The sequence below is a fragment of the Thrips palmi genome, unplaced genomic scaffold (genome assembly GCF_012932325.1).
Source record: "Thrips palmi isolate BJ-2018 unplaced genomic scaffold, TpBJ-2018v1 HiC_scaffold_2, whole genome shotgun sequence".
Taxonomy (NCBI): Eukaryota; Metazoa; Arthropoda; class Insecta; order Thysanoptera; family Thripidae; genus Thrips; species Thrips palmi.
Genome location: NW_023144629.1, coordinates 8,957,134 through 9,088,809, shown reverse-complemented (window position 1 = coordinate 9,088,809; position 131,676 = coordinate 8,957,134). Strand labels below are relative to the sequence as shown.

The 131,676-nt window shown below is 55.1% G+C and overlaps 15 protein-coding genes across 23 annotated transcripts in view; 7 read left to right on the top strand and 8 right to left on the bottom strand.

Annotated features, from left to right (window-relative positions):
- Positions 1-573: 573 nt before the first annotated feature.
- On the bottom strand, positions 574-7,274 carry LOC117647254 (FERM domain-containing protein 5). The gene is made up of 13 exons (XM_034388943.1): positions 6,914-7,274; positions 6,519-6,623; positions 6,400-6,442; positions 6,139-6,315; positions 5,851-6,062; positions 5,562-5,714; positions 5,420-5,434; positions 5,215-5,303; positions 4,909-5,129; positions 4,657-4,824; positions 3,179-3,385; positions 2,773-3,043; positions 574-2,683 (listed from the first exon to the last, which is right to left on the bottom strand). The coding sequence occupies exons 1-12, from the start codon at positions 7,007-7,009 to the stop codon at positions 2,790-2,792; spliced, it is 1,740 nt and encodes a 579-aa protein (XP_034244834.1). The 5' UTR covers positions 7,010-7,274; the 3' UTR covers positions 574-2,683; positions 2,773-2,789.
- A 371-nt stretch (positions 7,275-7,645) lies between these two features.
- On the bottom strand, positions 7,646-10,285 carry LOC117647288 (putative SERF-like protein). Its single transcript, XM_034388993.1, has 3 exons — positions 10,003-10,285; positions 9,320-9,428; positions 7,646-9,243 (listed from the first exon to the last, which is right to left on the bottom strand). The coding sequence occupies exons 1-3, from the start codon at positions 10,007-10,009 to the stop codon at positions 9,165-9,167; spliced, it is 195 nt and encodes a 64-aa protein (XP_034244884.1). The 5' UTR covers positions 10,010-10,285; the 3' UTR covers positions 7,646-9,164.
- A 159-nt stretch (positions 10,286-10,444) lies between these two features.
- Positions 10,445-15,879, bottom strand: LOC117647256 (solute carrier family 22 member 5-like). The gene is made up of 11 exons (XM_034388946.1): positions 15,546-15,879; positions 14,983-15,250; positions 14,553-14,659; positions 14,216-14,370; positions 13,597-13,765; positions 13,138-13,279; positions 13,006-13,048; positions 12,833-12,920; positions 12,531-12,745; positions 12,190-12,371; positions 10,445-12,025 (listed from the first exon to the last, which is right to left on the bottom strand). Exons 1-11 carry the CDS (start codon positions 15,686-15,688, stop codon positions 11,828-11,830), a joined length of 1,710 nt encoding a protein of 569 aa, XP_034244837.1. The 5' UTR covers positions 15,689-15,879; the 3' UTR covers positions 10,445-11,827.
- Positions 15,880-16,619: 740 nt separating this feature from the next.
- On the top strand, positions 16,620-17,333 carry LOC117647489 (protein atonal-like). Its single transcript, XM_034389245.1, has 2 exons — positions 16,620-16,643; positions 16,761-17,333. Exons 1-2 carry the CDS (start codon positions 16,620-16,622, stop codon positions 17,064-17,066), a joined length of 330 nt encoding a protein of 109 aa, XP_034245136.1. The 3' UTR covers positions 17,067-17,333.
- A 17,208-nt stretch (positions 17,334-34,541) lies between these two features.
- LOC117647273 (protein phosphatase 1 regulatory subunit 3C) lies at positions 34,542-48,012 on the top strand. Of its 2 annotated transcripts, XR_004587828.1 has the most exons (6): positions 34,546-34,977; positions 44,650-44,927; positions 45,029-45,280; positions 45,843-46,127; positions 46,557-46,759; positions 46,839-48,012. XR_004587828.1 is itself a non-coding variant. In XM_034388970.1 (5 exons), the coding sequence occupies exons 2-5, from the start codon at positions 44,652-44,654 to the stop codon at positions 46,518-46,520; spliced, it is 861 nt and encodes a 286-aa protein (XP_034244861.1). In that variant the 5' UTR covers positions 34,542-34,977; positions 44,650-44,651; the 3' UTR covers positions 46,521-46,699. The 2 variants fall into 2 exon arrangements, 1 of the variants encoding a protein (XP_034244861.1); XM_034388970.1 differs by lacking the exon at positions 46,839-48,012 and having other exon boundaries at positions 34,542-34,977; positions 46,473-46,699.
- A 58-nt stretch (positions 48,013-48,070) lies between these two features.
- LOC117647269 lies at positions 48,071-54,310 on the bottom strand. 2 transcript variants are annotated; one of them, XM_034388966.1, is made up of 4 exons: positions 54,125-54,310; positions 53,485-53,800; positions 53,086-53,406; positions 48,071-52,988 (listed from the first exon to the last, which is right to left on the bottom strand). In XM_034388966.1, the coding sequence occupies exons 1-4, from the start codon at positions 54,160-54,162 to the stop codon at positions 52,662-52,664; spliced, it is 1,002 nt and encodes a 333-aa protein (XP_034244857.1). In that variant the 5' UTR covers positions 54,163-54,310; the 3' UTR covers positions 48,071-52,661. The 2 variants fall into 2 exon arrangements, with proteins under 2 accessions (XP_034244857.1, XP_034244858.1); XM_034388967.1 differs by lacking the exon at positions 54,125-54,310 and adding an exon at positions 53,866-54,063.
- A 4,514-nt stretch (positions 54,311-58,824) lies between these two features.
- LOC117647488 lies at positions 58,825-79,167 on the top strand. Its single transcript, XM_034389244.1, has 6 exons — positions 58,825-58,931; positions 69,705-69,871; positions 71,113-71,249; positions 73,392-73,538; positions 73,681-73,778; positions 79,030-79,167. Exons 1-6 carry the CDS (start codon positions 58,863-58,865, stop codon positions 79,165-79,167), a joined length of 756 nt encoding a protein of 251 aa, XP_034245135.1. The 5' UTR covers positions 58,825-58,862.
- Positions 79,168-80,133: 966 nt separating this feature from the next.
- LOC117647282 (invertebrate-type lysozyme 3-like) lies at positions 80,134-87,220 on the top strand. Its single transcript, XM_034388984.1, has 4 exons — positions 80,134-80,247; positions 85,054-85,239; positions 85,578-85,651; positions 86,634-87,220. The coding sequence occupies exons 1-4, from the start codon at positions 80,175-80,177 to the stop codon at positions 86,790-86,792; spliced, it is 492 nt and encodes a 163-aa protein (XP_034244875.1). The 5' UTR covers positions 80,134-80,174; the 3' UTR covers positions 86,793-87,220.
- Positions 87,221-90,271: 3,051 nt separating this feature from the next.
- Positions 90,272-94,211, top strand: LOC117647284 (lysozyme 2-like). Its single transcript, XM_034388989.1, has 5 exons — positions 90,272-90,466; positions 92,318-92,497; positions 93,012-93,085; positions 93,217-93,355; positions 94,054-94,211. Exons 1-5 carry the CDS (start codon positions 90,391-90,393, stop codon positions 94,059-94,061), a joined length of 477 nt encoding a protein of 158 aa, XP_034244880.1. The 5' UTR covers positions 90,272-90,390; the 3' UTR covers positions 94,062-94,211.
- Positions 94,212-95,648: 1,437 nt separating this feature from the next.
- LOC117647487 (alpha/beta-gliadin MM1-like) lies at positions 95,649-96,742 on the bottom strand. The gene is made up of 2 exons (XM_034389243.1): positions 96,470-96,742; positions 95,649-95,930 (listed from the first exon to the last, which is right to left on the bottom strand). The coding sequence occupies exons 1-2, from the start codon at positions 96,740-96,742 to the stop codon at positions 95,649-95,651; spliced, it is 555 nt and encodes a 184-aa protein (XP_034245134.1).
- Positions 96,743-102,735: 5,993 nt separating this feature from the next.
- LOC117647486 lies at positions 102,736-104,919 on the bottom strand. Its single transcript, XM_034389242.1, has 5 exons — positions 104,897-104,919; positions 104,365-104,500; positions 104,013-104,294; positions 103,836-103,901; positions 102,736-103,179 (listed from the first exon to the last, which is right to left on the bottom strand). Exons 1-5 carry the CDS (start codon positions 104,917-104,919, stop codon positions 102,736-102,738), a joined length of 951 nt encoding a protein of 316 aa, XP_034245133.1.
- Positions 104,920-116,187: 11,268 nt separating this feature from the next.
- On the top strand, positions 116,188-121,225 carry LOC117647240. Of its 2 annotated transcripts, XM_034388919.1 has the most exons (12): positions 116,188-116,335; positions 116,421-116,638; positions 116,767-118,090; positions 118,193-118,313; positions 118,424-118,657; positions 118,798-119,010; positions 119,203-119,406; positions 119,501-119,727; positions 119,853-120,069; positions 120,161-120,409; positions 120,516-120,587; positions 120,667-121,224. In XM_034388919.1, exons 3-12 carry the CDS (start codon positions 116,775-116,777, stop codon positions 120,715-120,717), a joined length of 2,904 nt encoding a protein of 967 aa, XP_034244810.1. In that variant the 5' UTR covers positions 116,188-116,335; positions 116,421-116,638; positions 116,767-116,774; the 3' UTR covers positions 120,718-121,224. The 2 variants fall into 2 exon arrangements, with proteins under 2 accessions (XP_034244810.1, XP_034244811.1); XM_034388920.1 differs by lacking the exon at positions 118,798-119,010 and having other exon boundaries at positions 120,667-121,225.
- Positions 121,226-122,245: 1,020 nt separating this feature from the next.
- LOC117647274 (protein-L-isoaspartate(D-aspartate) O-methyltransferase) lies at positions 122,246-124,461 on the bottom strand. Of its 3 annotated transcripts, none has more exons than XM_034388974.1 (6): positions 123,952-124,139; positions 123,546-123,684; positions 123,331-123,467; positions 123,008-123,233; positions 122,795-122,880; positions 122,246-122,709 (listed from the first exon to the last, which is right to left on the bottom strand). In XM_034388974.1, the coding sequence occupies exons 2-6, from the start codon at positions 123,655-123,657 to the stop codon at positions 122,524-122,526; spliced, it is 747 nt and encodes a 248-aa protein (XP_034244865.1). In that variant the 5' UTR covers positions 123,658-123,684; positions 123,952-124,139; the 3' UTR covers positions 122,246-122,523. The 3 variants fall into 3 exon arrangements, with proteins under 3 accessions (XP_034244865.1, XP_034244863.1, XP_034244862.1); XM_034388972.1 differs by lacking the exon at positions 123,952-124,139 and adding an exon at positions 124,343-124,461 and having other exon boundaries at positions 122,524-122,709; XM_034388971.1 differs by lacking the exon at positions 123,952-124,139 and adding an exon at positions 123,815-123,951 and having other exon boundaries at positions 122,524-122,709.
- Positions 124,412-127,463, bottom strand: LOC117647264 (G2/mitotic-specific cyclin-A). The gene is made up of 7 exons (XM_034388957.1): positions 127,324-127,463; positions 127,065-127,237; positions 126,606-126,719; positions 126,275-126,520; positions 125,978-126,201; positions 125,698-125,902; positions 124,412-125,627 (listed from the first exon to the last, which is right to left on the bottom strand). Exons 2-7 carry the CDS (start codon positions 127,224-127,226, stop codon positions 125,310-125,312), a joined length of 1,269 nt encoding a protein of 422 aa, XP_034244848.1. The 5' UTR covers positions 127,227-127,237; positions 127,324-127,463; the 3' UTR covers positions 124,412-125,309.
- A 43-nt stretch (positions 127,464-127,506) lies between these two features.
- The window catches only part of LOC117647248 (double-strand-break repair protein rad21 homolog), a 7,351-nt gene continuing 3,181 nt past the window's right edge, over positions 127,507-131,676 (top strand). The window contains exons 1-13 of one of the 4 annotated variants that reach the window (XM_034388929.1): positions 127,507-127,615; positions 128,262-128,426; positions 128,569-128,798; positions 128,882-129,068; positions 129,172-129,506; positions 129,593-129,858; positions 129,942-130,162; positions 130,253-130,426; positions 130,502-130,879; positions 130,966-131,097; positions 131,192-131,323; positions 131,410-131,574; positions 131,670-131,676. The exon at positions 131,670-131,676 is cut by the window's right edge and continues 3,181 nt beyond it. In XM_034388929.1, the coding sequence (XP_034244820.1) occupies positions 128,283-128,426; positions 128,569-128,798; positions 128,882-129,068; positions 129,172-129,506; positions 129,593-129,858; positions 129,942-130,162; positions 130,253-130,426; positions 130,502-130,879; positions 130,966-131,097; positions 131,192-131,323; positions 131,410-131,574; positions 131,670-131,676 (2,371 nt within the window). In that variant the 5' untranslated portion in view covers positions 127,507-127,615; positions 128,262-128,282. Of the gene's footprint in view, positions 127,632-127,717; positions 127,878-127,962; positions 128,081-128,261; positions 128,427-128,568; positions 128,799-128,881; positions 129,069-129,171; positions 129,507-129,592; positions 129,859-129,941; positions 130,163-130,252; positions 130,427-130,501; positions 130,880-130,965; positions 131,098-131,191; positions 131,324-131,409; positions 131,575-131,669 lie in introns of those variants that run through there. The other 3 variants (XM_034388928.1, XM_034388927.1, XM_034388930.1) reach the window with 3 other exon arrangements.

Genomic DNA, 131,676 nt, shown 5'->3' with positions numbered 1-131,676 from the left:
AATCTTCTAGCAGGTTTAAATAATGGCTTTTGAAAAACAAGGCTTACCCTAATCAAACAGTGGATACCCAAAATATTTTGTACTTCAACCCCAAACTCTAAAAACAACCACAAACCACACCTAAACTACAAACAACCATGCACCACACCTCAAAAATACACTTCTCATTCTTAAGATTAATAGCGACTTAAAAATATTGATTTCAAAATGCATTCTGAAGAAACAGACATATCTTCTCAATTGGCATGAGTAAGAAGACGGAACTTTCAGTCTAGGCTATAAAAATAACACAAGTATTTTTCACTCCTTAAAAAAAATCATGACATGGAAACAGCACATGAAAGATCAAGAAACTGGTACTGCTTCGTTTAGAATGACAGAAGAAGCACGAGCAGCGGAAGAAAATGTAAAGCAATTTCATACAAGTGACATAAATGGATTGAGTACAGAAATACAAGTGAAGAGGGAGTTGAAGAAAGAAACCCTGTGACTACTGAAATAATTTGTGTACAAGAGAACCAAAGAATTAGAACGAAGGGATAAAGAAATATTTATACAAGATATCCAGAGAAATATCAAAATATCAAATGCCAATTTTAATAGTACGATTGATTTAAGTATCCATGCATCATGACCACTTTCTGAGAAAATTGAGCCATTCAGTAATACTACACGAGCTAAATATCACCAAATCAAACCATTGCAATCCATTCACACGATGTCTAAAGAGGTAATGAGGAATGAAAATGCCAATAAATTAGAGAGAATAACACCATCAAAAATTCACCTCATAGGATTCAACGAAAGTTTAGTACTTCAAATCATCTTTCATTTGTATCATGAAAGCATCAAGAAAAACAACTGGAAACAGAAGCGTAAATCATTTCTCAGCCTTTTGATTTTGTCTCCTTTCAGAGGAAAATAAAAGGCAAGTGCAAGTGTACATCAATCTAAAACTGAGTTCAGAATGATCTTTTTACAAACATTGTACTGTAGTGACGGTTTATAGGGAAAGCAACATTGGCCCCACAACAATCATTACATAAAATTCAAAAGAGAAAAATTAGGAATCAAAACACAAACTGTATGAAAAAGCTATGCCATATTAAGGAGGCCCTAATTTTGCTTTGGGTATGAATGTGAAAGAAAATCACAGCTGGAATTGAACCGCAAACGTGCTTCAATGGGAATGTTTTCAGATCCATCTGGTATTTCTTGAAATGCACCTTAAAAATAAATCTTAACACTAATCGGCAAGTCAAATGCATAAAATTCAAACATTAAAAGAACTTCAAATTCATGAATAGATAAAAATGAACAAAAAAAAAAAACTCTCCTCCTCTCAGAGACACACACACAAATGCTTAGGACAAAAAAAAAAAAAAGACAACTAAACCATAGAGAACACTGAGTGAATAAGAGAGCAAAATTGCAACAAACATTACCAAAGTGGGACAGAGTTCTGAGAGTTGAGCATTTGCAAAGAAGCTCATTACATGAATGAATTACAACCCACAATGCAAAAGATTGTCATTCACATCCTTGCAATACATGGCAAGACATATGGCTAGTTACAAAGGAAAGAAAACCACAAAAAGTGAGGTGTACACACAATCAAATTCTCCCCTACATACAAACAAGATTCAGGCAAAATAAAATAGGCTGAGTTCAAATAATTGTGAGGAACATCTATTCTGCGCTGAGTGTTAGGGTCTTCCGTGGCAAAATAAAATTTCAAGTTCATGAAAATTGAGAATGGGTGCACATAAGCAGAATGGCAAGTCTATGGTGAGGCCCGTTTACAATGAAGTGCAAACACATTGCACAATCTCTGTATGTAATGAATCAAACAGCATTGAGTGTAAGTAACACTGTTCAACAATAATGATTAGATTAAAGTATACCATGTTTAAAGATTACATGAAATTAAACATAGAATATTTTCTCTTAAAAATTCATTTTAATTTAACATAACATTAGTTAACTTAAATAAAAGTGAAAAGTCAAAGCTTCTTCTTTGGCAAAAGAAATTACATTTTCTTTGATAATGAGTTATTGCACCAGTTGCACTATATTTAAAAACAAAAAATAAAGAGAAAGAAAAAACAAAACAATACAAGGAAGTAGTTTATACATCACAATCTATTAACGAGCATTAGCATGTAGTTATCAACTATAACAACTACATTTGAGATAAAAGGGAAACTAGTGAATCTGCAGATTTCCCATCCGTTCTAGCTTTGAATGCTGAACAGAATCGTAAAATATTTGATCACTGTCTGTGACAATAAGTTAAGTTGTTGAATCACTCAATATACTGAATTCATGGTAACAAATGCAACTGAATAAAACATACTTAAATAAAATTAATTGGGACAACTCCTCCAACAACAAATATGGAATGCAATGAGGGTAACTGATTTCATTGATGACATGAACACAGCTTTCATACATATAGACATGCAACAGATTATGCACCATTATTGACACAATGAATTTGGAAGAGTTGATATTCCACTGAACAGAAGCAATCGAGTTCAGGGACTAACAACAGAATATGGAGCTGCTCTATGGCACACAGCAAGAGGATTCCCATCTTGTATATACAAGTTGGAAACATCCTGGGACAAGGACATCTCATTTCAACAGATGACATTTGGCACTGTCGGTCCCGGACTTCCTCCTGAAAAAAGAAGATAGAGAGGTGATTTTTTTTTCCATTTTTAGTACCATGTTAAATTAAAAAGCGTAGACAATGATACTAGCACATACTTGCTGTGAACGTATTTTCACTGAATCCAAGAGCTGATACGACTGCGAAGAAATTCTTTCGCAGGCTCATAATACAATGTGCGAACTGCAGCAACTTCAGGCAAGCGGCGCAATGGTGCAAGAAGCCCATCTTCTGGTGATTCCAGGACAAGAGCAAAAAATAGCACCAGCAAAACTGCAGTAAATGCCACTGCTGGTAGGAGGTAACTTGCTCGGAGCCGCATTCGGTGAGATGGTGTCTCTTGCTTTGAGATCCCACCTTCAGTTGCAGCTGTAATAAATTTCATTATTAAAATTATTATTGAGCTGTTCGGTTCCTAGTATTGGACTCAAGCCTGCAGCATTATAGGCAGTTATAGAATGTTAAGAACACATCATCATGCACATATATAAAGGGTATGCTCACATTGAGAAGGTATAACAGCACCACTGTTTAATGACAAGCGGCTTCCTGTTTTGCCACGAGTAACTGGTGTTTGAGATCTTGATGAACGATGAGAGCGACCCTGACCATCAAGCAGCTGAGATTCAGAAGATGACTGGTCATAAGACTCGCGCAAGTAATATTCGGAGAGCCCTGTGGCCGCGCCATCCATAATATCCATGTCCCGTTCTGCAAGGAAAATGAAAGAATTGAAGCCCTAAATACGCAAATTCAAAAATTTTTAACCAATAAAATGTTAAACTAAGGAAAGTGGAATTCATACAGCACATAGCAGAAAAAAGCAATAGAATCTACCCTCAATAAGAAACACAAGCAAACAGTCAGATTCACACTAAACTTGCACTCATGCTAAGATAATCCATGCATTGAAGCCACTCAGGAAAAAAAAAACATTGCTTGCTCCTCACAATATTATCACAATATTATCTCCTATTCAACAGCCATCAGCAGAACACATTTTTAAAGATTACCGAGCCTTGAAGATTCTTGTAACCAGAGCTTCTTCTAGACTGACAAATGCAGCTTTTTGAGGTGTCTTGTCCAACAACCAAGTTAACTTCACCTTCATCGCCCATGGCCTGAGAATAAACATCTCGAGATAAAACATACCCAACAGATGTTTCCAAGCTGTATATAAACAATGCTGCTAGAGTGATTCGGTAAATTTCCTTAAAACTGAACAGCAAATGGAAGTATAGACGTTTCCTTTAACATACTGACAAAGAGTTTTGCCTTTCGCCTAACTTTTACCCAAAGCAGTGCCTTTCTACATAGAATGTTGATTTCATTTCTTCTTTCATTTGTGTCTAAGCTGATATACGTCTCCATTCAGAGCTTTACTTCCCCAGAGTCTCCTTAAAAATCATAAATCCATCCCCATTCCTTTCATCTTTAACATATTATTGACATAGATATCAACATTTTGGCTAAGCATTGATTTATAAAAATGCCTTCCAGCTTCACCTTAATCTTGTCAGTTAAAATACAAATTCTAAAAAGTTTGAGAAGCACCAACACCAGATATCAAGCACCACTACCACTGCGACCACACAGCACACTAACAAAAATATGAGAAGCCAGTAAAACCTACAGTAAAAGTAATCTTACGCACACCAAAATACCACCATTAACTGAATACAAAACATAGCAAGCTACTTCAATTCAAAGCTACATCCAGAGTTGACCTACTTTAAACTGATCAAAAGCTCTCTTAATGCATTGCTTTATCTACATAAAATGGAACCAGCACCAATAAATTGTGTCTTAAAAACACAATTAAGACAGAAAAATTTTAATCAAATAAAAACGGCAACTTTTAGCAATTAAGGAAGGACTGTGAAATTTATGATACACAGCCTCATTCAGCCTCATACTTCCAGTCTACATACCCCATGAAAGCATAAGACGATTACTAAAGCCTTCAGGGTTTCGACTCTTACCTGCATTTCTCTGCCTGGAATGAACTTCATGATCTTCACTCACAGTCTCCAAAAGAGGTATACTATCAAGACAAAAAGATCCTTCATCATTTGAGGCAAGGAGACTTGGTCCACCATCCAATCTGGAGTCTGGTACAGAGTGATTTGAGCGAGGAAGTAGGCCATAACCTGCAAGAACCAGCAATATGAGAAAATCAACCAAATTACTAACAACTATTATAAATAAAAATCTACGAGGCTTTTGACGCTTACAGATGTCACCCATTTCTGTTGGCGAGGATGGAGTTGCAGGAACACTGGATGCTTTACGCCTCAAGCTGCCCAGGCGATTAATCATGGGTTCGTCGCGGCGCAAAGGCCCAGCTTCTTCGAGTAATTCTCGTTCAGTGCGCCCAGTGTACTTGAACTTAGTTGAACTCCATGAGAAGAAACTTCCACCACTGACCACAGGAACAACAGAACCTGAGGGCAAGCTGGAAAAGGGAAGCAATCACGGTAAGAAAATAAGTACACAAGTTAACTTAACTGCATTTTGCTCATTCTTCATTCTGCACTCACGTGAAAAATAGCATTTGTTCCACTGCACACCGCCACACATGGCGGCATGCTGCACCAGTGGGGCACTTAAAGCCAACAGTTTGTTTCTTCTGAAAAATACAGAATGATGGATGGTCACAATAAAAGGACAGAATATTCTTAATGTCACAAAAATTAAGATAAGGACTACAACTAAGTACTTCTGTGCAATGAAAGCAAAATTTACCTTTGTTCGGGGATCCTGGTGGGTCCGGATTGGAAATATAAAAAAGATTAAAAGGGTGCTTGAAGTATTGAACATCAATGAGAGCTCAAAAAAAAAAAAAGTACAGTCATAAAGCGATACGTAATTTAGAAGAAAAACAAACCTCATTATATGTCAGATGAACAATGAACATTTTCCCCTCATAGTTAATTTTGTGTACTTCTGGCCAACGGAAGTGGTTTGTTTTACGAGATCCTTGAAAGGTGAGGATGCCTAGATGGTTGATTCCAAGGTACAATTGATTGCCTCGATGGTCCTATGAAAGAAGAAATATATTATTATCCACTTTATTTAATAAGTTGGCATGAGAGCAATCTTCTCCAAGAACATTTAAATGCAGAAATTTATTAAAAAATTACACAGTAAATAGAACAGATTAGCGTAGATCTTACCTTCACTGGGTGAGGGTCGACACCAAAAGTGTCGAGAGAACTTGCATGTCTTAAAAATTCTTTTTCAACTTCTTGTGGAGTCTGCCCCAGCAAAAGAGTTTGATGCAATTCTATTATTTTTTCTTCAATCTGAGGAGTTTGTTTCAGTAATAATCGGAGGTCTTGTACATAGTTCCCTTCATGTTCCTCTGGATTGAAGTCACCAAGATCAGCTGAAATTCATACAGCCAACTTAGTGTTTTGTTTGAAATACTGTACTCGATAAAAACTATGTGAAAAACTTTCTACCTTGAACCACATAGGCAGCCAAAAGTGCAGCTTCATTAGGAGTACAGTAGAGACGTCCATGAAGGAGGTCTCGTCGCAACTGCAAGTATATTTGATAGCGAGTGATTTCTTCTTTCAGGCGAAAGGGGTCTGGTGGATAAAATTTGACTCGGAAACTAAACAGTAACGGGTCAAGGTCTGTAAATAACAGAGAAGGTTATTCAAACAAAATTCTACAATATTGCAGACTTCACATATTGTTGGAAAATCATTTTTGCTTACATTTAACTTGCTTTACGATAGTCTTGTTGAGATCAAGCCAGTGCTGAAATCAGAATTGTAAATTATTAAAATATACTTAAAGTAGTGAAGGAAACACAACAATAGACACAGAAACTTACCCTCTGTTTGTTTATATCTACATATCGGAGGCCAAAGTAATCTTTTTCAATCAAATTTAGTTGTTGACAAACTTGGTCCAGCAGATCTTTCCCTTCATAATTGACCTGGAGAGATTGAACAATAAAAGTTAAATGAGACAAGCATTGTACTTGCAAAAGAAGAGAGAGAGAGAATTTACACAGAACAGGAGTTTGTGCAAAATCAAGAACAAAACAGATAACATCAAACTTGTCATGTCATTTGCAGGTAGGCGGTAGTGCAACCTCGCAAGGAGTGGTTGCAAAGCGAGTCAGAACGAAGAATTTACGCTCAGGTGGTCGACGATCTTCTTATTCAAAGTGAACCGAAACAAACACTTCTACACGTTGAAAACATTGAGAAAGCGGGTACTTACCTGGAATTCTAATTCGAGCACCTCTGTGTCTTCCAGTAATCGCACCGTGCATTTGAAGGTTGTGTTCACGTCGTTCCTGCTGCCGAACCGCAACATTTTGGTGTCCGCAACCACTCGGTACAAAAGGGCTGCAGTGAAAGAGAGCGGTCTCACAGAAAAATTGGAGGAGGGGCTCGAAAAACCGTGAGAGCGGTTAACTCTTCCTGTTCCCCATGTCTGCGGCAAGTTACGGTCGGCTGCTGTGCTGCGGGCTGCGGTATCCGTCACGACCGAAGCGCGAAGCCTGCACTGCAAGTCCGGGCGCGACTCGCACGCCTCCTTTCGCTGCCGCCTTCTTTGTTCCACGCGCACGATGCCCGCACGGGCGTGTGAGTGTGACAGAGAGAGAGAGAGAGAGACAACGCGGAGCTGAGAGCAGAGACCGTTGCCTCTTTCGGACGCAGCCTCGCACCGCCCAAGCCTCCGGCCCCTCCCCCTTCGCTTGCAGCGACACGCCGCGGCCAGTGTGGGAACTAGCGCCCAATCGTTTGTTTTGCTGTGCCTTGCGCGCCGCGTCTCTGAATGAAATGGAATGAGTGGAGTGGATGAGGACTGGTGTTTTTTTAAAATCTCTGTATTCTGCTGGTGTTTGGTGACTTCGCAAGATTCGCACAAATTTGCTTTGCCAATGACATGTGTCAGGCCACAGTACATAAAACACTTCACTGGAGTGAAATAAGGAGTGCAACTAGAAAGTCGTAATGTTCCCTTTTATTAAATTATTATTAAATTCATCACTTAGCAAAAGGCAACAGGATTACACACAAAAAAAAAGTCACTAAGCAAAGAAATGGGTGGGGACTCGTACACACACACACATTCACACACAAGGAACATTCACCATGGACCTAGTACCATACATTCAGGATCATGCTAATCAGGAAATGGTTAACATTATATTTGAACTGACAGGAATTTTTTTTAGAAACAATCTTGCTCTGAAAATTAGGAAATTGAATGAAAAAGGAGCATTCCAGGTGTTAAAAATATCACAAATGCAAGTTAAATTACTCCAAAAAAAAGAAGGCAGATGAGTAACTTAGCAGGCATACAAAAACTGAATCAAATTCCCTAGACCAGAAAAATGCTTTCTAAACAAACAGAACAGATGAGCAGCACAGGGAAGAGAAAGGTCACAAATTACAATGGTTCAATCAAAGCAACAGGCTTGACAATAACCAAAACATAATGAGAGCCGAATCCTACACAGTTTGATAAGTGGAGGTTTTATCAAAACACTCGGGTATAAAGAAAGATTCCCTTCAGTCAGTCCTCCCCAGGCACACAATAATTTAGGGGCTTGTCTTTATTACCCAGAATAGAAGGCAGTAGCAGTAGAAGTGTTCCACAATTGTTAGCCAGTAAAAAAAAAGAAAACAAAACACAAAAAGGCCACTCATTTATTGTGCTTTCCCTAAATTTTGGAGACTCAATAAGACTTTCAATAATAAATTAAAGTTACAAAGGCATAACTAAAAGAAAATTTAAAAATAAAATCTAGTGATACTGAAACAGCACAGCTTGAATGAGCAGTAGGTGAAGTAATCAAAAAGTTTAGGCTGTCAAAGACTACTAAGAACAACAAGCAAGTAAAAAGGTTTGATTTGTAGGTTCATTTATCACCGATCAACTACCAGCCTTTTCTATAAAAACATCACTCAAATGGAAAAAGATGAGTAACAGGTAATTGTAAATGATTAATACATTCCCTGGTTTACAAGAATGCTATCATCCACATGTTAAACCATGGCATTAAAAAATACACATCAGCGTACATGTTAAATATGAATATGCCCTAGACTAGTCGTACTTGATGATATCATTATGTAGACAAATTTTGCTGTACACAGACCAAGCCCAAGAAGAAAATCTTCGCAGAAAATATTATATGTGAGCAATTAAGGATATTTGAACGTCATAAATTCATAGGAGTAGGCAATGGTAAACCAGTGCAACTTTTCACACTGACAAAACTGCTCTAATACTTTCATATAAAGGGGGAAGGGAGGAACCAGTCCACTTGGTTAGACCCATCCCACTTCATATTAACAGCTTGCAAAGAAGTTATCAAAATGGAAATGTACATGAGGAATTTTGAGAAGAGACGTCTGCACAATTTGCATGTTAAATTACATTTTAGAACAGTTTGGTCACGTTTGAGTTTTAGAGATGATTGTTTTGTTTAGAATCATTTTAAAAAAAAACATATGCTTCATTTGGCTGCTTGAGCGGTTTTCGCTGCTGCGAGTTCCTCCTTCTTTTTCTGCTTTTCCCTCATGAGTTCAGCGTCCCTTAAACACAAGCAAAACACTTAATTAATCACGGCTGATTCAAACAAAATTGCGATTCCTTGAAGTTTTAACTTACCTGTGTCTTCTCTGCTCAAGTGTCATTCCATCGTCAGGTCCTTTAGACTTAGCTGCTGCCAGCTGCTTCTTCTGGTTCTTGGCACGAGCAAGTTCACGCTGGTTACCGCCTGGGAAAGGGGATGGAAACACAATATAAATATACTATATTCAAGAAGAATCCAAGTGAGGCGAGGAAGAGGCAACTCGCAGATATGAAAAGAGGGTGAATTTAACACTGTCTGATGGCTCCAACTGTGAATCAAAATTTAAGATCAATAACAAGTTATATTAGTGAAGTAGGAAAACACTCAAAATGCAACCAGAAAGAAAAGATTCATTTTCAGAACATCAAAAACTCTATTGTGATGCAGCGAACAAAGAGAATACGGAACGACTGCACTCCACCATAAATGAGAATAACCTTTATGCTCGAAATCAGGATGCAATTTTAAAGACAAAACTGGAGGGCTTTAGAGAAGGCAGTTGGCAAGCACCCTCTAGAACGGGGAGAGAGCTGCAGGCAACACCTGGGAAAGAGACGAGCTTGGTGGTGGAAGTTTCTAGAACCCGACCGCTACATCGACGCAGCGGCCTGCTGGTTTCGTTCTGGATGCGAGTGGTTGCACCGCGACACTCGAATTGGACGTGTCCAGGTCGAGGGGCCGCCGCTCCAGGGAGCCCCAAACACCAAAGTTTACTTACGGGTCATTTTCTGGGCTTGGCACGTATGCGAGTGGCTGGCAGTCAAGTTGAGTCGAGGTTAACTGGGACCTGGGCTGGGACCCTGCCCGAGGGCGGTCGACGACCAAGCGGGAAACTCGGCACACTGGGCGACTGGGGTGATTGCAGCGATCCCAATTTGTTGAATGGATGCGTAGACGCCGACGGGATCAGCTGTTTCAATTACGGCGATGTGTTGTGGATCTGTGTCGAAGCGGGGGAAGAATGTCGGGTCGGGTCCCGGGTCGGGATGCCAAGGGATCGCGAGCTTGGAGCTGACTGTACTCGACTCGACCGACAGCGTCCGAAGCTGGCCGAAGCCGAGCCGAAGGCACCTGAGCGGTGCCGAGCGGGGAAGGGGGAGGGCGGGGGCGGGGGCGGGGGGTCACCGTCCGTTGGGTCGGGGAGGGAAGACACTCGCAGGGAATTCCTCTTCTTCATTTTACGCGTTTCGTCGCATTCTGATCAAAGTCCTTCGATTTGAGGCTCACTGCTGGTGGAGGGGGGGTTTTGTTCTTTCGGTCTTCTGGAACGTTCCGTGGTGTTGCCCCCAAAACGGGACTCGGTTCCAGATGCTCCGGGGTGGCGTCTAGAAGAGCTCACTATGCTCACTCACTCTCACTCACTCACCGATTCACATCGTGCACAGGTAGACTAGTTGTTGCCAACTTTTGACAATAATTCCCTAACCTGCAGGAGATGAAAGAGCGCACCTCATTCACCCGCAGGAGTGAGTGAGTCACTTTGATTAAATTAAGTAAAACGTGTTTAAAGGCCACTGGGTCACTTTTTGGCTTGTTTGTTGAAGTAGGGGGTAAGACTGGCAACAACTAGTTTGCCTGTGCACGATGGGAATCAGTGAGTGAGTGAGAGTGAGTGAGCATGGTGAGCTCTTCTAGACGCCACCCGGGTGGACGCCGACAGGTTCACCTCGAATCTGCTCGGGCCCCAGCACCCCGGGTCCGGGTGCCACTGGACTTAAGCGGGTCGCGCAGCCGCAGGCCATGCCGTCGGCTCAACGCGACAAAGGGAGTCTAAAAATAACAAACCGAACAGCAAACACCGAACCGGACGTACCTACGTACCTAACCTAACCTAACCTACCCGTGTCCGAAAGCCGGAAGCTCAAGGCGCTTCCGCTTCGAGGCGCGTCGCGGCAACGAGGGTCTCCACGAGGATCGTGGTGCACGAGGCGCCGAGTCGAAAGCAAAGGGCGTCGGGTTGCAGTTCTTTATTTTCCAGAAGGCAAGACAGTGGATGGCGCACCGCGGCGCCGCGGGTGGACTGCAGTGGAGTGGACTGCCCAGGACTGCCAGTGTGGCGGTCACTGACTCGCCGCGGCGGTGCACGGCGGCCACTTCCGGGCCGCCCATATCGCGCCCATCTCACAGTGGGCTAGCAGTGGACCCAAAGACCGGCGCGGCGGCCAGAACTCTGGACGCGTTTTGAGATCCACAGTCGCTAAATGGGACTCGAACCGAGCGCGTGACCCCACCAATGGATTGCTCTCCGAACGAGGAATCCATTGGTGGGATCACACACTCGGTTTGACTCCTGCCTAGAGACTCTGGAGCTCAAAACGCGTCTAGAGTTTCGGTCGCCGGCGCCCGTCTTCTGGCCCACTGTGCGTCTGCGGCTCGTCGCTCTGTGTCTATCGCACTCCAAGGCAGTGCCCCACAAGTGCGACAGAGACAGGACGCGTTCCGCGGCGAGTCCATCATCTCCCCTGGTGGGAAAGGCCGGTTGTCGCCGTCGCCGTCCTTGACGTGCACCGGGACGACGGCGCCAGGACGCCAGGGCGGCTGGTTCAGAGGCTGACGTGGCAGAGCCTCGGCGACGGCGCGGAGGGCGCCGGCTTGCGGTGTACCCTGCCCACCGCCTTGGCCTGCGTCACGTTGTCGGGCAGGGCCTTGTTGAGCGTCTCGGGCAGCAGCAGCGCCAGGAAGGCGCCGCCCACGCTCATCAGCCCGAACAGCAAGATGGGCATGCCCCAGAAGAACACCTCCTGCGGAAGGGGAGGACACTGTCAGCAGTCCGATTCCGAGAGTCGTTTCCGTCGCTCTGTCTCTCTCGCTTCCACACGGGGCGCCCACGAGTGCGAGAGAGACAGAGCGACGAAAACGACTCTCGGAATCGGTCTGCAAAGGTGGCAGCCACAGCACTACGCACCAGCAGAGGGGTCTGCGGCGCCAGCGTGGACCCCATGCGGCCGATGGTGGAGCACACGCCGATCATGGAGTGGCGCGCGTTGGTGGGGAACAGCTCGGCCGTGAAGACGAAGAGCACCGTGAAGGAGGCCGTGATGGCCAGCTTGCCGGTCAGGTACAGGATGAGCTGCAGGGGCAGCAGGCCTGCCGAGGGGGGCGAGACACACGGTCGGAGTGAAGCGACTTTCGTCGGGGCTGTACCAGTGTACCACGCAGCGTGTCGCTCCGTCTCTGTCGCACCTATACAGGACTCCCCATGAGTGCGAGAGAGACCTAGCGACGAAAAGGACGAAGAGGACGCACCGGAGGGCAGCACGAGGAAGGCCAGCAGCGAGCCGCCCGTGAGCGCCAGGGACGCGCTGACGCTGACGCGGCGGCCCCAGCGCTCCGACAGGTACCACGCGAACACGTACGAGGGGATCTCGACGAGGGCGGCCAGGATGAAGTTGAGGTGCAGGTCGCCGGCCAGGGCGACGGAGCGCAGCGCCAGCCCGAAGTACACGAACGAGTTGACCACCCTGTGGGCGGACGGAGCGGCACGGCGGTGAGAGCGTGGGCGACGGAGACGACACACTGGGCGAACGCGGTACCGCACGCACACTCACCACAGCATGGCCGTGAGGAACAGCCGGCGCAGCAGCAGCCTGGACCGGATCACCTGCAGCACCGGCCACTCAGACGTGCCCCCGGTCGCTGCGCACACACTCACACACTGGTCAACGGGTTCGAATACCACCGCCGGCGGCGGTATAATTTTTTTTCGGCGTGGGGCACTTACATTGTCGCGGCGCTGTGTCGGTGGAGGCGATGGAGCTCGCGTCCTAGTGGCGGAAACCGTGAAGCGTGGTCAGCATGGGTCGCTTATGTACTCATTTTTCGGAGTGGGAAGTGAGTGGGAAGGGGCGCTTACCCCTGCGTGGGCGTCGGAGCTACGCAGCAGCAGCGGCGCGGACAGGGGCACGCCGTTGACGGCGGCCACCCTCTTGAGGACGGCCTGCGCGTCCGCGACGCGGTTGCGCGACAGCAGCCAGCGCACGGACTCGGGCAGCAGCCTGCACAAGGCAGTGTGCAAGCATGGCGCGAGTGTACATTCCCGTCCAAACGCGCCAGACTTGTGGTGCACAATGGCCTAGAGGACCGGTAGAGGCAGCTAAAATTCGAGATGTGTTTTGAGCTCCAGCGTCGCTAAGTGGGACTCGAACCGAACGTGTGACCCCACCAATGGATAGCTCTCCGAACGAGGAATCCATTGGTGGAGTCACACATTCGGTTCGAGTCTCATTTAGCGACACTGGAGCTCAAAACGCGTCTCGAGTTTTGGCCGCCTCCACCGGTCTTCTGGCCCACTGTCTCGGCCTGCGGGACGTACCACACTGCCACCACGGACAACCCCGCCGGCACGTAGGCCACCCGGGTGAGCCACCGCCAGTCCGGCTGCCACCAGGCCACGGCGCCGAGGAAGGCGCAGCCCAGCGAGTAGAAGCTGGCCACCAGCGAGCTGCCCACCACGCGCTGCTGCCCAGCCATCAGCTCGACACCTGCAGCACGACACACTTGGACACACAGGGAGGGAGCGACCGCGTCCTTGACGGCACCCTTCGCCTTCGTCCTTGCGGCCGCATTACGCCCGCGCTGTCTCTCTCGCACTCATGGAGCGTAGCGAAGGGCTGTGAGAGAGAGAGAGAGAGAGAGAGAGAGAGAGAGAGAGAGAGAGAGAGAGAGAGAGAGAGAGTCAGACAGACAGAGCGCTGCTCGGGATCAGTCCACTGGACCACGCTCCAGCCAAAGCGGCCCAAGCGGCGGCCCACAACGCACCGCCGACCAGATGACCTTTACCGGTTGCTGCCAGATTGTGTCATCGCCGGCAGTCTGATTCCGAACAGCGGCCCGTCGCTCCGTCTCTCTCGCACCCGTCGGGACGCCCCAAGAGCGCGAGAGAGACGGAGTGACGAAATCACGATAACAGCCGAGCCGAAATGGAGGCTCACCCAGGATGAAGCAGGCGCTGTAGATGCCCGCCGCGAAGAAGGCGTCCAGCATCTCGAAGACCAGGAACGCGGTGTAGTTGGGCGCGAAGGAGCGCGCCATACCGCTCGCCCAGGACAGCGGCACTGTGAGGAGCAGCAGCCCGCGGCGGCCGAACCTGGCATGCCCACAACAGACTGATTCCGAGAGTCGTTTTCGTCGCTCTGTCTCTCTCGCACTCGTGGGGCGGGGCGCGAGAGAGACAGAGCGACGAGATCGCGTTTCTGAATCAGTCTACGGAGACGTTTTTGATGTCGTTGTCGTTGTTTTGTGATGGGTGCTGAGGGCGGCGTGCGTTACCTGTCCGAAAACACCCCGGCGAACGGCATTCCCAGCAGCTGGCCCATGAAGTTGATGGACCCGACCATCGTCAACTTCCACCGGTTCTCCGCACAGGTGATGTTGAACTGGCGGCCAAGGGATGCGAGTCAAACTCCCCGCCGTCACGCGCGAAGCAAGGGGCAGCGGAAACACTGCGGCGGCGCACAGAGGGCCAGAAGACCGGTGGAGGCGGCCAAAATCCCGGACGCGTTTTGAGCTCCAGAGTCGTTAAATGGGACTCGAATCGATCGTGTGACCCCACCAATGGATTGCTCTCCGAACGAGGAATCCATTGGTGGGGTCACACGATCGGTTCGAGGCCTGTTTAGTGACTCTGAAGCTCAAAACGCGTCTGGAGTTTTGGCCGCCTCCACCGGTCTTCTGGCCCACTGTGCGGCGGCGGCCTCACCTCCGACACGAGGGTCTTGTCGTGCTGCGGGAACACCCAACGGTCGCACGTCTCGGTGCGCGTCGTGATGAAGGTCTCCGGCCAGCACCCCGGGCCGGCGGGGTCGGCGACGGCGCCCCTCTGCGCGGCGTAGCGCAGGCAGGTGTCCGGGGGGCGGTGGTTGGAGGGCCAGGGCCGCTGCACCTGGCTGGGCGGCACGGCCCACGCCAGCCACGGCGGGTCCAGCTCCTGGGCGCCGGGCGCGCCGTCGCACTCCGGCACGTAGCACCTGGCAGTGGCGTCACATCATTCCGGGCAGCCTCTCTCGGTGCCACAGTGGGCCAGAAGACCGGTGGAGGCGGCCAAAGTTCTAGACGCGTTTTGAGCTCCAGAGTCGCTAAACAGGACTCGAACCGAACGTGTGACCCCACCAATGGATTGCTCTCCGAACGAGGAATCCATTGGTGGGGTCACACGTTCGGTTCGAGTCCTGTTTAGCGACTCTGCAGTTCGAAACGCGTCTAGAATTTTGGCCGCCTCCACCGGTCTTCTGGCCCACTGTGTGTGGCCGTGGTAGGCCGTACCTGTAAGGCAGGTCCCTGGACGCGAAGATGTGGTTCATCATGTAGATGGCGGTGTGCGCCACGGGCAGCAGCAGCAGGGCGTAGTTGAGGCACTGGAAGCGGCCGAAGGTGCCCACCCTCTCCAGGGCCTCGTCGAACTCCATGGCGGCTCCGGGCTCCAAAGTTTACCTTACAGTGTCCCACCTAACCTGTCGAGACCCTCTGGATGTGCCTTCGCGCGCTTCCAGCACGCTTTCCACTCCACCCCGCGCTTCCAGTGCCGTGCCGCGAGCCCTGCGCTGTCTCCGCGGCCCCTTCGGCGACGCGGCCAGGACTGCCAGCCCCGTGCCCCGTGCCCCAGGCCAGGACGCCGAGAAGGCCGAGGAAGGCCGAGGCCTCTAGGCAGCGCGACCAGCGCGACGGTCGGCAGGCCCATTGGCGTCCAGCGGGCCGACCCCGAATAGAGCCCCGTCGCTCTGTCTCTCTAGCACCTATACGGGGCGCCCCATGAGTGCGAGAGAGACAGAGCGCCGCTCGGAATCGGCCGGCAGGAGGACGAAGACGGAAGGGGCTCCGCCTGCTCCGCCTGCTCCGCTAGCGTCGCCCCGAATAGGAACTGGGCCACTTTAAATCACGTGGTGCAATCATTTTGATACGCGGCAAGCCTGGGCAAGCCTGGGCAAGCCAAGACGGCGGCCGTTGGCGGAGGCAGTGCGCGGGCGGCGCGTTTCGCGCGTCTCTCCACCAAGGGCCGCGCGGCCGCGCCTACACCCCGCCTCGGCTCGGGGCGCGTGCGGCGCGAACTGCAATGCGAAAAGCAACAAGAATGCAAGTTTGCCGCGTCGTCCAACTGGAGATAAATTTTCGCGGCGATTGGTGTTGCTGACGGTGCTGGTGGCGGCGCGTGCCAGGGCTGGGCTGGCCGGCGGGGCACCCCCTACCCCCTCCCCTCCCTGCCTCGCCGGCCTGGACGCCTCGGACGGCGCGACGCCGGCCGGCCGCAGCGCGTTGTGCGTTGCGCGTTGCGCGCGCTATGACTTTGACCGTCACTGACGGCCTGACGGCCACTCGCGTTCACGGCTCCCTGTTGCAAGGATGCACTGCCTGGAGGTGATGCAGGTGCAGGGAGCCCCCGCCCGGAGCCTGCGCAGCCTGCCGCGGCTTCCGGGGCCGCCGCTGGACGCGTGCTACTGGTCCGGCCCGGCCACCCCGGAGGACGGCGTCGACGCCCCGGAGGACGGCGCCGACTACGGGGACGACGCCAGCGCCGACTACGGGGACGACGCCATCGCCAGCCCGGACTCGGACGCGGCGGGCAGCCACGCGGCCGGCGACGGCGGCGGCGTCAACACCGTCGTGCAGCGGCGGCGTCGCCTCGCCGCCAACGCCCGCGAGCGGCGTCGCATGCTCAACCTGAACACGGCCTTCGACCGCCTGCGGACGCACCTCCCCTCGCTGGGCAGCGACCGCCAGCTGTCCAAGTACGAGACGCTGCAGATGGCCCAGACCTACATCACCGCCCTCGTCGACCTGCTGGACTAGTGCGTCCCGCGCTTGACCGCCGACGCCGTGGATCCGCCGGCGACTCTGGGAAACCATGGACCGGGGTTCGAATCCGAACAGTGCCAGTGCTCTTTTGTTTTTGCTGTGGTGAAATTTGAGCTGATGTGGGCTTGGCCGTTTTGCCGTTTGCCCGTTCTATTCGCGCTCCGCAATGGACCGCCTTGTTAGCGTGGCCGTGCCGTCGGCGTGCCGTCGGCGGTGAAGTGAGGCCGAAAAAGACAAGCGGCCCGCGGGGGCCGGACACGGCGGACACGGCGGCCACCGCCACTCGGGCTGGACTCGGTGTCGCTCGGCGGCTGGGCGGCGTCCGCGAGGTCAGGTCAGTGTTATCCAGTGTGCTTCCCTCTTTATTTTGTTTGGACTATCCTTATTTATTTTGTTATTTATTGTTTTATACGAACGTGAAGGGTTTGACGGGGACGGTATATTTTGTATGTAATGCGCGCAATGTACTTACGAATGCCTCCAATAAACTTTTTTTTTATTTTTCACTGATGTCTTGATTTTTGGTTCGGCCTTCCCGATGAGAATCGTCTCGCGTGAAAAAAGTAGTCAGCGCAAAAAACGAAACATTTTGCACGCTAAACAATGCCGACAAAGGACCGATGATTTCACGTCATACCCACTGCACAGTGGGCTAGAAGACCGGTGGAGGCGGCCAAAATCCCTAACGTGTTTTGGGTTCTAGTGTCGTTAAATGGGACTCGAACCGAACGTGTGACCCCACCCATGGGTTGCTCTCCGAACGAGGAATCCATTGGTGGGGTCGCACGATCGGTTCGAGCTCTGCTTAGCTACTCTGGAGCTCGAAACGCGCCTGGAGTTTTGGCCCACTGCGCACCGCCTGCTGTGTGGCGGCGGCGAACTGCGAACTTATCAATTGTTCACACTAGAACGCCGGGGCGCTGCCAAAGTGGCTGCGAAGAGAGTGAGAGTGGCCGGCAGACAGACAGACGGGCAGACAGACAGACAGACAGACAGGCAGGCAGGCAGACTGTCGGAGGTGTTTTACGGCGGCGGGCTGCTCTTCTTTGCCACGCCGGCCTGCGATTAGAGCGGCTAAAGTCGCTCGTAAAAAGGGCGGCAAACGTGGAGAGCGCGCCGGTGGCCCGAACCGGAAACACTTTAAAACAATGCCGCCCGCCACGCCGCGCCGCGCCCCCAGCAAGCGGGCAAGACCCACCCGGAGTCTCGACACCCTGGGGTTCATCAAACTGGCCCCGAATCGAACACTTGAGGGTATCAATGAACTCCTCGTTTCGAGAGCGATCCGTTGGTACCCTCAGGCGTTGGATTCTAGGCCCATTGTCGACACCAAACGTCGTCCAGCGGCGCCAGGGAGGGGGGCCTCGGCGGCGGCGGCGGCCCACAGTGGGCCAGAAGACCGGTGGAGGCGGACAAAACTCTGGACGCGTTTTGAGCTCCAGAGTCGCTAAATGGGAATCGAACCGGACGTGTGGCCCCACCAATGGATTGCTCTCCGAACGAGGAATCCATTGGTGAGGTAACACATTCGGTTCGAGTCCTTAGTGACTCTGGAGCTCAAAACACGTCTAGAGTTTTGGCCGCCTCCACCGGTCTTCTGGCCCACTGTGCGGCCTTCCCGAGCCGGGGCAGCCCGGTTCAATTACCACTCTCAGTTAGAAGCTCATCTTGCCACCTCGCCTCTAAACGCCATGCAAAAGTACGACGCGCACCGCACTCGCACGAGAGCTACCGCCTGCTCGTCGCGCTTGGCGAGCTTGACGTGCGTGGTGTGGAGCATGGCGAGCATGGTGTTGTGTGTGATCGGTGGTCGCCCCCGGCGGTGCACTGTACGCAGGGCGGCCGCTCCGCCTGCTGCCGAAGGACCGTCTCGTCGCTCTGTCTCTCTCGCACCCCCGCGACGTCCCACGTGAGTGTGAGTGAGAGAGAAAGCGGAAAGCTTCGGAATCCAGGCGGCTGCAGCAGCGAAGGGAGCACGTAGGAGTTACGGGGCAGCGAGGCTGCGGTGCTGATTTGTGACTAAAGGCAGTACCACCTTTATGCACAGTGGCAGCAACTAAGGCAGGCAGAGCACTCCGCAGCAGACTGATTCCGAGCACGGCCTTCGTCGCTCTGTCTCTCTCGCTCCTCTAGGGGGCGCCCCACGAGTGCGAGAGAGACAGAGCGACGAAATCAGCGCTCGGCATCAGTCCGCAGCGGCGCGCAGACGCAGGTGCGAAATCCTGGCGGGATTCTCTGAAACAAGTGTGCGTGTGTCTGCCCGTGTCTGTGCCTTGGGCCTGCGCGCGAGGCAGTGGCATTGTTCTGGCGCGGACTGCGCACTGTAAGTCTGTAAGTGGCCACGCAGGTTTCAATTGGCTGCGTCAGCTTTGCCTTTGCTTTGCCTTTGCCCTTTGCTTAGCCAGTGCCCTGCCTCCCCGCTCCAGTCCGTCACCCGCCAGCTCAGGCCACGTGGTGCCAGTAGTGGTAGTCTCTGTTGCTGTTGTTGTTGTTGTTTTGTTGCGGCAACGTACATTAATTGAAACCGCCGCGGTTAGCCTAGCGGGCCTAGCGCCTGTGAAGTGCCGGGTAGGCAACGCGGTGCGCAGGCGCGTCGCGCAGGCCGGTCGGCCGGTGCGTCCGCAGGCGCTCCAAGAAACAAACGAAACTTCTTTAGAAACGACGACACAAATTGGGGCTCTGCTGCTCCTTTCCGGAGATGGGGAGAGACGTCTTGTTCGGCCGGCGGCGGCGGCGCGGCGGCCTGTTCAGAGACTCGGTGGTGGCCCGGCAAGGCTGCTGATTCTCAACAAGAGCGTTTTGCCGCTCTGTCTCTCTCGCACTCGCAGCCTGGAACGGGAGCGCGCGAGTGCGAGAGAGACAGAGCGACGACAGCCATTAGGCAGAACAGCAGGGGAATGCAGCACGCCGGCCGGCGAGCGCCGCGACACCGCTCTGCCGGCTACTAGTGTAGTTCGCGCGGCCAACAGTTGGCAGCCCTGCCGCGCAATAATAGTCCGGTTCGGCGGCAGCCTGGCCCACCAGCGGCCCAGCGCGGCGCAGACTCGTTCCGAGAGTCGTTCTCGTCGCTCTGCCTCTCTCGCACCTGTACGGGACGCCCCATGAGTGCGAGAGAGACAGAGCGACGAGAACGACTCTCGGGATGAGTCTGCTGGCGGTCCAGCGGTGCAGCAGTTGGCAGACGTGTTGGCGCTTCGCTGCTTCGCTGGCTTTACTGCCGCCAGACTCGCAAAGGCTAGCATCAATGTCACGCCGCCGGCGGCGCGAGTCGCTCTCGGCAAGCCGTCCGTAGAAAGCGTAGGCAAAACTTAAAAACGAAAAAAAAATTGTTTGTCGAAAAATAAATAGAGACGCAAGTCTGGGCAAACTATCGTCAACGGCGTCGCTGTGATTTGGTTGACGAGATGGTCGTCGTCATCGGCGTGGTGCACGAGGTTTGCACAGGTGTCGCAAGGGAACTGCGGGAACTGCGCAGGGCTGTGACGGCCGCGGGGCGCCAGAGGAGGATAGAGTGTCATCCTCCTCTTGCAGCCGAGTCGCTCTGTCTCCGTCACGCCCCGGCGACGGCCCGCGAGTACGAGAGAGAGAGAGAGAGAGAGAGAGAGAGAGAGAGAGAGAGAGAGAGAGAGAGAGAGAGAGAGAGAGAGAGAGAGAGAGAGAGAGAGAGAGAGACTGTCGCGGTTGCACAGAGACATCGCCGCCGAGTCACGACGGGCGTGACAGCGACTCCGATTGCGGGTTGCATAGTACTCCCACTCGACTCCCACTCTCCACTTTCAAGCAGACCCACCGCTTTTTTCGGGAACTTTCTGCGCCGCGCTCACAGCCTAAGTTCAATGAATCGGATAGCGAGACGAATCGGCCGGGCCGGGCGGTCGCAGCGGGGAAGTCCCCGCAGCAGTGGAGTACGAGTGTGGTTTTACAGGACAAGCTCCTGACCAGCCGTATGTCTTTTGTCTCCGTGATCTTGACTCGGCCGGCGCAGCAGTGTAGTGGACCGTCGATACCCCTCGTCCGTCGCGCTGTCGCGCTGCCGCTACTCCACTGCTGCGGGGACTTCCCCGCTGCGACCGCCCGGCCCGGCCGATTCGTCTCGCTATCCGATTCATTGAACTTAGGCTGTGAGCGCGGCGCAGAAAGTTCCCGAAAAAAGCGGTGGGTCTGCTTGAAAGTGGAGAGTGGGAGTCGAGTGGGAGTACTATGCAACCCATTTACAGAAACAATATTTGCCAGAGTAGAAAATGAAAAGTAGCTTTCATGGCCCTTCTCCCTGCTGGGTACTTCATCATGAGTTCCGAAGCCAAAAGGTCAATGTCGCCACTTGCCCGAGGAAGGATTGATTGGAGTCAATGGTAGTGGATAGTCACATCGGGAGTAATACGATAATAAAGTAATACGCATGTGTTTGAGAGAGCGAGTGGCAGCGGACCCGGCGGAGGGGACCGCGACGCGGCTATATGTACCGAGAGAGTCCGGGGAGTCGGCCGCGAGAGGCAAGCTTCGCCGAGGCCCCACGGCGTCCGGTCGCCTCCAGCGGGGCTCTGGCCGGCCTCCAGAGGTCCCCGTCAGCCTTCCCTGCACGGTGCCGTGCTCCAGGGCCTCCTCGGGCGTCGTCCTCGCGGCCAAGACCCCAATTTGTCGTTCAGGTCCACCCGCGTCGCAACGCTGGTCAGTACGCGATGTACTCGCGGCGAGTGGTGGGGGCTCGGCCTGGTCGGCGGGCAAGTGCAAGCCGCGGGGCCGCGGGCCTAACGCGGACGCGGTTCCAGAGCCGGCCGCCAGAGCGCGCGGCGCGCGGCTAGCGCTCCAAGACAGCGCGGCAGCTTTCAAAGTCGGTGCGGAGCCGCGCTCGCCCGAGAAGCAACGGTTGTCAGCCGCCAACGCACAGAGGGCCAGAAGACCGGTGGAGGCGGCCAAAACTCCAGACGCGTTTTGAGCTTCAGAGTCGCTAAACAGGCCTCGAACCGATCGTGTGACCCCACCAATGGATTGCTCTCCGAACGAGGAATCCATTGGTGGGGTCACACGATCGGTTCGAGGCCTGTTTAGCGACTCTGAAGCTCAAAACGCGTCTGGAGTTTTGGCCGCCTCCACCGGTCTTCTGGCCCACTGTGCAACGGCTGGACAAATGTGGAGAAGTCGTGATTTGGTCTGACTTTGGGCGGCCGCCGCGCCCTCGCTGCGCCCGATCCTAGAGTCCTATAGTGACTGGATGGACTGGACTGGACACTATAGGACTCTACCCGATCCAAGCCGGGAAATCGTTCTTTCTCGACAGGGCGGTGAGCTCAGAGGCTTCTTTTAGCATGCCGCACCTTACGTTAGTTTCGGAGCAGTGCTGCCGCAAAGCTGGTCGGAACGGTGACAAACGTCTCGAAATCGGGTTCGGGTCTCTACGTTCTCGCGAAGCCAGGCGAATCACAGTGGGCCAGAAGACCGGTGGAGCGGCCAAAATTCGAGACGCGTTTTGAGCTCCAGAGTCGCTAAATGGGACACCAACCGACCGTGTGACCCCACCAATGGATGCCTCGTTCGGAGAGCAATCCATTGGTGGGGTCACACGTTCTATTCGAGTCATAATTAGCGACTCCGGAGCTCAAAACGCGTCTAGAATTTTGGCCGCTTTACCGGCCTTCTGGCCCACTGTGCGAAGCGGAGGTGTCGCTTGGGTTGCCAGTCTCGCAGGCGCGCCGCCGCAGCGATGGCCAGCGAAGGCGGTTGGGTTGCCTGCCATCCCGGCGGAGTGCCGTTCCCGGTCTCTGGCAGTTGGGTCGGGCAGTCCGGGGCGCTGGAAGCGCACGGGGCGTTAGGAGATGGCCTTGCCGTGTGTGTGTGTGTGTGTGTGTGTGTGTGAGAGAGAGAGAGAGAGAGAGAGAGAGAGAGAGAGAGAGAGAGAGAGAGAGAGAGAGAGAGAGAGCGGGGTAAAAAGGAGGGGGGGGGGGTCAGGCTTGACTCTTTATCAATTAGGAGATCATTTTGCTTTTGTTCCGTGGAAGAAGACTAACAGAAGGAACAAAAGCAGAATCGCATCTCTGCATTAAGGGCGGTATCCCAGTAGTGCCAATGTGGTTTCAAATTAAAAAAAAAACAAAAAAAATCATATGTAAACATTACCTCAACGCAAAAAAAGAAACATAAATGCGATATTTCGCTGTTGTTGTGTCGCGAAAAAGGGAGTCCACAACAACATAACTGCATAACCAAAAGTGGCGTCTTCTTTTTCTGTATGCGATGCCCGTTCCTCTTTGGCAGCTGAGCTCTTGCTTTTCCTTTTCTTGTTCGGTTGCTCGGTTCTTCGGTCGGCCGACCCCGCACCGCGAGCGGACCGCGCACAGTGGGCCAGAAGACCGGTGGAGGCGGCCAAAACTCTAGACGCGTTTTGAGCTCCAGAGCCGCTTAATGGGACTCGAACCGAACGTGTGACCCCACCAATGGATTCCTCGTTCGAAGAGCAATCCATTGGTGGGGTCACACGTTCGGTTCGAGCCCTGCTTAGCGACTCTGGAGCTCAAAACGCGTCTAGAGTTTTGACCGCCTCCACCGGTCTTCTGGCCCACTGTGCACCGCGAGCGGACCGCGGTCCGTTCCACCCGCAGCAATAGCAGCAATAGCGCGGCGAGGGGGGGTTGTTACGCGAGGAGCCTCACAAAAACAAAGAGGCCTGCTCTCTTACACACAAGTTCGATAAAGTCGCATCAAAGTCATCGCCGCCATAATCCGTCTTTTGCCCGATTTTCGCGCGTGGAGACTCCGCTCCTTCTTCTCCTTCTGCTCCGCGATACGCGGCGGACCGGCGGACGGACGCATTGCATTGGCACAGCGTCGCTCACATTCTTTCGTCTCTCTCCGTCTCTCTCGCACGCCCGCGCGGCCCTCGGAACGCCCCGGAACGCCGCGCGAGTGCGAGAGAGACGGAGAGAGAGAGAGACGGCGGATCGGAATCGGCCCGCTGCTGATGCTGCCAAATTGGGCGTGTAAATCAGTCGCAAAAACAAAGTGCGCCACCCGAGCGAGAGAGGGGGAGCGTTATGGCACAGCGCACAGTGAGCCAGAAAACCGGTCGAGGCGGCCGAAACTCTAGGCGCGTTTTGAGCTCCAGAGTCGCTAAATGGGACTCAAACCGAACGTGTGACCCCACCAATGGATTCCTCGTTCGGAGAGCAATCCATTGGTGGGGTCAAACGTTTGGTTCGAGTCCTGCTTAGCGACTCTGGAGCTCAAAACGCATCGAGAGTTTTGCCCGCCTCCAGCCGTCGTCGTCTGGCCCACTGTGCAGCGCCCTCGCTCTGCCACTTTTGCCACAATTGCTCTGCCACTCCCGGCGGCGCCCTGGCCCTGTCATGGGGTCTTCTTTTTAGTCCGTCTGGTTGCCTACCTCTGCCTTCTCTATCTAGCGGCTCGGTGGGCCACTAAACGTGCGGTGGAATTAACATCGGGACACGTCCCCTCCCACCTGCCACTACCTCGCATTGCCCTCGTTCTGGTCTATCAGGAGGAAGCCGGCCCACACCGCAAATTAAACCGATGCGCGATTCTCGGCTTAAGTCGAGCTCGGCGACGTCGATGACCTCCTCGTCCCCCTCCCCCGCACCGACACGCCAACACGATCAGCCCCCTTGGGCGCGTGCCCGCGGACCGCAGAACCCCGCCGCGCCGCAGCATAGCAGACTCATTCCGAGAGTCGTTTTCGTCGCTCTGTCTCTCTCGCACCCATACGAGACGCCGCGAGAGCGCGAGAGAGACAGAGCGACGAAAACGACCCTCGGAATCAGTCTGCAAGAGCCCCGCTGCAGCAGCACGCCCCACCTTTGGTTTGGTGGCGTGGCGCTCAAATGTTTTGTGTTTTCTTTTTACGACCCCGCGGGGGCGAGGCGAGGGGACGCGGGGGCGGTTCTCATTTTTGCGAGGTCCCGTTCTCCTTCGTGCGCACGGTACACTGTAAAAAAAGGTTCCGTGTACTTTGGTACGGAAAATTTCCTTTTTTCTCGCAGTGTAGCGGGTTGCGCCCGTGCGCCCCCGCTGCCGTTCTCGCGTAAGGACCCTGGGCTCAAATTCCATGCGTACGTACACAGAACGTTTTTTTCGCAGTGAGTTTTTTTGCTGTTGTTGCCAGTGTCCGTCGTATGATTTAAGGACGCCCCGATTACAGGCCAGCTGAGCAGGGCCGATAGGAATTCGCGTACAGTCCCGGGCGAGAATCGCCGAGTCCGTTTGCAAACGGTGCACAGTGGGCCTGAAGACCGGTGCAGGCGGTCAAAATCCCGGACGCGTTTTGAGCTCGCAAGTCGCTACATGGGACTCCGACCGAGCGCGTGACCCCACCAATGGATTGCTCTCCGAACGAGGAATCCATTGGTGGGGTCACACGATCGGTTCGATTCCCATTTAGCGACTCTGGAGCTCAAAACGCGTCAAGACTTTTGGCCGCCTCCGCCGGTCTTCTGGCAAATCGACTGTGCGGCGGCGCTCAAAACAACGACGAACATGACGCGCGAGGGTTCGATGGCTCCGCATTGCCACGCCTTTCAGCCGCAGCATCCAATCTCCCCGCGAACGCTGTCGTTGTCACAAGAGACCCTGGATAAAACGGTCATCTCGCGCCGCCCCGCTCTGCCTGGCTCTGCCCTGCCCCCTGGCGGCCGGTCATCGTTTATTACCCCCTCGTTCTCCTTCTCGCGGGATGGAGGCCACGGCGGCCGATGAGCACAGCAAGGCGACGCACAGTGGGCCAGAAGACCGGTGGAGGCGGTCGAAATCCCGGACGCGTTTCGAGCTCCAGAGTCGCTAAACGGGACTCGAACCGAACGCGTGACCCACCAACGGATTACTCTCTGAACGAGGAATCCATTGGTGGTCATACGCTCGGGTCGAGTCCCATTTAACGACTCTGGAGCTCAAAACGCGTCTAGAATTTTGTCCGCGCCGGTTTTCCGGCCGACCGTGCGATGCGGGGGGGCTGAGACCAGTTAGCCGCGGGTTCAAATTCCTTGTTCTGTAACAGCATGTACACACTGAAATACACTTTATTTTGCTTTTCTTGACGGCATGAAATGTTGGGTTCCTACAGAGGCCCGGTGCATCCTCAAGTGTCTAGTCCGCCAGACGACAGCGACAGCGGGCGCCTCTTTGAAGGGCATGGTGTCTGGGGAAGCCTATCGCGTCGACTACGAGTGGAGCGGTGGTTTTATCGCCTTTCTTATTGATTTTTTTCCCCAGGACTTTTGTGATGTAGATTGATACGAGAAAAGGCCTAGGACTTCCGCGGTGTAGCGAAGAGTTGAAACGCCCATGTACTACACACACTTCCTTCTGAATCTTTCCAAAACGCTACAGCCTCGAGTCACCGGGTCCGCCTTCTGACAGAGGAAAAGAGGACGCTCTCAAACTGGACGCGCTGAGTTACGTGCTGATGCACTAGGTCGGACTTCTGGTGGCACGCCGCGGACCGTAGCGGCAGCTGCCTCTAGCCTTCTAGCATCTACCCGGCGCGCCTGCTAGAGGCCCTATAGACCCTCTAGGCGCGCCCCGGCCCACCGACCTCCTCCGTCGCTCTGTCTCTCTCGCACCCACGCGGCGTCCCGCATGGGTGCGAGAGAGACAGAGGCATGGTTGGCGCCGGGCCAGCACCTGATAGCGCCGGTATGTGTCGATGTGTCGATGACGCCCTGGCCAGCCAAGGCTTCGGCCGCCGCGGTCAGCCGGGGGTCGCCCAGTACAATGTAAATAACCGAAATATACGGGCTGGGCGCCTTTTCGGCCCTCCCCCACCCCCACCCCGCGATGTCGACATCGAAGAAGGTTTTGAACGCCGACAGCGCCTGGGGCGGCCGTGGCGGCCGTGGCGGGGCGCGGGGGGCAGGGCGCGGGGGGCAGGGCGCGGGGGGCAGGGCGCGGGGAGGGCTCAACCGAAAATACTTTTGGGCGGATCGGTTGGGCCGCGTCTATCGCTCTGTGAGTCGCGTCGCTATCGCAACAATAACATGAAGTAGTAGTGGCGGCCCGGCGGCCCCGCGGCCCGCGAGGTCGTTTACAGTGGAGGGGCCGCCGCGCCGCGCCGTCGCCACCTCGCCGGAGATCACGTTGACGGGTTGCTACGGCAGGGGAGCGGGGACGAGTGGGGTACGTACGTTCTGCCTGCGGACTCATTCCGAGAGTCGTTTTCGTCACTCTGTCCCTCTCGCACCTATACGGGACGCCCCATGAGCGCGAGAGAGACAGGGCGACGGAAACGGACTCTCGGAATCATAGTCAGCAGCATGCGGAGCAGCGCGTGAGCCGCAAGGGACAAACAGGGTTGTTAAACTAGCGAAGGGTTTGCGGTGACAAACATGGTGCGTTTGCCCCGCCAACAAAAGACACGTTGCTCTGGCTCCACCATGGTGGATGCATCAACCAAAGGTTTGGGTCTCTCCTGTCCAAATACTTGGTCCAATTGTTGTTGTTGTTGTTGCAGTTGTTGTTGCTGTTGTTGCTGTTGTTGCTGCTGCAGCTGTTGTTGCTGCTGATTTAGGAACGAAAAGACAACTTGAAACTTGTCGATCCGCTTTTCGCTGTGCATCGAAGTGGGTGGCGTGACCAGGGGGGTATTGAACTCGCGCCGACGACTATACGGGGAAACCCGCCGCGGTCCGAAACGAAAACAAAACGAAAAAGTTTTGAGCAGTGAAGTCGCCCTCGGGTTTCGAGTTCCACCCTCGCCTAGCCTAGCAGCGTCCTTCCATTGAGAACTCTCCGGGCAAGGGGGGCGGGGAAGGCGGCCTTGGGGGGGGGGGGGGTCCTGCGTGGAGCAGAGGGAGGGGGAGCCTCGCGAGGCTGAGCCCCCCCCCCCTTCTGTCCTTTTCAATGGCTGCAATGGAGTTCTTGTAACTATTACTTACCACACAGCACGCAGGCTGCGCGTTTGTTTTCCTCAGCCCGTCTTTTTTTTTGCGGTGGGCAGGCTAAGGGCAAGGGCGGAGGACGGTTTATTTTGGTCCGCACTCATCATTTTTTCCTCGTAGGCTCGCGCGTCTCGCACGCCCAGCGAGCCTGGTGCCCTTATCCTCGCCCATCTTATCATCAGCGAGCAGAAATTTCAAAGGAACACACGGCCGGCACGCGGGCAGGCAGGGCAGGCGCGTGACCGGCAGGCCCGGCAGGTCGTCTTCGTCGCTCTGTCTCTCTCGCACTCACGGGGCGTCCCGTATGGGAGCGAGAGAGACAGAGCGACGAAAGCGGAATCAGTCTGCAGGGCACTTGGCGATGAACTTCGGCTCGGCCGTGAAGGGCACGGCACACTGTACGCAGTGCGACGCAGTGCGCACAGTGGGCCGTGGAGGCGGACAAAACTCTAGGCGCGTTTTGAGCTCCAGAGTCGCTAAATGGGACTCGAACTGAACGTGTGACCCCACCAATGGATTGCTCCCCGAACGAGGAATCCATTGGTGGGGTCACACGTTCGATTCGAGTCCTGTTTAGCGACTCTGGAGCTCAAAACGCGTCCAGAGTTTTGGACGCCTCCACCGGTCTTCTGGCCCACTGTGGTGCGCTCGGCACGGCCGCACAGAGTGTCTCTCTCGCACCCACGGGGCGTCCCGCGCGGGTGCGAGAGAGACAGCGCCACGCCGCGCGGATGGTAAAGCCTGCCGTGTGTGCCGCACACTTTCTTGGGCTTTGCGTCGCTGTGCGTCGCTGTGCGTCGCTGTGCGCTGCTGCGCGCTGCCTCGCGCGCCGTGGCGTGGATGCTCAAACATTTGCCGTTGGCCGACAAGCCCGGCGAGAGCAGCGAGAGCGCGGCGGAGTGGCGGAGGCGAGGCGAGGCGCCAGTCAGCTCCGCGCCAGCAGCCCGCCAGCCGCCGCGGCGCCGGTCGCCATTGGCCGCCGACGTGATCACGAGCCACACCCACGGCCGCCATTGGCTGCCGACGGCCGAGCACGTGAGTCGAGTGCGGCGAGGCGGGGCGGGGCGGGGCGGGGCGCCCGGGGAAGCGGCTAGGCGGCACGACTAGGCGGCACCGTGGCCACGGCGGTGACGGACCTGGCCTAGGCTAGGCCACCAAGTGCTGTACTATGCGTGACAAAAGTAAGCGACCCCTCCGGCCGGGCCTGGCGATACCCCGCGCCCAGGCCGCTGCTGAGACAGGCGGACTCCTCGGCAGATGGACCGACGCAGGGCTGCGCTGTTGTCAAACTATATCACTGCAGGTGCCGTGAGGGGGATGGGGCAGCATGTGCCAAAGTGCAGAGGCAGAGGACCCGGCCTGTAGCAGGCAACTGGACTTGGTCTGGAATTTCGGTTCAAATAGTCGTAGAACAAAATTTCAAGATATCACTGGACTCGCAGCTTCGCAAGGAACCCATTTCCACTCAATTCGAAATCCAAAAATAAGTTGTTTGAAAATTTTTATTTTGAGTCAAGGGGCAATAAATCAGCTTGTCAGCACCCTCACGCCGGTGCAGCCAGGCAGTGAATGAGACCCGCGACACAATAGCCTGCAGGCAACCCGGCTAATTCTAGAATGCAAATTTTCTAGGGCGTTATTTTGACATGTTGGGAATGTTGGCCACTGTATTGAGGACTCAATTTCCGACTTATACATGTAAAAATTAATTTTCTAAGATCATTTTGATGAAGTAAGAAAAAGTTTACTAGATACCTTACAATGAAATAATCAGCTCAGATTGAGACGCATTTTGGTAGTAGTGTCAAAAATGGTCATATTTGCATGAAATAGACTTGTAAAAATAGCACCCGGCCAGCAGCAGGAGCAGAACCGCTCGGCCGCTCTGTGGCATCCAGACCGGCGGCTGGCCCAGGTGGCCCAGGGTGTCATTCACTCGTCGGGGGGTAATAAAGCTATTGTGCACCTGCAGTGATAGTTTGACAACAGCGCAGCCCTGCGTCGGTCCATCTGCCGAGGAGTCCGCCTGTCTCGGCAGCGGCCTGGGCGCGGGGTATCGCCAGGCCCGGCCGGAGGGGTCGCTTACTTTTGTCACGCATAGTACAGCAGCCGTCTGATTCCGAACACTGCTTCGTCGCTGTGTCTCTCTCGCACCCCTACGGACCGCCCCATGAGTGCGAGAGAGACAGAGCGACGAAAGCAGTGCTCGGATTCAGTCGGCAGAGTCAGAGAGTCGTTTTCGTCGCTCTGTCTCTCTCGCACTCCTGGGGCGGTCCGTTGGGGTGCGAGAGAGACAGAGCGACGAAGCAGTGTTCGGAATGAGACGGCTGGCTAGGCCGCGGCGCTTCCGAGCAGTGCTCTGTCTCTGTCGCGGCCGCGTGGGTGGCACCGCGACAGAGTGAGACGGCTTCGGCGTGCGGGCCTAGTGGGCCGGCCGCGTCGACAGAGACAGCCCATGACGTGCTCTCAATCAGGCTGCCGGAGCATGGCGGGCATGGCGGCATGGCTCGGCGAGCCTTGCCGGGGACCGCGAAGGCAGCGCGCAGCGCAGCGCAGCGCCGAGGAGGGGAAGGGCGTGTATTTATTTCCCGGCGGTTGCAGAACCAGCAGAACGGTCACCAACGGTCACGTGGGCAGCGTAACGCCAAACACAACACGCGGGGCGGGGGGCGGGGCGGGGCGGGGCGGGGTGCAAGTCTCTCTTTTATGTAACCCGCGCAATCCATGATACGTCGTGCAATCCGCGCTCGCGTTGCAACCGCTGCGGGAAAATTTGAAAAGGCGGCTTGGCTTTGGCTGCGCAGCGGCGGCGGTGGCAGCGGCTGTTGCAACCGTAGACGCGGATGCACTTCGAGCGGCGGGTGGACACGTCGCCTGCGAGGCCACGGAGGCCACGGGGGCCACGCAGGTCGCGGACGGCAATCTCACCACCATCACGGATTTTATTATTTTCGCCAACGACTCGCTCGCTATGCTGTAAGGGTTCCAAGGTTACGGGGCGCAAAGTTCAGCGAAATGCAACGACACTGCGGGTCGCCCGGCCGCCGGAAGTCGTCGGCCGAGGGAGGCTGGAGAGAGAGGTCACAGTGGGCCAGAAGACCGGTGGAGGCGGCTGAAACTCCAGACGCGTTTTGAGCTCCAGCGTCGCTATGGGACTCGAAACGAACGTGTGACCCCACCAATGGATTGCTCTCCGAACGAGGAATTCATTGGTGGGGTCACACGCTCGGTTCGAGTCCTGTTTAGCGACTCTGGAGCTCAAGACACGTCCTAGTGTTTTGGCCGCTTGTGCCGGTCTTCTGGCCCACTGTGCGTTGCATCATCCTCGGAGGCCCTTCCGAACAACAACATAGTAAGCACACTTACTTTTGCGCCAAATCCCTATATACTCTGACCAGAAAACGAAGAGCCCTGGGTCCTCGCGGTCGAGGGCTACCTGCAATGCTATCCAAGGCGGCAGATGCCATAAACCGCGAGAACTCAGGGCTCTTCGTTTTCTGTTCAGAGTATAGAGATCGCTCCAGTCCAACCGCGCGGCCGGCTGCTGTCTCACGCAGGGAATTGCCCCTCTGCCTCACCTGGTTGCTGACCTGGCCAGAAAAGCTGCGCTGTTTTCCTCGCAGTCAAAGCGAGCCAGCCTGCCGGCGCCTGTCGGGATGTCCGGGGCCGGGACTTCCCTGAGGGATGAAATTCGCGGGAAGCCGTGCCATCACGCCGCGCTGCGGCCCAGCCATTGGCCCCGGCCACGCGACACGCCGCGCGCACGCAGTCACGCATGCACCAGCAGACTGCGTCCGAGAGCCGTTTTCGTCGCTCTGTCTCTCTCGCACCCACACGGGACGCGCCACGAGTGCGAGAGAGACCCCGTGTGGAACGAAAGTCTGTAAAGTTGTCGTAGTTTTGTCGTTATTCTCACGATGAATTAACATCAAATACACTTCGTAACTACGACGAAATAACGTCAAACTGAGCGTCAAACGCGTTTGGCGTTAAACAGCAGGTAAATTTGAAGTTTTTTTGTCGTTAAAGTGGTCCGTTTTACGTCAAAAAAACTTCAAAATGACGGTGGCCCATGGAGCTGCGAGCCAAAACAGAAGCCTACTCGCCGAGTATCGAACCGAGACCCTAGCCCACCAACGCGTTGGAGGACAAGTGTCGGAGTTCGAAGCCGCTCGGCCAAAGCGACTTGTGGCGGTCGGAGTGCATCGACGCGAACTGCTTCGCCTCGCGCTTCCCGCTCTCGCATTTTGTCGCAGCAACGTAGAGCACTTGATCTAAGTAACGCTTTTTGGGGTTTGAATCAGCTGATGTTACATAACACATTCCAGCACGGTAAAAACGGTTCCTGGTTTCCAATGAAACGTATGGTAAAGGGATTTCCAGGGAGTTCCTTGGAAAACCAGGAACCAGGCAGCGTTACTTAGATCAAGTGCTCTACGTTGCTGCGACAAAATGCGAGAGCGGGAAGCGCGAGGCGAAGCAGTTCGCGTCGATGCACTCCGACCGCCACAAGTCGCTTTGGCCGAGCGGCTTCGAACTCCGACACTTGTCCTCCAACGCGTTGGTGGGCTAGGGTCTCGGTTCGATACTCGGCGAGTAGGCTTCTGTTTTGGCTCGCAGCTCCATGGGCCACCGTCATTTTGAAGTTTTTTTGACGTAAAACGGACCACTTTAACGACAAAAAAACTTCAAATTTACCTGCTGTTTAACGCCAAACGCGTTTGACGCTCAGTTTGACGTTATTTCGTCGTAGTTACGAAGTGTATTTGATGTTAATTCATCGTGAGAATAACGACAAAACTACGACAACTTTACAGACTTTCGTTCCACACGGGACGGAGCGACGAAAACGACTCTCGGAATCGGACTGCAGCCCTTATCGGCAGGCCACCAAAACAAGGGTCGCTCCGCTCCAGCGTTCCAGTCACCGCGTCCAAAACTCCAAAACGGTCCTGGACGGACCGTGGGGTGGGACGCCGCGGCACCGCTCGGACATGACCGCCTTGTTTTCTTCTGGTGCAGATATAGCAAGTCACCGCCAATGCATTGCACTCCGGGCAGTCGGCCGGCCTGCAGGCCAGCCACGCCGCGAGGTGCGAAAAAGGCTCATCTACAGCAGCAGACTGATTCCGAGAGTCGTTTTCGTCGCTCTGCCTCTCTCGCACCCATGCGGGACGCCCCATGAGTGGGAGAGAGAGGCAGAGCGACTCGCGGTCTGCTGCAGGGGTTTCTGGATGATGGCCCCAATGCACAGTGGGCCAGAAGGCCGGCGGAGGCGGCCAAAATCCCGGTCGCGTTTTGAGCTCCAGAGTCGCTAATTACTCGAACCGAACGTGTGACCCCACCAATGGATTGCTCTCCGAACGAGGGGCGTGCACAAGGGAGGGGCGGAGGGGGCGACCGCCCCTCCCGAAGGACCCCGAAAGGTATACTTTTTAGGAAGGTTTTGGCGTATATCCCCTGGAAGTTAGGCAAAATCTCTCAAAAAATGGTCTCACCGCCCCTCCTGAGGAGGCGATCTGTGCACGCCACTGCGGTTACACGTTCCATTCGAGTCCTTTTCAGCTACTATGAAGCTCAAAACGCGTCCGGGATTTTGACCGCCTCCGCCGGCCTTCACTGAGAAAACCTTACAAACTATTTTTGGCCTTACAAAGAAAAGTAGTTGTATAACAAAGTATTTTGAGCATACATATGCTTACAAAGAAAATACTTCGTAATTTACAAACTATTTCTTCGTATAACAAAGTATTTTAGTTTGTTATACGTATGATCAAAATGCTTCGTAAGGATTTAAGAGTGTTCTGGCCCACTGTGCAACGGCACTGTCGCAAAAGTCGCCTCAAAAACCCAATGATACATCCAAGCCAATCGTCTCGTCTTGGGTGCAGAGTGGCGTATCACACTGCAACTGGATGAGCATTCGCATCCTAGACGGAGGCGCGGGCGGCGGGGAAGTCTAGGGAAGTCCCACCGCAGCCATTTCAATTTTGCAGTCACGCCCCAATTGCGAAACTGCAATGACCCGCGACGTGCACCAACAAGTCGAAAAATGTAAACAAGAGGAGACTTTTTCAATCCGCGACGTTTGCCGCATTTGCCCTCGGAGGTTTAGGTGACCCCGAACCGCGGCGGCGGCGGCGATCGCGGCGAGACGTATGGTCCTTCCCTCGCGCCTTCGCGCCTCGTCGACCCGCGTCGCTCTGTCTCTCTCGCACTCATGGAGCGTTCCGTTCGGGTGCGAGAGAGACAGAGCGACTTGCAGTGCAGGCCGCGCAGCACAGCGCACAGTGGGCCAGAAGACCGGTGGAGGCGGCCAAAACTCTAGACGCGTTTTGAGCTCCAGAGTCGCTAAATGGGACTCGAACCGAACGTGTGACCCCACCAATGATTTGCTCTCCGAACGAGGAATCCATTGGTGGGGTCACGCGTTCGGTTCGGGTCCCGTCTAGCGACTCTGGAGCTCAAAACGCGTCTTGAGTTTTGGCCGCCTCCACCGGTCTTCTGGCCCACCGTGCAGCACTAGAGTCCGGCAGGGCGACGCCAGCGCCCCCGGCGGCGGACGGCCGCAACGCGCGGCGCGCTGCCGGTCGCGGCTGCCTGGGACGGGCCGGCTCGAGAGAGAAGCCACCAGTTTGAGCAGACAGTCAGTGAGAGAAGTGCAGTGAGTGAGGCTGCGTGGTTGGCGGCAGGGAGGCCACAGGCATCGTGCCTACGTCGGGAGGAGTACAACACCGAGCCGTCGTCCGTCAACGAGGACCCCAACAAGACCGTCACCCGCGGCGGGATGTTCTCCTGAAGCCGCAAAGCAACCACAACGCCGCCCCCAAGATCAACAACATCAACAAGCAGTGAAACCCGGAAGAATCAGAAACTTTTAAAAAGCGAACTTGAACAAACTCAAAGTGACAGCCGACTTTACTGACTGAAACTAACTCCAGTGCGAGGTTTGCTCCGCGTGTTACAAGTGGAGTGCCCAGCAGGCCCTCATCCTCGTCGAGCAGCCGCTTGGACTAAACCCGCCGGTAAGTGTCAACGCCCCTCCGGCTTCCCTTTCGACTTTGTTTTGGTTGTCGGTGAGGTGCAGCTTGTCGTGGGCCGGGCCTGGAGCCCCGCGGGCCGCAGGGTGGCGGTGGCCGTGGGTTACAGCCGGCGGCGGCGTGCGCGGCGTGCTGGTGAATGAATGGGACGTGCGGCACGTGGCGCGGGGGCGTTCGGAGCCCTGCCGGCGTGCTGCCGGCGTGCGCGACCTGCCCCAACCCTCGGCGCCACGCCGCGTGCCCGCCCAGCGTGCCGCCGCGTTTGACACGCGACACGCACCGTCGGTCACCGCGACGCCGACGTCGCCGTCGACGGCGACCTGACCTACGGGTCGCCGCCGCTGGGCCAAGTTCGAGGCGAGGTGACGCAACCCGGTGCAGCATGCACGCGCGCTGTGCGTGCGCCGGCCGGGCGCGCCGGGCGTGCCCGAGGAGGCCCTGTCCGTCACGTGCAAGCTCGGTGCTAGGCCCGTGGCGGCGTGGCCGGTGGGACGGTGGCCGCGGTGTCGTGGTGGGGCCGTGTGACCTCCCCGACCGCCTCGGCCTGGCAGGCCTGGCAGCCGGCGGCGGCGGTGCCAGACTCGTCTGCCCGGCCCGGCCGTGTTCTGTTCGTGTTCCGCTCGCGAGTTCAATGAATCTGGCGGCGATCTCGTCGCGGCCGCGCCGCCTCCGCGTTTTGCGCTTGCTGTTCTAAAAGCGTCGCGAGCTTTTCTGCCAGGCTGGCGGAAAGGGAATTGGGCGAGTGGGGCAGCGGCGCCAGCGCACAGTGGGCCAGTGGACCGGCGCCGGCGGCCAAAACTCGAGACGCGTTTTGAGCTCCAGAGTCGCTAAACGGGACTCGAACCAAGCGTGTGACCCCACCGATGGATTCCTCGTTCGGAGAGCAATCATCCATCGGTGGGGTCGCAGGCTCGGTTCGAGTCCCATTTAGCGACTCTGGAGCTCAAAACGCGTCCGGGATTTTGACCAAACCCAGAGTCTGCCGACGCGTACTTTGCCTTCCTCGCGGACCGCTTCGCCAGGGCGCGGCAGTGCGACGACCAGGGTGTGGTACCAGCACGAGGCGGCCGAGAGAGAGGACGCCTTGCTCTACCTGCTGGACGGACGACGAGCTGCCATTGGCAGCCAGCCCGGCCTGCCCGGTCGGGGCCTCGGGGACCGTCCCCGAGCCGCTGGAGTGCCGCAGAGCCTCCTCGGCCGCCCCGAGGAGCGAGTGAAAGCCAAAGCCAGCCTCGTGCCGCAGAGCGCAGAGCTCCGCGTCGTCGTGGTGGTGGCGCGGGCCATCGGAGTCCGGAACAAAATAAACAGGCCAAACAGACGCGAGTTAGTTTTTCGACAAGCCCTCGGCTACAGTGCGAGACGTGGCGGCCGAACGAGCAAATAGGGCCGGAGTTCGTGAAAGGGGGACGCATCAGTGCCCGATCTCGCCGAGTCAACACACTCAGCTTTTTCGAGACTCGAAGCATCACGTGACGGGCTCACGTGCGCGCTCGCTGATTTCGATGGGTCGAAACGTCAGTCGATCAAAATAGTTCGAAATGTTTTTTTTGGGGGGGAAGGGGGTGGGGACGTAGACATGTCCCTACCCTAGCTCGGAAAGAGACTTCACCCCCCGCGTGCAATGCGGCGTCTAGTACACGTTCCGGTGCAAAATTTACGTCTGTCTCGCTCCCTCTCGCTGCACGGCCGGCCAGACTGGAAGGGCTGCTCTCTCCGCCGCGCCTACACTGCCTACGTGACCGCCAGCGCCGCGGCCCGCTTGGCGTGCTTGGGGCTTGGAGGCGGCCCCCTAGGCTTTGGGATTTACACTGGTGGGGAGCGCGTCGCACCACGTCTGCACCACGTCCTTGCCGTGCTGGCGGTGCCGTGGCGGTGCGGGCCCGGCCACGCTGCTGGGCCGTGATGCCTGGCCGGCCGGTCACTTTCGGCCTTTCGAGGCCCGTGACGTCACGACCATCTCTCCAGCGAGGCCGCGTGCTGTGTCTGCCATTGACGCAGGCCGGGCGTGGCTGGGCCGCGCAGTGAGCTAGAAGACCGGCGCCGGCGGCTGAAACTCTAGACGCGTTTTGAGCTCCAGAGTCGCTACATGGGATTCGAACCGAGCGTGTGACCCCACCAATGGATTCCTCGTTTGGAGAGCAATCCAGTGGTGGGGTCACTCGTTCGGTTCAAGTCCCGTTTATAGCTGAAAACGCGTCTCGAAGTTTGACTGCCTCCACCGGTCTCCTGGCCCACTGTGGGGGGCACTGCGCTGCAGTTCGCCCTGCGCAAACTCGCACGGAGGCGACGATAGGCGGTCCATTTAGCGTGCGCCACGGCGGGTTAGCGCATCTGGTGAAGGAGGTCGAGCCGTTTCGCTTCCGCAACCCTGACCCCTTCGCTCGCTGGTCCTGGGTTCGAATCCCGGCGCCGCTGTCCGTTTTCTCATCCTTTTTTGTTGGTCCAGCCCGTTCCCGCCCCTCTGCCGTGCTGTCTGGGTTGGTGCAGGGCGGGCACAGCATGGTTTGATCCGGCCTGCGCCGTGCCGGGCCGAGCCGGGCCGGTTTAGAAATGCAGTCGAATGCACTCGGCCGGCGTGGTGGGCTGGTGGGCCGCGTCGAGGAGTGGTGGGCAGAGCCAGGACGCCAGGATGCCGACGTGTGGGCCGCGGCGAGGCAGCGGCATGCAGCCAGCAGGAAGCAATGCCCCAGAGATGCTCTCCTCTCGAATCGGCAGAAAATGTTGCGAGCAATCGCAAAGGCCGACCCGATTCGGACTGCAGACCGATTCCGAGATTTCGTCGCTCTGTCTCTCTCGCGCCCACGGGGCGTCCCGGGTAGGTGTGAGAGGGACGGCGACGAAAACGACTCTCGGAATCGGTCTGCAGGGGGTTTCGACAGTTTGCCAATGGCCGGGTTTGTTTCGTTGGACGGCCCCGGGCCGCCCCGCCACCGCCCCGCTGGCGACATGACCTTGCCGCGAATAAGCACTGCCCCCCCACCCCCACCCCCACCCCCACCCCCACCCCCACCCGCGCCTTGCCACCGAGCCGTGACTAAGACAATGATAACGCTCACCATCTGCACCGGTCCGCATTCCCTTGCGTTCACTGCCAATCAAGCAGGCTGCCGTCTGATTCCGAGCACTGCTTTCGTCGCTCTGTCTCTCTCGCACTCATGGGGCGTTTCGTAGGGGTGCGAGAGAGACAGAGCGACGAAGCAGTGTTCGGAATCAGACGGCTGTCTGCAGGCCTCGCTCCGTCCCTCTCGCTCTGATGGGGCGTGCCGCAAGCGTGCGAGAGAGACGGAGAACTGTTGTCAGTCAAGTGTCGGGCGGCGCCTGCCTGCTACTCGTCGCGGAGGTGTCCGACGGGGTGCCCATGCCGTCTAGACCGGCCAGGGCGCCGTCTCTTGGCCGCCACACTCGAAAAGGTGTCGCCGTTGATTCACTTGAGGGGTTCCCGTCGGCGGGGGAGGGGGAGGGGGAGGGGGAGGGGGAGGGAGAGGGAGAGGGAGAGGGGGGAGTCGAGTCTAATTTGCCAAGCGGCCCTCCTTAGCGGACTGCGCACCTGATGACTCAGCTCGGCCGCGTGCCTACGGGGGTGCCAGGGGAAAGAGAGAGGTGACGGGGTTCCTGGGGATGAAAAAGGGGGGGGGGAGGCTGCCCGTCAGGAGACGTCCTCGAGATAGGCGCCACCACTGTCTGCATGCATGTGCTTCATTGGATTGCACAATCGGTTTGGTACTTTTCCGTGCGCCGCTTGTGCAGCATCGCGCACATTCATTGTGTGCATACTCGCGGAGATTAGACATTTTTTTTTCGCTCTGTTCGTGGGCGACGTGGTCGGCCGGAGCGAAGGCAGGGGTCGGGTTATCGGGGTTAGTAATTGGTCGGCCTTTGTTTTATTTCTGCGTTTCATTCTCAATGTTTGGGTGCGGATTATTCTTTTTGGCTGCGGATTATTCGTTTCGCCAGCCTGGTGCCCATCAACCTCACTAAGTAACAGTGAGAGGCTCATGCTTGACAGAGCCGTTCGTTGAGCGTCCAACCTTAAACCTTAAACCTCGTGCACAGTGAGCCACACGACCGGCGCCGGCGTCCAGAACTCCAGACGCGTTTTGAGCTCCAGAGAAGCTGAACAGGACTCGAACCGAGCGTGTGACCCCGAATGTATTCCTCGCTCGGAGAGCAATCCATTGGTGGGGTCACGCGTTCGGTTTGAGTCCCACATAGCGACTCTGGAGCTCAAAACGCGTCCGGCACTTTGACCGCCTCCACCCGTCTTCTGGCAAGTCCGCTGTGTCTCGGCGCCGCGTGCTCGCGCTCCTCGTGGTCGTCGCGCACCCCGTCTCCGCGGACACGCGGCCCGCGGCCGGCCGACGCATGCCTGCCGCGCTGCGATAAGCTACACTACTAATTCCGCAGCGGTATAGAAAAATGGTCCGTCAGCGTGTAGAATAAGGCTCGTAAAACGGACCTATCGAGTCAAATAAACGCAGATGGCGGTGTCTATTCTTGCCGCTGTGTGTGTGTGGCGGTTGTGATAAGCGGGCCGAGCACTTGGAGGTCAGTCTGTTTGCCGCTTCTTTCTCTTCGCACGCCCGGCCTGCCCCGGCCTGCCCCGGTCTGCCCCGGCCTGCCCCGGCCTACAGACTGATTCCGAGAGTCGTTTTCGCCGCTCTGTCTCTCCCGCACACGCAGGGCGTCCCCGTATGGGTGCGAGAGAGACAGAGCGACGAAAACGCCTCTCGGAATGAGTCTGCCGCCCCGGGCCGCCCCGGCATGCCCCGGCTCCGTGATAGCAGCCTTGTTGTGGTGGAGGCGGACGCGCGGACGCCGCCTGGTTTTTGGCTCTCGATAAGGGAGACGCCCTGGCCCTAGGCGACCTCCTCAAACACGGCGAACGAGTGCGCGGCGCCGCGCTGACCCCCGCGGCGACGACCTGGCGGCGCACAGTGGGCCAGAAGACGGGTGGAGGCGGCCAAAACTCTAGACGCGTTTTGAGCTCCAGAGTCGCCAAATGGGCCTCAAACTGAACGTGTGACCCCACCTGTGGATTCCTCGTTCGGAGAGCAATCCATTGGTGGGGTCACACGTTCAGTTTGAGGCTCATTTGGCGACTCGAGAGCTCAACGCGTCTGGAGTTTTGGCCGTCTCCACCGGTCTTCTGCCCCACTGTGCGGCGGCGGTCGTTATGCGCGCTGGTTCCGCTCTCTCTCGCACCTCTACGAGGCGCCGCGCGATGTGTGTGAGAGCGACTCTGACACTGTTCGGAATCATCTCCCGCGCGCCTGTGATCGACGGCGTAGGCAGCCCGCCGGGCATGGCGAGTCGCTCTGTCTCTCTCGCACCCGCACGGGACGCCCCGAGAGAGCGAGAGAGACAGACAGAGCGACGGAGGCGACTCTCGGAACGAGTCTGCGGGTGTCAGTGACTCGCGTCGGAAGCGCAATGCTGCAGCGGCGCGGCGGCGTGGCTCACCTTGGGTCGTCGTCGCGATGCGGAAGTGCACCAGCTTGGCCGGCCGTGCACCGCGGCACCGCGCCGTCCGGTCGGTCAGTGGGGTGAACGTCTCGGCTGGCTGCTCGCCGAAAAGAGCAAAAAAAAAAAAAAAACGGAAATGAAAACAAAATGAAATACGCTCCGGCGCCGCTGTCTGGCGTAGAATGCACGCGTGACCTGCAACGTGCTTTTGGAGCGGATGATTAAAAAGGGGTTTGCTTAGGCGGTTTGGCGTTCGCTTGAATATTTGCGTGTGTGCCGAGCGAGGCGGTCGCTTGACCGCTCTTGGCGCGTCCCCTCACGTGTTGGACTGGTGCGGGGCCGTTCAAACAGTGACCCGGTCGGTTCGGTCGGTTCGGTACCTCTCTCACGGTGATAGCCAACGGGGTGTCCACGCTGGCCGCGTCGCACAGTGGGCCAGAAGACCGGTGGAAGCGGTCAAAACCCCAGACGTATTTTTGGGCTCGAGTCGCTGAATGGGGCTCGTACCGAGCGTGTGACCCCATCAATGGATTGCTCTCCGAACGAGGAATCCATTGGTGGGGGTCACACGCTCGGTTCGAGTCCTGCTTAGCGACTCGGGAGCTCAACGCGTCTGGGAGTTTAGGCCGCCTCCACCGGTCTTCTGGCCCACTGTGCGCCGTCCACGGCGTCCGCGTCGTCACCGACGTCCCTATCGCCCCGCTCAGCATCTCGGGGTTATCCACACCCGGAACGGAACGGCGCAGAACGGCTGGGCTGATAGTTATCGGCAGCGCGGGGTTCGGTTTGTAATTTATTTTTTTTTCGAGTGGGGTACATGTGGCGGTACTTGAAGCACGCCGTCCATAGGCGCCGTAGGCCTGAACGGTTTTCGTCACGCGGATGTAGATACGGCTCGCTGGCGTTGCCAAATTGAATTAGATAAGTTTCTTCGAAAGTTTCCGCTCGCGTTTTTCTGGTTTGACCTGCGCCTATTTTAGTTCTTTTTTATTGGCTGAAATGTGTGCCACTGGGGAGCGCGGAGCTGGCGGAGTGCGGCCGTGGCGTTGGCTATGGCCGGGCCAGGGACGCACTGGCTAGACTGTTTGTCTAGGCGCCTGATGGGCTTTCAAGGCTTTCCCTGCCGGCGGCCTCGTCCGGCCGAGACGCGTTCAGGGCTTTCGACGCTTTCTCCCCGGGGAATCCGAACCCGCGGGCTGTTTTTACCGAGACGCGCTGACTGGGGCGGGGCCGAGCCTCGGGCCGAGCGGGGCGACAAAAGTCACTGACACGGTAATCGTGTTTACACTCGGCACTGACCTGTGCACAGCTCGTCTTGTTTGCGAGCCCGCAGTAACACGTGAGGCAGTAGTAATCCCGGCCACGTCTTGTTACGGCACTGTATTACGATCCCCCACCCCCGCCCTTTTTTTTGCGGTACTGTATGTACCTTCCCTTGACGATGCCAACGCGGATAGGATAGCGCTGTTGGTCGTTCCCTGCTCGGCTCCAACCCTTGGCATTCCCAGCGGCGACTTCGCCCTCCCCTCTCGATTCGTGTCATTGGCTCGTTCGCAAAAAGCCCCCACGGATTTAGACCGTCCGCGTGATGTGTCCTTTGGGCTGGCGGTGCTGGCCGCCGGCCGTCTCCTCTGCACTTCACAGTGTGGTCGGCTAGGTGCGCGGCGGTGCTGCCGAGTCTCAAGGTCGTCGTGGAGATGCACGGTCTTGTCTCCTAGCTCTTCCCCTCCCCCTCTAGCTTAATCTAGCAGCAGACTGATTCCGAGAGTCGTCGCTCTGTCTCTCTCGCACTCATGGGGCGTCCTCTGAAGGTGCGAGAGAGAGCGACGAGGACGACTCTCTGGCTGGCTTCGGCGGCGTGCTCTGGTTTGGACCACGTGGTGACCGCGTCTATCCGCGGCCGCGGCATGGCCGTGGCTATCTCCCTGCTCGCGGCGTCGCGTCGGCGGGGCGGCCGGCCGAGGGGCTACGCCAGGCTACGCGTTGTTTTGCGGGGACCTTGAGGTCGCCGTCGGCGCGGGGCCGCGGTTGCCGAGGCAGTGCCGAGGCCCCAGAGGTGATCGGCCTGGCCCCGCGGCCCCGCGCTGCCCCGACGGCGGCCTGGGCTTGCTTGGGGCCTAGTGGCCTGACCCGGCAGGCCTAGGCAGGCCGCCACGGTGCTATCAGGTGCGCGGCGCAGGATGTTCAACAGGCACGCCGATGACGCGCGCGGCGCGCCGCCGGCATGCTCTTGTCTAGCCGAGTCTAGCCCCGCCGGGGCACCAGCAGACCGGCCGCGTTCGATAGCCCTATCCTTGTCTCGTGGCACGTCCTGCAGGAGTGCAGGGGTGTGAGAGAGACGGAGCAACTGAGGCGCGAGGCCTCCCCCGCTGCGTTACGTAACAGGGTTCGCCTGCGCGTACCGCACAGTGGGCCAGAAGACCGGTGGAGGCGGCCAAAACTCCAGACGCGCTTCGAGCTCCAGAGTCGCTAAATGGGACTCGAACCGAACGTGTGACCCCACCAATGGATTGCTCTCCGAACGAGGAATCCATTGGTGGGGTCACACGTTCGATTCGAGTCCAGCTTAGTGACTCCGGAGCTCAAAACGCGTCTAGAGTTTTGGCCGCCTCCACCGGTCTTCTGGCCCGCTGTGTACCGTCGGTGTACCTCAGTTGTACTGCTTCGCGCGGAAGCACTTGGAGGTGCGTGACGGCGGCGTGCTCGAGCACGTTCGTCGCGGTGCTGCTCCGCGCGCCGCGTGATGTGTTGGCGCCGCGGCGCCGTGGCGTGGTCAGGGTTTGGCGGTGTACAAGCGCCACGCGCCCGCCCAGGCGCTGTTCACGTGGCCGCCTCACCTCGCGCGGTAAGTCTGGCCGTACCGGTGCCGTGCCGCCGCGGTGCCGCCGTGCCGCGGCTTTTGGGAGCCACTCGCGCACCGCGCGCTCGCAGGACCGGTTACGCTATATTTATCGCGCAGTGGATGGCGCGCGGTCCGTGGGGACATTCCCTGAGCACGCCGCCGGCGCGTCGACAGTCGACGCCGCCCCCCCGCCACCTCGGCCGCTCTGCCGGCGAAAGGCGCCGGCGCGACGGCCTTTTGGCAGGCCGGTGCCAGTGGCTTCGCGGTTTCGGCGACGGCAACGTGCTCGCGGACGCGCAAGGAGGCTCCCCGTCGGCGCGAGTCTCGCTCTCGCATGCAGGTAGGCTACCGGGTCACGGGAGGAAGGGCACCGGCTTGGCCGTCGTCGTCGGCGACGGGCGCGGCACAGTGGGTCAGAAGACCGGAGGAGGCGGCCAAAACTCAAGACGCGTTTTGAGCTCCAGAGTCGCTAAACAGGGCTCGAACGGAACGTGTGACCCCACCAATGGATTCCTCGTTCGAAGAGCAATCCATTGGTGGGGTCACACGTTCGGTTCGAGTCCCATTTAGCGACTCTGGAGCTCAACGCGTCCGGTTTTTTGGCCGCCTCCACCGGTCTTCTGGCCCACTGTGCGCGGGCGTGGGTTCGACTCCCGGCCGCAGCCGGTTTCTCCGGCTCGCCCTTCCCGTTGCCGCGCCGGCTGCATGTGCAACGCGTGCAGCAGCCGCGCGCTTTCTCTTGGGGGCGTGGGCGCACGGGGCGGGACCGAGGTTCAAATACTGTCGTTGGGAATTTTTCGGCGGTGGCGGCGCTTGCTTGCAGTGTGCTGCAGTGCCTCTCGGCCTGGCGCCTCCTCGTGCCGTGCCGCCGTGCCCGGTGCATGCGCTGCACTGCTGCGTCCGATTGGCGGCGGGGAAGGCCACGCGCCTCGCCGACGGCACTGCGATGATCCCTGCACCCACTTGATCCCCGCATGGCGATTGACAACGCCTCCCCCTGGACCCGCAGGCCCCCAGGCCCGCAGGCCCGCACTGCACTGTAGGACTGATAGCGGAGCCGTCGCCGCGGCGCGAGGCGGCGGCGTGGCGAACTAGAGTCGTAAAATGTGGAAAGGTTTGAAGGAGACGAAATGTCATGCGGATGGATCCCCCGCCCCACTTTCTTGTTCCGCTTAAAATAAATCCTTGGCCTTCGCCTTGGCTGACGCACGAGGCTAGAGTGTCTGAGGCACTGTTCTAAGCGCGCCCCCCCCCCTTTTCCTCTGGCTAGGCCGGACGTTTGGACGTCTGGTTGCGCTAGGCCCGGCGCTTCGGCATTCCTTTTTTCTGACGTCCACGTCCATCTGTTGCAGACATGCTGTGCTCCGTGGCGATGCCCGCCGAGTACGAGGTGCCGGCCTTCCACCGGCCCCCGCCCATGCGGCGCCCCGCGTCCCTGAACCTGGCCGTCAGGGTGCCGGTGCCCGCCGCGCCGCGCCGGCCCTGCCTGGTGGTGCGCGCCGGCGGCGAGGGCGAGGAGGCCGTGGTGGAGCAGAGGCAGCTGGAGCAGCCCGCCGACCTCTCGCCCACGCGCAACAAGAAGCGAGTCGTCTTCGCGGACGACGCGGGACGCCAGCTAACGCACGTTAAGGTAATTGACTTGAACGTCACAAAATGACAAATTTCTCGTCGTGCGTCGGTTTTCGCACGCGAGTGCCCTTTTGCCCTTCTAACTCTTCCGGTTTGGCGCAGGTCATGACGGAGCCCAGCTTCGCCCCGCCCAGGTGGAGCATGGCCTTCCTGGCGCAGGTGACCCGCGGCGCGGCGGCCGAGGTGTGCCCCGAGCCCTGGGAGCCCGCGTTCGCGCAGCCGGCCTCGGACTACCTGGCTTTCCGCAGCCGCCTGGACCGCGACAACGTGAGCCTGGAGAACGTGATAGTGCGCGAGGCGGAGCAGGTCGTGGTGGGCACCGTCAAGGTGCGCAACCTGGCCTTCCACAAAGAGGTAAGCGAGCCGCACGCCGTAGGGACCCACACTGGCTAGACTAGGCGCGGCCGCGGCCGCCTGGAACGGCAGCGGCCCGGAACGTGGCGCGGCCCCTCCAGAACGTTCTGCTACTGTGTCCGCGGAGGACGCCATGGGGCCCTTTGGGGGTGGTCCTGGTGACCGCGCCGCGCCACGCGGGGTAGCGCCGCGAGGGTAGGCAGCCCGCCGCGCACGCGTGGTGCCCGTTACACAGTGGGCCAGAAGACCAGTGAACTCGAGACGCGTTTTGATCTCCACAGTCGCTAAACAGGACTCGAAGCGAGCGTGTGACCCCACCAATGGATTCCTCGTTCGGAGAGCAATCCATTGGTGGGGTCACACGTTCGGTTCGAGGCCTATTTAGCGACTCTGGAGCTCAAAACGCGTTTAGAGTTTTGGCCGCCTCCCCTGGTCTTCTGGCCCTCTGTGTGTTGGGTTGCCTCCTCTCGCGGCGCGCGCCTGGTCCTGGCGGTCCTGGCCTACTCTACGCACTGCCTCTCCTTCTCGGCCGCGGCCTGACTCCGTGTTCGCTCTGCCGCAGGTGCTGGTGCGGTCGACGTCGGACGACTGGGCCACCCACGAGGACACGTACTGCACCTTCGTGCGCACCAGCGCGTCGGCCGGCGTGCCCGTCCTCTACGACACCTTCTCCTTCCGCCTCGTGCTGCCGCCCCAGTCCAGGCGCCTCGAGTTCTGCGTGCGCTTCCACTGCGAGGGCCACGAGCAGGACTACTGGGACAGCAACGGCGGCAAGAACTATGTGCTGCTCAAGAAGAACTCGCCCTACAACACGTCCTCCAACAGTGTGGATGACCTGACGGCCAAGGTGGGTTGCTGCCCTTGCTTAGAAGTTGGTAGAACGTGCTTAGCGAGGAGTCTCCTCCACCCGGTCCCATTTGCTGGCAAGCCTTACTTAATTAACAGCCCGGATGACACTCAGGACCACCAGTAGTTCCAAGAGTCTAGTCTTATGGAAATTCTGTTTACGAATTTTTTATGGTTGTTGCTGTATACATGCCACAACTGATTGGTTTTTATTTATTATTTACGCCCTTATGTAAGGCATTTAAAATTTGTTTGAGGAATAAGGGCTTAATTTTGGCACCCTCAGGCTCTGTTCTTTCTAGAGTCCTAAATTGTGGCATGCTTAATGTGGTGGTTCTGTGTGCAGCTTGCGGGACTAGCCTCCAGCCTAGCTTGGGGCCTTAGATCAAGATAATCAACTGATGTTGGCTGCTGTGCTGTGGATGTGCAGATTGGAGAGCTGACGACCGACCATCACTACACCAGCAGCTTCTCGAGTCCTCCATCACAACATGGTCAAGCTGTCTACGACAAAGTGGACTCGTGGTCAGAATTCGCTTCGTGGAATCATCTGAGTGTGGATGGACCTTATTGGTGAAGGTCTCTCTGGTCTCCCACAGGCATGCAGTCAGGCTTCACATCAAGAGACATGCGGTAAGCTTTCTTGCATTTGTCTGTAAGTAGTAGATTTGGTTTTAATTGGCACTGACTTTTGATTTCCTCCTTGTTGCAGTTTGTGTGTGGTACTTCTAAAATCTTGCCTGATTGTCGACTTTGTCGGCTCAAGTCCATCCAGACCCCCATTGTGATATCACCCGCCATGAATTGTAAATAATTCATCTTAGTGATGTATGAATTTCATCCTAAAGACTGATTTGTAAGCATAAACCATTAGTTAATTCACAGATGAATTTTCAACAAATATTAATGTGTAAATTAGAATGTTTTAAATCATAACTGGAGAAAAGTTACAGGTGTATTTTATTAGTTGATGCATGAAACAAACTTAATCAGAATGTCTGATTAACCCCGTTCAGAACTCCTGACAATGTTAAAGTGATAAATTCATGTTTTTATTCTCTCCTTTGGATGACAAAATTCCTAAACTGGCATACTTTAGCTTTCCTGTTGAGCATGGTGAATATTTGAGGATGTTTGATTATGTTTTAGTTTTGACTGTGATATAATGTGGATTAAGACAAGTGTGCCAGCAATTAAAATCTTGATAACATAGCCATGTTGGTAATTCATGTATGAAGGGTTGTTACTTTCATGAATTGACAATAGCTTGTGTGAAGTTTAAATTTTATATTAGAATATTTTTACATAAGCCATTCCAGGGTTCAGCTTTGCGGGTTTTATTTAAGGCCCGTAAAGATTATGTAGGGCTTAGATCATGGGTCATCTTCTTACTATTTGAGGACAGTGGTTGTATTGTTGTAGTGTTAGCTTCAGAGTTGCCATTATAGGAACTGTTGTGCCTTTTTATTGTGTTGTTGCTTGTTTTGTTTATGTTAAAGGCAATGCAGTTTTAAGTCTTCCAGAGCCTTATCATTCTATGGGGTTAGTTTTGAGATAATAGTATCTCTTACACCAAGCAGAACTGATCTTTTCTTTTTTTTTATTATCGATGTTTTAATGAATTTTAAGGTGTCTTTGTACTGAATCATTTTATCATTAACAAATGTAATATAGCTGTGAATATCTGCTTGTATTAATGGACTACAATAATTTATCACTCTAGTCAGTAATTTAACGAAATATTGTCATCATTTCATTCAGTCACTCCATTGTGTTTTTTTTTTTGTAAGTAAATGTGGAAAGATCCTTTTAATGAGATGAGGCTGTTCTAAGGTGACTTTAATTATGTTTTAATTTTTCATGAAAATATTAGTTTTCAATAACAACTTGTGTTTACTTCCAAATCCCTTGGGCGTTGAGAAACATTGCACTTCGAAGATGCGGTTAGATAAGCATGTACGAGTTTATTTGCATTACTGTAATTTCCACACATAAGCAGTTCAAACACGCTTTTTAACAGTTCTGCACTCCAAAACCTATCTTTTTACTTGAATAAGCATGCAGCCTTGATGGTTTTACTCATTGACCAAATTCAATATTCTGAATACGAACATAACTTTGATAAAAATAAAATAGACCAACTGTGCAGCATATTGCATGCGGGCAGTTTGAGCACACATGAAGATACACAAACTCTCATACACACACTTTATATATACAGGGACAAGGAGAAGATGACAAGATACAATATGCATTGAAGGTTGTACATGCCAAGTAAAACTGATCTTTTAATGAAACAGTCCCAACAAAGGCAGTAGAACACAAAATAAATAACATGACAGAGAGTCTCAGTGACATTACCAACTACTCAAGTATACATTCCTACTTAATCCTCACACATACTTTACAACACCTGACCTGAATTACGTATTAATAATACAATCCTTTCACATCTTTGCATTATCCTAGAGCTCCTTTGTGTGCAAGCAAATCAAGAAAGGCATCACCAGCTAACCAAAATTAACTTGGAACTAAGCCAAAGCCATGATCAATGACGAGCTGAAGAAAGCTTTAAACCATAGCACTCCAGCAATTTTTTCCAGAATTAATTGTTATATGGCAAGAAGCTTAATTTCTGTAGCATTCTCTTCGAGAATGAGTCACCTGATATGTTCTGGTAAGATTCTAAGAGCTATCACTGAAAAAATATTTTAGACTGCAATCCAATTTACTGCCCAAATAATTTCAGTACAGCTGGAATAGAAAGGAGGTATACTTCAAACAAGAAAATTAGAAAGACTACTAGACTAGACAGTGTCTACCAGTACGTTAAAAATTTCACAGTGAGTGGTTTCTGATATGCACTAATAAAATCAAAAGGGTTTAAAAATACACAAATGTTCAATAAATATTGCTTCTTGGCCAAAATGCTAATGTAAAACTTGCAGACATCCCATTGAAGGTTCAAGAAAATAAATCAGTAGCCATAGTACATGATAAAAATTCAATCAGTTGGATGTTGCAAGATTTTACCTTAAAAGTGTTTTTAAGATGAGTTTGATAAGGTTCATAGTAGAGAAACTACCATTTAATTGCCATGTACAACGAGGTCATTTTTTTCCTATCACACATCTGCTGGATTAAATCAGAATTTGGCGCTTGATTGACGGCAGGAGAAGCTTTGCTCAGCTGAATCATGGTCCCACCAGTCCCACCACCCACAATTATGGCACATACTTGAATTTACTGCATTTTTTAAACGCATCAGATTAAAGTCGATAAATCTGATGCTTAACATATAACACATCTTATATATCACATTAGGAAGATCAACTAACTAGCTCATCTTACATTAGTACTAATAGACAATATACTTTGGTTTAATGGTAACAAGTTTTAGATCAATCATTTTAATAAGTTTCCGATCCCAGATTGTATCAATATAACATACACAAGGGGGCACACGAGGCAAAGCATCAGAGCAAGAATAGAAGCACTCAGATGCATCAATCGCAATTGTTTTACAACATAATCTAGTTTGACTTCCCAGGAAACCTAAGTAGATTAGATCGCCGTTGGACATCAAGCACTTCAGTTTTCTCTACGAGGAATTAGAGACAAAGGGAGGATGAGACATGATAAATGAAGAGATTCTCTGTACCAAAAAATTTAGCTTGCTTAACAAACTAACACTACAGGAATATCTCACAATATATTCGACTAAAATTAACTATTTAAAACATTCAGTGGCCTCTATTCGGTATGAAAAGTTACTAATTAATAACTTAACCTGAGGACAGGTACGCATTCAAACTTATAGATGATAGACACTGTCATTGCAGAAACAGAGGCAAAAATACAAATTGTGCTAAAGAGTAACTCACGCATAGTGATAATTAAGATGGCCTAATAATCACAATTTTTCTGAGACTGGAAAGTAGTAGTAGAACTCTGCATGATAACTAGAGTTGCTAGCCAATGAAATTTAAAATGGAAATTGCTTAAGGTGGTACTTGATGAACAAGTAATGATGAACACATTAAAATATCCAACATATACATTATGGAGAAATAAATAATTAACAATTACAGTACAATACAATCAACACAAACAAAAAAAGATAAAAATCTATGAAATTTTCGCAAGGAAAGATTTCAAGCAATAAGACTACCCAATAACAAACTGATCCGAACAAAATTCTGGTTCAGTATAAATGTGTCGAAACGACAGCTACTAAAGCTGTCTTGACACAGAACATGCAGTTTTTACTGCTTTATAAGTGATTAGATATGTTTCAATTTCATGAGTATGAATGATTGAACAGAAGTTACTTCCTTTACTGTAACTCAAAATAAAAGAGACCATTAGATTGGATGCCATTACTGTTTGACAGCGAATGCATGATGGCAAGAGCAGAAATTAAAATAGTTCTATAAAGAAGCTTAGCTCAAAATATATAAATACTTAAAGACACTACACAGCCACAAGTCTAGTCGAACCACATCTAAAACTTTAAAAACATATCAACACAAGTTACTACTAGATGCTGGTTGCTAGAAATGACAAATAAAATTGTTACTATCTGAATCATATGATGTCACACATAAACACAGTAATACAAGCAGCTTATTACAAACAGCTACAACATGGGAGGATAAAATCATACTAGAGGTGGACGAATGATGAAACGAAAAGTTCCTTTTCCAATTTGACTCTTTTATACAGTACAGAAAACAGCCCCCAAGGAGGCTGTGAACCCATGAAGAAATATTATGCTCATCAGTCCTTTGTTAAATCACATATTCACACTCTTGCTTTGGGGCAGAACATACCACCAAACATGGGGGGAGGGGGGGGGGGGAAATCAGACAGTTGCAAGTATTTTTACACTCAGCATGAAACGAAATTAATCATGATAAGTGTTTACAGTCTTCACAATGAATTTCCGAGAGGGTCACTCATCACTCACATAGTTTAAGAGTAGCCATATACAAAGCAAATAAAACCAGCTCTGTACTGGCTCAACCTAACAAAACAGGAAACTCAAAGACAAAGAACTTTCAAGATATTCCATAAAAAAAACTGCCTCAAGTCTGTTAAAGATGTAAGTCTATTTCTATTATTACAACATTACTCTAACTGCGATTTAGCAGATACTCATTGTATTTAAGCAAGTATGAAGGTATACTGATTAATCACTTACTCTTAGGTCAGCATTAAGCTGTCTTCAGCCTTTTTTCTGACATCCCAATCCCAAAACAAAACAACAAAAAGTACCAACATCGGTACATCTTAATAGCAACATAATTCATAGGCTATACAGGGCAATTGCTCTACTTAAATGACAATGAGATTGCACTCCAAATATATAAATTAAATTATAACAAAATATTAAAAGCTCAAACAAAAAAAAAATCACAAGGTCAGCTAAAATGAGTGTAGCACACATTTTCCAGCAGTAGAGTCACATTTCTTCTGAAGACTGACTGAAAGACGAGTTCAAAGAAAAGATTTGTGCACAAATCAATGTTTTTACATGCCATGTGACCTAGCTGCTCTCACATGTGCTACTCTCATCAAAGGAAGGCCTGAATAAAATGTAAATTTGGTACTAATGCAGGGAAATTACATATACAGTAAAGCACACTTTTTTGTTTTAGCTAAAAAGTGCTGGATTCATTGGATACAAGGGACCTCCTAAACTGAAAATAAATTATCTTTTTATCCAATAAGTAGAGGACATTAGCCCACTTACTACATACAATAGAGAAGAAGAGGTCCAGGACAAGTAGTTAACAATGATACATATGGATATGGTTCTTATTTTTTGGTGTTAATATCTAAAATTTGTAGGTCTAAAGAAAAAAATAGTTAAAAATCATGTTAACCTGTGAACTAAGGAAGCATCAGATAAGAAATTATCCTTGTTACAACAGGACATGACATGATTGAAAGTTCCACTGCGGATTCAACTAGAATTCGATACTACGAAGTACGTGTCTGACAATGTTTCAACTTAATTTAAATTCATAACTTTTCCAGACAATATACACACTGTGAAGAAAGCTCCATTTGGAAATACAGTTAATTTATAAGATGCACTTCAATACAAACAGTCCCTAATATGCTGTTAACATATGCTGATCAACCTTGGATGGTTCTCATAGGAGTTGTACGTACATAAGATAGCCAAATGCAATATATAACTCTAACATGATCGAAAGGCAGATCTGGACTTCAAATGTATTAACACAGGTTTACTAATAATTACAGTACAGTTATCTTCTTGAAAATGCATTATGAAACACAGGATGTACAATAATTCACCATGAATGGACGCTGATCAGAATTTTTAGGTCAAAATTGCCAACTGTTTGACGATACGGTCGGCCATATCTCAAATATCTCAGCGAGTTAAATCAGAATGAATTATTGGCCACCCTGTACATATGTGCAAAATGCCTAACAGTGCTTATGGGCTCATGATGATTAAAATAAAACTAAAATCACCACTAACAAGAAAGAACACAAGGACTTACACAACATTTTGTGTTGGATTGCCAGGCTTTACTTCTTGTGGGGATTCAGGACCATCAATGACTATAACCTCAGGCACTTGCTTTACAGTCTGCTTCTGTATCTGACCCATAGCTTTCATCTTTTCCAGTTCTCTCTGTCGCTTATGCATTGCAATACATTTTAACCGGCTGCAGACAACACAGTCTGGTGTCTTGCAGTGTTTCCAGTGGCACATTATTCGCCTTGACGAGGAACAGAAAGGGGCAACGCAAGTGTACCCATCGGTGCACATTCTCATATGCGCCTGCACTTTTTTCATGACGCTGCAGAAAGGAACTGGACACTGCAACAGAAAACAATAAAAATCAATGTGTTACTTCCAACTTTTGAAAAAAAAATTATGTGAGTGGTGCAAAAGCCAGTTTTGATAAAATGCTTACTGGAAGTTTGGTGACAACAGCACGTTCACATTTGTAAGCATGAAGTAGCAGAATCAGATGTTGTTGAATAAGCTTTTTCTTTTGAGGTGCGAGCCCTTTTGAGGGAGGCTTTGTTGTAATACTACTTTCATCGTGGGAGGCTCCCTCAATAATTGGACCTCCACTCATGGGAAAGGCTGGTAGAGGAAGTGCCGCTGATTCAGATAAAATATCAGCAAACCCCATATCAGGGACTCCAAACCACTTGGCTCCATCACTTCTTGATGGGTGGGAGGCCCCTTTGCCCTCCGGGTGTCCCGCATCGATCCAAGAAGGTGGTTCCTGCATCAGAAAACAAACAATAATATTAGGGGTTTGGAGCCTTTCGTTTAGTTGGACGGGATGAATGCACCAACTCGCCTTGCTTTGTTCACCCTCTCCCGTCACCTCGATTTCGTCCACTTGAGCTGTTGTAACATCCATGTTTCCACTCTCTGGAGATGCCCCAAATATTTCAAAAAGAGATGGTTCACCTGATTTTGCGTATTTGGAAAGCACATCAGTACCATGACTTGGATTGTGAGAACTTGACATGGATTCCGGAGGCAGTGACACTGTTTTGACAGCAGCTGTCTTCAGTAAACGGGCTGTTTTGAAACCTTGTGACATATACCGTGACATAATATCTGCTTTTCGAGGAGGTGCATCTGTTGAATTTGACGAGGTTGGCGAATACCTAGCAGAAAGAGGCAGTAAATTAGTGGAAAGTTAAACCAAAGGGACAAACAAAAGGATACCAACAAGAGTTCCATTGTCTGCTGGGCATATAATAACAAAGTAACAGGGCCTCTGAGGCCACTGCTGCGTGTTGTGCGGGCCCCGATCCCGTCGAAAGTAGCGCAAAACACGTTCCGATTCCTCGGGAAAGCCCCAAACGGCCCCAAGAAAGAACTGGCCAAGGTGGGCGGGTAGCCTCCCGTGTTGACCCAGTGACAGAAGCGCCCTGCCCTGCCAGCCCTGCCCAGACACAATGAATGGAGGGATGCACTCGCCACTTTACCTGGCTGGCAGACGCTTCTCTCGCTCGGACCGGCGCATTTTGTCCAAAAGTCGGCCTCTGGCACACGTAGCGGCCGTCCAGATTCCTAGACAGAAGCCGAAAACGGATGAGTGGCAGTAGTAGCAGCCAACAGCCCCGTACGGCAGCAGACCAGCAGACAGCGGAGCAGACAAAGAAAGTGCACGGGGAGGCCGCCCCCCGCTCGTCCCGCCCCTGCCCCGCCCCTGCCCCGCCCCTGCCCCGCCCCCTCGCCGGGTCGATACCCACTGCTTTCACACTCTCCGCACAACGACCTGCCGCCGCGGTCACTGTTGGCGGGCTTCGCGCTTCGCGTCTGCAGGCGATGCTGCCGGGAACGTAGCGGCGGCTTTACTCGAAACAACTCCAATTTCGCGACATTTATTGGAGACGCGTCTCGCTTTCGGTCTCGGTCCGTTGGTTCAAAAGGACAAGGACGGAGACGGAACAGCGAAGGAGCAATCGTCATTCACATTCACATTGGGGTACACGTCGCGTATGAGAATGTTATGACTCGCGGTATGAGAAGTTGGGTGGAACGCTCACCCGCCAAGTTTGAATCGTTCGGGTGGGATAGCAGTGCTTTTGTGCGGTCTCTGTCTCTGGTCAGCGTCGTGCCTTGTGAGAAAAAGCTTCGAGGGCGAGGGGTGACGCACTGTAAATCTCGTGTACAACGATCGCGCGAATGTGTCAGAATGTGCGAAATTCCTGTCGTTTTGCCACACGTGTTGCCACCTGAATGTGGAATGGATCCAAATTTTTTACAATGAATGTGGGCAGTTGTTGCCCCCTCCAAAAGTCTCGTTTTGCAACAATGAGGGCAGCACGGCGCCGCATTTAAATTACATACACATTTCCCGAAAACTTGAGAAATAATTTCTTTTTGAGGACATTACCCACATTCAGAATCACAGAGAAACCGTTGCCGATTTGCTGAACATGATTAAATTGCAATCCTATTCGCGAGGACTCTTGAGTGCAGAGTGCACGCGTGAGTGGAGGTCCCCCACTGGCCCACTGGCTAACTGGCCCACTGGCTAACTGGCCCACTGGCTAACTGGCCCACTGGCTAACTGGCCCACTGGCTAACTGGCCCACTGGCTAACTGGCCCACTGGCTAACTGGCCCACTGGCTAACTGGCCCACTGGCTAACTGGCCCACTGGCTAACTGGCCCACTGGTCGACTGGCCGCTGCGCGAAGGCCTACGCCTGAAGCACGGGCAACACAAAGCACATCGCGGCCGGCAAAGCAGGAAGCCGGCTATGGAATGGAGGCCCCGCGCCCCGCGAGCGGAGTAGAGCTTCCACCTGCCCCCGGTAGATGGCGCCCGGCCGCGCTCAGCCCAGCAGACTCATTCCGAGAGCCGTTTTCGTCGCTCCGTCTCCCTCGCACTCATAGAGGACGCTGCAGTGCGAGAGAGACAGAGCGACGAAAACGACTCTCGGAATGAGTCTGCGGGCCGGCGAGCCGGAGGCAGGCGCCCGACGGCGGCAACCCCGGCAAACCGCAGAGCACCCCTGTCGAGCGGGCTTGCCTACCCACACGGCGTTTGCCGCTGCTGACCGATACCGAGTGACTCCGAAGCCGTCTGCCGAAGCTACTGGCAACGAATGGCCGTAAAAGGCTCCGCCGAGGGGGAAACGACTTCGGTTATCCGATGTACAGCAAATTGGTTATCCGCTATCCGGATAACCAGAAATTTCGAAGTAATCCGGGGAAATTCTGAGGTAATCCGGGGAAATTCTGAGGTAATCCGGGGTAATCCGGCGCAATCCAACGGTAATCCTGGAAATTTTTTGATGTAATCCGGAGGTAATCCGCGGGTTATCCGGGGTTATCCCTATCCGATGTACACAAAATTTCTCAGTCGTTTCCCCCTCGGGCTCCGCACAGCCCCAAAAATAATAATAAAAAAAAAACTTTCCGTTCTGAATCCGGAAGGCAAAGTAGTATAAATGCAGCGTGAAAATATACTGAGACAACAGAAAACCTACTGCACTCTGAACAACCAACCCTCCTGGCACGTTAATTTGATTGCTGCCGCGATGCACATAGTCCACTCACAGTGCCCCCCCCCCCTTCCCCGCCATAGCGCACGCTGCATCGCTGCAGCACAGCGGCACCCGACCGCATCATTATCCCAAAAGCAATCGGAGTCGCGTCGAGGAGAACGGGGAGAACGGGCGGGCCGGCCATGATTTCATTTCGCGGCATGAGCAGTGGCCCGCGGCGCACATCAAACGGCAGCGTCTCTCGCCGCACAGTGGGCCAGAAGACCGGTGGAGGCGGACGAAACTCCAGACGCGCTTTGAGTCTCAGAGTCGCTAAATGGGTCTCGAACCGAACGTGTGACCCCACCAATGGATTGCTCTCCCAACGAGGAATCCATTGATGGGGTCACACGTTCAGTTTGACTCCTGTTTGGCGACTCGGGAGCTCAAAACGCGTCTAGTGTTTTGGCCGCCTGCGCCGATCTTCTGGCCCACTGTGCGGAGGTGTCGTGAGGCGCTTTATTGGTGACTCATTAGACTGCTGCACTCGGAAAATAATCAGTCGCAAAACAAAGGAGGGAGGCGCGCGACTCGATTGGAACTCTGATTATGCCGCACCGTATCCGTTGTTTTGTTTGCTGTATTCGCTATTCGCCCATTCCGCTCACGGCCGTGTGTGCGTTACTGCGTTACTGTTACTGCGTTCGTGTGTGCGTTCGATCAGCAGTCACGCAGCCAGGCGTGCTGCGGTGGGCCGGGGCGGGGGCTGGGGCGGGCTGGGGCGGGCTGGGGGAGCTCCAATGGATGTTGTAGTGCGCGTTGCGTGGCGTGGCGTGGCGTGGCGTGGCGTGGCGTGGCGTGGCGTGGCGTGGCGTGGCGTGGCGTGGCGTGGCGTGGCGTGGCGTGGCGTGACGTGGCGTGGCGTGGCACACCAATCGGTCATCGCGGTCAAAAGCGGAGGAAGCCCTCGCCACCCCCGACCTATTTAGAAAAAGAAACACACCGCAATTTTTTAAAAACAAATTCGGCGGCGAGAGAGAAGTGATAAAGCGTTTTTCTGGGAAAATTTGGAGGACGTTGACGGCAAAGTCCCTTGACATGAGGGAGCCGAAGTCGTCGTCGTCGCGGAAGCAGCAAGCGGCGAGCGGCAAGCGGAAGAGTGGCTGTCATTTAAAATTCAATCTCTAATTTGTGTAACCGTGTTCGGAGCGCCGCGCTGCGAGGCTAGCGAGGGAGTTAGCGCTGCGGAGTTGGAGTTCCGTGGCCCTGGAGTCCACCGAGTCCACGCCCTGGAGTCCCTCGTCTGCTTGACGGGGCCTAATAGTGCGCGTGCCCGACGTGCGTGGCGGCAGGGCGGGCAGGGCAGGGCAGGGCAGGGCAGGGCAGGGCAGGGCAGGGCAGGGCAGGGCAGGGCAGGGCAGGGCGGGCACGGCCTCGATGGCCACCAGTTGAAGCGGCGAGGCGTGGTGCCGTGGCGTGGCGTCGTGGCGTAGCGCAGCGTGGCGGCAAGCAGGCCAAGCCGACCAGACTGCTGCCCCCTCTCCCCCTCCCCCTCCCCACTGACTCCAGCGCCGTAAGCGCCGTGGCCCCACCCAGCTGGTTGCTACCCCCTGCGACAGGACGGCAGCCGCGCCGCCACTCGGCCAGTCTGACTCTGTACGCCGGGCGTGCTCCGCCCAAGGCAACCAAGGCCCCGAAGGCCAGCCGGAGCCGCGCGGCCACGCGGTCCGATACGCAGCGCCGTCATGACGAGCGTCGCGGTTGACGGCGTCCCTCTCGTGCCGAGGACGGCGTCGTCGCGCCGCCATGACCGACCCGCGTGCCGCGCGCGGTGCTGAAGGCCCTGTCCGCGGCAAGGCGACGACGCCGACCCTGCCTCTGGCCGCGGCGTCGGACGTCGACGTCCCCCCGCGACGCGCGTCCCTGCCGACAAGCAGCGACCGCCGGCCGCCGGTGCTGGCCGTGCCGCCGTGCGCCGAGCATGGCTCCGGCCAAGGCCCCGGCACGACGCCCGGCTCGGAGGCGGCGACCGTCGCCCTGGACGCCCTGGACCACAAGCCTTCTCAGCTGGCCGGCACCACGGCCGCCGACCACCGCGCCGAGGCGCTGAGCAGCACCGCCGGCAAGGCGCCGCACCGCGCGCGCCATGGCGGTGCCGCCAAGCTAGAAGGCCCCAGGAAGGCCAAGCTCGCCGAGGCCGACATGGCCGCCGCCAAGGCCGAGGCCTCCGAGCCCGCGCCGGCGGCGGACCCCGGAAGCCTCCCTGCAGGCCCTGCCGCCACCCCGGCGGTGCGGCCTCGCGACATCGCCCTGCAAGGCGTGCCGCCGCCCGTCCCGGACGACAAGGCCAAGCTGCCCAGGGCGTCGACGCCGTCCGACCGGCGGCGCCTCAGCACGCTGCTCTCGGCCTCCACCGCCACCTCCGTGGACTTACCGCCGGCAGCCTCTTCTGGGGCCGGCGGACCCTCGCCGGCCACCTCACCGTCCTCTGCTAGGAAAACGGTGGTGGGGGCCGCGACGACGGAGGTCGCGGCGCCTGAGGCCGCGGAGGCCAAGGGGGTGGCCGACGCGCCCCTTCTCAAGCCCCCCGTGCCCACGTCCTTCCCTGCGCCCATCTCGCCGGCGGACTCCTCCACCAAGAAGCCCCGCCGGTCGTCCGCGCTGCCGGCCGGCGGCGGCGACCCCGGCCAGAGCCAGCCCGGCGATCGGCTGCTGGGGGCGCTGGGCATGCCGTTCCTCTTCCCGTCGCTGCCCATGAAGCAGGAGCAGGAGGAGCAGCAGGCTCGCCTCAGCGAGGTGGGTGACGCCCCGACCGCCACGACCGCCATGACCGCCACCAACACAGTGGCGCAGTCAGACCGCCCATCCCATGAATCAGTGCCACCGCCAGGCGGATGCTCTGTCTCTCTCGCACTCGACGGGGCGGCGCCTGGGGGTGCGAGAGAGACAGAGAGGGAGAGAGAGCGACAGCCCCCCGGCTGTAGCGCGCGCCGTCCCCCGCGTCCCCCGGGGCCAGAGCATGATTGTCCCGCCCTTAGATCCCCGCCATTCTTACTCGCCCGTGAATATTGCAGTGGTGCAGCGCGCAGCGCGTGCACAGCGCGGGGCTGGCTGGCTGCAGACTGATTCCGAGGGCCGTTTTCGTCGCTCTGTCTCTCTCGCACTCATTCGGCGTCCCCTGTAGGTGCGAGAGAGACAGAGCGACGAGAACGACTCTCGGAATCAGTCTACTGGCTGGCTGGCTGGCGGTGGCGGTGGCGTGGCACGAGGCTGCACGTCGTTACAGCGCCGGGGCGCGCGGCTGCGGATTCGTCACGCGTCAGTGCTGCAGTCGCATGCACTCACCCGGGCAGCCGCGGCGCCGCAGCCCCGCAGCCAGTGCGCGCCACACCACTAGCAGGAGCAGGAGCAGGGGTCCTATGTCAAGAGTGTGAATATGCGTCCGCCGTCCGCCACAGGCAGGAAGCAGGAGCGTTTGTGAGTGTGTGTGTGTGTGTACGTGTGTGTACGTATGTGTACGTGTGTGTGTGTGCGTGTGTGCGCGCGCGTGTGTGTGTGTGTGTGTGCGCGCGCGCGCGCGTGTGTGTGTGTGTGCGTGTATTCGCGTGCTTAGGATTCAGGAGGGGGGGGTGCTTGGACGCCACAGCGCCACAGCACGCCGCGAAACGCTTAGCACATGCGGATCTGCAACAACCTCATCTCCATCTCCCCCCCTTCTCCCCCCTCCTCCTCTCCCCCCCCCCCCCCCCCCGCCCCCAGCCCCAGCCAGAGCGCACGGCTGGCCCTTTAGATCATCAAGCTGCAACTCAGTACTTACTCAGTTTTTTTTGGCGAGCAGACCATCTGACGAGGAGGAGGGGGAGGGGCATATGAGCCAACGCCGACGCATATCGCTCCGAGGGGTCTATCAAGAGTACGGAGTTCGGAGAGCTGAGCTGTGTTTTTTTGCCTATTTCCACCCGATTGCCCCACAAATGGCCTACTTGAAAGCTTTTTTTAAAAAAAAATAAAAATAAAAAAATGGTATGATCCAAAGTTTTAGTGAGTTCACAGGTTCGGCGTGTCCAATGAGTACGAGTGCAAGGGGTGGAGGATTCCTTTTTGCATCGCTCCGTCCGTGTTCCAGTCGGTTTCACACCCAAAAAAAAAAAATGACTTCTTGGATCAAGAAAAATTTAACTTTTCTTGGTTTTTACAAGAAAATTTTTCTTAATCCAATTTCTTTTTCTTGAATAAAGAAAATTTTTCTTGTGTTAAGATTATTTCTCTTACAAAAATTAAGAAACCATTTTTTTTGGGTGCAGTCTTGAGCCAATGTCATGGACCGGCTTGAGGCCCGGCTGCTGTGTCTGCCTTCCCGACCAGACCCTTTTCTGGGTGGGTAGGGGCCGCCAGCAAACACGTCCGTCCCTCGCTGGCCCCCATGTCGTGGCCGTGGCGGCGTGGCTCGGGTCGCCGTGGCTCGGGTCGCCTCAGGTAGGACTCTCCACGGCCTCTCCACGGCCTCTCCACGGCCTCTCAAGAGACTATGAATGAGAGAGATGTGTATTTTGCCGGACCTGCTGGATCCGCTCTCGGAGCCGGGCCACAGTGGGCCAGAAGACCGGTGGAGGCGGCCAAAACTCTAGACGCGTTTTGAGCTCCAGAGTCGCTAAATGGGACTCGAAGCGAGCGTGTGACCCCACCAATGGATGGCTCTCCGAACGAGGAATCCATTGGTGGGGTCACACGCTCGCTTCGAGTCCTGTTTAGCGACTCTGGAGCTCAAAACGCGTCTCGAGTTTTGGCCGCCTCCACCGGTCGTCTGGCCCACTGTGAGCCGGAGCCGGGCCGAGCCGATGAGCCCGGCGGGGCAGGCAGGGCCTGCAGCCCAGAGCCCCGGCCATCCCGGCCCGGCCGTGGAAAGGAGGGGACAAGAAAATCAGTCTCAGGAGAGCTTTATCTAGCAGCATCGGGGCAGGGATAAGGCGATGCGGTGGAGGGGAGGCTTGACGCCACGCTACACGCAAAAAAAAACAACAACAACAAGGAAACTCTCACAAATAAAAGAAGGGAGACGGGTTGTCAAAAAGCAAAACTCGCACACCTATCGCCTCTCTCGCCGAGAATAAGTTTGGCTGCCGCTCCCGACGTTCGGTTTGCCCGCACGGCGAGTGTGTGAGTGTGTGCGTGCGGCGTTCTACGCGTTTGAATCAGTCAGCATGTCGGCCATGTCGGCAGTGGCAACCGACTCACTTTTTCATCAAGGCTCGGCACGGCACGGCACGCCACGCCACGCCACGCCACGAGAGCGGACCGTGCGTTCATTATGCATCACAGGGAAGGGACGAGAGATGGGATAGGCGGCAGAGAGATAGATACAGGGCCCACTCCCACTCGCGTCGTGAGTGTGTGTGTGTGTGTGTGTGTGTTTGTGTGCCTGTCTGTTGTAACTCTCTCTCTCTCTCTCTCTCTCTCTCTCTCTCTCTCTCTCTCTCTCTCTCTCTCTCTCTGTGTGTGTGTGTGTGTGTGTGTGTGTGTGTGTGTGCGTGCGTAAGGGGGGGGGGGGCGTTCAGATGGCTCGTCTAATAGTTGGTGAACTTGGAGACCGCGGCATTGCCTGGACGTCGCGATGGGGTCCTCGGGGCGCCGGGGCGTGCGGTGCGGCGCCACGCTTGCGGACTCGACTGTACAGTGTGGCTGCCGCACATACAGGATCATCAACAACAGCGACAAAAGAATAAACTAAAACAACGGAACAATCTTTTTAAATGATAATGACCGCGGTAATGATCATGAATATGCTAATGACAATGATAGCGCGGCGCGCTAATGATAATGATTGTGGGGACGCCAGGTGGGTAATTAGTCTTCTTCTCCTTGAGCAAACCCGACCGCCCCGGACCACCCCCGTCCCCCTTTCCACTCCGTTTCGCTGACCTACACACCCCTCCCATTATTTCTGCTTACCGTCCCGCTCCCCCCCCCCCCAGTCCCTCACGGTGGAGTGCACTCCACACGGGGGAGGGGGGGGGGGCAGAAAAAGAAAGCCACCCCCTCGGCCCCCTTCGGCGTAATAACCTCTGTCGCCAAACACGCCTGGCTCTGCGACGCTCTGCGAGGCGCCGTGCCTGTATGCCTGCGGCCTGCCACCGTGGCCGGCCCCTCCCCCTCCGCCCCCTGATGTGCAGCTCCAGAGACACGCGTCGCTCCAAAGGGCTGTTCTCCGTGGCGAGCGAGGCGTTGCCGATGGCGCCGAGCCGCGCCGAGCAGCCGTTGTTCCAAGGGGCCACGAGGGGCAACACGTGCCAGCAGTGCTCCGCCACGCCACGTGCCCTACCTGTCTGTCCGCCTGTCCGTCCGTCCGTCCGTCCGTCCGTCTGTCTGTCTGTCTGTCTGTCTGTCTGTCCGTCTGTCTGTCTGTCTGTCCGCCCTGAATGGGCCTGCACTGCTCGGCGCGCTCCCGGTCGCGAGGCGGGCCTGCTGTCGTAGAAATTCCGCGCAAAACTTCCAATTGTGCTTCTCAGTGACGCGCTGGTCTGCAGAGCGAACGGCAGGCCAGAGGACCGGTGGAGGACGTAAAAATTCTAGACACGTTTTGAGCTCCAGAGTCGCTAGACAGGACTCGAACCGAACGTCGTGACCCCACCAGTGGATTGCTCTCCGAACGAGGAGTCCACTGGTGGGGTCACACGCTCGATTCGAGTCCTGTTCAGCGACTCTGGAGCTCAAAACGTGTCTAGACTTTTATCCGCCCGGTCTTCTGGCCCACTGTGGAGTGACCGCAGGAAGGGACGGTGACTTTGGAGGGCGAGGCACGCCCTCTGGGCCTGCAAGGTCGGGCCGGTGGGCCTCGGTGCGGTGCCGGCCACGGCCACACACCTGCGCGTCGATGCTGGATTTGCACCTCCTCTCCGCCTGGCCGTGGGGGCCGTTGCGTACTTGGGGAGTCCTCTTCGTCCCCGCGACCGCCCCGAGGGACTCTGAGCCCTCCCTTCGTTTCAGCCCCGATCCTCCGTCCGGCTCCCCCCCCCCCTTCCCTCGCCACGGCCGCCCGGCCCGCCCGGCCCACGTCTGTCTGACAATGTGCAACCCCATGAAGAGACTGGGGGATGCTGAATAAGTAACCAGCCCGGCCGGCCAGGCCCCACAGTGGGCCAGAAGACCGATGGAGCGGCCAAAATTCGAGAGGCGTTTTGAGCTCCAGAGTCGCTAAATGCGACACCAACCGAACGTGTGACCCCACCAATGGATTCCTCGTTCGGAGAGCAATCCATTGGTGGGGTCACACGTTCGGTTCGAGTCCCATTTAGCGACTCTGGAGCTCAAAACGCGTCTAGAGTTTTGGCCGCCTCCATCGGTCTTCTGGCCCACTGTGCTCCGCTACTCCTCTCGGGCATGGCGGCACGGCCTCAGCGATTATTACTTTTTCGCGTGGCGTGGCAGAAGAGCCGAGGCCAGGCCCGGCCGGGGAGTCGGTTGTCGGTCGCCGGCCTGGCCGAGCCCCGGAGAGGCAAATTACGCGCTCCGAGGCCGTGAAGGCAGCTGGGTGTGCAGTTTTTGATGCCTCGGCCGCGGCCCGCCCTGGCCCGGCCCGGCCCCGCCCCGGGTATGCTAAGTGGATGGAAAAGGGCCGCTTCACTTTGCGGGTTCAAAGCGGCCGCCGTCCCGGTCTGCGTCTCGGGCGGTGGCAGCCACAAGCAGCCACAAGCACCACGCACGGGCCGAAAGAGGTCGAGAATCGAATTCTTGGATAAGTCACCCCGCCTTCGAGTCGAGATGCATGTGCTTCTGTCGTCCCCTCTCGTGTGGTGACCGAGCTGGCGGCGCTCAGTGGAACAGAAGACCAGTGGCGACGCTCACAATCCCGTACGCGTTTTGAGTTCCGGAGCTGCTAAACAGGACTCGAACCGAACGTGTGACCCCACCAATGGATTGCTCTCCGGACGAGGAATCCATTGGTGGGGTCACACGTTCTGTTCGAGTCCTGTTCGAGACTCTGGAGCTCAAAACGCGTCTTCTGGCTCACTGTGGGGCGGCTCGTAGCGGTGCACCGGCGCGCGGCGAGCGCCTGTGATGGAGAGGGTAGGCAACCCCGCGACACGAGCGCGCTCCCTGGGGTTCTTGTTGCCTACCTCGCGCGGCGCTCGGGTTCGATCCCTGCCGCCCCCGTCTTTTTTTTCCCGCGCTTCCAGTGCCATCACCATCGCGCGCTCCGGCGGTGAATTATTCTCCGATGTTAACAATGCAGAGTTGTTCTCGGACGAGACGCGAGCGACGGTCCGGCCTGGCGCCTTGCCTTTCCAGACAACCGTGCCAACCCTGGAGCCTTGGCGCCGTGGCGCCTGAATCATGCAGAAACTTGACGTTGACTTCGACTCTCCACTCCGGTCGGGGCTCCACACGCCGTCAGTCTAGCCTGTGTGGGCCGACCGGGCCGACCGGGCAGACCGGGCTGGCAGCCACGGGGATCAATGGTTTAAAATTCATCAGCCTGCAAGTCCAGTCTGACTCAGATTTCTGTCGAAGAGCCCCCTGTCTCAGGTCTTCGAAGACACACACACACACACACACACACACACACACACACACACACACACACACACACACATACACACACCACACAACACACACACACACACACACACACTGAAATGACGCAGGGGGACGTTTTTCAGTGCCCTGGACACAGTGCTGGCACTCACCTTCCCGTTCGACAACAACAAGACCGACAATTTGGCGGGAGAATTATCGCAGCCACGCGGAGCGCCGCTAGCGGTCGCGGCACGGTGCTCTAAGTAGATTTGCCGTAATTCGGTTGCCGCATCCGGGGCGGGGCGGGGCGGGGCGGCGTGGGCGGGGCGGGGCGGGGCGGGGCGGGGCGGGGCGGGGCGGGGCGGGGCGGGGCGGGCGGGGCGCAACGCGGCGCGGCGGCCTAACTCACTGTGTTCATTAGCCAGAACGAACCGCAAAGTCGATGTGCGTCCAGGCTGATTCAGAACAGTGCTTTCGTCGCTCGGTCTCTCTCCGGCACCCCTATGGGCCGTCCCGTGTGTGCGAGAGGGACGCGGCGCGACTACCGGACACCGCCCGCCGTGCCGCGCGTGGGAGTGGGTATGTGTATTCGCGAGGCCCAGCACACTGTGAGTCGTTCTCGTCGCGCTGTCTCTCTCGCGCCTTGACGGGACGCCCCACGAGTGCGAGAGAGACAGAGCGACAGACCCTTTCATTCCTGGAAGGCACGGAGTCAAAACGAGCGGGATGAACCGGTTCGCGCTCGGTATCGCATGGCTGCACCCGGTCGGTCGCGGGTTCGATTCCCGGCGGCCCCGCAATATCCATATTTTTGTTTTGTTTTGTTTGCCTTCCTTCTCGCTGAAACCAAACAAGCAAACAACAACAACCCCGAGCCAGGCGCCGCGTCCGCGGCCGCGGCCCGCATCGTGACGGATCGCTGTGGATCGGACAGTGAAAATAGCAGAAAATGGCAGAAAATAGCAAACAGAGGCTAAAAGCGAAAGGCCGTGCGGCTTCGGGGCTGCGGCGTGAAAGCGGCGCGGCGTCGCGGCGCGGCGAGGCGGTACTGCCAACGCACCGCCGCTAAAACGCGCAATTCCAAAGTCAAGTTCCACCTGCAGACTTTTGCCCCCCCCCCCTTTTCCGCCGTCTTCGCAGCCAGGGTGGCTGGGTGGCGCTGTCGCTCAGCCAAAGAATGAGACCTCCCTCCACCACCTCCTCCGTGACAAGTTTTGTTTGAATTTCGGCACTGCTGGAAATGTTGGTAACGAAAAAAAAGTTGTCGGGGTGGTGTAGTGTTTCGTGAGAGTCGCTGGCCCGGCCGCCCCTTGGACGACTGGTATTGTCTCGCCCCCGAGGGAGCCAGGCTGGTCGGCTGGAACAGGGAGGATGAGAACCCGAAGAGTCGAACAAAAAATAAAAAAATAAATCGAAAACGAAGTGGAAAGAAAAGGGTTGCCGAGGAAGCGAATGAACGAAATAAAGAAGAAAGGGGATTAATTCCTTCTTGGAGAAGTTAGAGGCGGAGTTTCCGCACCACATGTTTGCCATAGGCAAGGCTGCTGCACGAGGGGGAAACGACTCAGAAATTTGGTGTACATCGGATAGGGATAACCCCGGATAACCCTCGGATTACCTCCGGATTACATCGAAAAATTTCCAGGATTACCACTGGATTACGCCGGATTACCTCAGAAATTCCCCGGATTACCCCGGATTACCTCAGAATTTCCCCGGATTACTTCGAAATTTCTGGTTATCCGGATAACGGATAACCAATTTGCTGTACATCGGATAACCGAAGTCGTTTCCCCCTCGCTGCTGCACCTTCAGAGACCAGCCCGAACCGCCGTGGCATTAAAACCCGGCCTTAATCTTTTTTCTTCCCTTTCTAAAATGAAAAGAATTATGCGTTTGTCTTTTTTTTGCGCCCTTTTTACTTTATTTTCCGCCGGCGCCGCCGAGTAGCTTGCATGCAGTGAGTTTGAGCAAAGCCGAGAGCTGAGCGGGTTGCCTGTGCGGCGCCGCGCTGCTGCGCGCTGCTGCTTGCTTTTCAGCTTTTCAATATTCATTACGTTTTCCCACGTATGTTGCATTTGTCCGAGCGCGCGTTCTCGTGGCCGTGAGCGCGTGAGTGAGTGAGTGAGTGAGTGAGTGAGTGAGTGAGTGAGTGAGTGAGTGAGTGAGTGAGTGAGTGAGTGAGTGAGTGAGTGAGTGAGTGAGTGAGTGAGTGAGTGAGTGGAGTGAGTGAGTGAGTGAGTGAGTGAGTGAGTGAGTGAGTGAGTGAGTGAGTGAGTGAGTGAGTGAGTGAGTGAGTGAGTGAGTGAGTGAGTGAGTGAGTGAGTGAGTGAGTGAGTGAGTGAGAGAGTGAGTGAGTGAGTGAACGAGTGAGTGGCAGGAACCTTGTACCTTATTCGCGACTTCGAGTGGCGAGACGACACTGGCGGGATAGCCGCGTCTCGTCACCCTGTCTCTCTCGCACTCCCGTGGGACGCCCCGTGAGTGCGAGAGAGACAGAGCGACGAAAACGACCCTTCGGCCCGCTGCCGCAGTGGCACAGCGCCGCACAGCGCCGCACAGCGGATCAGGCGGCGAGGATCAGGGAGGTGAGGAGGAGAGTGGAGGACATCATGTGGCTGCAGCCTGCTCGATACACACGTAACCTCAATCTTTTTGCCATCATCTGCCCTACCGTATCACGCAGACACTCACACAGACACACACTCTCTCTCTCTATCTCTCTTACGCGAACGCACGCACACGCCCCCCTCTCTCTCACACACACGTACACACTCTCTCTCTTCCACACACACGCACACACTCAAACACATTTTTTTTCGGCTGGTGACGAAAATAATCTCCCGCGTGCTTTTTGATGTCATATCAGAAAAGTCGTTGTCGTGCAGATCCACCAAGGAGGAAGAGGCAAAAAAAGACGGGGAAGGATTCGGAGCGCAGGAGGAGGAGGAGGAGGGAGAGAGAGGGAGGGTGATACAAAGCGATCCCATCCCAGACAGCGCGGCCCGGCCGGGTCGACTGCTGTCCCTCTCACTCCCACCCCCTACCCCTCCGTCACGCCGACGGCGCGTGCTGTCACAGTTAGCCCCTCAGAGGCGGCTTGGCGGAGTATCCGGTTTCCTGGGTGAGAGGGGAGGGGGTAAAATTCCCAGTGCAGGGGCGCGCATTCACACGTCACAGGGAATTTTGAAGGAGGGCGGTGCAGTGGGCGGCAAGCCGAGGGAAGGCGGGGCAAGCGGCCTTGGTGAGGCCGTTCAGCGTCGCCAAGGCACAGTGGGCCAGAAGACCGGTGGAGGCGGTCGAAGTCCCGGACGCGTTTTGAGCTCCAGAGTCGCTAAATGGGACTCGAACCGAACGTGTGACCCCACCAATGGATTGCTCTCCGAACGAGGAATCCGTTGGTGGGGTCACACGTTCGGTTCGAGTCCCATTTAGCGACTCTGGAGCTCAAAACGCGTCTAGAGGTTGGACCGCCTCCGCCGGTCTTGCGACCCACTGAGCAAGGCAGAGGAGACGGCGAGGGAAGAGGGCAGCGCGACCAGGGGAGTCGGTTAATTCGGTGAAACAAAATGGTCGGTCACGGCGACACTCCGTTCGCTTCAGTCACCCCGCGTTCGCCGTCTTCGTCTCGCGAGGCGTGTAATCTCGAGACATCGCGCCGCCACGGCGCCGCCGCCCCGCCAGCAGGGAGGCAGGAAAGTACGCCGGCGGGGCGCGGCGGGGCGCGGCGGGGCGCGCTGGGGTGAGTGAGGCGGATCTGGGACATCAGGGAGGAGCGCAGGTGGCGGCGGGGAGGAAGGCCGCGAGGCCGCCGACGAACGGCGAACACGTATGCGAATCAGTCTGGGAGGAGGCTGATGTCCTTGCGTTTGGAGAGGGCGAGGCGCCTTGTGGCGTGGCGGGGCGTGGCGGGGCACAGTGGGCCAGAAGACCGGTGGAGGCGGCCAAAACCCTAGACGCGTTTTGAGCTCCAGAGTCGCTAAACGGGACTCGAACCGAACGTGTGACCCCACCAATGGATGGCTCTCCGAACGAGGAATCCATTGGTGGGGTTACACGTTCGGTTCAAGTCCTGTTTAGCGACTCTGGAGCTCAAAACGCGTCTAGAGTTTTGGCCGCCTCCACCGGTCGTCTGGCCCACTGTGCGGGGCGCGGGAGGAGGGGGGCGGACGGAGCTCGTCATCAGCTCGCGCCATTGAGGCAGGCCGACAGGCAAACATCGCCAGGTGCATTATAGATGTGGCGTAAGCCACCCAGGCTGCACCTCGCGCGCTCTGCTTGCTGTCGCCCAACCCCTCCTCGCCCCACCCCGCCCCGCCCCGCCTTGAAGCGCGTCGTGTTCTAGTTCTTGTCGGCGGCTCGACGTGACGTCGCGTCAGTCCCCCGTCCGTCATGCGAGCCCCAAATGCCCGACCGCCAGATAGACGTGTGCACGAAAAAGCTCTCAGTGGCTGCTCCCCGTCGCTCGTCGCGCGGAACGCGGCGGGACGCGGCGGAACGCGTGGAACAGGAATATGGAACGGTTTTTGCGGCGGTGGGGTCCGCTGGACGCTACACAGTGGGCCAGAAGGCCGGCGGAGGCGGTCGAAATCCCGGACGCGTTTTGAGCTCCAGAGTCGCTAGATAGGACTCAAAACCGACCGTGTGACCCCACCAATGGATTGCTCTCCGAACGAGGAATCCATTGGTGGGGTCACACGTTCGGTTCGAGTCCTGTTCAGCGACTCTGGAGCTCAAAACGCGTCTAGAGTTTTGGCCGGCGGCGGCGGTCATCTGGCCCACTGTGCGCTATACGTGGGGCAAAGTTGCGGACCGCGTGTCACTCACACACTCACACACGCGCGCGTGCACTCACACACACACTTGGCTCGCAAACGGCAAGCCTTTCATTGGCTCGTCCGTCCCCTCGTCCGTCCCTGTCAAAGACGGCGTGCCCCTTCCTGGCCCCCTTCCCGCTTCCCTCCCTGCGGCCCCACTGTCAATAAAGCTGTGCTCGCCGATGATGCCCCGTAGACCGCTAACGCGCCGCTCGGCCGGCTGTCTGTCTGTTTGCAGTACACGCTGGAGCTGAACGCGCAGATCGCATCATTCCGCGAGCTGATGGTGTGCATCGGCGGCGCCAAGGACACGCAGCAGCTGCGCGAGGACGTGCGCAAGTGCCGCATGGCCACCATGGAGCTGTGCCGCAGCGCCAAGCCGCTCATCGCCGCCTCGCACAAATGGTGAGCAGGTCGCCGTGGCCGAGTGCGCTAACGCACCGGATTCCCACGCACAACTTTCATGGTTCGATACCACCTCAAGTTAGTTTTGTTCATGTTTTGTTTACCCCGGGAAAAAGAAAAGAAAAAAGATTAGAAACTGTCGGACGGGTTTTTGTGTACCTTTGAGGACACTAAGCCCGGTTGGGAGTCTGTTTGTAAAGCTAAACCGGCGCACACGAGCGGGGGAATCTCTGTTTAATCGACGGCATGGAGGCCGAGGCTGAGGCTAAGTCGGTCCAGACCAGCATTTACCCCCTCCCTCGGTCCAGGTGCGTCTAACTTATGGAACGCCCCATGCATGGTTGAGCTCGGACTCCGCTCGCGCTCGGCCGGCGTGCCGTGCCTCGCCGCACAGTGGGTCAGAAGACCGGTGGAGGCGATCAAAATCCCGGACGCGTTTTGAGCTCCTGAGTCGCTAAATGGGACTCGAACCGAACGTGTGACCACACCAATGGATTCCTCGTTCGGAGAGCAATCCATTGGTGGGGTCACACGTTCCGTTTGAGTCCGGCTAAGCGACTCTAGAGCGCAAAACGTGTCAACAGTTTTGTCCGCCTCCACCGGTCTTCTGGCCCACTGTGCCGTGCCGCTAGATAACTCGCCCTGTCCTTCTTGCAGGGCATCCCTGCGTTGCCACTCTAGCGTGCCGGGGCGAGCGGCCTGCAGGACATGTGTTAAGTGAAGCAGCAGCCATTTCGTTTCGTTTACCCGCTTCGCGCTTCGCTGTGTGCTTTCTTTTCTGTTTTTGTTGTTTGTTGTTTGTTTGTGCTACTGCTAGGGGAGGACGTCCAGCTACTCGTAGTCCGGAAGCCGCGATGCCGCGATGCGTGTACCGTTGTCATTCCGTTTGGTTGTCTCGTTTCGTTGGGTTGGCAGGCTTTCACTCGCAGTGTTGCCACTTAAGTGGGCGAACGATTTTCAAGACGCATCATCAGGGTTGCCAACATCAGCCTGCTCGCTAGGAAACATCTAGCCTGTGCTCTCGAGATGTCGCCCTAGGCGGCAGGCTGAGGTTGGCTACTCCATCGACAATGGTGCACCGTGGGAATCCATCGCTTCTTACGTGGCAACACTGCCACTCCTAAAGTTTAGCGCCTCTAGGTTGGCCAGTCGTGTTCCAGTGTGCGTGCAGTGCCTGCAGTGCGTGCGGTGCGCCTTACAGTGCAGACTGCAGACCTCTGACATCGGCCGTTGGGTTGCAGGCAACACCCCAGCACCTGGCCGCACACCATGACCCCGCCGGCCATCTGGTGCGAGTTCATGAAGATGTTCGAGCGCCAGCTCACCCTGTGCGCCATCCTGGTCCGGGAGTTCCCCGCCGACATGTCCGGCTACGACGGTGCGTACCAAACCCACCCACCGCACGGTGGATCTGCCAGAAGACCCTTGGAGGCGGACAAGACCATAGACGCGTTTTGGGCTGCAGTGCAGAGTCGCTAAACAGGACTTGAACCGAACGTGTGACCCCACCAATGGATTCCTCGTTCGGAGAGCCATCCATTGGTGGGGTCACTCGTTCGATTCGAGTCCCATTTAGCGACTCTGGAGCGAGGGGTACCTCACTTTGAAAACAGGTCCCGGGTGGAAGGAAGTGCAGATTTGACTGAGTGCAGACTACAGTCTAAAACTGCAGTTCAGAAACGGCAGTTTTAAAAGTACTTTTAATGTAGTTTAACTCTGTAGATCAAAACGTAGTATAGAGGGCATTTTCAACAGCAGTACAGGTATAGTTTAATTGCAGTCTCACGTGCAGTAGTTCTAACTCCACTGTAGTCAGAACTTAAATTGTACTTCCGTTTGCAAAAAGCAAGCACACTTCGGGAGTGTAATTAAATTGTTGTTTGACTACAATTTTGGTTGCCCTTTTTTGCAGTTTTGTAAGCAACTTCATAGTTCAGCCAAATCAGTGTTCTATTTTGTCCCAATTCCAAATAAATTCACCAAATTCTCCAAATTTAATTCCTTTTGTGTGTTTGAATAACCAGAATATTGGTGTTCAGTCAGTTGCGCGGAATTCGTTAAGATCAAGAAACGGCAGCGGTTCTAATACGGATTTTTTTTGCCCTATCGTTTATAAAAATGGATATGCTTCTCCGCTTATAAAATTGTAAGACTTACGGTATAAAACGTCAGTTTGCGTAGAAATTGTGATAGCCAAAAGCACATTATCTAGCCAAGTGCACATTGTCTATGGTTAAACTGCATTAAACTGCAGTTGAACTGCAGTGCCCGATCAGTGGGTCACGAGAGGGGGTCTTGTCATGTGGTCCGGGTCGTGCACGACTCCGGACACGCCCGCCTGCCAGCGTAGTGGTCAAGTCCTCCGCTCCACGACCCGGAGGATCGTCGTTCGAATACCATCGCCGCCTACAACTTTCATCATCAAAAGTCGTTGAGTAACGAAGGAGAAGGGGGTTGGGTGGGTGGGAGAGAGTTCCCGAAGAACAAGGAATAAAGTTTTAAAAAATAAATTTTAAAACTATAGTTAAAAGGTACTTTGCAACTCCAGTTTTAACTGCTACTTTTAAAACGAGAGATGACCGTAGTCTAAACTGCAGATTTGACTGCAGTATTACAAAAAAACTACCAGTTTATTTGCAAGAAAACTGTAGTTAACTGCAGTTTAACTGTAGTTTCACGACAGTTAAACTGCTGTATCTACATAGGTCCAACTGCAGTCTTACTATAATTTTTTTGTATGCAACCTGCCATTTGTAACACTAGATAAACTTCAATTTAAGTCCAGATGCCTTACAGTTATTGTAGAGTTGTAGATGCATTTTAAAATTGTAGATTTGAGTGCAGTTCGTTCCCCCCGGGGTGTACACTGACTGGTGACTATACTCAATTTCCACTTTGACTAGACTGAAAATATCACGAAATGCGTTGCAAAAATACTAAAATTGGGACAAATTTACGTGGTTTTGCCGACTTTTTCAGTGACTAGACTGAAACAAGGCAGTGACTGGAGTCAGGGGTGTACACTGACTAGACGAAGTGAGGTACCCCTCGCTCTGGAGCTCAAAACGCGTCTAGAGTTTTGGCGCCTACACCGGTCTTCTGCCTCACTGGCACACTGATTCCGAGAGTCGTTCTCGTCGCTCTGTCTCTCTCGCAGCTGTAGGGGCCGCCCCGTGAGCGCGTGAGAGACAGAGCGACGAGAACGACTCTCGGAATCAGCGTGCCGGCGCGGGCGAGCGCGAGAGCGCCGTGCGGGGTAGGCAACGACGCCCCAGTCGCGCGCGGCTGTCTGGCGGGCTGGCCTACCCCGCACTTCGCAGGCGCTCTCCGCGCCACGGGTGTCTGTCTGTCTGTGTGTCTGTCTGTCTGTCTGTGTGTCTGTGTGTCTGTCTGTCTGTGTGTCTGTCTGTCTGTCTGTGTGTCTGTGTGTCTGTCTGTCTGTCTGTCTGTCTGTCTGTCTGCCTGTCTCTCTGTCCGTCTGTCTGTCCGTCTGTGCGTTGACGCGAGTGTTTCCGTGCAGGCGGCGCGCTCTCCAAGCTGCTGGTGCAGAGTCTGCGGCCCGAGTGGAACAAGCAGGAGCTGGCCAGCGTGCGCGTGGACCTGCAGGAGATGGCGGACCTGGTGCGCGCCACCGGGGTCGTGACTCCGGACGAGGAGGTCCAGCTGGGTAGGCCGACATTCCGATAGACGTTGCCGTCGCTCTGTCTTTCTCGCGCTCATGGAGCGTCCCCTGTCGGCGCGAGAGAGACAGAGTGAGTCTGTGCTCGTCGAGGTGCTCGTGGTGCTGATGTTGCCCTTCCGGCCCGCAGAGTCGTCCAACGCGCTGGAGACGCGGGTGCCGCCGCGGCGGTCGGCGCTCAGCTTCATCCTGTGCTGCTCCAGGGACTCGGCGCGCAGCCCGCCGCCCGTGCCGGCCGCGCTGCCGCCGCCGGCCGCCAACCACAACAACAACAACAATAACAACAACAACAGCAGCAGCGCCAACAACAACGGCGAGGAGGACGCGGCGCCGACGACGACGGCCGCCGTGGTCGTGGACGCCGCGTCCGACCCGCCGCGCGAGTACGACCCCGTCACCCCGTGGGACTAGGGTTCGCATACCCGTATTTTTCACCTTTTTTTCCATTAACAAAAGTGAGATCCTTTTTTTTTGTGAGAATAGTGAAAGTTATTTTTATCAAAACTACGGGAAACTTTCTGAAACGTCTGAGAGTATGTGATGCCGTTGTGGATGAACCAGGCGCTTCTGCTTGTGCGGGAAGGCTGGGGGCGCCGGGGGACTGAGCGGGTTTGACGTCGCGGCGTGTCGCTTTGTTGTTAGCGCTGGGCAGACTGATTCCGAGAGTCGTTTTCGTCGCGCTGTCTCTCGCGCACCGCCCATGAGTCCGAGAGAGACAGGAGCGACGAAGACGACTCTCGGAATCGGCGACGCACACCTTTCCTCGCCTCCCTCTCGCAGTGTGCTTTTCGTCTTCTTCTTTTTGGCTGTGTAAATAACTTCATGCTCCCAACAAACACACACACAATCACTCTCTCTCTCTCTCTCTCTCTCCCTCTCTCTCTCTCTCTCTCTCTCTCTCTCTCTCTCTCTCTCTCTCTCACACACACACACACACACACACACACACATACACACACAAACACACCCGCGCGCCGAATGGGGCCGAATCACTCCCATAGCCGAGCATAGCAGTGCCAAGTTGCAGGAAAAGCTTGAACGTGCAGTAGGAGCAAACAACACACACACACACACACACACACACACACACACACACACACACACACACACACACACACTGACCCACGCCGCCCGCGAACCGACTCGAGTTACCGACGATTTGCCCTGCGCTCGCTTTTATGCCCTTCGGAAGAGACGCACGAAAACGGCCAGAGCGTTCTTTACCCGCTTCCTGAAAACGCGAAGAGCGTCCATATTCTCCGGAAAGAATTTTTTTTAATAACACGAAAGGAAGCGAGACTACAGAGCAAACTGAGTTCGCTAATAACGCAAAGGGGGTTTAAGTGCGAGGGGAGGGCGGACAAGGGTTCCTGGAAGTCCTTCAGGTACGGCCCCCTGCAGCGACGGGGGTGGGGAGTGGGGGTTGAACAAGTCGAAAATCTCGAATATCGGGGCTGCCTGGGGGGCTGCACACCCTCAACAAAAGGTCTGCCGCCGGTTTAAAAGAGTCGGACCGAAAATGGAAAAAAAAGGCGCCGCTGCCATTGTCGCGACTGGAATAATTAGATTCCTGATTCTCGTGATACTAAGACTAAAACGCGCCACTTCGGGGTCGGCATTCGGCACGCGAGGCGCGGTGCGCCGTTTAAAATGAATCAAAATAAATTGGTCATAATGAGAAGTCAGCCCCCGCTTCCCGCTTCGCGTGGTGGAAATTCTTCGCCGCTGGATGTGTCCCGCGGATAAATACGTGAATAAATAACCGGAGCACATCGCGCGCTCGCGCAACTTTTCCGAAAACCCCGACAACTGCTGTGTAGTAATTAGGAGTGAGTTGGCTGCCCTGCTTTGACACACCTGGTGGCGCCTGCTGGCCCGGCTCGTTTAATGCAGCCAAAGTAGTGTAGTACCAACCTCACTACACGGCAAAGCGAGGTTGGCAACACTGCTACGCGCCACGCCGCCGCCAGGCCGCCGCACCGCATCGCACCGTTCTTTTACAACGTCACTGCTGCCAACCCACCCACCTCCGCCTCGCGGCCTCGCGCCACAATTACAGGGCAGGAAACTTGCGGCGCGGCAGCGGGCTGCTTCCGAGAGTCGTCGCTCTGTCTCTCTCGCACTCACGGGGCGTCCCGTTCAGGCGCGAGAGACAGAGCGACGAGAACGACTCTCGGAACCAGGCTGCTGAGGTAGAGATGGCGGCGTGGCAAGGCTCCGAGCGCAACTTTGCCTCGGCCCAAATTATGATTATTCCCACTCGTTTGTTCGGGCAGGGGGTGGAAACTCCTATGGCGCGGCTGAAGCCAAGCTCGGCGCGCCGCGCTACGCCACGCCACTGCCCGGCCGGCCGGTCGGCGGGCGGAGACGGTCTGCCGCCGCGTCTTTTATTGCTCAGAAATCACTTAAAAATTGAATGTTATGAGATGCTGTGATTTTTAAACAATGGATTAAGACCCAAGGAATCGCCCTGTCACATTCATTTTGCCCAAAACTTCCGTCATTTCGTACAGTTTGTCGAGAAAACTTGCGGCGGAGCACGAAAATCCAGACTGCAGTTCATATTTTATTTTTTATCGGGTATTTTGGTTGCTCTGACACGTATAGTGTAAGCGAGTCAAAGTTTCCTTGTACTTTCCTCTATCCAATGCGATACGCGGATGTTGAAAAAGACAATCCGCAAAGAAATGCACCGTCATAAAAGATGCGACGGCGAAATGACAGTTTTCGGCAACATTCATTTCCCGCTTGGATTATAATTTCATCTTTGAGGTTATCGAATAAAGACATCTCCTATGCCATGTCAAATTTTATGTAGATTCCAAATCTGTCCTCGGATTTGAAATCCGTTGAAGGATTGCTGAAATCGAAACGGATTAAGTTTGACTTGTAGAGGTTATGTGTACGTGACCTCTACAAGTCAAACTTAATCCGTTTCGATTTCAGCAATCCTTCAACGGATTTCAAATCCGAGGACAGATTTGGAATCTACATAAAATTTGACATGGCATAGGAGATGTCTTTATTCGATAACCTCAAAGATGAAATTATAATCCAAGCGGGAAATGAATGTTGCCGAAAACTGTCATTTCGCCGTCGCATCTTTTATGACGGTGCATTTCTTTGCGGATTGTCTTTTTCAACATCCGCGTATCGCATTGGATAGAGGAAAGTACAAGGAAACTTTGACTCGCTTACACTATACGTGTCAGAGCAACCAAAATACCCGATAAAAAATAAAATATGAACTGCAGTCTGGATTTTCGTGCTCCGCCGCAAGTTTTCTCGACAAACTGTACGAAATGACGGAAGTTTTGGGCAAAATGAATGTGACAGGGCGATTCCTTGGGTCTTAATCCATTGTTTAAAAATCACAACATCTCATAACATTCAATTTTTAAGTGATTTCTGAGCAATAAAAGACGCGGCGGCAGACCGTCTCCGCCCGCCGTCCGGCCGGCCGGGCAGTGGCGTGGCGTAGCGCGGCGCGCCGAGCTTGGCTTCAGCCGCGCCATAGGAGTTTCCACCCCCTGGTTCGGGGGCCGCCCCAAGCCCGCCCGTCGCTCTGCCTCTCCCGCACTCACGGCGCTGTTCGCGGCCCGTTGGCTTGCCCGTTGGCTTACCCGTGGGGGTGCGAGGGAGACAGAGCGACGAAAGCGCAGTGCGGGATCAGCGTGCTGCCCGACTGACGAGCTGCTTTTTACAGTGTCTCCGCAATCGTCCCGCACCTTCACGACATCCCAGGATTCCAGAGCCGCGCAGGCGGTACAAAATCGCCAATATTTTAATCGCGTACCAGTTTTGTGAACAAAGAGAAACAGCTCTATGACGTTTTGAACGCGGCCATTTCGATCAGACTGCCTCTGCCCCCCTCTCGACCACTGGTCTTGAACGTAATGCGCGCCTCCACTGGCGCAGGCCAATTTGTTCCCCATAGACAGTTGAGCGAGGGTGCCCGGCCACCACACCAGCAACTTCGAAAATAAGCGCTGAGTCGGCGCGGCCCGCCCGCCAGGTAGGCAGCCCAACCGCCAGCGCGCGCCTCGCTCTGCTTCGCTCGTGGGGGAGCTCCGTCCCCCAGGCTCCAGTCGACCGCCTCCGAAGCGTCGGTTCGTCGCTCTGTCTCTCTCGCACTCACTCCCCTTTACGGGAGAGACAGAGCGATGAAGCGAGCCTTCCGAATCGCTCGGTAGGTCGCTCCAGGTGGTCAAGCGGAGTCAAGCGGAGTCAAGCGGAGTGAACCCGGAGAGGGGCCGACTTAGGCATTCACGTATTCACGCGTTTCAGAAAGTTTCTCATCGCATGGAGATCGGACATCGATGAGTTGGTGGAAGTTGGAGGAAGGGCGGAGGGCACCCATCTGCCAAAATTATTTCGCTGATTAAAGGTGACTGTGTGATATTGTGAGGTGGAGCGTGGGAAAACGGATCCTTCCTGGAAACACTCGAGGATCAAGCAAGTCTCTCTTTTTTTGTTTTTCTTCGACTCGCAGGCGAGATAGAAGTGTGCTAGAAGCTTGCTGACCAAATAAAAATTATAGTACGTTGTACACTGTTGAACCTTGTAAATCGTCTTGTATTCCAATGTTTTGTACGAGTCTTCTATACCTTCAGTTACTTAAGTACCTTAAATTATGAATATATTGCAAATATTTAAACATTGTAGTCATTGACGATGAGTGCACGTTGTCCCTGTTTTTATTGTTCCGAGTCCCAAACATTAGTGACAAGTTCTTCTCTTATTCTTCTTGATGGTGTGTGTGATGTTGTGTATGATTGTGAAAATCGAGACGGGTGCTTAAGGGAAAGCACTCTCAGTGACTGCCGTTACGCACAAACAGTGTAAAGGAGAACACAGTATTGTGGTCTGTTACTTGATAAAAGGCACGAATGAACAATCCTTTATTATTTAAATAGACGAACCCTGCCCGGCAAAATAGCAATAAGGAAATAAATAAGGACAAGACGTCTAACCCGTTTGTTATGCGTTTGGAGTTTCTCGGAGCCCAGTGTGCACCATATCGATTGCTCTCTCGCTCTCTGTCTCTCCCTTCCCTTCCCTCTCTCTCCCTCTCTCCCTTCTGGCCGTCGGGTCTCTGCTGCCCGGCCGCCGCCACCTCGTGGGTGCCACCTCGTGTGATCGACCCAAGGGCGACACGGTTGCAGGCCGTAGGACCCGTAAGGGTGCCGCCCTTAGAGTCGCCTGGTGGCCCTTGACAGCCTAGCCTGGCGCAGCCCCACCGTGGCAATTAGGACCGAGAGAGAGAGAGAGAGAGAGAGAGAGAGAGAGAGAGAGAGAGAGAGAGAGAGAGAGAGCACTTGAGGACTGGCCTGGTCGATTTTTCATACTCTCAGAGATAACAGGTGTTTTCGTGGTGTATTGTAGTGCCGCGCTGGTGCGTGAACTGCCTTGAATTTTCGGGGTCTAAGATCTTGTAAGCGGATACATGTTGTTACAAGCCTTGAATGTTAAAATTCAGTTTCTTATTTTTATTGTCTGTGGCTCACGTCCTTTCCGGATTCCTCCTCCGAAGGTCTCGAAGTTACAAAATGAAGGCCCCCTAGAATCTAGAGTTTTTGATAACTTCGCCTTCCGCCTCTACTTAGGTTTAGTTTGACCACATCCTCTGTAAATCACTGTAAATACACGAACCGCCATCGACTTACGGTTCTCCGCGGCCTGGACGGTTTTATATTTGTACCTCTAAGATTTTTTTTCTAAAAAGGCCAAAGTTTGTCAATGTTGTCACACCTTGCAGGGCCGGACTGGGGGGTGGGGGGCATGTGGCCACTCCTCGGCGCAGCCACGGCGTGGACCCCGACCCCACACATCCCCACCCACCCAGTCCGACCCTGACTCCTTGTCTCGTTCGATAGCCTGTTGCACTCTATCGTAATAATGTGATGTAGAATGTTTTCACGTCAAAATTTTCCTAAATAAACACAAATGTCCTTATCCTGTGGCTTTTAATATCATGCGGGAAAATCGTGCAGCCCGATTGCCTCCCGCGCGCGCGCGCGCACACACACACACACACACACACAGACACACACACACACACACACACACAAACAAACAAACAAGTGGTCTACCTAATGGACTCCGCACTGCAGGCAGTGACACGCGCCTACACTGTCACGCTGCAAGAAATGGAATTCAAGAGAGCACCGCGCACCGTGGCCGCGACGCGACCGCGATGGCGAGATAGTCTTCCAGAACACGGCCTCCCCGTTGGCGTCGCGTCGCGTGCCTCGGATGAGCCAGCGCCGATAAGGCGGAGTGATTTTACGTGCCGAGCTTTTGACGACCCTGCTCGTCAGAAAATGGTGGAAATAATAACGATACACTGTATCGACTGGAGCGCGCCGCTTGCTGCCAGCCCGGCCTGGCCGCCACAGGCGGCTTTCCGTGGGGTAACGACATGCCGTGTTGCACAGGATAGGTAATCGTACTAACTGTTCACTTGTCGCGGGGACAGAAATAAACACACCGCTGGCTGGGCTCGGCTCGGCGCTGCGCTCGGCCCGGCTCGGCTCGGCTTGTCTCGGCTCGGCTCGGCTCGGCGCCTCCGTGTGGGGATTCCTCCGGCCTCGTCAGACGCCTCCCGACCGGGTCCCACGCAACATGGAGCTCCCCGCCTTCATCCTCAGCGCCGCGCTGGTGTCCGCCGCCGTCCTGCTGGCCCCCATCGCGCAAGGTAGGGCACCGTAGGGCACCCGACCCGGACGCTTCGCTCTTCGGGCAACGGCACTACCGGTTATTTTGACGTTTAACGCTTCGGCGCGGACAGGACACTTTTAAAAGACGTAGTACACCGTGAAATAAGGTTCGCCTGGTTTCTTTCCAAGGCAATGACCTGTCATTTGTATCGATTTCCATTCCAAGGGATTTCGGTTGAAAACACTTGTCCTTTCAAAACAATCAAAACTTTTCCCGATCGAAAATTTTACTAGAAACAAGTGTTGGCCTAACAACGTCTATAAAATCGGAATTCAAAATGCATAAAAATGGGTTTTGTTAAGATTAATTTTTTATTGTGCTCTCTCGACTTTGTCCTGGAACGAAATCCCTCAGGAGTCCCTGCAGAAGTTTCAGAAGGGTCTAGGGGTCTCTTTGATTTTCCATTTTATAACTTGTAAAACAAAATTATTGTTGAACAACCTTTTTGCATTTTCGCGAACCCCCGTTCAATCTCTTGCGGTATGGAGCTAGACCGCATTCCTTGGCGGGCAGCCCGTCACGGGCTTCCGTTTGGGATACGCCGAGGCTCGACACAGTGGTCCAGAAGACCGGTGGAGGCCGCCAAAACTCCAGACGCGATTTGAGCTCCTGAGTCGCTCAATGGGACTCGAAACGAACGTGTGACCCCATCAATGGATTGCTCTCCGAACGAGGAATCCATTGGTGGGGTCACACGTCCGGTTCGAGTTGTGCTTAGCGCCTCTGGAGCCCAAAACGCGTCTAGAGTTTTGGCCGCCTCCGCCAGTCCTGTGGCCCACTGTGCTCGACCCCTGACCGCGCGGATTCGCGGAAACCCGTTCGAGTGGGTTGACATTGCCACCTGGTCCGACCTGGGCACATCCTACTCCCCCACTCCACTCCTCCTCCTTGACCGGGCGAGTTCCATTGTGGGCCTGATAAGTGCCTTGGAATCCCCTGCCTGCCGCGCCAGGCCATCCAGCCATCCAGCTCCAGTGGAGCTCCAGTGGGTTTCCGCGAAACTAGATACCCGGTTCCGCTGACCGAACAGCGTCACTGGCGTGGCGTGGCGACGCGGTTTGGCCAGCAGTGGCGTCACGGGCACGCTACGCCGCGCCACGCCACGACGCGGTTCGGACGAAACGCGCCTGCAGTTGATACAATGCAAACAGTGGCACTCCATGCGCCAATTAGTCAGTCCGAAGCAGCAGCCGAGTGGCGCGGCGTGGCGTGGCGTGGGGAGGTGGCTCCGAGAAGCGCCCGGCCCAGTGCGCGAAATTTAGGACAATGACAAACATTTTTGTTCGGTGTAAGTTTCAACGCTCCCCGTCTAATTCGTTTCTTGTATGGCAAAATTTTGTATTTTCAAAAAATATATGTCAAAATTTTAAATAACAACTCTATTTAAAAAAAAAATTACAAGAGTATTTGCTGATTGCATTTATTCGAAAACTGTCGTTGCGCTTTCGAACAGAAAGCAAAATTTAAAATTCTCGAAAAAATGTCAAAGTTTTAAAGAACAGCTGTTGTTGAGTGGGCGGCGGTGAGGCGAGGCGGCGAATTGTTTCGCAGGTCCAGGCGTCCGCGACGGACGGGACGCCACACTGGAAACTAGAGCCGGCTTGTCTGTTTGGCGGCCGCGCCGCTCCGCGCGCGCCGCTTGCATTCTGTTCGCACTGCGACTCCAAATAAAGTAATTCCGTCCGGGTAATTCGCGGCGCTTCCTGGAGCCGCGCCGCGCCGAGCCGCGCCAAGCCGTTCCCATGGCAACAACAATGGCCGGTCCGTCCGTCCGGTCCCGTCCGTCCTGTCCGGCCCGGCCTCCAAACGGAGGAGCAGCGAGGAACAGACCCCGCATTGTCGAGGATGAAAAACGCAGCAAAAGTGCAAGGACGGACGGCGAGCGCGATTCTCCGCCGGCCCGTTTACCACGCGGTGCAGCTTGTCGCGACGTCCCGCCGGCCAGAGGGCCCCGCCAGGGCCCGACTTCCCGGTCCGACGGGGTCCCCGGGGGTCTCCGCCGACGGCCGCGTGGTGACGTCATCGTTACCTTCGGGATCCCCGCGTCGCGACCCGTCAGGTTCCAGGACTTCCAGGATCCCGGCCGCGCGGTTCTGACGGCGAGGAGCCTGAACTTCGAACGTCACGAGTGCAAAGCGCCGCTGCTGCAGTCGGGCTTCTCTCTCTCTCTCTCTCTCTCTCTCTCTCTCTCTCTCTCTCTCTCTCTCTCTCTCTCTCTCTACCTCTCGCATCCCTGCGGCACGCCCCGTGAGTGCGACGGAGACAGCGCGACGCAGCGACTCGGCGGAGGCGGCGTGCAGGGCCCTGAAATTCGCAACACGGTCGCGGTCGCACTGGAATCCCGGCGCCTCAAACCGGACCCTGTTTACGTCCAGCAGAGCGATTCAGAAGAGTCGTTTCGTCGCTCCGTCTCTGTCGCACTCGTGGGCCTCTCCGTGAGGGTGCGAGAGAGACCGAGCGACAAACCGATTTTCTAACGAGGGAAAGCACCCGCTGCGCCGCGGAGTCATCGCCCTGCAGTGCCCTGCAGCCAGCGCCGCGCGGGTAGGCAACGCGGATGCAGCCGTGGCGGTCGGTTGCCTACCCTGCACGTTGCAGGCGCTAGAGCGCCGCGCGGGTAGGCAACGCGGATGCAGCCGTGGCGGTCGGTTGCCTACCCTGCACGTTGCAGGCGCTAGAGCGCCGCGCGGGTAGGCAACGCGGATGCAGCCGTGGCGGTCGGTTGCCTACCCTGCACGTTGCAGGCGCTAGAGCGCCGCGCGGGTAGGCAACGCGGATGCAGCCGTGGCGGTCGGTTGCCTACCCTGCACGTTGCAGGCGCTAGAGCGCCGCGCGGGTAGGCAACGCGGATGCAGCCGTGGCGGTCGGTTGCCTACCCTGCACGTTGCAGGCGCTAGAGCGCCGCGCGGGTAGGCAACGCGGATGCAGCCGTGGCGGTCGGTTGCCTACCCTGCACGTTGCAGGCGCTAGAGCGCCGCGCGGGTAGGCAACGCGGATGCAGCCGTGGCGGTCGGTTGCCTACCCTGCACGTTGCAGGCGCTAGAGCGCCGCGCGGGTAGGCAACGCGGATGCAGCCGTGGCGGTCGGTTGCCTACCCTGCACGTTGCAGGCGCTAGATCGCCGCGCGGGTAGGCAACGCGGATGCAGCCGTGGCGGTCGGTTGCCTACCCTGCACGTTGCAGGCGCTAGAGCGCCGCGCGGGTAGGCAACGCGGATGCAGCCGTGGCGGTCGGTTGCCTACCCTGCACGTTGCAGGCGCTAGAGCGCCGCGCGGGTAGGCAACGCGGATGCAGTCCTGTCTCCTGGCTGCCGCCGTGTGCTGTCTGCCAGCTCGGCCAGTCCTGCCTCCCCGCAGCACGCCTAGGTTACGCCAGGCGAGGCGAGGCTAGGCTGTGCTAGGCTCCTGCCAGCCCCGGCGGGGCGGCCTATTTGCAGTGGCGTGTGAATAATCGAAAGGCCGCGCCGGAGTTAGTTTCCCATTTTATATTCGGCCAGGTAATTATTCCCAGGCTTTGGGAAGCGGGGGGGGGGGGGGGGGCTGGCGTCACAAGGCGTGTCGGCGAGTCGCTGGGGCCGCGCTTTGGTGTTTTCGCGACGCCGGCGGCGATTTCGTTAGGAAACTTGCGGGAAAGAAACGCTGCAGAATCAGAGTCTCGCATCGCGCCCTCGGGGCCGACCCGGGGCGGCGAGGTGCCCTCTCGTTCCCCCTCGTCGTCCTCGTCGTCCTCGTCGTCCTCGTCGTCCTCGTCGTCCTCGTCGTCCTCGTCGTCCTCGTCGTCCTCGTCGTCCTCGTCGTCCTCGTCGTCCTCGTCGTCCTCGTCGTCCTCGTCGTCGTCTCGCACCACCACCGCACCGCGCCGACCTCCGCGAATGACTTTGATGGCAATTTCCTGTCCAGCTGGCGGGGAGGGAGGGTTGAGGGTTGCGGGGTTGAAGCAGCACCGTCCGTTTGCTGCTTAAGTACATTAAATCCGGACCAACGCAGCAAGTGCGGCCGAGAAGTTGCACGGCACTGGGGACTCGGACGAGGAGTTGAGGAGTCGCCCCGAGGGCGCCGAGGGCCCGGCGGACTGATTCCGAGAGTCGTTTTCGTCGCTCTGTCTCTCTCGCACTCGCAGGGCGCCGTGTACCGGTGTGAGAGAGGCAGAGCGACGAAGACGACCCTCGGCATCAGTCTGCTGTGCGACCTGCCAAAGGGAACAACTTCTACAAGCAGTTCAGGTTGATTTGCGGTGCAGACTCCGCGGGCGTTAGCGCTCCTTTCGTCACCCCGTACAAGTCTCCTGTGATGCCAAGGAGAGTCTGGTCAATGCTCCGAGAAGCGACTCCACAGATAAGCTGGGACGCTGTGTCTGCCTGCGGTCAGCAAATCATGGGACGTTCAGATATTGCCCGGCACTTGGACCAACTTTGCGAGGTTGGTGCTCCCAAACTACTCGTGGTGAAGGCATGCCCGAGGCGGGGCATGAAAGAGTGGTCTTACGATTGGCAGGGCACAGGGGAGGCCTTCTATTCGTAAAAGAGTGAAGTAGTCACCCCCTGGCAAAACCAACGGTTCTAATTTTACCTCTTTTCATTTCTGGCTAGTCGTGACTCGGTCTGTGACAGGCCATTGACCCGCCCGATCCCCAGTCTGATCCCGAGAGTCGTTTTCGTCGCTCTGTCTCTCTCGCACCCATACGGGGCGCCCATCTGAGTGCGAAAGATACAGAGCGACGAAAACGACTCTCGGAATCAGTCTGCCGAGCTCCATGCCACACTAATGGCGTTTTCGCGTCGGCAGGCCAGCAGCAGTACGCGCCCCCCGTGAGCGAGATCTGCCTGGGCTGCATCTGCGAGGCCGTGTCCAACTGCAACCAGTCCCTGAGCTGCACCGGGGACGTCTGCGGCGTGTTCAGGATCACCTGGCCCTACTGGGCCGACGCGGGCAAGCCCACCCTGGCCCAGGACAGGCCCGAGGACGAGGGAGGTGAGTGCGGCCGCTTTTCATCTTCACTTTATCGCCTTTTTTGGCAGTGTGCGCCTCTATCGTGTGATTAGAGAAAGGGCGAACAGACCGTCATTACGTCCTGCCGATTCTGAGACTCGTTTTCGTCGCTCTGTCTGTCTCTCTCGCACCTGCGCGGAGTGACCCATGAGTGCGAGAGAGACAGAGCGACGAAAGCGACTTTCGGAATCAGCCTGCAGGGCTGCTGAGCCAGTAGCAATTTGACGGCCAGAGAAAGCGGTCCCTTTTTTGCGAGTAGCTCCCGCTTGTTCTGCCTTTACAAGCTCTGGCTGTTAGTAAAGGTGTCTGTGTGTTCGCAGCGTACGCGCGCTGTGCCAACGAACCCTACTGTGCCGCCCGCGCCGTCCAGGGCTACATGGCCAAATACGCCCAGGTGAGTTTGCTTTCTCCAAGTTGCGATTTCTGTCCCAACTTGTGCGCGGTCGTGTTCCACAACATTCGGCATGACACGAAGAGTCGCTCTCGTCGCTCTGTCTCTCTCGCACTCATGGGTCGTCCCGTGTAGGAGCGAGCGGGACAGAGCGAGACTCTCGGATTCAGTCTGCTGCTCCCCGACGAAAGAGAAGCACCCATTTAAAAGCGGAGTCGAGCGGGAGGGGTGGGAGGGGGAGGGGCGGACCAGGGATGTGGAGGAGGCGCTGGAAGGGTCTGGGTGGAGGTCCTTCTTGTTGGGCAGGACACAGCTTCACGCTCCAGAGGCCTCGTCTCTGTCTCGTGTCCCATGCCGTCCGGGACGGCCTGGACGCCGAGGGCGGCCTGACCTTTGAAGGGCACTCGGCCTGGGGCACGTCAAGCAGGCCGGCAAGCAGGCCGGCCGCGTGGACAGCCAAAGTCTAGTTTCTGCAGGTGTCTTCAGGCCAAGGGCATTTCCGCAGGCCGAGAGCGTTCTTCGGCATTTCACCAGGCCAAGAGCATTTCCCCACGGGCAAAGAGCATTTCACCAGGCCAAAGCATTTCTCCAGGCCAAGAGCATTTCCCCACGGGCAAAGAGCATTTCACCAGGCCAAGCCATTTCTCCAGGCCAAGAGCAGTTCCCCAGGCTAAGAGCATTTCTCCAGGCCAAAAGCATTTCCCAACCCAGGAGCATTTCTCGGCATTTCACTAGGCCAAGGGCATTTCACCAGGCCAAGGGCATTTCACCAGGCCAAGAGAAATTCTTCAGGTCAAGAGCCTTTTCTTCTTGTGGGGACTTAATTTCGGCTGTGGTTGTCGCGATAAGTTTGAACCGCCTTTTGTGGATCGCGAGACAGAAAAGATTGAAAAACGCTAGTCTACTAGCCGCGAGGAAAACCTCTTTTTTTTTATTGACTTGGTTGTTTGTGGTTTTGACGGTGTGCCCTTCCCTGCCGTTCCAGGACTGCAACGGCGACAGCACGGTCGACTGCTACGACTACGCCGCGCTGCATCGGCTTGGCGGCTACGGCTGCCGCGCCAACCTGGACCAGGCGTTCCGGGACAAGTTCCACAACTGCATGGTGCAGGTGTCCAAACTCAACGGCGGCCAGGTCAACTAGGGTCAACCAGGGTCAACCAGGGTCAATCGGGGTCAACCGGGGTCAACCGGGGTCAACCAGGGTCAACCAAGGCCAAACAGGGTTCGCTCGAAGTGCTCGCCCCGCCGCTCCGTCCGCGGGGTGCGCTCGGAGCGGCCAACAGAAATGTTGACTCGCTTTATTTATTGAAGAAAAAACAGCAGGCAGGCCGCGTTTGTCGGACAAGTTGCGCAGATAAAACGTCGAAAGGTAATACGTCAAAAGGCCGAGTGCTGGCCTCGCGGACAAGAGGAAGACCATTGTACACCGTCGCAGACTCTAGACCATAGAGGAAGGAATGACTTTGCTCCATGAAACTGCCCAACAAGACAGCAACCATCGAACTTTTTCTACGACTTCTCAACTTGAAATAAATCAATCCAAAAACAATATTTTAATTTATTTTAAAATCCGTTTTCTTTGTTTGTTTCTGAAATTCCTGAACGTCCTTTTTCGTGTGGCTCACGACATTTCCCCTCAAAACTCTCATCGTAACGAACGCATCGTCTCACCCCGTTGGTGCTCCAAGGGCCTCCTTCGGGCGCCGTGGAGGCATGGAAGTCTCTTAGGGGCTCCTTATGGGACTCCCCCCTGGCCCCTGGGCCCCTGGGCTGCCCTGTGGGCCCCCTCGGGGCGGCTCGCCCGACCAAGAAGGACCTGTTCTTGGCCACGCTTCGCAGAACAAACTGCAGACGCACACGAGCGTGCCAGAAGACAGCCAGACACACGCACGCACACACACACGCACACACACACACGCACACACACACGCACACATATACACACACACGCTCACGTGTGAACAGACTGCCTGCTGCAGGACCCAAGGCGGTGCCCCGCCCAGCCACGATGAATCCCCTATAAAGCCTATAACGTGATGCGCTGCTTCGACTGGGGCCATTTGCAGTATATTACCCCCCCTCCCCCTCCCCCTCCCCCCTCCTCCCCTCCGCCTTATTTCTGGCGACAAGAAGTCAGCGACACAGCAGCGGGCCGCGCCGCCGCCATCACATATATATTTATACTGCCATAGATTAGTCTTTAAAAAAGTTGCAATTTGCATAAGCATAAATAAAAGGAGACGCGCGCTCTGCCTCGCGCTCGTGGCCTTGACGGCCTTGACGGTCGCGACCCCAGCGGCGTGCCCCGGCCGCCACGCGCGCCAGTACGCAGGAAACTCATGTCACCGTGGCCGAGTGGTCTCAGGGGTTCGTTTCTAACGCTCAGGTTCGAAGTTCGAATCTCCATGTTCCCCATATTTTTTTTCAGGGGTGGCTTTGTTCGCTGTGAGTGGAACTGAACAGAATATAGCTAGAGGTAGGTATGAAGGGAGGAGGAAGGGGACGTGGGAGGGGCGGAGGGGGGCAATGCTGTTTAAATAAACTCAGTTTATGAGAGGTCCCCGAGGGCCGGCCCCGTGCGGTCGCAAGGCACCTGGTAGGCCCATTTCCTTAAATTCGAGAGCAGGCTGGCGGATTCACGGATTTACGGCGCTGTTGTTGTTGTTGTTGTCGTTGTTGTTGTTGTTGTTGTTGTCGTTGTTGTTGTTGTTGTTGCTGCTGCTGTTGGCCCGGGGCATGAAGCGCACACCATGCCGCCGTGGGCCGCGGGGCCACGCCCTCGCAGCGTCGCGGCAGTGCGGTCACACCTCCCTGGCCGGCAGTCTGGCTGCTAATGGCGCACGCCACATGAGCCCGCCCCGCCCCGCCCCGCCCCGCCCCGCCCCGCCTTCGCTGGAGCGTGCTGGAGCGGTGACAGCCGTCCGGCCTGTCCGGCTGGCCGACGAGAGTGACGTCACGCCGCGTCACGCCGACCGCCGGGCTTCCCTGGTCCATTTGTGTGCCATTCCCCGGCCGCGGCATCGCCGGCATCGCCGTCTCTCTCTCTCTCTCTCTCTCTCTCTCTCTCTCTCTCTCTCTCTCTCTCTCTCTCTCTCTGTCTCACTCCGTGTGACGTCACTGCCCGTCTTCCAGCAGAAGCAGCTCCAGCCTCGGCTCCTCAATTATCCAGGCCGGTGGCACACCGGAAAACGGATCTAGGGCTCCGGTAATATGTGAGGGCGTATGTCTGTTGGTGGTTGGACGTGTCTGTGCCTCTCTGTGAATGTGTGTGTCTGAGGGAGAGGGAGAGAGAGAGACAGAGAGAGAGACAGAGAGAGACAGAGAGAGAGAGAGAGAGAGAGAGAGAGAGAGCGTGTGTCACACACGCGCCGTTCCACTCTCCGGCCCCGCCCCCATCCCCCCGATCCAGGGCTGTCTCGGCCGTTCCGGCGCGCCGCGTGTCCAAAAGCGGCGTCGCTCCGCCAAGGAATAAGCGTCCGGGAGTGGCGGATCTAGGCCGGCGGGCCGGCGGGGCAGCGGGGCGGGCTGCACTTTGCGAATTGCGTGGGACACGGGGACAACGCGGGGCGAAGCGCCAAGCGCCAAGCGCCGAGCAGGCGAAGCAAGAGCAAGGGCAAGGCCAGCACCAAGATCAAGGGCAGCGGCACGCGGACCCGCCGCCATTCCTGGGCCCAGGTCGCCTTCATCAACGAGCCTCTCTCTCTCTCTCTCTCTCTCTCTCTCTCTCTCTCTCTCTCTCTCTCTCTCTCTCTCTCTCTCTCTCTCTCTCTCTCTCTCTCTCTCTCTCTCTCTCTCTCTCTCTCTCTCTCTCTCTCTCTCTCTCTCAGACCAGCGCGGCAGTAGACACGACGTCACGCAGTGCACCGCGCCGTGCAGCGAGCGACTGGAGTTTCAATTATTACTCGTCCCGGAGGCGTGAAGCAAGCGAAGCAAGCGGGAGAGTCCGTCCTGTATGTCCCTCTCGCACTCGTGGGGCGTCCCGCACGGCCTGCAGGGGTGCGAGAGAGACGGCGAGAGGGACGGAGCGACGAGACGCAGGTCGAGCCTGACGTGGGCGGTGCCGGCGGTGCGGTCGCGGGCCGGAGCGGTGTCACTTCAACGCACCGCAGCACCGCAGCCGCCAACAACCACGCCAACAGCTGCAGTGGCGAGCGCGACACAGCGAGGCACAGCGCGGCACGGCGAGACACAGCGAGGCACGGCGGCGACTCGACGTGCTCGAGGTCAGAGTCGCGGAGTCTCGCCGGGCCGCCGGTCAGCCCGCCCCCGCGCCCCGCCGCGCCCCGCCGCCCGCCACCGCCTCCAGGTCCGGACTAGCCGCGGCGGGGGCGGGGCGGGGCGGGGCGCGGCGGGGCGCGGCGGGGCGCGGCGGGGCGCGGCGGGGCGGGGCGGGGCGCGGCGGGGCGGGGCGGGGCGGCATGTCGATGAGCCTCTTCTCTTTATCTCCGTGTTTGCGAGTCTGCCCCGACCGGCTCGTCGCCCGTCCATGGCATGGCCCGTCGCGTCGCGGCCCTCGACCGCCGCCACGCCACCACACGCCGCGCAGGCCCCGCTGCCCCGCGTCGACGCGCTGCCGCGGCTGCCGCCCCGCTGGTCGCCGGCCTCCCCGCCGTGCCGATGAGCCCCAGCCTGCCCCAGCCCCGGCCGCCCCGACGAGGCCGAGAACGCCGAGAAGAAGCGCCAGCAGCGTCAGCGCCCGGCCAGTCGCCGCCACTGAGGCCCCTGTGGTGACCGGCAACATGGCCAACATGGCGAGGGCGGCCCTAACCTTGCCGCTGCTGCTCTGCCTGCTCTGCTTCTCCGCCGTGGCGTACGGTACGTTGCTGTTGTTGTTGCTGTTGTTGTTGCTGTTGCTGCTGCTTCTCCCTCTTCTCTCTCGTTACCTCACTGCTGGTCGTTGTCCGGCGCGCACCGCGTGTGCATCGCGTGAACCGCGCGCGCGTGCAACGACGGTCGTGGAATGACGGCCAAGTTTCAAAACCAACACTTCTTTTTTCCTTCCTCACTGTCTCGTGTTGTTTTTGTTTTCGTTTTCGTCCCTCGGACCGTTGTTCGTTTGTCATCACACTTTTGTCTTGATGGACAGTTATCGACGTCGAGCGGTAATGGCGTGCCGATAGTGCGCTTAATTGTCCGGCCGACGCGACATGAGCACTTTCTGCTTCGGTTTTTGTTTTGTTTCTTATTGTTGTTTTTATTTCACTCCACGCCCGGTCGGTGATGACAGGTTGCATGCCATTTAATTAATTCGGATGGAGCGGTTAGGTTTTTTTGTTTTTCGGATAAAAGCTCTCGCAATTTTGAGTTTGCTGCGCGTCCGAAGCCGCCACTCTGTGCGATGGTGGGGCTGCGTGGTCAGGGACGGGATGACGATCACCCACGGAAAAGTTAAGGGTTCAACCCGCCACTTTTTCACAAGTTTTTACATTTTTTCTAATCCGCTTTCCGGGAATTTGAGACCGGAATTCGAAAATGGTCGCGCTCTCATCAGGGGGGGGGGGCAGTTGGGTGGGCGCGCCTTCCCTCCTGTTCCTGCTTCCCGTTAATTGTTAAAAGTTTTAAAACTTTGGTTCGTCGAGCGCGAACGGCGCGTCAAAGGGGTGGCCTAGCCGGCAGGCGCGCTGCCAGTTCTGGCCTGCAGACTCATTCCGAGAGTCGTCGCTCTGTCTCTCTCGCACTCCTGGGGCGTCCCGTACGGGTGCGAGAGAGACAGAGTGACGAAAACGACTCTCGGTATCAGTCTGCCGGGGGACTGGAGGGAGGGCTGGGGGTCGCGCAACGCCTCATCTGGGATTGCCCGGCCTGGTCAGTGTAGCATCGTCCCTTCCGCCCCTCCCCCCCCCCCTCTCTGCCCTTGTGCCCTTCCGGCCTGGCCCGGGACGCTGCATAGAAGGGCTGTTTCCAATCTAGGGAAGTACGAGCAGGGGCGGTCGCGGCCGGCCGGCCTCGACGGGCCGCGCGGACAGGCCGGGCTGGGCCCTGCACGCGCCACCGACGGGCAGAGGCCCTGCCGGCCCTGCAGACTCATTCCGAGAGTCGTTTTCGTCGCTCTGTCTCTCTCGCGCCTATACGGGGCGCCCCATGAGTGCGAGGGAGACGGAGCGACGTAAACGACTCTCGGAATCAGTCTGCTGCCGGCCCTGCTGCCGGCCCTGCTGCCCGCCCTGCCGCCGGTCCTCCGGCCCTCGCCGTTGATGATGAGAGACGGTCCCGCTGCGGGGAAAGCAAGAGAGAGACAGACAGTGTCTGCCACACTGCGGGAGACGCGATACACGGTACGAAACGCGAGGAAACGCGTCGCTCAAGTCGAGGACTTTGTCCGTCGGTGGTTTAATGACCTCCACCTTGAGTCCCTGAGTGCGAGGCGCGAGGCCGGTGCACTCCGCCTGAAAAAAAGCTCCCTTAACACGCGAAGGCTGGTGCGAGGCTAGCCAAGCCTGGCTGGCAAAGCCCCCGCGCCACTCCCTATCCCATTATCCTGATTTAATTATTCGTCTCGGACGGAGCCTTGCCGCCTCGCCCCGTCTCTCTCGCACTCATGGCGCGCCCCGTGTGGGTGCGAGAGAGACAGAGCGACGAAAACGACTCTCGGAATCAGTCTGCAGGGCAGCCTGCCCTAGCCGAGGGACAAGTTATCAGATCGGTGACACTGTGTGTGTGCTGCAGGCGTGTTCGTGTCCAACCTGAACGCGGCGTGCCTGCGCTGCCTCTGCTTCGCCATCACGGGCTGCAACGCCACGCTGGCCTGCTCCAAGGGCTACTGCGGGCCCTTCTACATCTCCAGGGTGTACTGGGCGGACGCGGGCAAGCCCGTCTTCCCCGAGGACGACCCCGAGCGCGCGGGCGGTAAGCTGCGGTGCGCTGCGGCGCTGCAGACTCATTCCGAGGCTCTGTCTCTCTCGCACTCATGGAGCGTCCCGTGTGGGTGCGAGAGAGACAGAGCGACGGAAACGACTGTCGGAATCAGTCTGCTGTCTGTGCGGGCGGCGCACAGTGGGACAGAAGACCGGTGGAGCGGCCAAAATTCGAAACGCGTTTTGAGCACCCAGAGTCGCTAAATGGGACACCAACTGAACGTGTGACCCCACCAATGGATTCACCGTTCGGAGAGCTATCCATTGGTGGGGTCACACGTTCGGTTCGAGTCCTAATAAGCGACTCTGGAGCCCAAAACGCGTCTAGAGGTTTAGCCCGCCTCCACCGGTCTTCTGGCCCACTGTGCACCGCCCCCATGTCGCCTCAAGTCGCCGGCACGCGGACGCGCCGTCTCTCTCGCACCCTGCCGGAGAGTCCCGTGAGTGCGACAGAGACGGAGTGGCTCGGCAGCGCGGAGTCGCTGAGGTGTGAGCCTTTGTTGCAGCGTACCAGGACTGCGCCAAGGAGTACAACTGCGCCGCCTCCATCGTCACCAACTACATGGCGCGCTTCGGCCGGGTGAGTGCACTCCCCGCATCGCTCTGTCTCTCTCGCACCCACACGGGACGCCCCGTGAGTGCGAGAGAGACAGAGCGACGAGAGCGACTCTCGGAATGAGTCTGCTGAAGTGTTGACGCCTTTCCGCGCAGGACTGCAACCGGGACGGCGTCACCAACTGCGACGACTACGCCATGATCCACTACAACGGCGGATTCTCCTGCGAGACTTCGCTCGAGGGCACCAACTTTTCGGCCAAGTACGAAGTGTGTCGGCCGGGCACGCTGTCGGGTGAGTGGAGTAAAGGCCCTTTGCCCTTTGAATAATGGAGCTGCATCTGGTCGCTTTGACAGGGCCGGCAGGGCCGCGAGGAAGGGCAGGTGGAAAAAGGGAGGGGGGAGGCGGTGCCTGCCGGCCTGCCGGCCCCGGTCACATTTCCATCAAATGAAAGCCCCCCGTCGACTTGATGGTCTGGGCCCGATTTTGCCGGTATTTATGCCAATTCTCGCCCCGTGGAAACGGTCTGGAGGGCCCGTGAGTGCGCACAGTGGGCCAGAAGACTGGTGGAGGCGGCCAATACTCTAGACGCGTTTTGAGCTCCAGAGTCGCTTCACAGGACTCGAACCGAACGTGTGACCCCACCAATGGATTCCACGTTCGGAGAGCAATCCATTGGTGGGGTCACACGTTCGGTTCGAGTCCTGCTTAGCGCCTCTGGAGCACAAAACGCGTCTAGAGTTTTGGCCGCCTCCACCGGTCTTCTGGCCCACTGTGCGCCGCGCCGCCACAGCCTCGCCCAGAAGAACCGAGGCCCCGCGCGCCGATATTAAAAATGCACCGGCGCACGCGCTACGCCACTGCCTGCCTGGTCCCAATGTACCACCAGCCGAGCCATAGCGGCCATAGCACACACACGTACACACACACACTCACGCACATGTTGCGCGCCATTGTTGCCATACCCAGTTGTTTTGTTTCTGCTTTTCCAGACGTGTGAGGAGGCGGCCCGGCCATGCGGCAGTCAGCGCCACCGACATTGTGCTACGAGCCGCGGAGAGAGAGAGAGAGAGAGAGAGAGAGAGAGAGAGAGAGAGAGAGAGAGGAGAGAGGGAGAGAGAGAGAGAGAGAGAGAGGGAGAGAGGAGAGGAGAGAGAGGAGAGGAGAGCAGCGCGACGACAGCTCACAGCGCAGCCCCCAGTTCGAAAAAGACAGTCGCCGCCACTCCGATGCCCTCGACACGGCCACCGCGGCCACGCCCCCGCCGAGCCCAAAACGACAGCGCCGCCGTGTCCATGTGAAACCCACACGGCCACCGCACATGGGGGCCCCCGAAGACCGCCGGAGGGGGCAAACGGGCCCCGTCGGCACTGGTCGCCCCGGGCCAAACGGAAAGTGCCCCACCAATGGGGATTCCTCGTCCAGAGAGGGGGACCATTGTGGTTTTACACGTTTGGTTAGAGTCCCTTTAGCGGGCTCAAAGGAGGGCCCCAAAACCCCGTCCGGGATTTTGATGTCACACGTTTGGTTCGACCCATGTGCGCCGGGGCCCAAACGCTCCCATTTTCATCGCCCCCCTCTCCTTCCCCTCCTGTGGCCGCCAAGATGCTTTAATAAGCCTCGCTCCAGCCTTTTAATAATTAGCCCCCCTTTGTTCAAGTTTGTGTGCCGCGCGCGCCGAGTGAAACCAAAGTATTGTCTCGCGTGTTTTCCTTTTTCTATGTGTTTTTTTGTTTGTTTGTTTTCGTTTTTGCTTATACCAGTTATTAAACTGTATTTTTTTTTTTCTTAAAATGTTTATTAAAAATTACAAATTGATGTACAAAAATAAACTTATAAATATCGAAGGATGTTGTTTTGTTGACGATGATGTGATGATGATATTTCTTCGCAAATGTGCTCTTCCAATGGTGGTCGACGCCACTGCAGGACTCCTGGACTCCGTTCAGGAGATCCGCTCCCGTGACTTGATCTGGCCCAGCCGGTCAAAATCACCACGTGCGTCGACTCGTCCGTGACACACACGGACGCACACACTAACGGACACCCCCTTAGTCGTATAAACTCAAGGCAAATCGTATGAAAAATGACACAAAATGAAAAACAGACGAATGGAGATGCATTAGCTAATGTGGTTTCGCGGCGGGACAGGTAAACAGAAAATCACAATCTCATTGATGCAATGAGGACTAGGGCACGTACCCGCCCGGGTTGGTGCGACCATTGCGGCGTGCGGCGAGACTCCGCGCGCGCGGCCCGGCCTGTTGGCGGGGAGTATCGCCGGCACGAAGAATGGGCACCGCTTTTAATCCACTCTCGGCCTGCCCTGCCGGCCCGCCGGTACCCCATTCTCACACACGTTCACGCACCGCAGTCACACACAAACACTCACACATGCACGCTCGCCGAGTTCTCTCGAGCACTCTCTCACGCTCCGGCCGTGGGTTTAGAACACGTTTACGGCCCGAGCGTGACGTCACCGCATTTGCACAGCAGGCCGGGAGGGATATCTTTGGAGTCACGCGCTGTGCGCTCCGCTCTTTGGAAAAACGCGCCATAGGCAGTGCAGGCGCTGGTTCTACTCGTCCTACTCCGGGCGCGCGGTGCTGGAGGCGCTGGCCGTGCTGGCGCTGTGGTTCTCGCTGCCCTCCGCCTCCGGGTCCAGGATCTTGACGCTGCGGACCCGGGCGGAGGTGGAGACGGGCGCCAGCGTGGTGGCCGCCGTGAGCTGGCGTTCCTGGCGGAGCTCCGGCCGCTCCTGGCGGAAGTCTTGGTGCTGCAGGCGCTGCTGCCGCAGCTCTTGTTGCTGCAGTTGCTGCTGCTGCTCGAGGAGCTGCGCCTGCTGGTGCGCCTGGAGTGCCTGCAGCTGCTGCACGGCGGCGGTCCCCCCGGCCAGCCGCTCCCTGGGCGGCAGCACGCGCGCGACGCCCTGGACGCCCTGCACGCCCTGCAGGCCCTGGAGACCCTGCAGGCCCTGCGAGGCAACATGAAATAATGAGCTCGCGTCACTTACTCCAATATGTATGACCGCCACGCGGCAGAGGAAAAACAAGTGGAAGCGTGACCGGGTTACCGTGTCGGTTACCGGCACTGCGAAAGCCGTTTTCGTCGCTCTGTCTCTCTCTCTCTCGCACTCACGGGGCGTTCCGTGAAGGTGCGAGAGGGCCAGCGCGACGAACGCGACTCTCGGAATCGGTCTGCGGGTTGCGCACTGACCTGCTCCTGCGCGACTTGCGCGGCCTGCGCGGCCTGCGCGCCCTGCGCCCTGCCCAGCAGCATCCTGAGCAGCAGCTCCTGCCGCGGGTCGTACTGCGCGTACTGGGCGTCGGGCTGGTCGGCCGCGCCGTTGCGCCGAGGGACGGGCTGGCCGGCCTGCCGCAGCGGCACGAACAGCGGCTGCTGCTGCACCGGCTGCTGCGGGTACGGGTAGGGCTGCGGGTAGGGCTGCTGGTACGGGTCGTAGGGGTAGCCGCGGGGGTGGTAGGGCTGCTGGTACGGGTCGTAGGGGTAGCCGCGCGGGGCGTAGGGCATCATGGGGTAGGGCCGCATGAGGTAGGGGTCGTAGCCGTAGGGGTCCTCGTCGTAGTAGGGCTGGCGGTAGGGCGGGCGGTAGGGCGCGTAGGGCGGCCGGTAGGGCCGCAGCCGGATGCCCCTGGACACGAGGAACTGCTCCAGCGCCATGGCCACGGCGGGCTCCAGCTGCAGCGGCGGCAGCGGCGGCGCCGCGGTGGGCGTGGCGGCGCGCGTCGCCTGGTCCGCGGCCGGCGTCACCGGCACGGCCGCGCTGTAGTAGTCGTCGACGTAGCCCTGCTGCAACAAGACGCAAGCAGCGAGGTTTTAATGAGAAGGCTCGAACCCGGCTGGGTAATGAACCAGGCCCCGCCGTGGCGCGCCACTGCAGGTCGGGCATTCGCTCACTCCTTTAATGAAAAGAAAAATGAAGGGGCAAGCCGCTGTGTCCGACACTTGGAAACAACAACGCGAGAAGGTCGTGAATAACAGACTCGAGTTTCGGTTTCGCCGCGGCCGGCCGAGCTGGCCAGGGAGCCATCCGGGCGCGCGGGCGCTTTTAACGAGCAGTAAAGCCAAAGCAGGATGGTCCGCGAGGTTTGGACTATTTTACGATCCCCCCCGGCCCGCCCGGCTCCGTGCACAATCTGACCGCTCCACGAAGGACTCGTTCATGAGTGGGAGGCCGCGAGGGGGAAGGGGAGGGGGGGCAATATTCATCCTAAGGCACACACCAGGCTAGACTCGGCACGCACCTGTCTGCATAACCTGAGCGACCAAAAATGAGTCCGGACCCGCATTTCGACCCGCATTTTTAAACACCCCGTCGCCGTCTTCCATTTTCCCGCCTTTTTATTTGCTCTCTCTCTCTCTCTCTCTCTCTCTCTCTCTCTCTCTCTCTCTCTCTCTCTCTCTCTCTCTCTCTCTCTCCCTCTCTACCTCCGTCTCCCTCCCTCTCCTACTTCTTCAACCTCTCATTTCGACACTAATTACGCGACTCGGAGTAAAACCCTCCGGCCGGCTGCCTTTAGTCCACTACTGGCATTGACTTTTAAATTAACCAAACTCAGCCTGCGACGCCGGGCGGGGCAGGGGGCGCGAGGCGTCGGGCCGTTGGCGTTGCTTGCCGGCGACGTTGGCTGCTTCCCCGCGCGCTATGCCGGCTATGCTAATCGCCGCCCTGGTTCCCGGCGACGTGAATGGGCACTATGTGCACCGAGTCGCCGCCGAGTCGTGGAGTCACCGCGGCCGGGTGATGACGTCACCTTACGTCTGTCCGACCGACCGCCTGGCCAGTCCGCGTCGCACCGCGCCCGACCGCGCGCACCGCGGGACCAGGGAGGCTGGCGGCGTTCTTGGCGGAGGTCACGGGATCACCAAACAATAGGCTTGCGGTGCGGTGCGCGGCGCGGCGGGGCGGGGCGGGGCGGGGCGGGGCGGGGCGGGGCGTGGGAGAAATCAACTGGGCGCGGGAAAGACCACCGCGGCGCTGCACCGTCTCTGCGGCTCCGCGTTGAGGACAACGAGAGCCCGGGCCAGGCTGCAGGCTGATTCCGAGAGTCGTTTTCGTCGCGCTGTCTCTCTCGCCCCTACACACGACGCAACACGAGAGCGAGAGAGACAGAGCGACTCTCGGAATCAGTCTGCCTTGTCTATGGTCCGCTGCTAGGCTGCTAGGTCAATCCGGCCGGGGACGAAATCCCCCAAAATGACGGTCGGTGTCGGTAAACCCGCGAGAGAGAGAGAGAGAGAGAGAGAGAGAGAGAGAGAGAGAGAGAGAGAGAGAGAGAGAGAGAGAGAGAGAGAGAGAGAGAGAGAGAGAGAGAGAGAGAGAGAGAGAGAGAGAGAGAGAGAGAGAGCCGCTGCCAATGCGGCCACTGCGGCACGCCTGGCAGAAAAAAAAACATAAACAACAAACAACACAGGACTCTTCGTTTTTCCTGTTCAACTTGAGAGGTGGGTTTGGGTTGGAATCCCTGTCTTTGATTGCGGCGAGCTGTCCCGCCCCGCAGCGCAGCAAGCGCAGCACTGTGGACCCCTTTATATTCCCTTTTCCACGAAGCGGGGCGGGGCGGGGCGGGGCGGGGCGGGGCGGGGCGGGGCGGGGCGGGGCGGGGGCGGGGCGGGGCGGGGTAGGTCCGCTGGGGTGGTAAGTGGTCGAGCCATTCTGCGTGCACCGGGATAGTCTAACTCGTGCTGCACGCAGGCAGGCAGGTGAGGCAGTGAACACTGAACACTGAATACTGCATCGAGGCCATGACTTTGCTTCACGGCTCGCTGCCCTCTCTCTGTCTCTGTCTAGCAATGCGAGTCCAGGGCGGACCGTCGCCGGCACCACAAACTTGAACTTGCCAACTCGAAGCCGTCACCGAGGGTCGCGGGTTCGAAACACCCGACCGCGCCTCTCTCTCTCTCTCTCTCTCTCTACCCCCTGCGTCGGGCAGCAGATTGATTCCGAGCATTCGTTTCGTCGCTCCGTTTCACAGTGGGCCAGTGGCGGCCAAAACTCTAGACGCGTTTTGAGCTCCAGAGTTGCTAAACACGTCGCGAACCAAGCGTGTGACCCCGCCAATGGATTCCTCGTTCGAAGAGCAATCCATTGGTGGGGTCACACGTTCGGTTCGAGTCCTATTTAGCGACCCTGGAGCTCAAGGCCTGTCCGGGATTTGGGCCGCCTCCACCGGTCTTCTGGCCCACTGTGCGCGGTGTGCGCCTCCCCGCCACCCCACTGCCCTCTGCCCCAGTCCGGTGGCGGTGCCGCGCGGTGCCATGGCGGTGCGCGGTGGGCCGGCCGGCCGACCTCGCCGCCCGACAAGCTCTCCGCTGCTCTCCGCTATCCGCGCATCGAGATTGCCATTTTGTTGAAATTGGGAACACGACGCGATAAAGCCCGCAGCCAATATACCCCTCCTGCCCTGGTCGGCACACTGTTCAGCCCCTGCAGGCAGCACGCCGGGCGGCAGGCCCGGTGAGTACAGTCCCTGTCCGTCCAACAAGCTGCAGCACGCCCCGATCGAGATCATCAGCCCGCTAACTGCTCCCCGGACGATCCGCGCGCCAAGACAATGCAATTACAGCTTGAATCATGCAAGGGGATGCCGACGCCCCGCCCTGCCCCGCCCCGCCCTGCCCCGCTCCGCCCCGCCCCGCCCCGCCCCGCCGCCGCCAGCCAGGTGCCAACCCGTCGAATATCGACAGCACCGAAGCGCCACGCTGCAGTGGTTGTAGTAGAGCACGCACTAGAGCGTGAACTGCGGCGCCCTCGGCCGTGAAAAGCGCATTCCCAGAGCATCCCTGCATGCAGCCGCAGTGCCAGCGGCTCGGTCGGTTGGAAGTTTGGAAGTTCAAGGTTCAACGCCGGGCCGGAGCAATATGCCCTCGTTTTTGCGCGTCCTTTTGCATTGCAGGCAGCACACAGTGGGCCATGCGAGCGGAGCGCGGAGCGGCCCTCATCCCGAATGTAACCTGTCATCCAGACGGCCCCTGCCCTTTCCTGAAAAGCGCCAAGCGAATGCCTGACGCAATCCGCTTCATCGCCATTTCGTCGCCCTGCCCCTCGCTCTGTCTCTCTCCCGCACTGGAGCGCTCATGCGGGCCGTTCTAGGTGGGAGAGAGACAGAGCGATGCCGTGCACGCGCGGCGCAACACAGCGGGGCCCGGCCCTGCCCGGCCCATTACAGTCCCCGAAGTTAGGCCAAACGATTCGCATGTATTGTTTGGCAGTCAGCGACAGTGGCGGAGCAGCGGAGCGGCGGAGCGGGAACGGACAATGCCGCATTCTGGCGGGACTTTTGTTTGCGGGTCTCCTTTCCCTGGCCTTCCCCCCCACCCCCCCACCCCTTCCCAGCCCCGCCCGTGTGGTCCACATTATATGCAGCCCCAATTTGAGGCTTTGTACCTGCAGCCGCTGCAGTGGCAGCGAAGGGAAGCAGAGGGAAGGTCGCAGGGTCGGGCTGCTGACGGCGAGGCTGACGGCACTGACGGCCCGCCACAGGCCCGCCCGGCAATGCCCATCGATTATACAGTGTGACGGTCTGGCCAGGGCTGCCGGGGCCGCCAGGGCTGTCAGGGCTCGGCCGTCCTGAAATCGGCTTTCGGACAACCAGAGCGGAAAACTCAGGAAAGCGCGCGTTTCTCGGAAAATTAATCTACGCCACGTGCCTCGCGGCGAAGGGAAGGAGGGAGGGAAGTGCAGTTAATCGTTTGATGTCGGATGAGTGCGCACTTTCCGGTCTCCGTCCGCAGGGACGTGTAGACCCTCACGGCCCTCACGGGGGGCTGAAGGGACGCGGGTGAAGGTGAAAGAGACTCCGCGCGTGCAGCCAGCCTATCCTAACCTACCCGGCCCGCCTAGGGCTCTAGCCTACCCCGGCTACCCGGCACAGTGGGCCAGAAGACCGGTGGAGGCGGCCAAAACTCTAGACGCGTTTTGAGCTCCAGAGTCGCTAAATGGTGCTCTAGCCGACCGTGTGACCCCACCAATGGACTGCTCTCCGAACGAGGAATCCATTGGTGGGGTCACACGTTCGGTTCGAGTCCCATTTAGCGACTCTGGAGCTCAAAACGCGTCTAGAGTTTTGGCCGCCTCCACCGGTCTTCTGGCCCACTGTGCCCGGCCCGTGTTGCACCTCCACTGCAAGCGGTACCGCCGCACCGTGCGCGGCGTCGCCCGGCTTGCCGTTCCCACAAGGCTTCCGCTCCACCTGTTATAGCCAAATTTATTTCGAGCCACTCTCCGGAGCCAGCCGCACGCCGCACGGAAGGGGACGGAGTTGTAGAGAGAAAAAGAGAGTGAAAGGAGAACGAGAAAGATAGAAAGAGAGAGGAAAAGAGCTCTGGCTGCAGCTGGGCGGGCTGGACCAGCAGCCCAGCCACCCCTCGGGGCCCCTCCACTGCCTCCACTGCCTCCACTCCGACACACGACCCACCTGGTGCTGCTGCGGGTGCGGCGGGTGCCGCGGCCGGGGCGAAAGGTCGAGGTCACCGAGTATGTGCTGCTGCAGGAGTTGCTGCTGCAGCGCGCGCGGGCCCTGGCGCAGCACGCCCGAGTAGTGGGGGGCGTTGTGGAGGCTGTGCAGGCCGAGCGCCGCGCCCGTGGCCGCCCCCGTGTAGACGTCGCCCTGGTCGCCACGGCCCACCCCCGCCGGCCCGGCCAGCAGGCGGAGGAGCTGGCCCGCGCCGGGGGACAGCCCCGACAGCCCCAGCGGGTCAATGTCGCGGTCCCCGGCCGCCTGGCCGACGCCGTGGCCGCCGAGGCCGCCGACGCCGTCCCCGCGGACGCCCTGCAGCGGCGGCAGTGGCGGCAGCGGCTGCAGCTGGCGGCGAAGCTCGTTGCCGTCGCGGTCGTGGCGGCCGTCCTCGTTTTCTGGAAGCAGAGCAAAGAGGGTCCGGTCAAGGGCTGCGCCATGGGCGGCGTTGCACAGTGGGCCAGAAGACCGGTGGAGGCGGCCAAAACTCTAGACGCGTTTTGAGCTCCAGAGTCGCTAAATGGTGCTCGAGCCGACCGCGTGACCCCACCAATGGATTGCTGTCCGAACGAGGAATCCATTGGTGGGGTCACACGTTCGGTTCGAGTCCCATTTAACGACTCTGGAGCTCAAAACGCGTCTAGAGTTTTGGCCGCCCCCACAGGTCTTCTGGCCCACTGTGCGTTGCTCCGAGCGGAGTTCGGAACTCGGGATGAGAGTTGCAGCTTGAATCCAGACAGCGCTTTCGTCGCTTGCTCCCCCTCTCCCTCGCACTCGTGGGGCGTCCTCCGTCCTGAGGGGTGCGAGAGAGACAGAGCGACGAAGCGCTGTTCGGGGCGCCTTGCGGGTAGGCAGTGCGGCCGACGGCGCTGCCGCCGGGACTGCCTAGAGCCGCATTCGCGGCGCCTCGAAGGCCGAGTCCCGAGTCCCGAACCCGCGGTGAGGTGATGTCAGACCGTTGTTGCCCTCGGCGAAACGCGCTTCGCCTTTTCCCGCTCTGTTTACGAGATATTAACTGTAAAACGAAATGTCCGTGAGTTACGCTGGCGCAGCCGACGGCAGCGCGCAGCGCTCTGGAGCGCACTGCCCCGACTTCGTGCACCATTTGCGCCGTGCCTTGCCGGCCTTGCCCTTGCCTCGGAAAAATAGTAATGAAGACTGACTGCGGCCTCCTCTCGCCCGCAGACCTTACATTAATTAAATTCGCCGGAGGAAATCACCTTCGCTGGCATTGTCTTCCGTGACGGGCGCGGCCGTGGTGGTGGTGGTCGTGGAGGCGGCGGGGATGGAGCCCAGCACGAGGACGGGCCGCCTGGCGGGGTGCTCGGCGCGGCGCACGTACTGGCCGTACGGCGCGGGCGTCGGGGTGCTGCCGTCGGCGCCCGGGGCCGGCGTGGCCAGCACCAGGACGGGCCGCACGGAGGCCCGCGACGACGCCGTCGACGCCGTGGTGGTGGACGAGGGCGACACGGTGGACAGGATGGAGCCGTCGGCCTGCTGCAGCGGCCGCACGCGCCGCGGGATCTGCTGGATGACGTGCGCGCGCCCGTTGGCGTCCGTGGTGGAGGCCGTGGAGGCCGTGCCCGGGGGGACAACCAGGCGCACGGCGCTCGGCCGGCGGCGAGCCAGCGGCCGGATCACCTGCGCGGGAACCACACTAGGGTAAATCCACTCTGAAATTTTCAGAGTTTCTGAGACTCTGACTTATTCCAGAGTTACAAGAGACTCTGAACCAGAGACTCACGAAATTCGCGCACCCCAGAGTTAAAAGGCCAGAGTGTAATCTAGAGTTCAGAGTCAGAGTGTTATCCAGAGTTTCTGATGTCAGAGTGTTATCCAGAGTCTGTTGTCAGGGTGCCAGCATTAAGTTTCAGAGTCTTAATAATGATAGAATATCTTGAACAGTGCTTGGTCTAGAACTGCCTTGGAAGTGTCCCTAGGGGCTAAAAATCGAGTCCGAGCCGAATCTGCAATCCATTTTTCGCTACCATCAAATGTACCTCAGCATACCGGGCCAATACTATCCGATCAGATTGAAATTAAAACTGTCCTAGTAAAATAGTCCATAGATGACACCTACCAATTTTCAATCAAAAATAACAAAAACTTCCCGAGTTATGGCTTCGTCAATTTGGAAATATCTAACTCTGAAACTCAGACGATGGCTCAAACTCTGAAACTGTGAACCGGACTCTGGAACTCTGGATTGAACACTTAACTCTAAAATCAAGGACTCCAAAACTCTGCAACTCTGACGCTGAACTCTAAAACTCTGAGCGTAACTCTGCAACTCTGACTTGAACTCTGAAACTCTGACCTGAACTCTGAAACTCTGAGCAAAACTCTGCAACTCTGACAAAACTCTAAAAATCCAGAGTGGATTTACCCTAGTGCACCAAGCGTTTGTAAATGTAATTGTAACGTAGTTAGGATGTGGGTAAGGCTTGGAGCCAGGAATGAAGCCCTTGGCTGACCTGCTGGTACACGGCGCCTGGCAGGGGCTGCTGGCCGGTCGGCGCGCCGTTGACGGTCACCCCGGGCGAGGCGGGCGTCGGGTCCGCCTGGAAGCCCGTGCCGTTGGCGGCCGTGTACGACACCCTCTTGAGCTGACCCTGCTCGTCGATGAAGCCGAACATGCCCTTGACGTGGCCCAGCACGTCGCGCGTCTCGATCTTGAAGCTGCCGTCCGCGGCCTCGTAGCCGAAGGTGTAGGACCCGTCCTCGTTGACGCGGTTGATCTGCTTCAGGATGGCCACCTGGGGAAAGCGACAACATTAAAGTGACTGCACTGTAACGCCGACCTCTTCCCGGAGAACTTCGGTGTACCTGGTGCTGCTCGCGCACAGCCTGGTCCTCCCGCTTCTGGTTGCCGCCGTCCTCGTCTTCGTCGTCGACGTCGCCGTCCAGCAGGGGGTCCGCGCCGGACGCGTCGGACCGAGGACTCCGCGACGGCGCCACCGTGCTGGAGGCCGCCGTCGTCGTCGGCGTCGGCGTCGTCGTCGTAGAGGTGGACGAGGACGCCGTGCTGGTGAAGACGAGCGCGGCCGGTGTTGGGGCGGGCTCCGCGGTGGAGGCGGCCGATGAGGGGGCGGCGGTGGCGGCGGCGGCGGCGGCGACGGGGGCGGCGGTCGCGTCCGCGTGTGCGCTGGACCGTGCCACCACGGCCAGCACGGCGGCCCACCACAGCAGGGCACGCACCTGCCACAACCACGCCAACCACCATGAGCCAAACGGCGAGCCGCACAGTGTACCGCGCTAATTGGCCAAGCCGAACCACGACTTTCTTCGCACTCTATGAATTTTTCTGCACTTAAAGGTTCCCGCCGGTGAAGAGAATTTGAAGCGACCGCGTACTTACAGTGCGGGGACCGCCGCCAACATCGCACACGAACTCGATTCGAGGGGCAGATAACGCTCCACGTGCGTGCGCGCGGCGTGCGCAAAGAGACAGAACCACTAGTACGCCACACTGCGGGACGCTGCGGGACGGCCCGGACTCAACTTCCTCGCCGTACCGCCCTGTGTGGCCCGAGACCTGGTAAAGATGGTGTTATTTTGGCGTTCTTCGGACTCCAAATGTACTTCAAATTAACACCAAAAGGACACCATAAAAGCACGCTAAAATAACTCCATAATTACATCAAATGCATTTGGTGTCAACGCGGCGTTATTATGGAGTTTTTTTAGTCTAAAAAGGCTCGTTTTTTCACCAAAAGAACGCCATAATAATACCAAAGCAGAGGACAGCCATAGAGAAAAATGACAAAAGAGAGACGGCAGGTGTTGATCCCCAGATCTGCGACTCGGAAGTCTCGTGCGGAACCGCTTGGCCAGAGCGACTCCGAGAAGATGAGCCGCACGGCAGCTATATGTCGTGCGTTGTGCCGCGCTCGGACTTAGCCCGAATCCCCGCGGCTGGAGCCCAATCTTGTTTCTATAAACATGTACTCGTACAGTGTAGCAGACCATTACAGGTCCTGTCATGTTTATAGAACATAGAACTGGAGCCCAATCTTGTTTCTATAAACATGACGGAACCTGTAATGGTCTGCTACACTGTACGAGTTCATGTTTATAGAAACAAGATTGGGCTCCAGCCGCGGGGATTCGGGCTAAGTCCGAGCGCGGCACAACGCACGACATATAGCTGCCGTGCGGCTCATCTTCTCGGAGTCGCTCTGGCCAAGCGGTTCCGCACGAGACTTCCGAGTCGCAGATCTGGGGATCAACACCTGCCGTCTCTCTTTTGTCATTTTTCTCTATGGCTGTCCTCTGCTTTGGTATTATTATGGCGTTCTTTTGGTGAAAAAACGAGCCTTTTTAGACTAAAAAAACTCCATAATAACGCCGCGTTGACACCAAATGCATTTGATGTAATTATGGAGTTATTTTAGCGTGCTTTTATGGTGTCCTTTTGGTGTTAATTTGAAGTACATTTGGAGTCCGAAGAACGCCAAAATAACACCATCTTTACCAGGTCTCGGGCCACACGGGGCGTACCGCCCTCACGCGGGTTCACCGGTTCGCCGCGCCAGGGCCAGGAGCAGCCAGGGGCTGCGAACGCAACTTTGGGGACTGGGCCAGCATTGTCTGTCCTTGTCCCGCACATGCTCCAGTGGCCTGTGAGATCCCAACTCGGCGGTGGGTGGGTGGGTGTGTGTTTTGCGCTGGCGGGTGTTCCAGTGTATTGCCGGCGCGAGGCGTGAGCCCCGTTCGTAATCAGTTCACACGCCGCGACGCCGCAACGCCGCGGCGCCGCGCTGCACACTGCATACATGCTGCAACGGCCGGCAACGGCACACTCTTGGGCGGTACCGCGGCGGCGGCGTGTGCCGTGCCGTGCGCAGTGTGCCCGACGCGACCCAGCCTCCGCGCCGCCAAGCCGCCGAGCCGCCGAGCCGCGGGGACGAAATTATATGGCAAAGTGTGGCGGCGTTGGCGGGGCGGAGGCGGGGGCGGGGGCGGGGGCGGGGCGGGGGTGGGGGCGGGGCGGGGCGGGGGCAAGGGTGCGCGGAAGTGGCGGTGGCGGCGGCGCGGTTGGCGGCCCAGAGTAAATATACAGTAGGGTGGGTCGAAAATCCCAGAATTAAGCGGCGTATGGTTTTGTTTGCAGTTGACCATATTAGAAAAGAGATCCCACAATGCTGGGGTCTGGTGACGTCACCTTCCATCTCTTTGGAGGCTCCAAACTTGGGTCTAATAGTGAAAAATGGCACTTTTGGCCTTACAGGGACCAAACCATGGATCGCCCAGGATGCGGCTATCTCGCGATGGGTGCGGAATATGTTCCATTATATTCCTGCAAAGTCTGGGCGATGTGGCTCAACATCTTGGTTAAGCCCGGGCACTTGTTTTAACGCTAAAACAAAGTTGCAAAACACTAAAAATTGGATTTAAGGGTCTATTGTTTACTCAAAGGTCCCAGATACTTATATGAATGGAAAGGGCTCAAAAAATGAAATTTTTTGGCATATATAACTTTGTGATCGGACGAAAATTGTTGCCAGGGCGAAACTTTACACATTTCAGCAAAAGCTCAAAAACACTAAAAAGTGATCTTTAGGAGAATATGTATTGCCTGTGAATCCAATATGATTATACAGTTCGAAAGACCAAAAAAAAACGCAAAATTTTGGCATATAAAGTTTTGTGATTGAACAAAAACTCGATTTGTTGTTAATTATAAAAGAAAGTGTAAACGTTCGTCGGGCCATCTCTTGACTCACAAGGGCTTTGCTTCGCTTTGCTTGTTAATTATTTTGCAACTATTCGAGTTTTTGTCCAAACACAAAGCTTTATATACCAAAATTTTGCATTTTTTTAGATCTTTCGAACAGTATGGTAATATTGGATCCACAGGTAATACATATTCTCCTAAAGATCACTTTTTAGTGTTTTTGAAGCTTTTGCTGAAATGTGTTAAGTTTCGCCCTGGCAACAATTTTCGTCCGATCACAAAGTTATATATACCACAAAATTGCATTTTTTGAGCCCTTTCCATTCATATAAGTATCTGGGACCTTTGAGTAAACAATAGACCCTTAAATCCAATTTTTAGTGTTTTGCAACTTTGTTTTAGCGTTAAAACAAGTGCCCGGGCTTAACCAAGATGTTGAGCCACATCGCCCAGACTTTGCAGGAATATAATGGAACATATTCCGCACCCATCGCGAGATAGCCGCATCCTGGGCGATCCATGGTTTGGTCCCTGTAAGGCCAAAAGTGCCATTTTTCACTATTAGACCCAAGTTTGGAGCCTCCAAAGAGATGGAAGGTGACGTCACCAGACCCCAGCATTGTGGGATCTCTTTTCTAATATGGTCAACTGCAAACAAAACCATACGCCGCTTAATTCTGGGATTTTCGACCCACCCTAATATACAGGCGAGGGGCTCAGCTTGCAGCTTAGCCCGCGTTCGTCCCCACGCTTGCCTCCAGCTTGCAGACTACTTCCAGCTCGGCTCCAGCCAGCCTCCAGACTATGTTTCCAGACTTCGTTCCCTTCCCAGCAGCAAGCTTCCCTTTGCTCCGCTGCTCCACGCTGCTCCAGTAGACCGATTCCGAGAGTCGCTTTCGTCGCTCTGTCTCTCTCGCACCCATACGGGACGCCGCACGAGTGCGAGAGAGACGGAGCGACGAAAGCGACTCTCGAAGGCAGTCTGCAGCCGCGGCTTCCACCGCAGCCGCCCTCTCTAGCCTCTCTCCGGGCCTTCCCCGCCCCGCCCCGTTTGCTCCCAGTTTGCAGCGCCCCGGGCAAACTCCGCATTCAGAATCGCGGAATCCAGCAGCGAGGGGTGAAAGGGGAGGGGGGGATGCCGGGTGGCTGCACGCGGAAACGGCGCCTTGAATTGGCGGGGCGAGCCCTAGCTGCAGGGCGACGCCAGCAAGCAGTCTCTCTCGCACTCACGGGGCGTCCCGTAGAGGCGCGAGAGAGACAGAGCGACGAAAACGACTCTCGGAATCAGTCCGCGGGCAACGCGCAGCGCCGCGACGCGCAGTCGCCCCGTGCGGGGGGAGTCCGGGACTAATGGTGTGACGGCGGTAACGAGCGTGCTCAGGACCCGCACTGTCACCGCGAGTTAGCCGAGGACGCCGAGGACGCCGTCGACGGGCGGGGAGGGCGGGGGAGGGAAGGGTGGCCGCGGCGCGCCGCCAGTCCGACGCCGACGCCACGGACACGGACAGGACATGCTCGGCGTGGACGCGTGGCCGCGGGGCCGCCACCGAGCCGCACGCGACCACCACACTGATTCCGAGAAGCGCTGTCGCCGCTCGGCGCTCTCTCTTACCTGTGCGGGATGCCGCATGAGTGCGAGAGAGACGGAGCGACGACTCTCGGAATCAGTCCACAGAGCGCCGCGACGCGACACGCGTGCGTCGACGACCGCTGATCGGACGGGGAGGTACTCCGAACAACAACAGTGTAACGCTCCACCAGGCTCATTATTCCGAACAGTCTGGTTTCGTCGCTCTGTCTCTCTCGCACTCTCACCCCGTGGGGATGCGGGAGGGGCGGAACGCGGAAGGAAACCCCCCTCCTCCCGCCCCCCTTGCTCGAGATGAGACTAAACTCGAGCTCGCCAAATCCATTTTTGCGGCTTTGTTTTCCGGGCCCCAGAGGCGCCACCCCGAGGGGTGCACGACCGTCGGACTGTCTCCACTATGCCACCCTTTTCGCCTTGCGGCCCTGCCTCTGCAGCGGCGGGGCTGGCGGTGGCAGAGCTTGGCGCGGTGCGGCGCGGTGCGGCGCGGTGCGGCGCGGCTTACAAAGGCTCTCATTGTGCCGCGCGGTGCTGCGCGCTGCGCTGTGCGGCGCGGCGCGGCGTGTTGAAGCAAGAGCGTTCCGGGACCCGCGGCCGCGGAGCGCGGACCGCCTGAGACTGGGCCGCGGCGGCGGGGCGCGCTAACAGCGCCGTGTCTACCTAGTCGAGAGCCAGCCGGTGGGACTTTGCCTGCTTTGCCACGCGGCCCGCCGCGTCGCCGCGCCGCGATTAGGGGTCGTCCACATGTTACGTAACGCCGTCCGTCTCTCTCACTCTCATTGGCCAGGACGCAGAGTGGCCACTGTGCGGATCCGGATTTGCCAGAAGACCGGTGGAGGCGGTCAAAATCCCGGACGCGTTTTGAGCTCCAGCGTCGCTAAATGGGACTCGAACGGAACGTGTGACCCCACCAATGGATTGCTCTCCGAACGAGCAATCCATTGGTGGGGGTCACACGTTTGGTTCGAGTCCTGGTTAGCGACTCTGGAACTCAAAACGCGTCTGGAGTTTTGACCGCCTCCTGCGACGCCTGCACTGCTTTTTTCGTATTTGCCGTTGGAGACAACACTACCGGCCCTAATTATTCACAAACACTCGCAAACACTCCTAAGCCATTAACATAAAGCACACACAGAGAGAAAGAGAAAACAATAAAAGAAACTGGCTGGTGTTTTCGCGCGCTTGGATTCGGGCACGTGGAAAGGATACGTAACGAAGCTTGCTATTTTTTTTTCTCCCGCGTTTCCCCAATTTTCTCCTCAGCATGCAAACACAGCCACCCCCAACCCCGGCGGGCTGCTTCCGAAGGGAGGTCTCGCCGCGTCGTCTCGCTCGCACTCGAGTGGCGTACCGGCGGGGTGCGAGGGAGACAGCCACTCCTCGGAGTCGGCCCCCGCGAACCATGGCACCCTACAGTGGGCCAGAAGACCGGTGGAGGCGGCCAAAACTCCAGACGCGCTTCGAGCTCCAGAGTCGCTAAATAGGACTCGTACCGAACGTGTGACCCCATCAATGGATTGCTCTCCGAACGAGGAATCCATTGGTGGGGTCACACGTTCGATTCGAGTCCAGCTTAGCGACTCTGGAGCTCGAAACGCGTCTAGAGTTTTGGCTGCCTCCACCGGTCTTCTGGCCCACTGTGCACCACCCCATTCCTTTCCCTGTCTGCTGCACTCAGGCCGAGGCCACGCGCAATCCGAATCCCCGCCCCGAATCAGTCGATGGCCACCTTTTGTGCTCAGCCCCCGACGAGTACGTAACGCGCCGCGTGCTGCGTGGCATTGCTAACGACCCCGAACCTAACCCGACCTGACCTCACCTCACAGCCTCACCGAATCGGACCGCTCTACCTTGTAAGCACTTTGGTCGTCCAAAGAATACGTAATGCATAGCTGCATCAGGGTGCTTAGACGGCGTTTGAAACCGCGAGGCCCTTTGCAACGGGCCGACTAGGCAGAAAGCGTGACGGGCCTCGAAAGTAATGTCCTCGCCAGGCGTTCTCAGTGTGGTTCCCTCCCCCTCCGCCAGGCCGGGCGCTGTGGGGCTGCGGGGCTGTGCTGTGCCTCGAGCCGTTGGCCGTGGGGCTGTGCAGTTCGTCAGGATCAGGGCCTCGGCGGCCTCGGCTTCGGTCTCGGGCCGCCGGACGCGCGCCTCCCCGCCCCGCGTGGGTCTTGCCTAAAGACTTAGCGACCTGCCACGGCCCGGCCCCGAACTTGTCTGTTTACTGCGTGACAGTAGAGCTGGGACCATTTCTTTCCCGGCTTTTTCCGGGCCTCTGCCAGGCCGACGCCGAGGGGGAGGTCTCGTCGGTGTGTCTCTGTCACACCTGCACGGGACGCCCTATGAGAGCGAGAGAGAGAGAGAGAGAGAGAGAGAGAGAGAGAGAGAGAGAGAGAGAGAGAGAGAGAGAGAGAGAGAGAGGCCTCCCCTCGGAATGAGCCTGCTGGGCGGCCGCCTCTGGGGGCAGAGCGTCTGGAGGCGGCCGGGGAGGAAGGAAGCGCGATCGTAGGCAGCGGACTCTTTCCGCTCTGTCTCTCTCGCACCCCTGCGGGACCTCCGGGACGCCCCACAGTGGGCCAGAAGACCGGTGGAGCGGCCAAAATTCGAGACGCGTTTTGAGCTCCAGAGTAGCTGAATGGAACTCGAACCGAACGTGTGACCCCACCAATGGATTCCTCGTTCGGAGAGCAATCCATTGGTGGGGTCACACGTTCGGTTCGAGTCCCATTTAGCGACTCTGGAGCTCAAAACGCTTCTATAATTTTGGCCGCTCCACCGGTCTTCTGGCCCACTGTGCGCCCTGCGAGTGCGAGAGAGACAGAGCCACAAGAGCGCCGCCGTTCGGAAGCGGCCCAGCAGGCGCGTCCTCCGGGGGCGGCCGGCAGAGCAAGCAGCACACACAGCACACCAACAACTCCCTCATTCGCCTGCGCATTCGCCTGGACCCGGTCCTAGTCATTTCGCTTGCCGCGTTCCCGCGGAAAAGCCGGAAAAGCACAACTCTTATCAATGTTGCAGCGCGCCAGCTCGGCAGTGAATAAAACACGCACTAAGTACGCCTTTAGTCGGCCGCGCCTCGCGTCTGTGTGTGTGTGTGTAGGTGTGTGTGTGTGTGTGTGTGTGTGTGTGTGTGTGTGTGTGTGTGTGTGTGTGTTACACAGCCCCCTTCCCCCCGATCCGCCCCCGCGTTGCCGCGCTTCGATGTCCAAACTGACGTACAAAGGAGTCCTCCGGGGGAGCAAGGCATGCAGGTCAGCGGACTGATTCCGCGAGTCGTTTTCGTCGCTCCGTCTCCCTCGCACCTAAAGGGGACGCCCCACGAGTGCGAGAGAGACAGGGTGACGAAAAGGACTCTCGGAATCGGTCTGCAGGGCGGTTCGAATAAACGCAACGAACAGTACTGCGCGTTCCTTTCACCGCGAGGGGGCCACGGGACTGCTCTGGTCGCCCACGTCTCCCCATGGTCCCACTACGTACGAATCCCATGCCGCACCAAGCCCACCTCCCCCATGGGCCACCCGTCATCATCGCCTTCGAACCGGCAGTGTGTCTGTCTCTCTCGCACCCCACCCCCGCGGGACGCCCCACGATGAGTGCGACGGACAGGGCGACAGGGTGACGAAAGCAGCCCCCGTCCCGAGTCGGCCGAAAGCAGCCGCAGCAACATCAAGGGCCGCGCGTATCAGAGGGCTGATTCCGAGAGTCGTTTTCACCGCTCTGTCTCTCTCGCACTCAAGGGGCGATCCGTGTCGGTGCGAGAGAGACAGAGCGACGACAGCGACTCTCGGAATCAGTCGACAGGCTCGTCACTCGATGGTGGCTGGACTGGCGGGACCGACCCGACCCGGCCCGACCCGACCCGGCTTTTGAATCGATATTACGACTACAATGAACCGCGTTGATATGACGGCCGGCCGCGTATAGTGCGGCACTGCGGCGGGGAGCATCCCTAAAAGAGAACTGCTTTACAAGCACTTTGGCGGCCGTCCCTCTCGTAAAAGCGCGGCCAAAGTTGCGATCTTTTTGAACACGAGAGGGCGGGACGAAGCACAGTGGGCCAGAAGACCGGTGGAGGCGGCCAAAACTCCAGACGTGTTTTGAGCTCCGGAGTCGCTAAATGGGACTCGAACCGAACGTGTGGCCCCACCAATGGTTTCCTCGTTCGGAGAGCAATCCATTGGTGGGGTCATACGTTCGGTTCGAGCCCTGTTTAGCGACTCTGGAGCTCAAAACGCGTCTAGAGTTTTGGCCGCCTCCACCGGTCTTCTCGCCCACTGTGCGAAGGGGGCGGTCTGTTAGAAGAACGCTGCGCAGCCATTGGCGTTGCGTTGCCGGGCTTGCCCATCGACAATAATTTATACCGCAAGGCGAGGCGGGCGCCCTTCAACAGTTATGCAGAGGGTGGCGATCCCCCCGGCCCTTCAAAAAGTGCCTGGGGAATGACCCAATGAATGGATTCTGCAGAACTGTTGGCGGTAGTTTCGCAGGGTCCGGTCCCAGTCGCGAACCGAAAGTTTGAATGGAAGAAACATCCCCCTCCCCCATTTTTGCTCCGAAGGGAAATGATGGGAAATAATTCGTCCGGCGAGGCGAGCGGGTCGGTACAGCGTACTCCGCATCGACCGGACCGATACACTGGTCGGATAGCCATCGGTGCCGTCGGGGCGTCCGGGGGCGTTTGCTGCGGACAAGCACTCACGCGACGACCAGGAGGCCAGCTCGACGCCGGCGGAGCTCCAGCACCCCATCGCCGTCCCAGTGGCCGTCATGCCGACATGCCTTCGGTTGGACACCTGCACGCCACACGCACACACACACACACTGGACACACAAACACACACACACTCGGTGCACTCCGCGATCGCTACCTGCTTCACTCTGGCCCGCATCCTGGAGGCGTGGTCGGGTTCCCTGGAGGAGCCGGAGGACTAGCCCTGCACGCCGGCGCCCGGTCCCCTTTATAGACTCCCGGTGCCCGGTGGCCGCCGTGGAGGCCCCCCGCGCGGCCGCGCGGCCGCGTGCCGCCATGGTGCCGCGTGCACCCCCTCCGGGCCCTCCACCGCGCCTCCACCACGCCGCCACCACGCCTCCAGCGCGTCCTTGAGCCCCCACCCCGGACGGCCCGCGCGGCCCGGACGCGTCTGCATGTTGCCGTAGGCCCTGGACGCCGTGGGCGCGGCGCTACGGCGCTCCGCCGCGCGGCCGCCGCCGGCCTGGGAGCCCGCGGGGTGGCGGCGGCGGCCGGGGCGGGGCGGGGGAGGGGGAGGGGGAGGGGCACCCGAGACAAACCCACCCACATTCGGAAAATAGATTGCGCGGCTACATTACTCCACGGCGTCGTGTGCACGGCACGGCGCGGCACGGCGCGGCACGGCGCGGCCCGTGGGACCAGGGACCAGGGACTGTCAGGGACTGCCAGGACGGCCGGCTGGCCCAAACGACGGCCCGGTCCTCCGTGGGTCCTGAGCCAGCTGTGCGGCGCCCTGGCTACCGGCGGGGTCCTGGCCTGGGTCCGTGGTCCTCGCACTGCCGCCCCGCCGCGCGCCGCCACGCCGGCTAACCTCGTTGCTTCGCCGATTGCAATCCGCGCCCCGAGCAGCAAAGAGCGCCACCCCTAGCGGCACCGCGCCCAGCACACTCATTCCGGGAGTCGTCTCTCTCGCACCTACACGCCCCGTACACGGGACGCCCCATGAGGGCGAGAGAGACAGGGCGACGAAAACGACTCTCGGAGTCAGTGTGCAGCGACATACAGTGGCGCCGCCGGTCTAATTTTCAAGACGGGAAAGGAAGCGGAACAGTCCAATCCCGCGACGCGACGGCTTCCGGCTGCTTAGTGCTTCCGGTCTCGGGAAGGCACTGCGGTTTGGTAACCTTTTCGACACGACCCCGGCAGACACCCAGGGCGGTTTGCAAAGGTTCAAGACTGGACTTTCAACTACGGCTACGGGAGGAAAAGAGGTGGGATTTATTCACCCCGCGAGAATTCGGAGAACCGAACTTTGCTGCGTTCGGTTCCTGAGAGGTCTCTTTTCTCGAAGGCGTTGCTGCAGCCGCGTGTGGCTGGCTGCCGGTGCTGGTCAGCCCCGCCCCGCCCCGCACAGTGGGCCAGAAGACCAGTGGAGCGGCCAAAACTCTAGACGCGTTTCGAGCTCCAGAGCCGCTAAATAGGCCTCGAACTGAACCTGTGACCCCACCAATGGATTGCTCTCCGAACGAGGAATCCATTGGTGGGGTCACACGTTCGGTTCGAGTCCCATTTAGCGACTCTGGAGCTCAAAACGCGTCTAGAGTTTTGGCCGCCTCCACCGGTCTTCTGGCCCACTGTGCCCCGCCCCGCCCCCTCGTGGCGCTGTGCTGTGCTGTGCGCGGCGGTGACGCGGCCAGAGAAAGTCATTTTCGTTTTCTTTTCAGCTGGCCTGGTATCCCCGGCATGGCCACGCCGCACGGCGGCGCGGCGGCCCGAAGCCCGAAGGAAACACAGAATAATCATTGTTTGGTAGTCGTGGCGCTCGGCGTGGCGCGCGGCGCGCCAACAGGTTCCCATAGCACACGGCGGACCGCGGTCCGCGCCAGACACCCCAGCCCCTTCCATGCCCCCGCCGCCCCCGCCGCCCCGCCCTTCGCGTCCGACGTCGCGACGTCGCGCCCAACGCCGCCGTCGTGGCCCCTGGGCGATAAGTGAGTGCAGCAGACTGACTCCGAGAGTCGTTTTCGTCGCTCTGCCTGTCTCGCACCTCTACGGGAAGCCAGCGCCATGAGTGCGAGAGAGACAGAGCGACGAAAACGACTCCCGGAATCGGTCTTGCAGTGGAGTGACTCGGACTGGACTAGGGTGACGAAATAACGAGCACGTGCGCCCAGTATAGTCTTCGTTGCTGTCCCTCTCTCTCTCTCTCTCTTGCACCTACCGTTGGCCAGCGAGGCGCGGCCCATGCGTGCGAGGCACAGCGACGAAAGCACACTGTTGGGGAAGGGATCAGAGCTCTTGTCGGGCTGGTTGCAAGCCCGTTGAAGAAGCCCCCCCCCCCCTCCCCGTTTCATCACGTCACTCAAAAGGTGTCGAAAAAAAATTGACCCAGACGAACTGTTGGATCAAGTCGCTCAGTAATCAAACAAATATGTTTTTTTTTCCTCCTGTTAACCTGACTGCTACTACTACTGCATCAGTCTGCTGTCGAAAAAGTGCCCTAACGGGAGGGGATGCTTCGGATGGCCGATAGCGCGCCCCCACTCGAATTTGGCGCTCCGGTTGCCACCCTTCACGGCGAGCTAGCCACTACACCGAACATCGAGAATAATGGCTGTTTTGGCATGTTCTTCAGTACCCAAAACCAATTTTTTCAGTCGAAACATCTCTTATAAAATTAATAAAATGTAAAACTCAATTTATTGGTTGACGTAGACGAAAGGCACGATAAAAATACTGTGGCGGATGGGCGGATGAACACAGGACGTTTTCTGCCGCTAAGTTGCCTGCACCGATGTTGTTTACGTTTTCGAAAAGTTTGTTTATTTCTCCGGAAGCCGATTCTGTGAGTTGAATTTGCTCCATTTGTGCTCGGATCTCCCATTTTTTAAATTCTATTCATGTTCATTATTGAAATTTTCTCCTGTCAGGGTGCAAATGCAACCATGAGCAGTGTGGCTGTGCGTGATTTGACAGAGGTTATGGGGGAGTGTGGGGGCGTTTGACATTGGCTGCAGCTGCACCAAGATCAGAACACCTGTCAGACATCAGTTCGCCTTGTGACTGCCCACGAAATTCCAATGCACTGTCTAGGCGCAGCTGAAATAGATTCAACTGAAATGCGCATCGCGGACTGCTTCTGCTTGTGGTAAGTCCCTCTGTGAGCAGTTTCAAGCTTGTAGATGGGTGTATTACGGATCTAGGGACTTTTCATTTCTAGTTTTCACCTACACCGCAGCTCTTTTCGTTGAGTCTTTTCGTTTTGCCCGTTTTCAGATGCAGTGATGAGTGACAGTGATGATACGGACATCCTGCTATTGATTCCACCAGACTTCTTCCTCGTTGATTCTTCTGACGCCGATTCAGTCAGTCATGGAGACAATCTAGCTGGGCGAACTGTCGTAAATGATCTTATTTCTCATGTGAATGAGCTAGAAGACAGAATTGCACAAATTGAAAAGAAGGACACTTCGTTCTCAAAATTGAATGATTCTACAAGTTCCGTTTATTCATCCCCAAGTTCAAATTTGATGAGACGGGAAATGAACCCCTCAAGCAGACATCTTGGATCTGATTCTAGTCTTAATTCGAGTCCCTCTAGAAGAGTTACTCGACATAACTCTTTGCCACCCACTCCCAGCAGCAGCTACCGCTCCTTAGCACCATCATCAAGAACATGGGGACGTAACTATTCCAGTCCCTCTAAAGTGGTTCCCAAAACCTACAGGAATTTTTCTGATGATGGTTGGGAAAATTTAGGACGAGAAAAACCTAAAGGAAATGAGTTGTTGAGTGAAGTAGACACGTTCTTGGATGGATTAAAGCGAGACAGTGCTGCCTCAAGAGCAAACAAGGATAATGACCTTGTTGCAGGAGCTTTACCTCCCTCACCTCAAAAGAGAGATTCAGCGAATGGAGTAGCTCGACTTCAGTTGGATGAAGTTGATCGCTTATTAAAAGAAGTAGAAGCAGAACAGAAAAATATTGAAGCACGATTGGGAACTCATGATGCTCCCGAAGTCCGCCGAATTGTCCACAAACCAGGTGAAACTATTGGGTCTATACCTGACCTTGGTTTTGGTGTGCGTGAGCATTGGAAGGATGTGGATCGTTTCCTTGAGAAGGAGAGGAGTCAAAAGCCTGTGGACCGTTTCCTTGAGAAAGAGAGATACCAGCCACCCATCGAAGAACCAATCGCTACTACTCGTAAGCAGTATCAACTCGGAGAAAATGTGGGTTCCATTCCAGACCTTGGGTTTGGTGTGCGAGAGGCATGGGCTTCTCCATCCAAACAGTCTAAACCAGCAGAATCCCTTGGTGAACCCATTGTGGAGCAGATTGTCTCTCCCCAAACTGCTACAATGCTCCAATCTGAGAACAGTCCACTTCCAAGGCAGTCTCCCAAAGTTTTTGCTTCGAGGCGTAAACTTGATTTGGATTCCCATGCCAAACCGAAGGCACAAATTGATGACGTGCCCTCACATGAACATCACCAAGTAATGTCTCATGATTCTTTCCCATCAAGTGCAGATCAAGCTGCTGTCAGAAATAGGAGGTCTGCTCTGCCCCCAACAGGGTCAGTTTCACAGGAAGAAATTGTGTATGTATCCTAATAATTCATTGCTTTAAAAAAAAAAAAAAAACAATCTTTACTTTATTATTGTAATGGTGCTGGAAAACAATTGTTTCTGTTCATTCAAAGGCCATCCAAACCTCTACCAAGTCTTGCAGAGCTGTGGAGTGATGGAGAGCGACCAGCAGCCAAGAGTACAGCTGACACAAAACTACTTCAAAAGTATGAAGAGGAACGCTGCCGTCGTCAAGGTTTGTGTTCTTGATTATAAATTTTCTTTCATTGTTTTCTAAATTATGAGTTGTATAATTTAGGTACGCCATGTAAAAATCGACTAGTAATACCATATATATTTTGTAGCACTGTGAGCAACTGGTCCAAGCACTTCAAACTAAACTTCTGGAATCCCAACAAAAGTTAGCTGTTGCCGTCCAAGTTGATTCGGACAAAGATGCAGCAATAGCAAAGTTACAGGGTGCGTGGAATAGCCTTGCTGACCACTGGCGGTCTGTGGAAGACCAACGTCATGGCCTATCCAAGCAGCTCCAGGACCACAAGTTGAGAAGTGAGAGTCAGTTGAAGCAAATGCAGGAGGTCAGTTTGTTTTGTCTTGACATTGATTTTAGCATGCCTTGTTTTTTTTTATCTTATCTCATCTATAAGAAGTAGAAAACTGCTTCTGCTTTGCCTAATTAGTTTTAAATTTGGCTTGGCTATGCGTATGGAACTAACAGAAAATGGAACGTTATGAGACTGAGCTATCTAAAGCCCTTGATCTAGCACATGGCTACAAAGAGCAAAGTGACAATGCGGAACGGGTTCATAGTTCACAAATGGAACAACTGGCAACTAAAGCTCATGAGCTAGAACGAAGGCTAGCCGCAGCAACTCTTGCCTGCTCTGAAGCTGAGGAAAGAGAAGAGCTTCTTCGAGCACAAATTAATGAGGTGAATGTAACACTTAACATTTTAAAATTAACTAATTTTTTCCACTTATACTTAATGGCAGCCTTTATCTTAAATGTCTTATCATTTGTGCTCCCTGCTCCCTGTGTAACAGTAATAACTTTTTATAACTCATCTAACACTAGAACTTATGTCACTTAATCATAACAACTGTTTCTCCAACATGATCGTCAGGACCATGAAAAGCTGACCAAGCTACAGGCAGCTATGGATGCTGCAACCAAATCTTTGACTTCACATGAAGCTAATATTGCTGTTTTGGCAGAAGAAAAGTCGACTTTACAGACACGTCTCAAGGAAGAAAAGGCTCGATTAGATACTCAACAGCAAAACAGGGACAAGATAAGAGCAGAACTTGATGAATCTAAAAAACGAGAGGTACTTAGTGGAAGTCATCTAATTATAGTGCCATGCTTTATTCAGAAAAATGAGAAAATGAGAAATGAGAAATTTTAACCAAATTTTCTTTTAGAGAAATCTCCAGAGTGAGTTAAAAAAGAACTCAGAACAATTAGAGAGCATTAAAACTGAGCTTCATGACTTCTACCAGAAACAGTTAGAGCGTGTTGTCCGAGATAAACTGAAAGAATTCCAAGGTCAACTAGACACAGCGGAATCAGCTCTGCAGCGTGAACTTGAAAGTCGAGAACGAAGTGTTGCTCAGCTTGCTGCGAGACAACTTCAACATGTGACTGAAAAGTGAGATCAGTTTCATATATCATTATTTTGCTGTTCTTTTTGTTTATAACAGTGATTAAAATAAGAGAGTCCGGTATGATGCTATGCTTTTTGAGAATAATATTTTTGCGTTGTTAACATTGCAGGCATAAACTTGAAGTCTCACTCTTAGAACAAAAGCATTCTGAAGAGCTGAGACTCATGCAACTCCAATTGACTAAGGCCTCCCGTCAGATTCAAGAATTGGAAACTCGCCTCGCTGCTCATGAAAAACGGAGCTCAACAATTGCTGAGCGTTTGCATGGAGTTATGGAAAACCAGTGGCGAGAGGCATTGAATATTATCAGCAGTCCAAATGATAGTGTTTGTATTATAATTTTGACCATTAGGTTCTTTTGTATTTTTTAAATTGCAACTTTATTTGTGAGTCTTACTTTTGGCTATTCTGTTGTAGAATGGAAGGTCTAATGGCAGTTCTGTGAAACCTGAGAAGCCTGGTGTCCGAAATGATAAAGGTAATGACACAGCATGGATGCTGGTCCAACAACAACAGAAATCTCAGAGCCAGTGCAGTAGCAGGTCTTCTGTGGATGAAGCTCCCTTCAGTCGGGATGGACAAATAACTCATCGAAATGCAACCCCAACTCAGCAGATACCAAGCCAAACCGAGGAAAATGATGAACTCCGAAAGTACATCAAAATGGTATGGAGGCTATAGTGTCTTGATATTGCCATTGCTATTTGGTTCATGAGATAACGCTGCCAACTGCTGTGTTTCATCTAACCTTTCTGTTTGCTCCTTATGATAGTTGCTGGAAAGAGCTCCTGGTAACCCAGTCTATTCACCACTTGATGAAGAAAAGCCTCAGTCTGGAGCAAAAGTATGTTTTTGTTGAATAGGTGTTTGTTCCTTTGCAAAATCCAATAGTGAAGTTTCTTGACACTTCTTTTCTTCCACAGGCGTCGGGAAGTGCTAATTCTAATCTGCAGTTGAAACCCCCATGGAAATGAAAGTATTAGTTTACAACGGGTACTAAAATCTTTAGAATTCCTAATGGTTACCAACTAGGTTTAACAAGTGTGCCTTTTAAAGTAATTTATAACTTTAATACCCAATTTTTGTGAATGGATTTTTATTTTTTATAGGTAGATTGAGATATTTGATAAGAGATATCATTTGTATTTATTTTAATTGTTCACACCAGAACATTCAGCAGTTTTACTACGCATACCAAGTTTTTATTCGTGTGGGTTGAATTAATTGTGTGACTAACATTTTACAGCAGAAGAAATGAGATAATATTTATTACGTGTAATTTAATGTTGTGTAGGAGGAAAGGTTATTAAATAACAGCAAAACCATAAGATTTTATAATTTACATTTTATTGGTTAACAGAAACAGTAAAAGAAAGTGTGAGCTTAAAAATAATTCCATTAAAAAATTTAAAAAAAGAAAATCAAAATGTAAGTCAATAGTTTCTTCTTTTGGAAAAGCACTTTTTATACACTATGAAAAGAAATATAAGTGGTGTTTCAAACTCAGTCAGCATTCTAGAATTTAACCGCTATTCATTGACTCTAAGCATCATAACATTTAACCTAACATACACATTTGTATGCATGCACATCCATGCTCTACTGTATCCATCCATACATGCAGAATAATGCAAAAGTAATCACAGAAACACACAATGGCACAAACCCAAAGTAAAAGCAACAGAAGGTGTCAGTTTTTACAAAATTTAAATGTAACATTCGTGATCAAGCCTTCAAAATGAGTGAGGACAACAAAATTTTAAAATCTCATTCATACACTATTAAAATCAATGGATAGACAGTGATACAGATCAAGCTGGGGGGGGGAAGAGTTTTAGAAAGAACATGCCTCCCTCACCCATCTACACAACACCAATATGATTAGGAACCAAGGGCCCACACCTCTTAAACATACACAAATAAGAAAACTCCTGCAGGCATGCTCGCACTTTTCCAAGACTTGAGTAGCTTATCTCTTAAGCTAACTTGTCACAAGTGTGACAAGGTTTCTTATGAAATCTTCTGAAAGTGATGGAAAAATGTGCTCTTGAGAACACAATAAGCACACCCAGCAAAAGCACACAATGTCTATGAGATATGAATCCGCAGCTTTAAACAACTGCTGTTATTTAGTTGAGTGATATCAGCTTTGCACTTCAAAACTTTGGTCTTGCTGCACTCAGTACATCACATCTTATGAGAATCCTTTGAAACAAACTGTTAACATGTATATTTTTTCTTTGATGCATTCCAAATCAGCATGCAATTAACTTCTCTGCCAGAGTAACTGGCCTTCCAGACTGGAGGAAAGTGAAGTAAACTTGCATGCTGCTTTAGAGCGCAGTGCTTATTGAAAAGGAGGGTTTTATGTAACCATTGCAAAAGTCTCAATTTAGTTACAAGAAACTTGCTTAATATATCTAGAACAAAGTGACCAAGTAAGCAGCAGAATTGAGGATGTCCACAAAAAAAAAACCAAACAAAAAAAAAAAAAACAACAACTGTGTTCTTAAAAAGCTATTGTAATAGTACTCAAGGACTAGTAAGTCTAATGTTGAAAATTATGAACATCTCACAAACAAAGATTATCTCTTAATGGAAGAGATGATTGAACATCACTGGAGTCAATTCTCAAAATAGACTTCTTCAGACCTAACAGATAAAATTGTGGAAGCCAAAAATAAAATGAACTTAATATTTGGACTGTATTTCTATCTGTACACAAACAGTCCAAATTGAAGCAGAAATTTGAGGTATTATCAATCCTGAGATTATCAAAATTATCGCTGGGAGTTGGGTGGACACTGGTGATTTCGGTCTGTGAGAGGAACATACACCACACCCATTAGTGTCTTCTGAACAATCGACCCATCACTTGACTTGTCAAATTGCTCCAGGGTTTGGCTGCCTCCCTCTGGTCCAACAGGTACAACTAAACGACCACCAGGCTTTAACTGCTGGATCAGCTAGAAAGAAAAAGGAAAAAAAATTAAAGGACACAAATCAAAGTAAAACCAAAGCAGTAGAGAGGAAAGGTCCTTGAATACTTACAGCTTGTGGGACCACTGGAGCTGCAGCTCCTACATGTATGGCATCAAAGGGAGCGTCTTCAGGGTAACCTGCACGGCCATCTCCGGCTGTAAGAAACAAAACATTGATGTGAATATTTTACTAGTAACTTTTTCCTATGTGACTCAAAACAAACAAGAAATAATAATAGTATTAGCGAAGCAGCAACATCCAAAATACTACTACAGTATTTACCGATTAATTTGAGACGTCCAGTATTAAGTAGCTCAGGTTTGTCAGACAGAACATTTTTCCGGGAGAATTCTACTAGCTCAGGAATATGATCAATGCCTACAACTCGCCCCCTCTCCCCAACAAGGAGAGTCATGCAGACAGTGAGATATCCTGAGCCAGAACCAACATCTAGCGCCTTGTTTCCTTCTCGTAGATGGTCTTTCAACTGTTCGAGTGCGTAGGCATGCTAGAAATCAACAACAGTGCTCATGAAAATAAATAAATAGAGATTTACAGAGAAATGCAAGAGTGCAAAGCTTGTTAACCATGAATGAAGAACTAACCATGTGCGGAGCACTAATGGTGACACCGTAGCCGATGCCCTGGGGGGCATCCATATACGGATTTGATTTGGAATATTTCCCACGGTCCACTGCCAGCATAGTTCTCTCAATAACATCACTTTTTATGATATTGTTTGCTGTAAGAAAATAACAAATAAGGACATGTCCATAAAGAACAGTGCAACTGATATGGAGCTGCGTTAAAAGTAACTTACCTCGCAAGTTCCTAACTAGGTCTGCATTCGTCTTCCCATGCGACCTCCAAGCCATAGCAAACAAAATTGAGGCTGCAACTAGTATAAAAAACCAAAGGCACTCCTTTCCCATCCACGGCTGTTACAAGGGTAAGTTCATCTGGAAAGAAAAATCTGCTGTCTAACAGGCTGAAGTAACAACAGAGGGAAGCTCCAGCTGGGTAGGCAAGAGCACGCCAATTTCTGTCTAATGAAACATAACAATCTGTAGGCAATCCGAAAAAAATTACCATTCTATCTAGGCAGGACTTAGTCGCTCCATTTTTGAACGTACAAAATCAGTACAAACGGAACCTAACCTCCAAAATAAGTACACATCCGAAGAGCTTTACGCTCACAGCAGTGGAAGGCCACTGGCGCCACTTACCATTTTCGAGAAACTGTTCGTGCTTAAGAGTACGAACGTTGATTCAGTTTGAAAATAAAAAAGTTGAGCGAAACTAAAAATAATGCAAAAGGTAGGGGGCCCGCTCTCACATCGCACCACCGAGGCCACCCCCGCCCTGGGCTAGGTCGCGTTCCGCCAAGTCGTCTGAAGTCTGAACGCCATCTTTGTTATTGCAAGTCCCCCCCCCCTCTCCCTAAGGTGTAAATTACACCTTACCTCTCCCCCCCTACAGCAAAGCGCAAACGTCCAAGGTGCAGCTAACTTGAATCTTCCACTCTCACCTCACATTTCCATCAAATGTCATTGCTGTCAAATTGTGTCCAGACTGATGAGTGTAGACACAAATCCTTGCGAACAGAATGACATGTACCTGCCAGCAGTGAGTGTACGATGAATTTTGAAGTGGTGGACGACAGGGTGTGATTGAAAATACACTTTGTAAATACAGTCAATTTTTAATGAGGAATAGTCAGCAGTAAGCATGCACAGCCTGCTAGGAATTAAATAAAAATGTCACAGGAGTTACATTCAACAGTAAAATAATGTGACAAGTATTAACACACAGTGAGAAACTGAAGACCATACAAAGGTCGAACAGAAATTTGATCAATCACAACTTACATTACAACACACAATATCAAGCGGAGATGGCCTTCTCAGTACAGCTACATTTATAGGAATCTTCTTGATTAGAAGCTCCAGTGATTACTTTTTAAAAACTCATAAGTACTTGGAGAAAAATACAAACCTTTTCCTGGAATGCAGAGAAAACAAGTTAAAACACTAGGTGAAGAATATACAGACATCAAGTTGAAGTGCCACTTCCAAGTAAAACATTAAAAACAACATGGGATGGCCCTTCAAATTTAGAACTAACTGCCTCAACGAAATTGCAGAATGGACACACAAGAGCACGAGTGATTCAATTTCTGAAACTAAATATGTTGTGATTTCATTGGATTAACAGTACGAAACTGTTTTATCACAGATTAAAATGAGAGTTTGAAATGTTAAAGTCAGCAATGTCAATCATAATGTATCGGAATAATTTAACATAAAAACTAATACAAAATTATGTACTATAATACAGATTGTACAAAATATCAAAATACCTCATCTGCCAAACAGCTTACAAGTACAAGGCACAATGGTTGAGCCTAATTCAAGAGTAAGCTCGAAACATACCTAAGAGAAGTTAACTGACATACCAAAAAGTGAGACAGGCACTTAAAATGCCTCTACATATCAGCAACAGAAAACAGGTTTCAAATTGGGCCTCGACATTTTGCAGACAAAGCTGTTACTTTGGCAATAAAAAAAACAACAAGAATCACAACCTATTCAACAACAAGTGCATCATCATTAAACACCATCAAGCGATGGTTGACCAGAGACACGCCATGCCAGCGATTGTTCTTGTACTTTTCCCGAACAGCCTGCTGGGGAATGTGAGGGGCCCTGGCGTGAGTGGTGTTGAGGTGGGTTATGCAGGGAATGAGGGCGGAGAGTTGGTATCCAGTGCTGTCTGCAATGTCTGTTGGCCATGCCTCCAATCCCAGGGCATGTCGGGCATAGGCAATGGTGGAAGATGCCAGAACAGAAGGCAAGAATTGAAGGTAGGGATCACCCTCCAGGAGGGAGAGTTCACACAGGTACTGCAAAATTTTAAAAACAATTACTAACAATGTAAAAATAGGAAGATGATATCACAGGTAGAAGGCTTACCATAGCAAGGAACATGACTCTTTCTGAGAAGTCAAAGGATACACAGTAGTTAGTAATAAAAACTAGGGGAGTTGGAGAAGAGATATCAAAAGCCAGGACTTTCAGGATAAGATGCTCCATGCGCAGAACCTGGCGCTTAGTGTAAGTGTCATCTGTGATGTAGACAAATTCTCCAACATCAGGTGGATAGATCTCTTCATATTTACTGAAAGAAAAAAAGCAATAGTAATTTGACTGCTTCTCAAAGAAACACACCTGATACAGATAAAACTCAACTTACGCAGCAATGAACATAGCAGCAGTACCAACAAGCTGCAATTTGGCTCTGACTACAGACATAAGGCTAAGGAAGCGGTCAATGTATGACACTGCAAGGTACAAAGTTTCAGTCTGCAATCTATACTCCTCAGCAACTTCGACCATCCACTCAACAAGAATGGTCCTCATGGTGTATGTGATATCTGGCTGCCTACGCATGTAGTTAGGCTTGGGGCGATGTTTGGTCTGAACAAATAGGCTTTATAAGTAAACCCATTAACAACAGGTAACAAAAACCATCAGAAAAAAAAACACTTACTTCAGCTTCAAGCAGGTAATCGTAAATATCATCCCTGTACTCATCCATATCGAAAAGAATCCTCTCTGCCACAGCTTTACTCCTTGTTCTTGGTGATGAATCAACAATAGATACATCAACTTGCATCGGAGACTGATAAATTTCAGACATGGACACATCTGCTTCAGGTTCCGCAGATTCGACAACAGGTCTTGCGTCCAGCACAGAACATGACTCATCTTCCTTGGGCTCGGCAGCGGCAACCACCTGCAAGAGAGCCACAAATTGAGGGATTGGCAACAAGCTTGGGAAACATCAGGAGTGTCAAACAAAAGTTCAATAGATCACACACCTTAGACAATTCAGGAACGAGGACTGCGGATTGTTCAGATTGCTGGTCAGGAACATCTTCATGGATTTTGAAGTCTTCGACATCTTCATGAATTTTAAAAGTACCCTTTTTCTCCTGAAACAGAAGAGACGAAATAAGAGTTCAATCACACGTCAAGTGACAAATCAATGAAAAAAAAAAAAAACATTGGAAGGGTCACAACAGCAAGATGAGCGTATAGGGTCCGCAAAAACTAGAGCTATCACAGACGGCGGTTAGAGCCGGAGGCGTTAGAAAAGTTAAAGAATCCACAAAGAAGCGGGGCTCTCCACGTCGCCTAAAGGGATGGGAAACCCCACTGACGCATCAAAACCGGAAAAACCAAAGTCCGGTGAAATAGGGCTGACCGCCAAAACTGGTTGGAGGCACCAAAACAATGAAATCGCGACGATCGGCGCACCAGGAAGGCGTCCGACTTACCGGCTTCAGGCCGCGACTTTGGCCAGCACGAGACCCATTGTCGTTGATCACACCTAGAACCGTCCGTTTTTGCTGAGCCTGCGAGTTGGCAGACACATCCTTGGCCTTTCGAAGTTCTGGTGGCCGATTCTCTTGGTCGGTGTGGATGTGGAACGAAGCCATTTTGTCTTTACCTGATAAATATCCGACAGAAAAGTCAACGCACTGAGGAAACGTCAGTTCAAACACGAGACATTACCGCAAGTAACGGGCGTCTTACTTGGGCGGACTCCAACGACCGCAGTCCTTGTGGCTCCGGCGCCGGGTGACTGAGGATTATTTCAAATATTTTAAACACTGCCAAAACGAGCCGTTACAGACGGCCGGCCAATGAGGTGCGTCGGCGCGGCCACGTGACCGCCAGCCAATCACGCAACGCGCCCACCACGCGCATTCAACTGCGCCATTGCCAACGCGGCGCGATGAACGCCGGGACGCCGAATATTTCAACACTCGTGAACCGACTCGCACTTACTGCACCTGGAAGTAAAACAATTTAACGGGTCGGGGAGGTACGAAAACTATCGGGTCAGTGCGAGCGAAAAAGAAAACCACGAGAATTTTCTGTTGGTTTACGTTGGGCTTGGCAACGCCGCACCCCACCACACCCCGCTTCACCCCGCCACCGGCGCCATCTTGAAGTTGTGTATTTGTGTCGATTTGTGTCGCCCCTCTCCTGTCAGCAGGAAAATTTGTGAAATGTTTTCGTGTTATTCAACAACACCGGTGTTTATTTTTGTTTCTAAGCCTTTGGAATAGATTTATCTTTATCGAGTAAGTTATAAAGTCGGGTTTGGATTGATCTAATTACTGGGAAAACGAGAAAGTGCGGGGCCCGCCAAATTGATGTGTACCTCAGGCTTGGCCGTATAACCAAATAAACCGCCAAGCAACAACAAACTGCGGTTTATTTTCATCTAACCTCAGAAAACTTTTCTAGCTTGTACCAAATTTATTTTCTGCTTGACTTCTCGTTGGTACATCCCAATTTATTACCCTTACTGTTTCTACACATATTTTTATTGACATGCCTCTAAAATGTTGTTTTACTTGTCCCCATTCCTTGCCCTCCTTGCTTAAATTTAGTAGATATGTGTGAATATCTTATGGTTTTATTAGCATATTTGTAGCTTTTATTATCATTCCTACTTCTTTCAGGTCTTTTGAACTCCGTTCACCATGTTTTACGCACATTTTGTGTTGGCCAAGAAGGGCCCTCTGGCCCGTATTTGGTTAGCGGCACATTGGGATAAAAAGCTCACTAAGGCACATGTCTTCGAAACCAACATAGAAACATCAGTTGACGGTATTCTGAGACCAAAGGTACGACACATTAATCCTTAATCCTATAAAGGCTGCTGCTATGTCTGTTTATATTTGACTGAATTTATTCTCTTCGATGTTTTGGTCTCAGTTTTGAGGTTCCCAGGTTTCATTCATTGCATATACGTTTTTCTTTTTTCAGGTGAAAATGGCTCTTCGAACCTCTGGTCATTTGCTGCTTGGAGTTGTAAGAATATACTCTCGCAAAGCCAAATACTTGTTAGCTGATTGTAATGAGGCCTTCGTCAAAATTAAAATGGCCTTCCGGCCTGGTATGGTGGATCTGCCTGAAGAACACAGAGAAGCAGCTGTTACTGCTATCACTCTCCCAGAAGTTTTTCATGACTTTGACTCCGCAATGCCAGAACTCAAGTCAGTGTTTTCTCTTCAATGATACCATATTTTTTTTATCCCACATGTTGACTGTGGTTTTAAAACACATTTGATCATTACAGTGATGTAGACATAGAAGCTCAGTTCACACTAAATCAATCACGTGCTGAAGAAATCACCATGCGTGAAGATTATGGAAACATTACTCTAGTTCCTCATGATGATGGATTTGGGGACATGGGTGCGTTTGATGCTGACCATACTGACCTCATGCGTAGCCCACATGCTTTGGAGCCATCTTTGGAGCAGGTACAGCCTTTTAAAATTAATATTCTGTGCACTCTCAATAGTCATGAATGAGAACTTCCCTTAATGATACTTAATCCTTGGTGTGCTCTTTCTAATGTTCCAGCATAATCTCTTGTTTTCTGATGGCCCACCTGTGGATCTGGAAGATAAAGACCTGCGTGCTGTGGGTGGCCACTCAATTCGATCAGCCCTTGAGATGGATGCTCCAATTCGAGACGATGGTTTTGGTGGAAATCTTGGCCAAGATATTATTTCTGGTGGTCTCTTTGAAGGAGGTCTATTTGATGATGCACCAATTGGGGATGCAGTAGACACCAATGCCCTTCTTCAAAGTGTCAACCCTCTCCATGACAAAGATCTGTCTGTTGGCCGTGATCTAGACAGTGATGATGACATGGGAGACCACTATGATGCTCCTCCATCTGTGGGACGTGATAGGTATGAGTTAACCAAAAACTAATATTACAATCAATTTTTGGTGAGCACTTTTAACTTTTGCATCCTCTTATTCTCTTGTGTTACAGCTCTAATGGTGATTCCAGACCTGGTACAGGTCTAGGGAATTTGGATCCAGACAACCAGCTTCTTATGCCAGATGCCCTTACTGCCCCTGATGGAGCTTTCTTAAATTTAGAATCCTCTATTCATCACCCTATGGTTGACAACACCATTAGCCTCCATCTTCCAGAGGACCATATGGCTGAAAGTGGTATGCCCGAGCAAACAACTCTTTTACAAAACGAAGAAGAAAGCTTTGCATTGGCTCCAGTTGATGCCTCTGCTTTGAAAGGTCTGTTCAAGTGTTTACCAATACATTCCCTAGCAATATTCCTTTATGCTGAACTGAATATTAATTTCATTTCTTGTATTCAGGCTTTACTAAGGCTAAGCGCAAGAGGAAACTTATTGTGGATGAGACTAAGAATATCTCCGGAGAGGAAATGAAGTCACAACTGTCTGATACAACTGACATTGTGACTACATTGGACTTGGCTCCCCCAACTAAGCGGTTGATGCACTGGAAGGAAACTGGAGGTGTTGAAAAGCTGTTTGCTTTGCCAGGCCGTTCTCTTCCTGCTCGGTGTCTCTTTAAGGTCCGTGAAAGATTCAGAGATTTACCTCAATGTGTAGCTAGAGCTGTTGTTTTTTAATTATTGATCAATTTCTTTTATTATCCTCTGCAGAATTATCAGAGACATTTGACTAGTAGAACAACTATTACTGCTGAAGACCAGAACATTGACTTAGAAAGAGATCCTCTTCCTTTGGAGGGTATGGATGAACTCGCTCCTCCCCCTCAACCAGAACCGGCACGGACAACAAGGGCATCACGCAAACGCAAAATCGACCATGAAGAGGTATGCTGAATTCTCCGCTCTCAAAGGAGTGTTTTTCTTACAATCAGCACTATTTTCATTGTGATTTTGTGTCAGGTTCCTGCTGCACAGCGCCGGGCTGTTGAAGATGATGATGAATTACGTAATATGGTACCGCAAGGCTCCATGATGGGTGGTCATGGTAGCATGATGGAACCACCAACTCCACTAGGACAGTTAGATCAAACACCTGGTGGGCCTATGTCTATGCCTCCACCATACATCGATGGTGCCACCCCAGGAGGCCCTCTGTCTGTAGCTCAGTCTTACATTGACCCTCAGACTCCCGGTCCTATGTCTTTGAACCCATCATACATTGACCACAGTTCTACACCGTTTATGGACCCACACAATTCTGTTCCACCACCCTATCTAGATCCTAACACACCTGCAGCCAACCTGGATCATGACATCCCAGAGCTTCCCATTGATCAGGTAAGGCTCTTTTTTTTTAAATTATTAGTTGAAGGGAACAATACTGTTTTCTTGTCTTGCAATTAAAGCCTTATCTCTTTCCATAGATGACCATGTTATTGGGTCAGCATGAGCCGTCACTAGGAATGCAGACTCCAGTGGCACCAGCAGGACCTCATCAGCCAGACCTGACAGCCGAGCAGCAAGCCATGATGGAAAATGTCGGATATGATCATCAGGTCAGTGATGGCGTTGGTTAAAGCTCATTCTCTGCTTCAAATATCAAACGTGCATGGTATTGTGTAACAAGATGTCTGATTCTGTTTTCTGTAGGACATGGCAAATGTGGGCTATGACCATTCAGATCATCACTTGCCAGCTATGACTCCCGGAGCTGTCTCTGAACGAGGTCCCAACACACCCTGGAACAACGATGATTATGAATTTCCCCATTCTGCTGGACCGGTTAGTTGTTCTTTATATTGTCCTGTATTCAGAGATTTCATTGTCTAGTATAAAACGTTTGTCTAATTAAAACATTTAAATTTCAGCCAGAGGAGCAGCAGGGTGACGAAACCTATGAACAGTTTGAAGAGAGGGTAACAAACAAGCGAGCTGCCCAAATGTATTCTGTGATCAAGACAAAGTTAGCAACTAAGGAGAATGGTGCAGGTGTTTATTTGTCAGAAATGACTTACAGGAACAACCGCAAACAGGTAAGGTTCTCATTGATAGGACTTAAGTTTTATTATTAAAATTCTAATCTCAAGTCTTATTAAAATCTAATGTTTAAATTTACTATCTTGAACAGGCTGCCC

What these genes read in the sequence shown, in the direction of transcription:
- LOC117647486 (XM_034389242.1), bottom strand. Translation starts at nt 104,919, where the DNA reads ATGTTGGCGGCGGTCCCCGCACT. An exon ending in CTGTGCGCGAGCAGCACCAG is followed by an intron (nt 104,295 to 104,364) that starts GTACACCGAAGT and finishes CGCTTTCCCCAG; the next exon opens with GTGGCCATCCTGAAGCAGAT. An exon ending in CAGGCGCCGTGTACCAGCAG is followed by an intron (nt 103,902 to 104,012) that starts GTCAGCCAAGGG and finishes CTGGATTTTTAG; the next exon opens with AGTTTTGTCAGAGTTGCAGA.
- LOC117647274 (XM_034388972.1), bottom strand. Translation starts at nt 123,657, where the DNA reads ATGGGAAAGGAGTGCCTTTGGTTTTTTATACTAGTTGCAGCCTCAATT. An exon ending in TGGACGTCTCAAATTAATCG is followed by an intron (nt 122,881 to 123,007) that starts GTAAATACTGTA and finishes TGTTTCTTACAG; the next exon opens with CCGGAGATGGCCGTGCAGGT. An exon ending in CTCCAGTGGTCCCACAAGCT is followed by an intron (nt 122,710 to 122,794) that starts GTAAGTATTCAA and finishes TTTTCTTTCTAG; the next exon opens with CTGATCCAGCAGTTAAAGCC.
- LOC117647264 (XM_034388957.1), bottom strand. Translation starts at nt 127,226, where the DNA reads ATGGCTTCGTTCCACATCCACACCGACCAAGAGAATCGGCCACCAGAA. An exon ending in AAAGTCGCGGCCTGAAGCCG is followed by an intron (nt 126,720 to 127,064) that starts GTAAGTCGGACG and finishes CTTCTGTTTCAG; the next exon opens with GAGAAAAAGGGTACTTTTAA. An exon ending in GAGTCATGTTCCTTGCTATG is followed by an intron (nt 125,628 to 125,697) that starts GTAAGCCTTCTA and finishes AAAATTTTGCAG; the next exon opens with TACCTGTGTGAACTCTCCCT.
- LOC117647273 (XM_034388970.1), top strand. Translation starts at nt 44,652, where the DNA reads ATGCTGTGCTCCGTGGCGATGCCCGCCGAGTACGAGGTGCCGGCCTTC. An exon ending in ACCTGGCCTTCCACAAAGAG is followed by an intron (nt 45,281 to 45,842) that starts GTAAGCGAGCCG and finishes GCTCTGCCGCAG; the next exon opens with GTGCTGGTGCGGTCGACGTC. An exon ending in TGGATGACCTGACGGCCAAG is followed by an intron (nt 46,128 to 46,472) that starts GTGGGTTGCTGC and finishes TTCTGTGTGCAG; the next exon opens with CTTGCGGGACTAGCCTCCAG.
- LOC117647489 (XM_034389245.1), top strand. Translation starts at nt 16,620, where the DNA reads ATGCACTGCCTGGAGGTGATGCAG. An exon ending in ACTGCCTGGAGGTGATGCAG is followed by an intron (nt 16,644 to 16,760) that starts GTGCAGGGAGCC and finishes GACGCCCCGGAG; the next exon opens with GACGGCGCCGACTACGGGGA.
- LOC117647288 (XM_034388993.1), bottom strand. An exon ending in CTTGAGCAGAGAAGACACAG is followed by an intron (nt 9,244 to 9,319) that starts GTAAGTTAAAAC and finishes CTTGTGTTTAAG; the next exon opens with GGACGCTGAACTCATGAGGG.
- LOC117647284 (XM_034388989.1), top strand. Translation starts at nt 90,391, where the DNA reads ATGGCCAACATGGCGAGGGCGGCCCTAACCTTGCCGCTGCTGCTCTGC. An exon ending in CTTCTCCGCCGTGGCGTACG is followed by an intron (nt 90,467 to 92,317) that starts GTACGTTGCTGT and finishes TGTGTGCTGCAG; the next exon opens with GCGTGTTCGTGTCCAACCTG. An exon ending in ACATGGCGCGCTTCGGCCGG is followed by an intron (nt 93,086 to 93,216) that starts GTGAGTGCACTC and finishes CTTTCCGCGCAG; the next exon opens with GACTGCAACCGGGACGGCGT.
- LOC117647256 (XM_034388946.1), bottom strand. Translation starts at nt 15,688, where the DNA reads ATGGAGTTCGACGAGGCCCTGGAGAGGGTGGGCACCTTCGGCCGCTTC. An exon ending in GCCGGGGTGTTTTCGGACAG is followed by an intron (nt 14,371 to 14,552) that starts GTAACGCACGCC and finishes TGGGCATGCCAG; the next exon opens with GTTCGGCCGCCGCGGGCTGC. An exon ending in CAGCGCCTGCTTCATCCTGG is followed by an intron (nt 13,766 to 14,215) that starts GTGAGCCTCCAT and finishes GTCGTGCTGCAG; the next exon opens with GTGTCGAGCTGATGGCTGGG.
- LOC117647269 (XM_034388966.1), bottom strand. Translation starts at nt 54,162, where the DNA reads ATGCGCCGGTCCGAGCGAGAGAAGCGTCTGCCAGCCAG. An exon ending in GAGAAGCGTCTGCCAGCCAG is followed by an intron (nt 53,801 to 54,124) that starts GTAAAGTGGCGA and finishes TCTTTCTGCTAG; the next exon opens with GTATTCGCCAACCTCGTCAA. An exon ending in GAGAGGGTGAACAAAGCAAG is followed by an intron (nt 53,407 to 53,484) that starts GCGAGTTGGTGC and finishes TTTCTGATGCAG; the next exon opens with GAACCACCTTCTTGGATCGA.
- LOC117647487 (XM_034389243.1), bottom strand. Translation starts at nt 96,742, where the DNA reads ATGGCGCTGGAGCAGTTCCTCGTGTCCAGGGGCATCCGGCTGCGGCCC. An exon ending in ACCCGTACCCGCAGCAGCCG is followed by an intron (nt 95,931 to 96,469) that starts GTGCAGCAGCAG and finishes GCCGCCGTGCAG; the next exon opens with CAGCTGCAGGCACTCCAGGC.
- LOC117647282 (XM_034388984.1), top strand. Translation starts at nt 80,175, where the DNA reads ATGGAGCTCCCCGCCTTCATCCTCAGCGCCGCGCTGGTGTCCGCCGCC. An exon ending in GCTGGCCCCCATCGCGCAAG is followed by an intron (nt 80,248 to 85,053) that starts GTAGGGCACCGT and finishes TCGCGTCGGCAG; the next exon opens with GCCAGCAGCAGTACGCGCCC. An exon ending in CAGGCCCGAGGACGAGGGAG is followed by an intron (nt 85,240 to 85,577) that starts GTGAGTGCGGCC and finishes GTGTGTTCGCAG; the next exon opens with CGTACGCGCGCTGTGCCAAC.
- LOC117647240 (XM_034388919.1), top strand. Translation starts at nt 116,775, where the DNA reads ATGAGTGACAGTGATGATACGGACATCCTGCTATTGATTCCACCAGAC. An exon ending in AGGAACGCTGCCGTCGTCAA is followed by an intron (nt 118,314 to 118,423) that starts GGTTTGTGTTCT and finishes TATATTTTGTAG; the next exon opens with CACTGTGAGCAACTGGTCCA. An exon ending in AGCCTCAGTCTGGAGCAAAA is followed by an intron (nt 120,588 to 120,666) that starts GTATGTTTTTGT and finishes TTTCTTCCACAG; the next exon opens with GCGTCGGGAAGTGCTAATTC.
- LOC117647254 (XM_034388943.1), bottom strand. Translation starts at nt 7,009, where the DNA reads ATGTTGCGGTTCGGCAGCAGGAACGACGTGAACACAACCTTCAAATGC. An exon ending in GGCTGCCTATGTGGTTCAAG is followed by an intron (nt 6,063 to 6,138) that starts GTAGAAAGTTTT and finishes TATGAATTTCAG; the next exon opens with CTGATCTTGGTGACTTCAAT. An exon ending in TCGACCCTCACCCAGTGAAG is followed by an intron (nt 5,715 to 5,850) that starts GTAAGATCTACG and finishes CTTCTTTCATAG; the next exon opens with GACCATCGAGGCAATCAATT.
- LOC117647488 (XM_034389244.1), top strand. Translation starts at nt 58,863, where the DNA reads ATGCCGTTCCTCTTCCCGTCGCTGCCCATGAAGCAGGAGCAGGAGGAG. An exon ending in ATCGCCGCCTCGCACAAATG is followed by an intron (nt 69,872 to 71,112) that starts GTGAGCAGGTCG and finishes GTTGGGTTGCAG; the next exon opens with GCAACACCCCAGCACCTGGC. An exon ending in CGACATGTCCGGCTACGACG is followed by an intron (nt 71,250 to 73,391) that starts GTGCGTACCAAA and finishes GTTTCCGTGCAG; the next exon opens with GCGGCGCGCTCTCCAAGCTG.